Source organism: Medicago sativa, chromosome 8 (assembly GCF_051527215.1).
Source record: "Medicago sativa cultivar Bolivia chromosome 8, Bolivia_mono, whole genome shotgun sequence".
Classification (NCBI taxonomy): Eukaryota; Viridiplantae; Streptophyta; class Magnoliopsida; order Fabales; family Fabaceae; genus Medicago; species Medicago sativa.
Window position 1 is genome coordinate 74,470,680 of NC_140756.1, and position 144,179 is coordinate 74,614,858.

Consider the following 144,179-nt stretch of genomic DNA (forward strand, 5'->3'; position numbering starts at 1 on the left):
CAATGGTATGACCCAGAAATCTAATTTTAGTCTGGAATAATTTCATTTTGGGCGCAGAAACAACAAGCCCACTTCTTCTAACCACTTCTTTGAAGATTTTTAAATGTTTAACATGTTGATCTATAGTTTTAGAAAAAACTAAAACATCATCAATGTAAACAATAATAAACTCTGAGTAAGATTCAAAAATATCATTCATAATTTTTTGAAATTCTGATGGCGCGTTTTTTAAGCGAAAAGCCATCACCAGCCATTCAAACTGACCAAAAGGTACAGAAAAGGCAGTTTTATATCTATCAGATTCTTTAATTTGAATTTGCCAATAACCAGATTTCATATCGAATTTTGAAAAGATAGCAGCAGTTGCTAATCTATCTAACAAATCTTTTTTGTTTGGAATAGGATACCTAATCCATCTTAACACTTTATTAAGAGGTTTATAATTAATGACAAGTCTAGGAACACCACGTTCCTTCTCAGCTGCGTTATTAACATAAAAAGCTGTACAACTCCAAGGGGATTTAGATTTTCTAATTAATCCCTTGCCGAGAAGAGATTGAATCTCTTTCTTGCACAAATCTTGATAGGTATCATTCATTTGAGCCGATTTGGCTTTGGTAGGAATTTGACTTTCATTAAAGTCATCAATGTAAGGAAGAGACACCATATGTTTCTTTCTATCCCAAAATGCATTGGGAAGATCATTACAAACTTCATTTTTAAATTGAAGCTCTACAGACTTAATTTGTCTTTGTATATCAGCTTTTTTTAACTGTTCCTCTATATTAAGAAGAGAGCAATGCTACGTACAAACGCTTGTACAGACGCTTTCTGTCACACGCTCTATTAGTGGGCCACGTTGCCTAATTCTTTTAATGACTCACCTGTTAACCGGATATATTTGTAACTCTATTTTTTATTTTTTTATTTAGTTTTGCTTTCGTTTTCATCCTTTGTCTTCTTTCCTACCTTGATGGCAGCTAATCTCCTCCTTTGTCTTCTTTCCTTCTTCTAACAATTACCAATTTCCTATTTACATCAACCTTGGTTACCAAGGTCTAAGAATCCATTTCCTCTATTAAAAATTGTCAGCTCTCTCTCTAACTTTCAGACCGCCACAAACACTAGTTACACAACCAAATACCAGATCTGACTTATGAGTCCTCCAGTGTGAACTTTCCCATTTCCATTCTTCTATTGTGTCACGTTCATCTAATGACAGACCTTGTCACCTTTGTCTTTGCTTGCAAGCCTTCTTCAACAATCATTCTCACCGTCGAGACTCGAGACCCATGATTTCTACACTTTCATTGAAACCTGATTATGAAATTAAGTCATTGAAGGACAATATTTTACATGTCAAAATTCAGTGGTCTGGTGTTTTCTGGCGGCGACGGAGCACAAACGACCTCTGATGCTTGTTGGGATGGTGGTGACCAGTGGTTTGAGAGAGAGAGGATACACAATTTTGTAACCGGTTGTGTCGGTTGCCTATAATACGATTTAGTGAAAATAATGATGTGGTCCATTAGTAGAGCGTGTGATAGAAAGCGATTGTCCGAGCGTTTGCCCGTAGCATTGCTCATTAAGAAGATTTATTTCTTCTTTAAGAAAACATACTTGTTTTTCTTTTTTGCTAAGAATATCCTTAACTTCATTAAGCATCCTAGTATGAGGATTAGTGATAAACTCAAAAGTAATTTCTTGATTATTAATCAAAGTAGTAATTCCTTTTTGATCAATATTTTTGATGGGCATAATATAATGCAAAAAAGGAGTTCCTAATATAACTCTATGCGTTAAATTTTTTACCAAAATAAAATTAGTTGGTAAACAAATATTTTGGTTGCAAATATAAGCATTAGAAAGTTTATAATTAACTTGAAGTTTATCTCCTCCGGCTTGGGTTAGAGATTGAGTAGTTTTAGAAAAATATTTTGTAGGAATAATTCCTTCCTGAATGCAGTTCAAATCTGCTCCACTATCAACCAAAGCGATTTCATTTTTAAGAATATACTCTTTATTAATTACTAAAGTAATTTTCACAAACCATTTTTGTGAAGTAACTCTTTGAAGAGTAGTTAAAAAAGTATTTTCAGACTTCTCTTCGGAAGTAGAAGGTTTAGAATCTTCAATTTTAGGAATATCCTGAATAATTTCCTCAATCTTTAAAGTTTCTAATTTAGAAACTCGCTGCGATAATATATTATTATCTCTTTTTATCTGATATATTTCACCCTTTAAAAGATTAATTTCTCTTCTTAAATAATCAGTAGAAACAGGTGTTTCTTTAATATTAGTTTCACGAAATCTAGATAAGACTTCACTAATTCTATAAGGTGTCTCAATAATTTGAGGACCTTTATTCTTATTAGAACCATCTTTAATAAGAAATTCTAACATTTTTCTTTTCAGATTATTGTCTGAAATACTATCAATAACTTTTAAAGCTTCATCATGTTCTGCAGTTAGAACATTTAAACCATTCATTTCGACTATTTGTTTCCAATAGTCTATTTCTTCATTACAAAGGCAATCAGAGTCTGAACTTTTATTAAACTCGCTATCACTTGAAGAATCATCAATTTGATCTATAACTTCATTATTATCTTCTGATTCATTATCAGAATATTTAAATAAAACTTTCTCAAGTTGAGATCGAAGATTATCATCTTCTATGTCATTAAGCTGTTTTTTAGTCCAGCATTGAGTGGCATAATGACCAGCTTTACCACATTTATGGCAAGTAATATTTTTGGAAAACTTATCAGCTTTCCTTTTGTTTTTAGGACTAGGAAAATTTTCCCTAGACTTTATTTTAGAGAAATTTTCTCTATGTTTCTTCCTATTAGAAGACTTATGATGTTTCTTTCTCTTAGTTTGAGAAGTATCATTAGAAGAACTAATTTTCTTCTTATTCTTTCTTTCAACAGCAGGTTTACCTAAGTCGAAGGCAAACTGTTCACAGAATTCACCTAATTGGTGTTTCTCAGTTAACTTCTGCTTTTTAAGCTGATTTTTTAACTTTATATCATTACATAAAGAAAGGCCTTCTTGAATACAAGTATTCGTAATTTGACCATAAGTTAATTCTGGGTAATTAATATTTATCCCATCATTTTTATTTCTTAAAGATTGCCTAATTTTTTCGGCAAAAAGATGAGGTAAGCCATCAACAAATTTAGCTTTCCAGTGACTGCTATTAGGATTTTCAATCATAAAAAGTCTTGATAGAAAGGTATCCTTGTACCATCTAAAATGTGTCAAAGAAGGACAACGTAAATTTTGTAAAAGAGTGCAAATACGCTCTCCAACAGGTATTCTAGTACCAACAAAATTGTTTATGATGGAAAGACTTAAAGTATAAACTGCGTCTTCTTCATTAGTATTAGTCACAGATCCTGTGGCTTCATTTTTAATGATCTTTTTATGAGAAAGAATTTCTTCTCTTTGAACATCTGTGAGATACCAATCCCACCAACCTCTAAGTTGACCAACAAAACCAACGGTTATAAAACTAGCAATATTTCTATCAAAATTTCCTTGCTGTTTACAAATGGTAGAATACATAAGCATTTTTTGAATAACCGTGACAATTTGTCTATCATTTAGACCGTCAATGTTCCATTCATAAATGGATCTACCCGAGTACGAGTTTTGAACAATATCCTCATTTTCTTCAAAAAGTAAATCTTGAGGAGAAGGTCTATCGTAATACATTTTATCAACTCCGCGTTTAGTATAAACGGTATTAATATCAGCCTTTTCATTAAGACTAAAATCATTAAACATGGTAGCAAGTTCATCCACATTTTCAAAATCTTTATTAGAGTCTTTTGATTCATTATCTGAATCATCAACTTTAGAAATAACATTAAGATTTAATCTTTTAAGTTTCTCATGTAAAGTATACATGAATTCATTAGAATTACCATCAATTTTGAAATTCTCAATTTTAATGGGAGGCTGAATTATAGGAGTTTCACTAGTTTGGTCATATAAACCTTTTGAAATTTTTGGTTGATCTTTTTTCTCCAAATTTTCCATAATAATTTTTTGATTGTCAATATTCTTTTCAACCAAGAATTTTAAAAAAGCAATATCTTTATCAAGAGATATAAGTTGATCTCCTATACGAGTTAAATAAGCATTAGAAAAATTCTGAGCTTTTATTATAGAGTTTAACTCATTAAGGCTATTCAAGGTATTACCTACTTTAGGTCCTATGTTAGTGTGCGAATAAGCAACAGCTTCAACGTCAGTTCCCAAAGTCAAACTTTTTTCAGGAGGAAAAGGAGATTGAATAGGCTCATTTTGCCCAGTAATATACCAGGATCTAGATTTTAGAGTCAAAATTTCTTTTTCAGTTTGATTAAGGAAATAGGTTATAAACCATTCAACAAATCTGATGAAATCTTGCGTTATGCTAAGATGTTTATAATAATCATTTTTAATTTTTTCTCTTTCCCAATCTGGGAATTCTTTGAAAAACCATCTTCTAAAATCAGAATATTTTTCCATCATAAATTCATCATTTATGAATTTTCTCCACAAACTATTGGGCGTAAGGTCCATAAAACAAAATTTAAAAATCTGATTCAGTTGGGAAAGTTTTACGTTCCTTTTGACTATTATTAGTCTCATAAATTCCATAAGGAATCTTGTTATCACTCATAATTATGTGATCAACAGTTTCAGAATCATCTTTTATTTTAGATGATGAGGCGTCTGAAAAAGAAGCCCTAGACATATTACTAGGAACAGAATAAAATCTATTTGAAGAATATCTTGAAGATACACTTCTAGGAATAGTACAAATTCTTTGAGGAGTAAATCTTATTTCAACATCTCCATCAGTGGTTTGAACAATTTGTTCAACTTGATTATTAACAATAGGTTCAGGTTCAACAACCTGAGGCAAATTCCAATTTTCAGGAAAATCTAATTCTTCCCATTTTATCAACCTATTAGTTGCAATTTTGGAAGTTAATAAATTAGTTTGAACCAAAGCAGTGGTTCCAGGAAAACTTATGTGTTTAGCCTTAGGATTAAGGGTATTTAGAACCTTAAAATATATTCTATAACAAACAGCCATAATTTGACTACCAGCTTGAAAATCATAACCATTAGTATGAATATTCATTTGTAAAGATTTAAACAAATTTTTATCTGAAAGAGATAAGCTTAAATTTGGTGATATGTCAAAATAAACAGGACCATGGCAAAGGCTTGTTTCAATAACAGCCGCTAGAGATTGTTTAAAGTTATTACATCTACCATCTCTGACATACGCCATAAGACTGATATTTAATCCAAGCAAGGTTAAAGGTTTAATTGCAATTTGAATTAACCCAACATGCATATATTTATAATCTTTAAAAGATTCTAAATCTTTTTTGCATAACATAAATATATCTTGAGAATCTTTTGAGATTCTGACATTTTGTTCAATGGTCTTAACAGCCATTCTAGATTTGAATTCGAATATCCCAAAATTATAAATTTTGTTGGTGGGAACAGAAGGAATTACCCACTTATTTAATTTTTCCAAATTATTTGGGAATTCGGCCAATTCTTGATTGGTTATAAAATCATTTTGATCTGGCTCTTCCATAAAGAAAATAAGGCGAACATAGTTATGACATAGCAAAATAACAAAGTAAATCCAGGTATAAACTACTTTCTCATGATCATATTACCAGATAGTTTAAAAACTAAAAACTTTATAAAAGTCTCTAAACCTATCAACCCGCAGGGATAGAAGAGCAAAGCTCTCAGCGAGACATCGAACGCAGTAATCTGACAAAAAATTCAAGTTAAAACAGACAAATCAAAGATCTCTAAAACTCCCTCCCCGGGAAAACGAGATTTTTTGTCTGAAACAAGAATCACCAGATCCGTCCCAAAATTCTTTTATTTTTGAAATAAAAGTTAATATGATCATGACAATGTTTGATATACCTAAAAATTACTAAGTAATTAGCTAAGTCATAACAAAAGTTTAGCCTCTAATTGTCATTTAATTAGAGTGGAGGAAGAGTAGTACCTGGATAAACAAAACGGTAAAGGCGATGATACCAAAAGTTATCTCTTTGTTTATATATATATATAACTTTCGGTATATATATATATATATATATATATAGGGGTTTGCTAGAACACACCCACTAGTTTTTATGTGGGAGTGTTTTAGCAAGCTACACCTTAAGGTGCATTTAACTACTTTTTAGTTATAACTTGCTAAAACACACCTTCTAAAAAATAAGTGGGTGTATTCTAGCAAATGCCTATAGGAGTTGCTAACATACACCCACTTATTTTTTAGAAGGTGTGTTTTAGCAACATTCACCTTAAGGTGTATTTAACAACTTTTTAGTTATATCTTTGCTAAAACACACCTTAATAAAAACTAGTGGGTGTATCCTAGCAAACCCCATATATATATATATATATATATATATATATATGAGTTATGATAGAAGACACCTTTTATGAAGGTGTCTTTTATCAAGTTACTCTATGAGCATTTGCGAAAAGACACCAACTTACTTTTAGGAAGGTGTCTTTTATCAAAGTTATAACTAAAAAGTGAAAATCACACCTTAAGGTGTGACTTGATAAAAGACACCACCAAAGGGTGGCTTGTAACATAACCCTATATATATATATATATATATATATATATAGAGGATGTATATTATGAGAATGACTAACTTATATGAGAATGGTGAGAATGACCATCAACCATTAGATTAAAAATAGATGGTTGAGATTAAAAACACGCAAATGCACCTCACCTTATTATATCAATTCTCATAAATTCATTTCCCTTTTCATCTTCATCAGAATTTCTGGTTTTCAGGTTTGTTCTTCTTCTGGTTCCTCTGCATCTCTCTCGCCCTTGAATCTCTTCTTCTTCGTTCCAATCTGTTTCTTCTTCTTTGTTTCTGATTCTTTTCATCTACTTTTTTTTTTTTTTGGATTTTTAGAACATTTTTCTTCAGCGTTCTCTACCCATCAGGTTTGGGGATTTTAATTTGAATTTCGATTTAAATCTGATTGTATTCTAATTTCAATCTTCAATTTCAATATAGGGATTTTGTGTAAAAAAAAAAAAAAAAACCTCGAACCCATGTTCCTGAAACCTTTATTTCCATGTCCTGCCTCATTCTTGTCGGCGCCATATTAGTGAAATTCATGACAACCATTAAACAAGAAGCCAATTTCAATCTTGCATCTTTAATCAATTTCTCATCGTGATCAAACAACCAAACAATTGAAGTGGTTTCATCTTTCATATCGATTTCAATTTGTACTCCTTTGGTGTTGAATTGATTATTTAATTTGGGGCCTTTTTTATAGATTTTTTGTTTACGGAGGAGGTTCCACAATTAACATTGAAATTTAAAATCAATTTGAGATGTATTTATGAAAAACTAATGGGAATCAATCTATGAAGGTTCAGTTTTTTTTTTTATGGAGGAAAGAATTTGTTTACGTTATTTATGAGAAACTGATGGTGAGAATAGGAATGATGAAGGAGACATGGTTTTAATTAGATACACGTGAGTTTCAATGCGGTGTTTTAATATCAGCCATTTATTTTTGATCTAATGGTTGATAATCATTCTCATCATTCTCATATAAGTGAGTCATTCTCATAATATACATCCTCTATATATATATATATATATATATATATATATATATATATATATATATATATATTAAGCTTTTCTCTAAAATTTCTCTTCTCTAAAATATCATAACTATTTTTTTTGCCCCGCATAAAAAAATAATATAAAATATTTCTCACTAACATGGTAGATTTGAAAGAGATAATGATTGTGTACTCAAATATGCGGATAGTAAAGTAGATAATAGATGTTATGGTCGAAATGTATTCGATTTGAATCTTTTATCTTCCAAAAATATTATTTAGAGATTTACTTTTTCCACCCTGTATGTTTCCTCACGCGTCCTATTTTTTCCAAAAATGTCCTTGAGTTTCCGGATTTTATAATACGGAATGGTGTTTTCTTTTGTTAAAGGGTGAAAAAATGAGTTACGGATTTTTCCGGATTTTGTAATCCGGAAACTTCAAAAAATAGGGTGCGTTACATGAATTTTCTGGATTATATAATCTGAACACCCCCTAAACCCCATTTTTCAAGTGAAAAACAGTTCGGATTATATAATCCGAACTGTATCAACACAAATTCTAAACATGTTTGTAACATGGATAGTCATTTTAGGACAATATTAATCTTCTTAACTCTCATCCTTCTGTTTTGGGTCATTGTTACCTGTTCTTAATCAAAAATCGGGTTTTCGGGCTACTTGATCGGATTGCTCCGAAACTTCCCCAAAAAATCAGAAAAAATTCAAGGACCAAAATTCTTACGGGACTCCGCCCCTCAAAATCCAAAATTCCATCGTTTAGTCCCATTTTTATTTTATTTTAAATTTTTCATATTCTCAGAAAAATCAGAAAAAATTTGCATTAGTTTTATTTTATTTTTAGAATTTTTTTGTGGTATTTTTATATTTTTATGATTTTATTTGACAGGTTTTTAGCATTTTTTACTTAATTTTTTTGTTGTTTTTAAAAGCAAAACTCAAAACTGTTGAAATGTGAGAGAGTCTGATGGCTGATTATTGTCCGGATTATAAAATCCGAAATAGTAAACATGTATCCGGATTTTAAAATCCGGATTGCACAAGGACATTTTTGGAAATTTTACAAGGTGCGGGAGAAGGTCATAGAGTGGAAAAAATAATTCTCTATTATTTAATGATTGTGATCATGTAAGAATTATCCAAGATCTAATATAAATCGTGACAACAAAAATATTAGCAAAGATTATGTGTACTATTAGAAACAAGTCATCCATCACCACCTAGGTAAATCGCCACCTATTAAATTTGTAAACAAATAAAAATGATACATTGCCCCATTATTTATCAAATATGCCAAGCCTCTTTTTAAAAACTTTAAAAAATCTCTAAATAAAATATTGAATTTGCTCAATTAGAAATTAACGTTTTTTTTACCAATATTTTTGTTTTTTACCGTTTTCTCTATTTAAATCTACGCATCAATAAATCTTACAAAAGAGAATAGTCTCTCTCTTTACTGTTGAATTCCATTTTTGTTGATAGCGTCTTCCCTCAAATTTTTCTGCATCCTTTGTCTGGTTTGTCTCCATGTTTTTGGTCAAGTGGTTCTTCTAATTTGGCGTTTTCCTGTGACATGGAGAATGTGGTGGTTGTATTATGTCGAGAGATCTATAATTCTTTGAGGCTATTGGCCGATGTTCCGACAAGAAATTCAAATTTTTTGTCTGCTTGTGGATGCATCACAGAGAATGTCGAAGCTAGGCTACCCCATTACATTGATATCTCTATTTTACCCCTTGGTTCTGAAGACTATATAAGGATGTGTTTGTGGTTCGATTGAATCATGTATCAATTTTCTGATCTGAATCCACATAAGATTGCTTCGTTTGTTTGTTGTGTTCTTCGATTGAGTTTGGGGTTTGAATCACTGATGGAGAAATCAATTGATTGTTTGGCTGACATTGTTCCTGGTCGTGAGAATTGGAGGATCAAAGTTTGTGTGCTTCGGATGTGGGAGGTTCCTGCGTTTCTCAAGCCTGATTGATTGATCAAAAGGTATTTAATGTGATATTTTGATGTTTCAGTTGTGTAATGGTGTGCTGAATCTTACCTATTTTCCCTGATTGTCATTTTTTGTGTGGGTGTTGTGTTAGGGTGCCTAGATCCATGCCACTGTTAGAAAACAGCTGTTATACGTTTTCCAGAAGAAGCTGGTGGAAGGGGAGGTGTACAAGATGTCATACTTCTCCATTGTGAGTGCACTATTGATAAGTGGGAGGTTTCATTGTCATTGCATAGCTGCGCTCTGGGAGTTGGAAATGTACAAGATGTCATACTTCTCTGAGGATGTGGGAGGTTCCATCCTTTTTGAACCCTGAACAACCAAACTCAATAGAGATGGTGCTTATAGATGAAAAGGTTGGTAAATTGTTCTGCTCCAGTGTTTCGTTTCTTCCATCTTTATTTTTTGGGTTCTTTCATTTGTTTCATTAATTTCTTTATTTTTTGTTCTTTGTTGTGTGTGACTTTGAACTCTGCTATTTCTCCATATATGCACACTACACTGCACTCCATATGTTTGATAAAATGTCATAGTGAATTCTGATCAAAATTAGCATCACCATATGTTTGATGTTTTCTTCTCTGCCTTTATTTTTTATTTTCATCCACATATTTGAGTAATGTCGTAATTGATCATGTTGAAAGTGTGGATGTGAGTTCCATTTCAATGCCATTTTTTTTTTGTTCGTTTGTGTTAATTGCGTTTGCGATTTTTCAGCGAAGAGGAGAAGTTCGTGTTTCAAGTGGACGATTTGGAACGGTTGCGTTTGAGTCTGATCCTGATCAGTTGAAAAGTGCTAGAGAAGATATCGAGGAGCTTCTTGGGACTAAGTTCTGTCATCCTCTTATGTTTTATTGTTTTTAGCCAATGACAATTTTGTTTAACAATCAAATATGTAAATGACATAAATGAAACTTGAAATCTTGCATTTACAAATGTTGATCTTAATAGAAGAACATGCTTAAGTTCAACTGCATTTCTTTTTTCTTCTTCTTTAGGTATAAGAAGCTTCTCACAATTTTGGAAATAAAGTCTTCAAAAGCATTTGTGAGATATGTAGTATGCAGTGGGAACTGGGAGCTGGTGTGAGATAAATGTACATGACTGCTGCAGTTATATGCATATTTTATTGTTTTTATTCATCTAGCCATTAGGTGTTGAATTCTGGATTATCTCATAAGTGTAGTCTATATAGAGAGCAGTTTTTTATTGGTTACTTACCTGCATTTTTGTTTTTAAAATTGTGTCTATAGACTTTCTGGTCTGTTTTAATTTAAGTGTTTCTGTTCTTCTTTTCCTTTTTCCCCTCTCTTCTCCAACAATGCCTTCTTTTTTCTCCCTCCTCTTCTTAAAACGCAAACCTCTCCACTTAATTACAATTTGCTTTTAATGATTTATTGTTCCTATTTTTGTTTTTTTCCTCTTCTTTTGTTATAACCTGATTAGATCTTCTTCTGCTTGCAGTTGCAGATGTTGTATTTGGTTTCCTATTTGCAAATCAACAAATTTGAAGGTAACCTACGAATTTGACAGTCTTATTATTTTATAGTTGGATGTAAGATGTCGATTTTTCAACTGATGATGTGTGTTATGTAGTTGTGGTTTGTCTTCTTAGTTTTTGATGTTGCTGCTGTGTTTTTTTTAATGCTTCTGCTTTTTGATTGCATCAAATTCATATCAGAAGGCATACTATCTTATATTGGGGATTATATTTGATTTGCATGCTCTTTTAATAATATAAATGTAGGGACTAGCAAAATTTGTTAATATTTGGTGTTGTTGAGTGGTAAAGATTCACTTAAGTATGTGAGGGAGGGATTTGGATATATAATGGTATTAGTGATGTCATGTTGAAGTGTCGTGTCTGATGAAGTGGAGTAGAATTAAGCTTTATTTTGATTATAAGATGGTTGTAAAATGTCAAGATGGTCCATAAAGACAAGATTGGTATTTGAAATTGGTCCAAGTTCTCTTTAGATAAACAGATGTAGCGAAATTGGCAATTCAGAATTTGATGAATCATATTTGAATCTATTTTGTTGTTGTTTTACCCTTGATTTTTCTAAGAAACCATGTCATGCATGTATAGATTTAACATAGGGTTTTGAAAGAAAAAAGAAAGTTCTTCCCAAGGTTTGCTTTGAAGATTTTTTGCAATGTGTCAATGTGTACAAATTTTTATGTTTTTTATTTGAACCTGTCAAAAATCTGTGTTACTTTATATACTTTTTCAGGATTTTGTACATAAAATTTCTTTCTTTGGTAGTCAGACTCCCCTTACGATGTAATACTTCAGAACTAAAAATTTGTCCTTTTGCAAATTATCTGAGACCATGAGTTTTGTTCAATGTGGTTTGTACCATTTTTCCCTGTCATGGAGTGTTATAAATTGATGCCAGATGGTGGTAGAGGTGTGTTGTTCCCAATCAATCTGGAGCATTCAAATTTTATTTAACTTCATCTTCAAGCTCTCTGCAGCTAAAGATCATAATATCTTCAAGCTTTCTGTTTTGATCTTCTAATTGCCTCCCTATTGTCTTTTTTCTAACTAGCTTTATTTTTTGGTCTATTTACTAAATATATTGAGTTCAACATGGAGAGTTAAAAGCTTTTAACTACGGTAGAGATTCTTAATTACACTGCTTAATTATGAATGTGTATTACTGATAGTTTGCGTATGTTTACTTTGTTGTTAATTGGATTTGGCCATGGTTTCAAAGTTTAATTTAGTTTTTATTATCCTTTTTGATACATTGGGTTGTTAGGAACCCCTTTCATTTTAAGTTTATCTATATTTAAAGAAATCACTTTGCTGAATATAGATTGAAACTATACTATGTAACAATTTACATACAAGAATTTTTTTTAATTCTATAAACATTTATTGATGCTTTCCTACTTCAGCATAGGATCAACATTAATTCTATGATAGAATTTCTCATTGTTATATTTGAAAGCTACAATATTCTTTTTGGGCATTAGTGCCAATAGTTAAAATAAATTGTATTTTTCTTTAATATAGGTTACCACAAATGGAATAGCTCTAAGGGTTGATGGATATGGTGTTGATACCAGCAATACATCCAGAATATACTTTTTGTTGCTGCAACTCTGCTTTCCTGCTCACACAGTTTCTTATGTATTTTCTTCTTCCATTGAGCATTTGTGTTTCAAAAGGTTGGGTTAATTTTGTTTCCGTCACAAAAGAGTCTCTAAAATTGGTTTTTTTATCTCAACTTGACAACTTCCAACACAAGTTTGTTCTTTTATCTTACTCCAACCACCCACTTTTGTGACTTTGGAGCTCTTAGAACTTGGCCTCAACCTTTTTCATCTCACTGGAGCATTTTAATCTCATGGTATGTTTCCTTCATTATTTTTTTGAGTCACTTCCATTGTACCTTGCTTCTATGTTTTTAACTAAATTCAAGCAACGTCTCCATATTATTTTCGAGTCCCTTCCATTATACCTTGCATTTATGTTTTTAACTAATTGAGACTATATATGGTTATATATTGTCTGTGTGTTATTTTTTCGCTGCTGGATTTGAATTAAATTAAATCAGAGTGGTGAAATTTGCAGAAATAAGTTTCAAGACATAATAACATTGTTGTTTTTTTCGGTTGCCGTTGAATCAGTTATTAGAGTCCATAATGTTTTATTCAGTTATTAGAGTCCACACGCACCCTTATCTGAAATAATATGAGAGAGATTATCACAGTATAATAATTGTTTTCCAACTCCCATAAAAGTATATACTTTGGTGTAGACAGAAAAGTATATACTTTGGTGTCTTATTTTAAATGGCTCGAGTGCTTGTGATCATATTATGTTTCTACTCTTCAGTTGAAATGGTTGATTATTGTATTTGTTTTTTAATGGAAATATGATCAATTGATACAGCTATAGATATTGGTTTGTGCTCCCCTTTTGCTGTTGTTGAAGCTCCGAATTTGAAGAAGGCTTTGGTGTTGTTAAGAAAAACTTCCGAGGTTGCTTATGAAGTTGTTGCTTTGGAAGCTAGCATGCCACTCAAGGTTGTTAAAACTTAAAGGGAATGAAATCTTTTGGGTGGTTCAACCTCTTTTAGTTCATGTCAGCTGCTGCATTTGACTTGATAAATTTATGATTGTGGCTGTGTTTGTCATCTTTTATGTTTCACTGTCTATGTACTTTGAATTTGATGTAACATTTTTCCCTTGAATCGCTGATGTGCACATGTACTTGGTTATGTTTACGGGGTTGGCTTTGTGTAAGTTGTGCATATGTAATGGGTTTGGTTGTGTTTGTGTTGTTTCGTAAGTCATTCGTTTTTGCCATATTTTAATGTAGAGTTACAATCAATATGGGTGTCAGTTGCTCAAGTGATTTGAACTCTTCATAGTGTAACTTACACTTAAGTGACAAAGTTACTTTACACCCAAAATATAATTGTGCATTTTATCATATGTTGCTCTAGATTTACAATAAACATGTGTCCTTTTTTTTTGTTGATACAAAACATGTGTGTCCTTTGCTCAAGGAGTTGTTTGGGACAGAGTCGGATATATCGACGAGTTGAACACACTCTTGAGATTTTTTTTTGCTAATGGTGAACTAATGACTTCGACATTGAATGTGGTCTACCATGAGGTGTTCCAAAAAATATAATTGCTATGTAACTTGGTCCTTCCTTATGACTTTTTCCACTGTGTACTTAAATAATGTTAAAATAGTACGAATTTCATCCCATAATAATTGATGCAAGAGATACTATTGACAATATGAGAATTGATGCAAGAATTTATAGTAGAAATTTTGTAAATTTCATTGGTTTAGGTTGTGTCTGTGTCGTGTGGATGTCGTGCGGTATGTGGTACAGTGGTATGTCGTCGGCTGTAATTTCATGTAATATGAATTTGTGATCTTGTGTCATATAGTATGTGGTCGTGTAGGCCATTGCCGACTGCTTTCCACCCGTGCGACGCACGGGCAGCACACTAGTTTTCTTACAAAGCATTTTAAATTTGGTCAATATTATCATGTATTTTTAAACTTTGATTGTATCCAGAGGATTCACTAGAAAATCGCACTACAAGCTCACCATTCCTTACCACTCCTGACTGGAAGCTGCAGAGGTTTGGTTTGGAATGGTAGGGAAGAATAAAAGGGATCAAGCATTATTCCCGGGCAAGTAAGTGAGTTTGTAAATAAAATGGAGTATTGAGTTCAGAGCCCTCGCCTTTCTCAACTCTCCCCTATTAGACACCCTATTCACCTGTTGCAGTAAACTCTGCCCCAATCCCTTGCATAATAGTCTAGCCTTCATTATATAACAAGCTTTCAATGACAAACGTGTGTTTGATTGTTTTTAATGTAGTTTGTGTTAAACTACATTAAAAACGGAATAGGGTTGGGGGGCGGTAGCGATTTTGTCCAATTTACAATTCAACATAACTTAAAGTCACTTGTTCAAGTAAACATAACTTTAATTCAATATAATACACTGAATCTGCCTTGGGTTATGACACTATTCGCAAACAAATAGACACTGAATGTCACATTGTTGTAAAATATATTCTCATTCATGACAAAAGCATGGTCAGGATTCAAAGGAATAATGATAAAAGACCATATCCAAGTAAGCCAAAAACCCAGGTGAAACTTCCAAATCTGATAATTTTAACTTCTAGTTTTTTGGACGTAACAAGCTTTCAACTATATTCACCAACCTGAACAAGATCTATCTATACCTTTGACTACAGATGAGAAGAAGCCCAACCTCTATCTCAACAATATCTATGCTTTCAACAATGCCTCATTTAAAAATTCCACCAGTCACAAGCCTCAATCAATGAGGAACTGAGCAAGACATTCACCCCAATATCCATTGATTACGTTGAAGAGCAATTCAAAAATGTAGATCAAGACTCAGGACCAAAGTGGTCCAACCATCAAAAGATGAAATCACTAAGTTGCGCATGTTTGCCTTTGTGGCCATTCCTTTTTACGATATATGCACTTTCTTCTGCCCCTGCATTCAAACAATTCATCCTGTGCCTGACCCAAGGCAAAAAAAGAAAAAGTTATTTGACCGAAACACAGAAGACTGAAACAATGAGGCATTCAACATGAATGGCAGATAAGACGACACAAAACCTTTTTTTTTTAAAAGGAAGACAATACGAAACCTAACCCCCTAAAGTCGTCAGCGTGGATTTTTTTTTTAAGAAGCGTCAGCATGGAATTTAATGAGCACAAAACATGAAATTATGCTGTTTCACCATTTTCCATAGTAATATTTGAAAACTAAAAACAAAAATGAATAGGATAATTTTCTAATTATTAATGTAAAAAAATAAGAACAAAAATTTTGCAAACCAAAATGATTATAAATAAATATTAAAAAAAACAAGCTTAATTCTATAATCAACAGAAAATATTACATTTTAAAAACCAATTATGATTTTATTTATTAAGGATCATGCTAACATATGTCCTGTTAAGGATTCCACAAATAGCAAGTATTTATTGTGAAAATTTAATTTTCAACTTTTTCACAAATAAACTGGCACAATTTCCAATAGATAATTTCTATTTTTGGTATAGGGCACATGTTGGCATTTCCCATGAAAAATAGGAAATGGTAGTATAATTACCCGCTTATATAACCCTAGGCATGTAACCAAACACGGACACTGTAAATATTTTAGCAGTTTGTGCCCAAACATTCAAATTCCAGGACATTTAAGATACCTATAAACCAAACACCTAATGTTAAGGAGTAGAGAAACTACTTACCATGTGAAGTGATCTTCACAGCATATAGAACCCGATATAATTGAAAACCCGGCTCCTTTCCTTCACAAGACAAGTAAATAACATATTTGTATCAAGCTAATAAAAAAAGAAGAAAATGGGACAAAAGCTGACATCACATAAAACATAAACACTAAAGACTAGCATAACTGTACCTGTATGCATGCATGACAGCAGATAACACAGTTAAATATTGAACAACTGATATTCTTCTAACCCTATTAAACCAAAAGTCTGCCTTTATAGTACAAAAATAAATTTGAATAAAAAGGGGGAACCTTGTGTGCTATAAAGCTCGCGTTTAGTGGAGCTCAATGCAGAAATACAATTTATAAAACCACATTGTTTGAAAGTAAATCGACGAGGACTATGATATAAGAAACCGAAGATACATACCATGTTGCAGTATACATGTCATAGAACTTTTCAAAGGCTTTATCGAAGCAATAGTGACAAATCAAGAGATCTTTGATGTCAGTGACCTTGCAAGTTGTCTTGCAGCATTTAACCTATAGCAACATAAATTGACATAAGCTGTTGGTTGAAACAAGATTGGCAATCAAAGATGTCACGCAAAACATGTATAGGCATACAACTTATAGCAACACAGCTTGACATGAGTTCATAGGATGCTAAATCAAGTCATTCAAAGATGTGTTACACGTAACACGTTTATGCATGCATGATACCTGCTTGATCGTATCTCTTGAGTTGCAAGACCCACATACCTTGGGTAAAATGGTTTATGGGGAATCTAGTTCATAAGCTGTAGGATGCGTTGCATCTCTCTCTCTCTCTCTCTCACACACACACACACAGACAACTACAGCTGGTCAAATAATGGATCTAAGAAAGAATCTAATACCATCTTAAAATTTGAGCTGTAAGTCTAACTCAATTCCAAAGTTAGCTCAAGAAATGAGGAATGCCCATGTCTTTGTAAGAATTAATTAATTTGGACATATCTCTAACCAACATGGATCTCAACAAGCAGAAATCAGTAGCGCAAATGGAGGGAGAGATTAATTAAATATGTGTGACCAGACTATGTTTGCAAAGACTTGCAAAAATCACAAGGAAAAAGCAAACAACAATAACTACCGTCGTTGATCCATGCCATATAGACTTGACAAGGTTATAGAGGGAGAGCAAGAAAAAATTATAGGCCAAACAATTGAGAGGTTTAGAAATAATGGTCTATCTTTGGCGCACATTTGATACATGCAATGTTTAACTTACATAATTTATAACCAATGTTTTCTTTGTGGACAGTTTAGTGTGTGTGTGTATATATATATATATATATATATATATATATATATATATATATATATATATATATATATATATATATATATGCGTTAGCGCAATAGAAAAAGCGGACAGTGACTGTCCGCACGCTAGTATCAATAACATGAACAAAGGCAGCAAATTAAGGAATGAACAAAGAATGCATTAAGTTTATAGACTACATTGTTTATAACTTAAATAAATGTTTAACTTACATCTAGTGGGGAAAATCTTGATTATTGTTATTTTTATTGTATTTTGGTAGATGAAATATTTCATGGTCAAGATTAATACAATGTTTAACTTCAAATATGATAGATACTTTGTTAAAATGCATTCATATATATAAATAAAGTGAAAATTTAGCCTTTATTCAAGTAATGCATTTAAAGGAGAAAACTCACCAAACGTTTTAGCTTGTGTGAGTAATATTTTTGATGCGAAGGGTGTGTTCTTATATGATCATCCAAGTGACCTGCCCTGGAAAATAGGAAGGAATATTAGAATTCATTAGAATTCAAAAACACAACGAAAATATCACCCGTGGGAGGTCAGAAAGATCACGGAGGAATGCATAGTAATATCTACATCTATGATTGCATCCGTGCATTGTTTTCGTGCTTTAGTTTATGTTCCACAGTTACAAATCAGCACCAACGACGGCACCAGCTATAAGCACATAATAATTTGACAGAAAAAGCTGCTTATTATATCAATCAAAAGTGCATAACTGTTTAAGAATGGGCATTAAAAACATCTATTATTTATTGGTGCATAGCATCAATAACCAGCATTCTTACAAATACAATCTTTGCCTGATTATCATTATACATTGATAGTTTCCACGCCAATAATCATCTGAATTAATACTCTTGAAAAGAGAGGGTAGATACAGAAACTCTTAGATGCTGCCTCACATAGTCACTTGTAATGCTGAGACATGGTGCATAGTCAGAGTATAAAATTTAAGCTTACCCATCACAAAGAACAATACTACAGTCGATGCATGTGGCCAGATTTGATGAGCTGCGGCATGTATTACAGTTTGCAGCCAACAACTCTTTACCAAGCTGGTGGCATCTGCACAAAAAAGTCAATCAAATCTGCTGAGTTTGCTTCACTTCTATGGCAATCTTGATCTTCACATAAGAGCAGATAAATGGTGACCCACTTAAGAAGTACAATCATTCAACAACATATTTTCTTCAGAGAATTCAAGAAGGAGCATTTAAGCATACACGTATACATTAAACAGTAGTACAACTAAGAACAATGAGCAAGTTTCCACAGTTGAAAATAAAATTCAAAAAGAAAATATTTAAGCCATTCTACCCAAAAGACTAAAACACATCTCCCTTTATGCTCAAGGAGCACTGAGGAAAAAAATATTTTCTCTAGGACCATACACAAATTCACCATGAAGCACTGAGCATGTGGACTTCTCCACAATAACATATATTTATCATTCACATTCCTTATAACCCAACAATGCAGCATGCACACTTCATAATATCAATTGACCGAGAAGAAAGACTGGACGAAAAGGTAAAAAATACTGTAGAAAACTTGATAGTAAACAGAGTGATTTAGTACTTGTCTTGGTATCAAGCTAGAGAATGGTAAAATAAAAATAGAGCGCGAGGAACATAGAATTGCCAAGGCAAGTAAAAAGAAATATACAAACCTTCTATACAGCCCAAGAAGATCCTTTGGAATCGAACTGGATTTATTACTTCTTCCCGCTGTGATCTATTTTATAAAAACAAATCATTACCAAAAAAGAAAGGTGAACTCCTATGCAAATATAGCATTGATGACAAACCTCACTGCAACTCTTTACTAGACAATCATCAGCTAAGTGCCCAGGTCTTTGACATTTCCAACTACAGTAAAACAAAACCCATAACCAAAGACCAAATCAGAAAGGGGGAAGTATACATATTTTTCACAAATGCATGGCACTGGAACATGTGCAGGAATTTGCCATCCTTAGAAACATCAATGTTACAGTGTATATCACCATATACTTGGACCAAGTATTAGATATCCACTGATTACCATGTAAAAATTTGCTGAAATTATCTCATGCTCACACTCTTATTCTCTTTCATGCCTTTCTCAGTATCTTATCATCTCATCCTTCCCCATAGTGATTTTTGTCCGACAAAGATGCACAATCAGTTGAAATATACCACGCAATTCTAATAAAATTGCTTCTGATTTATATTATATCTTTTCCACCTCAGTTTTGTTTATATATAGTGTACGTAATGTCAGTTTTGTTTAAGTATAATGTATGTATTTGCTTCACATCCACTCAAAAATCAATCATAGACACTGTTTTTAAACAATTTCTAACTCTGGTTGATGTTCAATTTTCTGCTCAATATAAATCTGTTCAGTCATATTGGGGTTGGAAACATAGGCCATTAACCAAGTTTCTCACTGGGTTGGGAATTATTCAGACTTGTATGTTCCCATACCCATCATCAAAATGGAAAAATTAAGTGTAAACATAGCCAGATTGTTGAAATGGGATAAATATCTTATCCAATGTATCCTTACCAATGAAATATTGGGACCACGAATTTTGTTCAGAAGTCTGTCTATTTAAAACCATGTCATTCCTTTTGTAGCTTTATCATAAAACACATGATTATACACTCTAATGTATCTTCAGTTGTGCATGCTAACCTCTCTTGAGACCCTATAATCAACACAAACTGCAGTTTAGGTCTCAATGTGTTTGTTGATTACTCATCAAATCGTAAAGGCTATACAAGCCTATCACCTAATGGAAAAACATGAGTTTGGGTATCCTTATTGTATACTTCAAAATCTAATAATTCAACATCTCATGTTCCATCATTTCCCCCCTTTTATCCCTTGGGTTTTTTCTTTCTTCCTCCTCAATCTCCCAATTACTCGCCTATAAATTTATCCCCTTCATCATCACCCTTTTATTTATCACTGTCTGTCAACATACTTGAGGAGAATTAGTTATACACTATGTCTGTTTGACTTGGCCTCATTAGGTTAAGGTTCTTCAGGTTGTCATGTAAGTCAAGTAGTTAAAGATGATCATAGCTGTCTCAATTGCTTTAGTTTATACATAGACTCATCACAGTTGTAATCACTCACTTTTTCATATCAACAAAATTCACAGTTTCAGATTCTCGCGACTCTCTCTCACTTTCACTTTTTCCCCAAGTATCAAAGTCTTTCAAGAAATAACGATATGTTCCAGAAACATATAACCAAAATTTCAGTTAGTGTGCAGAAAGTAAAATATTAAACCATTTTCTTTATTTCTCTATCATGACAGTTGAAAAACTAGAGACGTGTCAAAATTCTATAAGCAAAGATTGGTGTTCGAGGGAGAAATATACCATTCATAAGTAGAAAGACTAGATCTCTTTTTTGACCAGCGGTGCCGATTATAATCCCAGGTATCATCACTAAAGACAGGAGCTGGCAAGGCATCTCTAATTCCAGATGAGGAGAAATCTTCAGCTTGGTCGTGGGAGGTTACCTAAAATTATTATGAATGAAGAAGTGAATATTTAGGACTTAGAATGGCTAGTACTACTAGACAATTTTTTTTACGGAGAAGTACCTCATTGAGTTTAAGAACTTCCAAAAGTTCATTTTTGCACTCCATGCTACAGACATCATCATCTGTCTACAAAAGCCAACAAATATAACGCAAACAAAACTTGTAAAGTAAAAGTTGAAGTGAATATTTACATCATATAACTTACCTCATTGCATATATATTCACCATATCTTCCACATATAAGACAAACAGGTTCTCCAGATACAGGAAAACGCTGCTCATTTCTACTTTTGACTCCATTGGATTCTTCTTTGTGACCTTAAGAAAGCATTCAAATTCAATGAGACAAATATATATATTGCTTCATAAATGGTAAAATGGAAACAAGAAACAAAAAAATTTAAAAGGTGCACGGGCAGAGGTTTAAACTTGCAGGTTAGGAAACAAACCAGAATTTGGAAGAGTACGAGTTTCCTCACATTCCGAAGAAGCACTTTCATCACCTAAGTATCCATAAATATGATTGAAAATTATTAGAAGCATAAACAGATTGTCAACTAATCTCATAAAAAAAAAATTGTCAACTAATAACATAACATGTTTTCATTGAAACTTTCTTAGACAGGAAGCAACTATGTACCAGTATATGAAATTACTCGTTATCCCAGGAAAAACTAATAGGCATATTTCATTCCGAACAACTAAAAATAACTGAAAAATTATAAAAGGAGAAAAAACAAGATGAAATAACAATGAGTCAGTAACAACAAAATTACTAAAAGAATTGAGAATATCGGCTTCAAGCTTCAAATGCATATAATATTATAGAAGACTTTAACCATTTTCTCCACTTCTCTTCGGGTTGAATATATTTTTTATCAAACAAACTTTTGGTTTGACTAACATCATTAGAGTTTAAAGGGCATACATTGTCGGTGCAAACTTGTTTTACACTAACATCATTAGATTACATAACTATGAATTTCAGGTTTTTATCTGCGACGAGAATATAAAAAATAATTTAAAAACTGAAAAGAGTGACAGTAAACTAAAATTATAGAGAAATTATCAGAAAACTCACTTGCATAATCCACCAAGGATAGAGCAGAATTGGGTTTTCCCTGTCACAGAAAAAGCAAAACGTGAAAACGAATAACAGAAGAGCAACGGTCAAAAATAAGATAAAATGAATCAGGTTTCAAATTACCAAAACATCTTCAGTCAATTCAATGCGGTCACAATTCTTAGCCGAATCAACTTCTTTCCTGATCAATAACAACTTATCATCATTTTTGAATCCACAAAAGCTAAAAAAAAGTCAAAAATTGCATAATGCATGGACATTGATTTTACCTTCTCTTTAGAATGTAATCGCTGTGCGACATAGAGGAAGGATCATCATCAACGTCATTCTTATGGTGATTGTGACGGGAATGCGGTGGGCGGGGATGGCGGCGACGTTTGAGGGAGGCGGTGGGAGTGGGAGGCGGTTGGTGGTCGGAAGTGACATTACCGGTGGCGATGTTGTAAGCTGAAGAAAAGAAAATAGGTGAGTGAAAGATAGAGAGAGTTGGAATTGGAACGAAGAAAGAGATATGGGAAACAAACCATGGAGATTCTGAAGAACGGAGGAGAGACTTAAGTTTCTGTTATATGAGATTGAAGGATTCTTGTAGAAATTTGTTCGATTAGACATTTCCCCAAATATTTCGAGAAGAAATAAAATTCACCAAACCAGTCCTGGAAAAAACTCGCGAAGGAAGGAGAGGGGTTCGTTACTTTAATAGAACATCCACAAGAAAACTACTCTTGTCGCTTTTCAAATTGCTCGTTTTGCTCTTTTTGCTCTTTTTTTTCTTCTTCTTCCGTTTGTTGTTGGCTTAGCGGCGGCAGCTAAATGCCATTCAACTTTTCAGTGATGTTTTTTTTTGGAGTGCTGATACACATGCCACCATAGGTGGATACCACTCCTACACCCCTCCATTCACACACTGCCATGTAGTCTAAATCAGTGATTCATCCTGACCCCACCAAAACTCATTCCTTCACTCTTTCCCGGAAAATATTTGGGTGACATAATGTCACGTGACATTAAATCTGGGCTATACAAAGGTGTTGTGTTGTGTGACCCAGATGTGTTGTATGTGTTGTGTGACCCAGATGTTGTGTGGCAATGTGTGTTGTGTGGCTCAGATTTAATTTCACCCAAGTGCTACCCCTCTTTCCCTTTTCACTCTCTCTCCTTCTATAGAAAATTTCCATCGATCTCCCTCACTTCTCTCTATCTCACCACCACACTCCTCTTAACCACCACCACTCCCTCTTTCTTTCTCGTCTGCCACCACCATAACGGCCACCACCACCGAATCCTCTCCTGTTGATGCAGGATGAAATCATTCCATTCGTAAGTGAGGTCGAAGCCCCTTCTACTCCAAAAAACTTCTATTCTTCTCAAGATCGATGCTTTGGTTTGGTTCCAGGAAAACCTCCGCCGCCATCAGAACTGCTCTCAGCCACGTTGAGAATCTCATCACTGGTGTTACCAAGGGTTTCCGCTACAAGATGAGGTTTGTGTATGCTCATTTCCCCATCAACGCTAGCATCACCAATGACAACAAGTCGATTGAGATCCGAAACTTTATTGGAGAGAAGAAGGTATTCAATTTTTTTTCGTAATCATTATTTTTATTTTAATTTCTTCAATTTTAGGTTAAATAACCTTGTTGTTTTATGCAATTTTAGACTTGATAACCCTAGTTTTAATCTAATTTATAATCTGTAATTAGATCATTTTGTACTAATTTTCGTATATTACAGACGTTAAACATTAATGTTTATTAGTGCTAATGTTTTTTTGTGATTAAAAAATAAGTTAATCTTTTATCTGGTGATTAAAAATGAGTTAATTTTTTTATTTTGGTAATTAAAAATGAGATAATGTCTGATTTATTTGGTTATCTGGTTTAGTTATTTGTGATTTACTAGTTTGAGAATCTGTGGTATTGAATCGAATAATGTTGTATTAGGTGAGGAAAGTAGATTTGCTTGATGGAGTTTCAATTGTTCGATCTGAGAAGGTGAAGGATGAGGTTGTTTTGGATGGAAATGACATTGGCTATTTGCTACAAATCCATGCCAAGATGTCATTTGAAGAATGCGTGTTTGCTTTCAAGGTTGATGACATTGACATGTTTATTTCAACAATGTGTAATTGCACAGAGAAGTACCATGAAGCAATAGCATTAACAATACCTTTCTGGACTCACAAAGGAGAAACTCATTTGACATGCTCACAGTGGAGAGATGGTGAACATTGGTTCCAGATTGAGTCACGCATTACTGATGTTCTCTTGTTCATGGGAAGACCCACTTGATATAGGAAATAGACATGTGGACTCATAATAAATAAGAGAAGGCCAAGGGAAAAAGGAGATTGTGATAATCTCATTCATTCTCTCTGTTATTCTCTGCTCCTCTATGTAACTCCTTTTCTTTCCGTACCTTTCTGTTATCTTCATTCCGTGTAATTGATCCATTAGAGATCTTCTTTCACATCAATATTATTGAAACTTTCCACTGCAATTTTAAGTTCATTACACTTGATGTCTTTATATTTTGCAGCATCTGAACAAATATGGATTAATTTAAGTCATTAGCATTTAAGTTATTTTCAATCAACTGATTATAGCTTATTTTGAAGGAGTTAATTGCTTTTAAAAAAAAATTAAGACATCAATAATTGTCCCATGAGTTATCTCTTTTGAACGAAATTATTTACATCTGGGAAATATAAACTAGCCAAATATATGGTCTGTATGACCACATTTTTACAAATACGTGACCACTATTTTTTCATAAATTAGAACTTGTCCGTCCTTAGGCGTGATAAACTTGCCGATAGTAAAACAGGTTATTTATGGTTGGAAATGCTTTTAGTGCAGTGATCAAATTAAATCATGTGTTCGATTCGCCTAAAACGATATTATTTACATTTGGGAAAGAAAAACTAGCCAAATATATGGTCTGTATGACCACATTTTTACAAATATGTGACCACTATTTTTTCATAAATTAGAACTTGTCCGTCCTTAGGCGTGATAAACTCGCCGATTGTAAATCAGGTTATTTATGGTTGGAAAGGCTGTTAGTGCAGTGATCAAATGAGATCGTGCGTTCGATTCGCCTAAAACGATATTATTTACACATGGGAAAGAAAAACTAGCCAAATATAGGGTCTGTATGACCACATTTTTACATATGCGTGACCACTATTTGGCTAGTTTATCACGCATATTAAAAAATGTGGTAACGCATACCATATATTTGGCTAGTTTATCTTTACCAGGTATAAATAATCTTGTTTTAGGCAAATCAAACACATAATCTAATTTGATCAGTGCACTAAAAGTCTTTCCAACCATAAATAACTTATTTTACAATCTGCGAGTTTATCACGCCTAAAGACGAACAAGTTCTAATTTCTGAAAAAATAGTGGTCACGCATACTAAAAAATGTGGTCACACATACCATATATTTGGCTAGTTTATCTTTACCAAGTATAAATAATCTTGTTTTAGGCAAATCAAACACGTAATCTAATTTGATCACTACACTAAAAGCAATTCCAACAATAAATAACTTATTTTACAATTTATGAGTTTATCACGCCTAAAGACGGACAAGTTCTAATTTCTGAAAAAATAGTGGTCACGCATATTAAAAATCGTGGTCATACATACCATATATTTGGCTAGTTTATCTTTACCAGGTATAAATAATCTTGTTTTAGGCAAATCAAACACATAATCTAATTTGATTACTGCACTAAAACCATACATAGTGCAATTAGAAGGAATAGTACATTACAAGCTTAGTCAGTACCGTACTATAGTATTGTTCAAGAAAGTTAGTAACTAACAACATATTATGTTTCATTAATAATATAGGTTTAACATGGTCCTGGTAAATTTAAAAGAGCATAAAAAAATTTACATTAAATTTTGATTATGCCACTACACTATTTTTATTCTTCTTCCTCGTATCACTCTTCACCCACGATGTTCCAAGAACCCCGCTCTTGACACGATTTCTTGACTTGTCTTTTATTCGAGTGAACACGGTTGATGCTTGGTGATCTTCATCATCTGATACATTTGATGATCTTCATCATGTGGATACCCGAACCTTTGCTTGGTATTATATTGTAAGCTTCACATTTGGTATTCTTGCACCCATCTTGTTCAAGTTATCAGCAATTTTCTTTGGCATGTTAGCCTGTTAAAAATCCAGCCATAAAAGGCCATCGTACTCTGGCCAAATAGATGAATCACAACACCAACCATATACTCTAGCCAATTAACTCTCTCCCGAGCTCAATATGACAACATTAGAGGCCATCATTTCAACACTAACACCTGCATAACAGTCCCACAATACAACACCAGAAACTGAACCAGAACACAAGCTTACGGTAAAAAAAAAATTGGCTGCACTATAGTGAAGATTGAGCAGCTTGAATTGACAAATAGAGAGATGTGAAAGCAATAATAACAAAACAACAACCTCCATAATAAAAGAGATCATAAATATCGCGACGAGCTATTGCACTTAAGTCTTGTTTGGATACAAAAACTAAATTAAGTACTTATAGCACAATTGTCTATTTTTCACATAACCAATTTAATTGATAATACAAAATGTATAGGTTCCTGCGTATATAAATATTGATCACATGCTTTGAAGCAACAACACGAGCACTGTATATTATATCCCAATATTGGAAAGTCAATAGTAGAACGTATAATCGTGAAGCAAAATTTGATAATTAGCACAATATTTGATAATTGCACTTTTGATATTTTGTTGATAAATTGGAAAGTTGATATTGTTTTCATAGGAAAAATACATATAACCAAATAATTGAAGCATATAACCACAAATTTTCAAAGGCGTAACCAAATTGTTGTTCTACATTCAAAATTGGTCACCTATAAGTTTATCAACATCACAACAGAAATCTAATGCAATTAAGAGACCAAGAAACATTTGATTGAGTCATCTTATTATGAAATCTAATCTACATTACGCCTCCATTGTTAACTAAGAAACTAACACAATTTCCATAAAAAAAAAAGTAAAGATTTATTAAGAGACTAACCCAGTCTCTAAAGACTTAATCGATCAAACTCAATCAAACACTAATAACATCAAGGGAAATGCTAACTTGTGCCCTCAAGACACAAGTTAATGATTTAAATATAAAAATAATTTATTGGAATGTGTGTATTGCATTTAATTTTTACCTTTTTAATCAATTAAATGCACAAAATTTTAGAAAATCTTTCTTCTTTTGTGTTTCTTAACATGTGCCCCAAGGACACAAGTTAACACTACCCTAACATCAAATTCCACCCACCATTAACTACACATCTTCAATATCTTAGCTAAAGTGCTTATATGGTTCAAAAAAATCACTTTATATATTCCATATTAGTACTCTGGATTAACCAAATTGAGATTTACAATTTTCACAAAAATATTTAAATTTAAATCAAATTAAATTGATAAATTAACCAAATTGAGATTTACATTTTTCATAAAAAATGTTTAAATTTAATTCAGATTAAACTGATATGAGGAACAAGAGAATTGAATCACACAAAAAAAAAAAGGAACAAACAAAAATCGCAAGATGGAACAAGTGAATCGAACAAAAAGACCAGAGATGAATATACCTGAGTTGAAGATGGGAGAGGGGGAAAACAGGAGGAACAAGGTAGGAATTCCTGAGCGCAGAGAAATCAACAGCTACGACAAGGATGTGGTTGGAGATCAACCTTCCAAAAAATCTTTCAAGATGTAACGGCTACGGCATCGACGAGAATGGTGGTGGAAATCATCTTCCATGGAGAAGAAAATGGAAATGGAACAAGAGTGGGAGAGAGAGAGGACCGACTGAATGAGATGAGAGAGAGAGAGAATGTGCAACTTTTTTTTTTCCTTTTCTTTTTATCTTCTGGCATGACATGGATTATTAAGGCATTTCTATTTTTAATCATTTTTTTATTGCCATGTCACGGGTGTACCAAAAGGGTGTACCAAAAGAGTGGTTCACCAATCTTTTTCCTTTTTTTTTTTGAGAGAAACTTTTCTTAGACACTTTCCGGATACAATAACTTTTGTTGACCAAAATTTCTCTTATAAATAGAACCGGAGGTAGTATTTTTATTATTATTTTTTTTGTTTAGTAGCATAGTGGTCAGAGCTCACACATTTAAACATGGAGAAGTGGGGTGTCCGTGGTTCGAACTCAGGTCTCTGCATAAATTATGCAATGTCTCTACCAATTGAGCTAAGCTCACGGGGACGAGAAGAGTAATATTCTACCCACAAAGAATCATGTTAAGTGAGAGGAATACATACGTCCCCGCACGAGCTTATCTAAGTTGATAAGGACAATGCATAAAATATGCAAGGTTCGGAGTTCAAACCTCGGACACCACCACAAAAAAGTGAGAGGAATACATACTTAATGATAATATTTTTATAATTACTACGCGACAATTGTTGTGACAACATTTCTATTCTTTATCTTTATTGGTCAAAAACAATAGAGAAAGAAACCAGTGTATAAGAGAGATATTTATAAGTTGTTTTAAAATGATCATACAAATATCATTTTTAATAAAAAGTAAGAAAAATATTTATTGTGAGAAGTGAGAGGATTACATGGTGACCGTTGAAATGAGAAGTGCACATGAGAGAATAAACGACTCATTAAAAAGTGCACATGAAATCATAATTCTTTGTGTTTGGGTGTTAACCTTCCTTGGTGGTTCTCCTTCTCACGCACCGACAACCCTGTTTTTCTTTTCTCTCAAATTCATCTATCAATTTTTGGGATCCAGATTAGCCGACTTTAGGGTGCCTAAGTTACCATAACTTTGGCTCAGTCTCAACTGTTGAATTAATCATGCGTTTCAGATCAATGACATATGTTTTAGATAAATGTGACGAGTTCTTTAAGGGCATTGGTCAAATAATCCATAAAATAAATTGTCTCGAAAATACAAGTTGTTACTTTTGTTAAGGTAATGAGTACACCATTTTTTTTTTTAAATTTTTTTGAAAGACCATTTTTTTTATATATATATATAAAGTTGCTTCTTTTGGTTTCTTAATCACCACTCTAAGGTCTCAGGTTCGGTTCTTCCGATATTAATTTCAGTGGAATGGTTTGACTTCTTAAAAACAAATCACTACTCTCAAGACACTCAATAACATTCTCTATAAAATCTATATATAAATTAAACATAAAATATTGTGATTTTATAGAAGTTTTGCTGTCAAAAAGTTTGAGTTTAATTCCCTAAAAAAAGTTTGAGTTTGATAAAGTGTAAATACTAAATATATATCTGATTTATACTATTTTGTCATCATGTTTGTTTTTAACAAATTTCTATAATTATTTTCATTGAAACATGTCATTAGATTGGCGAATGATTCAAAATTTGGAAGAGCATATGCTTTACTCGCTGAGTTATGGCATATGGGGTATTTTCTCTGATTGTCAAATGGTTAGAGATTTGCATCTAAATCGTGTTATTTATGAAACTAATTTAAGTCGTGCTGCCAAAATGACTCAAAATCGATTTACTTCCACCTTTCATCTTCAAACTCTTCTTCATGAGATCATTTCTCTTGTCAACCTTTTAGGTTGGACTATTCAAGGAAACTACATTCATTGTGAAGCAAACTCTTGTGTTGGTGATGCTCTAGCTCTTAATTGGAAATGTTAAACTTTCCATTAAAGAAAATATTGTCTTGGAAAGGGTTTAGGGTCCCTAAACCTTAACAAGTACCTCAACGCACTTGTTAACTCATAGATACTTGTTAAGGAATTATAAAATGAAATATTTTCTTAAAAATTGTGTATTGTACTTTTTGAAAGATAAAAAAGTGTTCTTTTTAATACAAAACTTGATTTTTCTTTCTACTTTTAGATCTTTAATTTGTGTTGAAGGCATCAATTAACAAGACGGTCAAGACCCATGATCAATTTACTTCTTGACAAGGACTTGATGAACCATGTTCCTCTTTTTTTTTTTTTTTTGTGGTGAAGCATGTTCCTCTTTAATCGTTCCATAACTTTTTTTTTTCTTCTTTTATCAAAATAAAAATATATGTCAAACATCATAGTGGTGATGCTATTGGACAATTCAAAGAATTTGAAATGCACTACCACACAACCAATAGGAAGCTCTTGCTGTCAAATATGACATTCAAAAGTTTGACTTTTATGTGAGAGGATACTATTTTGAAGTTCAAATGGACAATTTCGCTTTCCCTTACCTTCTTTGATCCTTTCCTAATCAGTCCAAATGCAAATTTCTCACAAGACCATTTTGTGGTACATTACTACATTTGGTGTACAACCTTGCTTTATTGTATCCTAGCTCTCATACCCTCACACATAATCATTTTCATGTTACTGATAAATATGAAGGTAACAATTTCATCCATTCAATCTATCCATCCAACAAAAAAATAGTTAATGAACTGAATTGAATCCATCCATTATCATCTAAATCCAAATCCATCTAATCCATTCATTTTCCCAATAACTATTGATTTACTATGCAATGCTGGTGTACCCGATAATTGACGTGTATTCAAATCACAGCAGATAGTAATCGGCATTATGCTTATGTTGGTGACAATGTCGTTGCAGTAATTAAAAAAAAAACTAAATACTAGGATATCTTTAGAAAGATCAGAAGTGATCAAAGCCGTAATTGTATGTACTTGTAAAGAACTCGAACATAGTAGCATTATAAGAATACTGTATGATGATAATGTGGCAGTACTCTTTGGTAAAGAATGAAATCCAAAAGGAACATTTTTTCTAATCTTTCTGTTTGTTACTCACAAGTTCTTATTGCAGGTTGACATATTTGTGTAGAATTGTAGAGCTTACCTCATTATATTATTTACTATCAATATTACTTACACATAAATAGGAGGCAAACAGACAACAAGCTGCGCCGCTAGACCTTCTTGGATGACAAAACCAATCCTCGTAAACACAGCATTCATGGACCTAGGTTGACATAACATTGCTATAAAGTTACCTCATTAACTTTATAAATCTATAAACTTCATATATACATACATCAAGCAAAAACTAAAAGGTTTTTCAACAATCTGTGTACAAAATTGTAAGATTACAAGTACCTCTAGCTTTTAGTCAATATTTAGGCAAAGATCCCTTAATTTAGTAGAATTTGTGCAGGTATCAGTCTCCTCCAGTGAAGATAGTACAGAGGGACAACAGAACCTCTTCTGCTTAAGCATTAAACGCCAATCTTCAATATTAGTCCCACGGCAGAAATCCACTCTAGGAAATGCTCTCTTTTCAAGCATTTCTACAATCTTCTTTGTCTTACCAAGAACATAAACTGCTTGTCTAACACTGTTCTCTCTGTCTTCAATGCCAGTATTCAAACACGTAACAGATATAACATAAGGTAAGTTAGTTAAACATGCACCCAATATATCAGCAATTATCACCGTTACTGCTTCAAAAAGTCTCTCACTAGTGATATGGCCTGTTATGACATCTTGATTCAACAGAAGAATGGCTTTGCTTATTCTATACATTGCATTTGAAGCCAATACTTTTATAGGCCATGCTGAAGGACTTACTTTAATACATATGTGATGATATTTTGCTTTATATTTCTCATACCTTGTTTTTGCAAACTCAGCTAGGGTTTCAAGTGTCTCTTTGATGCTCTTGTTTTGAAGAGAGAGTTTATAAAGATCAACATCTAGCCACTTTCTATAGAGATCAGTTCCAAGCCACACAATTTCCGCTGTTTTCCGAGCTTTAATGAATTCCCCATCTTTGTCAATGTTATTTTCTATGAACTTCACATAAGGTAGTGCTTCATTTAGAGTACTAATCAATTTTTTCACCAAACACTTCTCAATATTTGGAAGCGCAACTATAATGCTTGCTAGTGTCACAATGGGGAGTGACCAATTATATGGAGGTTCTACACCATGCAAAGGAAGAATTCGGTCACAATCAAATTCTCCAACTCCTTTGAATCCTTGCAAGATTGAACATTTTTTCTCCAATAACTCAATAACAAGTTTTGGTTGCTTTTTTTCACCTTGTTGAACCCAATGAATAGTTGCATCCCAATTGTCTTTCATCATCACCTCAACCAACTCTTCCTCTCCTTCGAGATGCAGAATAAACCGTCGTAGATCCTGCTTTGTGCCTGATCCTAAACTCGAAACGCTAGAACCGAGTTTCCAAGTCCTACAAAACTCACAAAATCCCAAGATCCAACACATAGGGTAAATTGAAACATATTGTACAGCTTTACACAATATAACCATCCCTATCTGTAGTTTAATACACAAACACAACAGCATCTGTTTGACATCATGAGCCAACTTCCTAAACCACCGATTATGGATCCGAAAACTAATCGGACTTTCTCGAATCACCACTAGCCTATCAGTCCAATACCCTTCCACTTGAAAAATTTTCTTGCAGCTCCTTTTCCTCACATTTGGACACCTATATCTAACAGCAACAAACCATCTCAAAGCAGGAGCAATAGTCCCAACACCAACAGCAGCTACTTGAACTATAAGAATCAAGATTGTAGACCATTTGTAATCACATTCACCAGTGCAGAATTTAACCGACCAAGACATCAAATAAGATCGAAGCATCGCTTCTATTAACGTCAAAGTACTCAAAATACAAAAAGCACCAGAAGCAGTACATGAAACTGACCTTCCAAGTATAAATTGAGGACTGCTTGTATGAGCCATCATCCAAAATTTCATCAATTCATCTCTTAGCCTATCAGTAACCTTATCAAACTCTTGTTGTTTTTCCTTTGAGTTTGATTCTTCTCGCAAAGCTTCTTCATTGATCTTATACTTCAACTCCATGTAATGTTTAATCTTTCGTAAACACAAAGTAGAAGAAGTTATGATCATCAACAAAACAACCATAACAAACATAATAACACCATGTTCAATCCAAAACTCATAGATAACACCAGTTACAAACTGTATACAAATATTAACAATCATAGTAATCACTAAAATAGCCATAGCCAAAACATTCATCATGGTTTCATTGTTCTGCGTTACACCAAGAGAAGGCATAGAATTAGCCATGATAGTGCAAATCATGGCACTGCTAGCTAGCTTTGCTAGCTGATCATGCCGGTGAGGCATAGGAGTGTTGAGATCAACGGAGAGTTTGACGGAAACAGCGATTATGGTCAAGGAAGTCGCGTTGAGACAAAAGTATTTGCAAGGGAACCATAGTTTGCGGGTTTTGATGCCTTTGATGAGATCTGCAGACATTGAAATGAGACATAAAAGTGATGCTGTTGCTATGTAGATTCCTATCCATGGCATTGGTTTGCTGAAATTTGTGTCATCTAAGTGTCCTTCACTGTTGCACATATTCTTTGCCATCTTTATTCTTCAATGCTTCTGCTGCAAAACGATTAATGTTGTTTCTGGTTTAGGAAAAATGTTTGTGTTTCTCGCCACATGTTCTTTTTTCCAAGTTATATAGTCCATAATATGGTAATAATATGATTTCTATGAGGAATTATTAAGGGTTGTAAATATGATTATGTTGTGATGTATTGTTTGTGTCTGTTGATTGATGATGTTTTAGACGGTGTTGAAAATTGTTAATATGAAATTGAATGTGAATGCGATGGTAAGAAATAATAAGAGGAAGAGCCTAGAACTTCTACACTATACAGATAGTAATAGTATATTGGAATTTTCAACTCGAGCTGGTCTTGTTTCAACCTTCAATCAAATCATGATTGAGATGGAGAGAATTATGACAAAAAACAGAAGTGACAAGAAGTTAATAATGTTTTGGGTCCTCTACTGTTATTTTTTATTTTTTTGTAAAAATAAAAGTGAAGGTAACATGATGCTTATTTGGCCAGTGTTATCGGCTAATAATTTTCAACAATAATTTCATTTCTTCAAGGGATTACGTTGAGGAACCATCAACCAAGTCTAAGTCTGCTCGTCGATCATGACCGCTTAACTCTCCAAAAAGTGTTAGGTATAGTGTTTATTTTTGCGTGTTTGAGCTACTAAGTCTAGTATTAAATTTATAGACTTCCCTCAAAAAAGTCTAGTATTTATAGACAAACAATAGTTTTGTTGGCCAAAACGATGTGACCTACAAAGATTAACCTTGCTCGGCGATTTACATGGGTAATGTGTGAATCCTTCCGTTGTTGGGGATATGTGGCATCCAACGTCTGGCTAGATTCCCCACTTTCGCAGTATTTTCCGTTGGTTTTATCCATGCCTGCCCAACTCCCTCTAAACGTGGTAACTTACTCTTAGCTTTCTTCGGATAGTGGCGCTATAAACATAGAACATGAGTAAATTACTCAGCAAATTTTGGTGAGTTTTGACTGATTCTAGCACTTTCTGACCTTCGTAGATCTCAATAGAGTTGAGAAAGATTCGACTAACTTCCATTTGACTGTATTTGCGGTCACCTAACCTCCAATCGGCCTAAGAGGATTTGCCTGACCCTAAATCGCCTATTTGCCAATTTCGACAAACCAATAATTTTTTATTAGGTGTAAACAAATGTCACCTTGTGTTGCATTAGCTGTCAGCAAAATCACACAAATAATCTATGATATGTGGAGCAAAGGAAAGTAGTAACCAATATCAAAGTAAACACAAGCAACAACAACAATAACAACACCTAGATCTAATCTAGGAATCAAAGTGAAAAGCTTAAAACCACAAGCCAAAGATAAGGAGAGAAGAGAAACAAACACACCAAGAAATGTTTACCCAGTTCGGTCCAACTTGACCTACTATGGGGCAGAGATTTATCTCTCCAATCCACAATCAATGAGTTCTTACAAAGTGATACAAATGAGTTACAAAAAATTAGCTTCAACAAGCTCACAAAGAACAAACCTAATTTCTACCCATTTTCCCAATCTCACCAAAGAACAAGACACTCAATGATTTTCACTCACCCAAGGTGTTTACAATGTTTCCCAACCCAAGAGAAATTAATCAAAGGTCCTCAACCCTAAAGTTTTTCTCTCTTCAAGCTCTCACTCAAAAAATGAACTGAAATGCTTATATAGTACACAGTGACAGACAAAATCGCGCTGCGCCTGACAAAACCGCGCCACAATTATTGCATACGACCCAAGGTACGACAACCTTATCCAGAAATCGCGTCACGCCTACAAAAAACCGCGCCACGATTTTGCCTTCAGCATAAACCATCCATTCTGCCAGGAAAATCGCGTCGCGCCAGAGAAAATCGCGTCACGATTTTGCCTTCAGCAGAAACCATCCATTCTGCCAGAAAAATCGCGGTATGATTTTGAGCTTTCACAACATCACAATTTGAAGTCAAATTCAACAAGTTGTGAGATGATGCGACAGTAAACGAAAGTTACTATGCGTGAATAGGACACCATTACGTTGTTAAACACAAAATTATTGTTTGTCTGTTGATTTTGGCTAACAAATTATTTTGTTAACCACGTTGTTATAGCATTTTCTTTCCTAGTCCACTTTCTTACCAACCATTGGTCCAATTAACAAGTAGTTAAACTAGAGAGAGAGAGAGAGAAAAATGGGTTGTGATAAGACCAAATCAATATTACCTCAAATAAGGGAAAATACAATATATTTTTAATAAAACTATTTTTTCATATTTCTCACATAAACCGAGGCAAAATATTTAAATCTTTTTCCCTAAAATAATTATATTTAAAACTTGAAAAATATATATAATTTTTTTTTAAAATTAAACCACAGGAAAACACATTAGAATTGATGGCTCCATATGCTACTACATATTATTTTGACTAATTAATGTCTACAGGTTTTTGACTCTTATAAATTACAGTATTAATAAAAAATATCACAATTAGTATTTATTTTGACAAAAGTTTAATTTTTACACATTGTCGTTGTAAAATTATTTTACACACGTATCTAATTACATGTTGTTACATAATTTAATGAATATGACAAGTTTATGTGTTTTCAAATGCAATATATGATTCTTTCAAAATGCAATATGTGATCTTTACCAAAATGCAGTATATGATGCAACGACAATTAAATACATGTATAGAATAATTTTATGGTAACCGTGCATACAAATTAAAGCATTTTGATAAAACAACACATAACTTTGGATAAGTATATCAAAATTAATTTTTTTAGAGGATCATAATCAACTTTTCATAAATTCATAACTTACTTTATACGAATTCTCATCATGATTTTAATATTTTAATAAGTCCGTCTTTAGTTTAGCTTATAATAACATGACTTGTATGGCACGTTACAAGATTATTATATGAAGTTTTGATTAGGAGATAGATTGTAATGTATCCCTCGTTAAAGAAAAAAAAGTATTGAAGTGAGCAGAATTGTTGAGAGAGATAGAGAGTGAAGAGGGTGTGCATAGACCGTTTGTAATTTGTATAGGGACCGAAATAACGTATCAAAGTTAAATGTTTTCTTTTAGGGGCTATTGTAGCACCGTGTGTCACGTTCAAAGACAAGCGAAATTTTACTCTAGACTTACCAATTTCAGAATACTAGCAGGTTCCCCTCAAGCTATGTTGTCGCCTTGTCATCTTGTTCATTTCAATGAAATGATTAATAAGAATTGAAGAACTTTTTTTTTTTTGGAACAATCGAAGAATATCTGTAATTGATGTTCTACACATACTCTAAAACCTCTACTAATAATATTTGCTCATTTGATTAGCAATAATACAAGTCACGGATCTCTTCTTTCTTTCTTTTTGCGCAATTTTTTTATCCTAGCAATCATGTTCCGACCTCAAATCTATAACACTATTTTTTAGGTAATGATCGTTTTGGAGTTTGTGTGAACCCTCACGATTTTGTCATTTTTAAAAAGTATTTTGTTGAGCTGATGAGTGTAGACTTTGTTTATAGACTTAATTTAACATCAATTTCCAAGTAATATGGGATTTTTTATCGGAATAATAGCCCCCAGTCGAGTCAAAGAGCCTAAAAGGTTTATCAGTCCTCATGTGTGGCTTAGACCCTCGTTTCTAATGAACCACGTCAATGTTCCAACCTCAAGTCAACAATATTGCATTTTCGAGGTTTTTTCCCCCACTTTTGAGTCTTGTGTGAGCCTTCACAAAACTTGTATAGTCACAACCAAATATATTTAGATTTAGGCACATACAAACAATAAGAAGTTACAAGCATGTTTGTTCAAAAAAGAAGTTAAAAAGAAAAGTTTTTTTATTTCAATAATAATAATAAATAAATAAATAAATTATTATTATTTTTCTATTTTAATCACTTGCACGTGTTCCTAATTTAAAGCATTTATGGTTGTTAGTATATAAAGTCTACCTCCATCATTATCTTAGAGATGTCATTCTTAAATGAATCTTCATAGGCAGGATGTGGAGTTCAGTTAGGATAGTTTGGGAATTGGGTGAGGAGGTGATGGAGATTGGGTGAATACTAGGTTTTGATGATTATTTAGCTATCGAGGTGGGGATGGTGTTTGCTGGGTAACAATTAACGAAGAGGTAGAAAGAAAGAGGGGGAGGCAATGGAGGTGGTTGGGTTAGGAAAGTCTTCATTCTAGATATAATTTTTTTAGTAGTTAATATGTTTTGTTTGATGGAAAACTTAGTCAAGTCAACAATGACGCGTTACCAATTAAAAATGAGTTGTGAAATTATTTAGTTTTACAAAAATTAAAAATTCAAGGGATCATTTCCATAATTAAACCAAAAAAATAATAATTATATATCACATAGTATTAGTTTTTGCTATTTTACAGTTTTGTTGGTCTCATTTGCAGTTCTAACATCAAATTTCTAAATTATTCATTTCAAGGGGTCGATTGCTTAAATTGACCAAGACCATCGTCACACACTCCTTCATCAACTTGCTAGACTACAACTTCTGCATCAATAAAAAAATCAGACAGAGCATTCGCATCAAAATCATTGACGTTTAATAATACACCTAACCTTGTCTTCTTCACTGTCTGCAGATGTTCTAGCCTCCTCCTCCTCTTATTTTCTTACACCGTCCAAAACATCATCAACACATTATCATATACTACATAATAATTCATATTTACACCCCTTAATAATTCTCCATAGAAAACTAATCATACATTAGTGGATTAGTGGTTTACTACTTGACTTAGACATATAAGTAAAAAACACCATATATAGCAACAGAAAGAAGCAGTGAAGAATGAGGATGACAAAAAACATGTGCAACAGTGAAGGACACTTAGATGACGCAAATTTCAGCAAACCAATGCCATGGATAGGAATCTACATAGCAACAGCATCACTTTTATGTCTCATTTCAATGTCTGCAGATCTCATCAAAGGCATCAGAACTCGCAAACTATGGTTCCCTTGCAAATACTTTTGTCTCAACGCAACTTCCTTAACCATTATCGCTGTTTCCGTCAAACTCTCTGTTGATCTCAACACTCCTATGCCTCACCGTCATGATCAGCTAGCAAAGCTAGCTAGCAGTGCTTTAATTTGCACTATCATGGCTAATTCCATGCCTTCTCTTGGTGTCACACAGAACAATGAAACCATGTTGAATGTTTTGGCTATGGCTATTTTAGTAGTTACTATGATTGTTAATATTTGTATACAGTTTGTAACTGGTGTTATTTATGAGTTTTGGATTGAACATGGTGTTATTATGTTTCTTATGGTTATTTTGTTGATGATTATGATTTCTTCTGCTTTGTGTTTACCAAAGATGAAACATTACATGGAGTTGAAGTATAAGGTCAATGAAGATGCTTTGAGAGAAGAATCAAAGCAAAAACAGCATGAATATAACAAAGTTACTGATAAGCTAAGAGATGAATTGTTGAAATTCTGGATGATGGCTCATACTAGCGGTCCTCAATTTCTACTTGGAAGGTCAGTTTCATGTACTGCTTCTGGTGCTTTTTGTGTTTTAAGTACTTTGACGTTAATAGAAGCGATACTTCGATCTTATTTGATGTCTTGGTCGGTTAAATTTTGTGCTGGTGATTGTGATTACAAATGGTCTACAATCTTGATTCTTATAGTTCAAGTTGCTGCTGTTGGCGTTGGTACTATTGCTCCTGCTTTTAGGTGGTTTGCTGCTGTTAAATATAGGTGTCCAAATGTGAGGAAAAGGAGTAGCAAGGGAATTTTTCAAGTAGAAGGTTACTGGACTGATAGTTTAGTGGTGTTTCGAGAGAGTCCGATTAGTTTTCGGATTGGTAACCGGTGGTTTAGGAAGTTGGCTCATGATGTGAAACTGATTCTGTTGTGTTTCTGTATTAAACTACAGATGGGGATGGTTAGAGTGTGTAAAGCTGCACAATTTGTTTCGATTTACCCTATGCGGTGGATCTTGGGATTTTGTGAGTATTTCAAGAATTGGAAATCAAAATTCAATGGTACAGATTCGGGTTTAGGAACAGGCAGAAGGCAGGACCTAAAACGGTTTATTCTGCATCTCGAAGGTGAGGAAGAGTTGGTTGAGGTGATGATGAAAGATAATTGTGATGCAACTACTCATTGGGTTGAACAAGGTGAAAAAAAGCAGCCAAAACTTGTTATTGAATTGTTAGAGAAAAAATGTTCAATGTTGCATGGATTTAAAGGAGTTGGAGAATTTGATTGCGACCGAATTCTTCCTTTGCATGGTGTAGAACCTCCATATAGTTGGTCACTTCCTATTGTTACACTAGCAAGCATTATAGTTGCACTTCCAAATGTGGAAAAGTGTTTGGTGAAAAATTTGATTAGGACTGTAAATGAAGCACTACCTTATGTGAATTTCATCGAAAATAACATTGACAAAGAAGGGAAATTGATCAAACTTAGAAAAACATCTGAAATTGTTTGGCATGGAGCTGATCTCTATGGAAAGTGGTTAGATGTTGATCTTTATAAACTCTCCCTTCAAAACAAGACTCCCAAAGAGACACTTGAGACATTAGCTGAGTTTGCAAAAACAAGGTATGAGAAATATAAATCAAAATATTATCTTGTGTGTATTAAGGTAAGTCCTTCAGCATGGCCTATTAAAGTATTGGCATCCAATGCAATGTACAGAATAAGCAAAACCATTCTTCTGTTGAATCAAGATGTTGTAAAAGACCATAATACTCGTGAGAGGCTGTTTGAAGTTGTGATAGTTATGATTGCTGATATATTAGGTGCATGTTTAACTAACTTGCCACACGCTATATCTGTTAAAGGTTTGAATAGTGCTATTGAAGAGAGGGAGGAAAGTGTCAGAGAAGCAGTTTATGTGCTTGGTAAAACTATGAAGATTATAGAAATGCTTGAAAAGAGAGCCTTTCCTAAAGTGGATTGTTGCCGCGAGACTAACATCGAAGATTGGCGTTTAATGCTTAAGCAAAACAGGTTCAGTTGTCCCTCTATACTATCATCACTGGAGGAGAATGACATTTGCATGGCTCCTCCTAAATTGAGGGACATTTGCCTAGATATTGACTAAAAGCTGGAGGTACTTGTAATTTTACAATTTTGTTCACAGATTGTTGAAAAAGCTTTTAACTTTTGCTTGATGTTAATATGAGGCAAAGATCCACAATTCCACACCAATATGTCAACCTGTATAAGAACTTGTGAATAACCAAAAGATTATAAAAATTGCATTGTAAATCATTAGTTGTTGCCGAAACACCATTTTTCAGTGTGTTGAACACATTCACGCTATGCCTTAAACACCTTATTGTGTTTCTTTAGTTCAATAAGGCAAAAAGCACAAGTTGCTTTAATTCAACAAGGTGTTTGTTCACTGGAATTAAAGTTATCCATACTAAACTCCCTCTTTGCCCTATCCCTTCACCATGGAAGTTATCATAATTCATCAACCATCATATGAGCTCTTCATCTTGCAAACTTTGGGTACAATTTGTTTTCTACATTCGAAGTTGAGCCCTTGAATGATTGATTAACTCAAATACGTCAAGTATATTTATCTAGTTCATACATATTAAAATGGGGAGGATCTTCACCCCTATTTTACAATGTGAAACGAGTTGTTTATGCTATTGTACAACTTATACGGATAAACTTGTATGATAAAATAGAGTTGTTTAGTAATAATATTAAATCTCAAACTTAAAACATCTTTATTTTTTGGTCGGGTTTGAACCCTGAACCTTACATATATTATGTATTGTCCATAACAACTGAACTAAACTCAAGAAGACACTTAAAACATCTTTAATTGGTGATTCAACGCACTCTAAAACCTCCGCTAACAATAATATTTTCTCCTTTGATTAGCAAATAATACAAGTCATGAATCTTTTTTCTTTTTTTTGTGAGCAAATGTTTTATACTATTAACTCCATTCACAACTGTGGTAATATCTAGGGGTGGGAATGAGTCGGGCCGAGCCGGACTTTGCTTAAACGGGCTAGGCCTATTTGAAAAAACTAAGGCCTAAGCCTTGGCCTTTTACCTGTCAAAGGCTTTATTTTAAGTCTGGCCTGGCCTTTTTAAAAGTCTGGTCTGACTTATTAGCCTGTTTAAAAGCCTAGTTTGGGTTGTGTGCACCGTGTGTTATCTTTTAATTTTTGGTGGTTGGTAATTGATGTGAGTAATTCTTGCCTCGTTAGATGAAGTTCATCTGATACATGAGGGAAATACCAAGAGTTGTGTTGTATCCCAAATACAAAAAAAAAAAATTGAAATAATAATAGTTGTGGTATGAGAGTTTGAATGATCAGTAATTCTTTTTGATATATATATATATATATATATATATATAAAATAAATGTGAAAAAATGTAATATACTTATATACGGGCCGGCCTGATAGGCTTGGTAGACTTTTTTATAAGCCTAAGCTCGGCCTATTTAAATAAATAGGCTTTTTAAAAAGCTCAAGCTTGGCCCATTTATTAAACAAGCTAGGTCGAGCCGGACTTTTAGTAGGCCGAGCCATAGGCCCCTGACGGGCGGCCTGACCTATTCCCACCCCTAGTAATATCTGTATATAGAAGAGCACGTGATGATGTCATCAAATTAATCTCCATAGGGGAATATTAATTTTTTTTTAACGATAAAAATGGAATATATATTAACAGAAACAGAGTCACCCCCTTGGCGCAAGGCAGGGGAATATTAATTTCTGATTTTGACTCACAAGATTTTTTACTCCGTTCACAAAAACTACTTTAAATTAAACGGTTTTTTCATATTATAACTCTATCGTCCCCGTAAACTTAATTCAGTGGATAAGGATAATGCATAATATATGCAAAGGTCCGAGATTCAAACTCCAAACACCATCAAAAAAATATTACAACTATATCGTTTTTATATGTAGGAACCGAACCTACTCCAAAATTTATAACACTCATATATCATGTATACTAATCACATGTGCTAGATTCCTATGATAGTCAACTTCTCTAATATTGAAGTTTTTTTTTTTATGAACTAATATTGAAGTTTATCTTGCTCATTTCAATCCTTCAAAAAAAAATCTTGCTCATTTCAATGTAATCTGAAATTTTATTTTCACAAAACTCTTCTATAAAAAAAGAAAATATTGTTTTACTCCATTTACATGATACACACAAATAGAGAAAATAAATCTCCATGACTATAAAATAATAATCTCCAAAGTAAAAGGTTTTCCATTCTATGTTTTTATATGTTTTTTAATTATAAGTGGTTTTCTTTCTATATCAAAAGCAAAAATCTCCAAAAGGAATATACCCATTATTCTATTCCAAAACTCCTTTTTTTTCCTTTTTGGACAAATATTTCAAAGAGAAATGATATTTTGACAACCATTTTTTGACAACTTTTGAACAACTTTCTCTCTCATACTCACATGATATTGTTATCCTCTCTCTTCCCTTTTCTCTCTCCATTGTTTTTGACCAATAAAAAGTGAGAAAAACAAGGTTGTCAACAAAGTTGTCATCAAATGAATGTCAAAATATCATTACTCTATTTCAAAACTCCTATGTGTCTCCAAAAGAATATACCCTTATTCTGAAACTCCTATTTCAAAACTCCTATGTGTCTCCAAAAGAATATACCCTTATTCTGAAACTCCTATCCGTCTCCATCACTCCATACGAAAACCGCATAAATATTCACGGATATAAATATAAATAGATATAGTATGATCCTGATGAAGTAGCATCTCCAATGGGAGGTCCTTACTTAACAAGGACCATTCCCTGTTAAGGACCCCCATTGGAGGAAGAAAAAAAATGAGTTCCCGTTAAAGAACGGGTACCTATATAAGGACCATCTCTCTCCTAGGCAACTAACGGGTCTCACATATAAAAGAAGTAATAAAATATGTATTATGTGGTCCCGCTTACAAAAGAAGTAATTTTTTAATAATTAATAGTTGTTTTGATTATTAAAAAAATAATTAATAGTTGTTTTAAATATTATTATATCTATTTGTCATCATTTTAAATAAAATGCAATTCATGCAAATTATTATTATTGTTTTTTAACGAAGGAATGTAAAATTTGTAATGTTAATTTTTTCATTTTCAAATTATTAGCAAATGTGCAGAAATTTAAGCTCATACGAATAAATAAATATTTTATAATTTAATTTTTTTTTATGAATTATAATTAAATATTACAAGGTAATTTATAATTTAATAAATAAATTATTTTTGTTTAATGATGTAAAGTTAGTGGGGCTTATTTAAGTACTTTTTATTAGAGTCCTTATTAGTGTACTCTCATTGGAGTCATTGAATCATGAATAGGTACTTTTATTAAAATATTATAAATAAGTGATGTGTAACGTGGGACCCATTCAAGGAGTCCCTATTAAGGAACTACCATTGTGGATGCTCAACCACCTCCAACCAACTTCATTTCAATTTTCCATATCTACACATGGATATGCCAAAAAATTGCAAGAGATCATTCATTTGTTTACATATATATACTTACTTATTAATATTAGGGTTAATTATGTTTCTAGTCCCTATAAAATAGCGACCTTGTAAGTTTAGTCCTTACTTAATTTTAATAGCATTTTTAGTCCCTAATTTTGTTTTTTTGCCCTGAGTATTAGTCCCTACTCAATTCAAATTTGTTTAATTTATGCTTAAACTCTTAAATTTTTGAACAATTTTTTGCAGACATGTTTAGAACATTACTAAAAGTTCCTCCGCAAAAAATTATCGCAAAATTTGATTTCTACATCCAGATTTTATTACTTTTTATCTTTAACTTTTGTCGTTTTAAAAAATTCATATTTAATTCATTTCATGTCTGAAAATTCTAAATTTTAGTAAACGAACCTTTCGTAGTGTTCTAATCTTGTCTCAAAAAAATCGTTCAAAAATTTAAGAGTTTAAGGATAATTAATCAAACTTTGTTTTAGCAGGGACTAAAATTATAAGTAAATTTTTTTTATAGGGACTAAAAATGCTATTAAAATTAAGTAAGGACTAAACTTACAAGGTCGCTATTTTATAGGGACTAGAAACATAATTAACCCTTAATATTATATAACATGGAAATTATGAGAGAGAAAAAAGAGTAAATTTATCACAGACATTAGACAATGATATAATATTTTATCAAAAATTATAAATGTGAGTTTGATTTTGTAAATGTAGAGTTGTTTACAATCTTAATTAACCACAAACTATTTTGTTGCATATTATTATTGTCTTGCTCAATTTAAAAAGGCTCGAATATGCTTTTGATTTCCATAAATAGGAGTTGTTTTAGTTTTAATCACTAATTTTTTTTTTTTTTTGTTTTTAGTCCTTACAAATATAACAAAATTTGTCTTTTGTCCTTGCTATTTTTTTAGTCTTTGTAAAGTTTGTTCATGTTAGAATTATTCTGAGTAAAATGTGTCTGATATCAATTTTAGTCCTTATTTATTCAGTATTGAAGGGACGAAAATCAAATGTTCTACATATTACAAAAAACCAATTTCAAAGTAAATAGATTTTAAAATGACTAATTTTTTTTACAAAGACTACAAACAAAAAATATTTTTTACAAAGGCTAAAAGAAGGTTTCGTATATTTACACAATCAAAGTCATATCTAAACCATTTGAAAAATTGGTCTCTTGGTTAAAGCATACTTGATTTATATAAAAGAAATAAAATCTAAATTTTTATTTACAACAACTTATCCAATTAAATCAAGAGTTTTTTTTTTCTTTCACTTTTCAAATAAGTTCAATTGGTTCAAAATAAATCCAAAGTTAACCATGTGTATGTTTGGCTCTACAACGATAACAATTGATTTTGAGTGAATTTGTTCTGTTTAAAAGTGAGTTAAAAGTCAAATGATTAGTGTTTGAATACACATATGCAAAACCGAGTTAAACAATAAAATTATGTTTAAAAAAATCAATTCTAAAATTAAAATATACAAATTGTAACTTCAAGTAAAATCAATTATATAAACAAAATGAAATTCTATTTAAAAACAACTAAACATGTTAAAATATATGTCTCACATCCGAAATTAAATTTGGTTTTTGCATGAGTGAAACCAAACATACATTTCATAGATTTAAACTAGTAATAAAAAAACAAATCTTAAATCTCAAAGTTTTTTGGTTTGAGCTCTTTTAGTGCTCTTGGGGATGTAAACATTCAAGAAGTGCTATCTGTGTCGTAAGATCTTTTCAACTCAACTCGACATCACCCCTAAAATTTTCCATAAAAGAATGTACAAAGTTGGTTAATAAATAGTTAATTAATTTCCTTAAAAAATAATTAATTTTGTCAAAATTAATTAGTTATTTAATTAATTAGTACTCCATTATATTACAAAAATGGGTCTTGTTAACGAGTACCCTGACACTCTTTAAGCATGCTAAATAAAGTAATTATTTTTTCAAAATTTAAAAGTTTTCAATTTTCAATGCACTGATTACACAAACTTTTATAAAAAAGTTATAATTTTATGTCCTTAACCAGTGCCCGGGGCACTAGTTAATATTTCCCTGCAAAAATTATAGTTGTAAAAAAAAGGTTTTTTTAATTTTTTTTTTTGAAGATTGTAAAAAAAAAAAAAAGAGGTATTAATGCAAGCAAAGCAGCGAAGTTTATCTTTTCGTGAAGCAAAGCACTCTCCCTTCTTGGAGTTCCGTTGAACAATAAACAGATAAGACACCGCGTTGATTTTCTTCTATTTCACGATCTCCTTCACGATTCACGAGGTTCAATTTATATCCTTCAATATTTCAACTTTTACGTTTTTCGATTTTCAATCAAACTTGTACATCAAATTTTCAATTATTAAAGGTTTTTCTCTTCTCCTTTTAAGATGATCGGAAACTGCATACAAAATTATCTGAAATTTAGGGTTCTTTTTAATTTCATATTAAAATTTTGGGCTCTTTTTAGTCAATTTTGTATGTATGTCAATTTTCAATTTTGTTCTTGCTTTTCATGATTATTTCTCAGTTCTTGTTTGATAATTTGAGAGATTGATGAAATACTATTTGTAATCTGCCTTTTTGTTGATGCTATTTGCAGGAAGAATGGCAAAGAGTTACTTCAAACAAGAGCATGATCTTGGTAAAAAAATAAATAAAAAATTGCTTTTTTTGTTTGTTTGTTGGTGATTTGGTTAATTTGATTGTGTTTGTGGAAGGTTGATTAATATGAAAATAAATGGTTTGTTTTGTGTACAGAGAAGAGAAGAGCTGAGGCTGCTAGGATTAGGGAGAAATACCCTGACCGAATCCCCGTGAGAGACTATGCTTTTCAATTTTTATGATTTTTATCTGCACCTATAAATGTATTTTTCTGTTTAAATTATGTTTTTTTCTATTTGTTGTATCATTCATTTGATCATGCTATGATTTCGCGGTATATACGACTGTTTAGCATGTGCGGTCTTTGATGATCAAAAAACAACTATCCATGAAGTGAAATTAGCTTAATCTTGATAAATGTATGTTGGATGATTACATATTTGATGTTTGGGATTTCTTGTTGTTGATGTTGACTTATGAAATTTAATTGGATCGGAATATTGACATTTAGAGATGAGATAACTTTTAGTTTTTGGGAAGAGACATGTACTATTAAATTAAATTCCAATTAGAGGCAATTCATGTTGACTTATGGTTCTACTAGATGCCCACTGCACTCATGATACTTGAAAATGTACATTCCTGATAGATGATAGACTCTTTTTATTATGCTAAACTGTATCTTGATCTTCCTGAAGGTGATTGTGGAGAAGGCAGAAAGAAGTGATATCCCAAGTATTGACAAGAAGAAGTAAGATTTTGTTAATATTTTTCATGTAATCTGGAAATGTCACATTAATTGTTTCTAATCATATGTATGTCTCTTCAAAAGGAAAGAAAAATGTTATAGCAGATTTGATATTGTTTGTATTATATTATGTAATAACATAATGAACATATATACTTTATATGTGAGGTTGCTGGCCAGAACAAGAGGAAGGCGGAAAATCATGGTTTTCTTGAGCAATATTTCTGAATTTAGGATTTTTATCTCCTTTTGTAATGGTTTAATCATTAAAAACTTACCAGTTAGAGTTTGTTGATTTAAAAGCTTAGTAGATGAACTTTTCACATAATCGACAATGGATTAGAGTTGTGTATCATGAAAGCCATCCTCATAAAGCTTCACATAAATTAAAACTGTTTTCATCCGTTGCTTTATAATTAGCATACTGCATGCTTTTTATTTTTTAAAGAAAAGATATTTCAAACTGTGCACGGCATTCCTCTTTAGATTTTTAAGAATTTGGCATGATATTTCTATTGTATATACTTTTCCAGTTTACGAGGTCCTGAACTTTGAATTCGATAAAAGAATTTAAATTGGTTGTCTATATTTATAAGAATTTGATTTATGTGAGTGTGGTTTTTGTATAGCTTGACCAGTCATGGGTTTGTATTTGCTTCTGTCAGATAACTGTAGATTTTATGGAGGACTAGGGATCATTTCTTGTAAAATTTTCATTGTGAAATTATTTCTGCCAGCTGGTGTATAAATTTTCAAGGTGTATAATTGGCATTTATCATTCGTTTGTCATCTTTCATAGCTATCAAACTGATTGAATTATTGTATTTGTAGGTACCTTGTCCCTGCTGATCTCACAGTTGGACAGTTTGTCTATGTTATCCGCAAAAGAATTAAACTAAGTGCAGAAAAGGCCATCTTTATATTTGTGGACAACGTCCTTCCACCTACAGGTAAACTTTAGCAAGTTAAACATTACTTTGCTATGATCCTTCAGTCTTTTAATTTAGAGCAGTATTAGCCGATCAGTTGATGGGATTCCACAATTTTTGCAGGAGCAATAATGTCAGCCATATATGATGAGAAGAAGGATGAAGATGGATTTCTTTATGTTACTTACAGTGGGGAGAATACCTTTGGAGATCTGATTTCCCATTAGCATATCATAGATTTACAGTATATGATATGTCGCTCCCTCATTGGCTTGTTCATAAATTCACGATGGTACTTAATAACAACGAACATTGTTCTCAATTGCCATGTACAGCTGCATGTAAATTATATTCTAAGAACATGTTTAATGTTGAAAAGTTTCCTGGTTAAGTCTTTCAACTCTTTTATTGATTGTTCATCATGCATATCCATGATGTACTTTGTTAATTGCAAATAGATACTTTCAAGTAGTTTTTTTATTGTTTCAATCAGAACAGAAAAAGTTGGTAGAAGATTTTCCTTTCCAAATTTGTGAAATTAATGATCTGGTTTGTAACAATCACATGCATAGCAAGTTTGCAGTGGTGGAGACATAGGAGATGGTTTAAGGATTTATGGTTCCCTTGGAGGATAAAAGAACTTTTATTCCTTTCGTCTTTAGATCTTCAACCCACTATCCCACTATCGAAATCCTTGAATGAAAACAATTCAAGTGATATCCTAATTGTATCCCTCTACCAAAGAATCAAATCTCAGAGTTCTTTAGAAAGATTTTTCAGAGTGTTTGAGAGTAAGAGAGAGTAAAGAAGATGTTTTCAATGGATTGAATATCTATAGGAAGATATATTTATAGCTGGAGATTTTTAGATGAATCCATTCATCAAAGATGTGAATCGATTCAAATCTGTCTTTCAAAATCCCAATTGTCGTGTTGTGATTGAAGTTTAACAAATTGATTTAGTCAACAAGTTTGATTTAATCCTCTTTGTTCAATCACTCGATAGAACTGTAATCTTGATTGCATAATTGTCATAGATTCAGTTTGTGTTAATTGTGTTAGTAGTGATTTCTTAAAGATGAAACGTGGTGACTACCCGGTATGCTGGTACCAAGTACAACAGTTTTTAAGAGACCTTTGCATCTTATTTTGACCTCGGATGCTCATACCATTTCCAATAATACAATGTACAATCACGGTAGAATTGCTTAAGGACTCCAATACATCCATTTAAGGACTGGAGAAATCCTACACGTTATTGTGACATCATAGGTACCAACTCTAACACTAAGTGAGGACCAATCTTTATGGATAAAATAATGCACTTCTATTTGAGATGCTCTTAGACCTGTGTTTTTCACTTCATGTGTTAAACTTGTAAGAAAGTCAATCAAAATCGAAAGGCAAAACTTATCCTTTTCTTTCTGATGATGTTATTAACTTTCACCAAATATAAAATGAAATATGAAGCCATGATGTTGGCTGGATTTAAATCTCTCATAAAGGATAATATCTTCATCAGCGTACAAAATTCGCTATAAAAATGAATATGGCTTCCTCCGTGGACAACAATTCAAAAATCGGATAAAAAACAATAATGGAAAGCTGAAAATGGCAGCTATCCTGTAACCTTTGATTTATCCGGACCCCTGTTCCTAACCAACAAAATCAATTACTGCTACAGCTGACAATGAATGGGTTGATAAATCTGATGAGTTCGGATGTCCGGATCCCTAACTTCAGATCCACCTCACCACCACCCAGCCAAAAGAAATCAGGAGTTAGTTTTACAATAGCTTCATCCAAAATCACCTGAAATCAACCCATAATATTCAATCAATAAAGGAAGAAGTCCAAGGCTATTATTCTATAGATCAGGCATCACAATATCTAACAGGAAAAGAGACTGAATTATCATTTGAATGTAATGCAACAACAAAACAAATGTTTCAATTAATTAGCAGACTACATGCCTTCGAACATTATTCATAGGAAAAGAGATGTGCTAAGGTAGGTCTAAAATTTGAACCCCGTACTCTATGAGTCGTCTGGCTTTGGATTCATTTGATTCACAGATCTTACAAGAATTCAACTTAAGACGGGCATCATGGTTCCACAATAAGTAGGAAACGAGAAAAGAAGGTGCTTTACAGCAAGCTACATTCTTTCAGTTTTTACATGTACAAGGTAGAGAGTCTAGAGACTAACAAAAATCAATCATGTAGAATTCAATGCAAAGGGTCAATTGTTAGTTGGTTACCACGGGAAAAAAGAATCATAACTTGTAATCTGTAAACACTAAGTAAGCCAGTAAGAGACCAACTCAGTTTTCATTTTCTGTTGATCATTGATTACATCAATTATAATACAAGTGCATGAAAAAAAAAATAGTAATGGATTATTAACTTAAGAACAGGGTGGATTAGGGATTATTTCATTGTAATTGTCAAGATGAAATATATTTATACACATATAATAAGGATTAGGATTCCAATCTTTACCGGAATGTCTGTTTTCATGCCGATACAAGTCACTGCATTGTGCCCATATCCAGTTAACTCTGCCGATGTTTCCTCAGGAGCCAGCCTCACTATATTAATAACAAAAAGCATAAAAGATAAAGGATTGACAAGGAGAACCACAATTATCATATGAGCATGGACTACAGCATACAATAAACATTTTCACATGATGGATACACTTCAAACATAAGTGGTACTGCAAAGTGATGGATTTCAGCAAGCATTGGATCTCCCAAACTTTCATGTAATCAGCCACTTAGAATTGAGACGAGGTAATGCATTAAAAATCGAAAACAAAATGTAAAAAACATTTTCCGATGGTGAATATACTTTGAGTTGTAAGTAGTGATACAAAGTGATGGGTGTCAGCAAATATGGACCTCCTAACTTTCACTTTATCTAGCAAATTTCCTACATTATATGCCATTCAGAATGCTCAGTTCACGCCAAACCATTACATGGTCAAGCGTTTATGGGCTCATCACCTACACTTGTATTGCAGAAGTTCAAGGCAGAGAGGTCAGAAATGAGGCGATGCAGTGCGTTAAAAACTAATTCAACGAAAGAGAATATCCACTTTTTCATATGTTGCTAGAGAATATTTACAGTTGATTATCCAAAATTTAAATTTTTATGCATTTAACTTGATAGCCATTGTGCACCATTAGAGACCCATGGACAAACATAACCTTATGCTCTCAAATATCTTCAACCCCAGATGAGAGACTTAAACTGCTTCTCCTAACCTTAGCTAGCTTCTATGTTAACCAAATGTCCATAACTCGTCTAAGACTTCCTGCAACACAGTCCTTAAGTTACGACTCTTCACCTCAAAGAAAAACTACAAAATTTCATTTTCTAGGAATCTTTGGTCTTTGTTCCTTTCACATCCCAACTTTTCAAGGCTTTCCTTGATTTTGACCCAGTTTGAACTTTGAACAGCACAATAAGGGACACATCCTACATAAAGTCTAATTTAAGAATTAAATTGACAATTGGGTTGCCGCGCCTATGGTCAATGAAATGAGTGATGGTAAGAGTTGTCCTCTTGCCACAGGGAGTCGGTAAGAAACAAGAATAGCTGTTAGGTTTCAATTTAATAAGCAAGCAAAATCCACATTGTACCATGTTACAAGCAAGACATCAGGGAAACATAGCATAGCCAGTGTTTTCCTATCCCGCCATACTAATGCATAATATTTCCCCATTATGTTCAATACACAGACGTTCATGTCTTCATGGTACTAGAGAGTAGAGAAGGTTCATTTTTAGCAGGGAAACCTCCATGACCAACTGTACTCAAACCCTCCTTCAAAGTGTTTGGATTCGTGTTGTTGAGATATTGAAAAGTTGTGACTGTTTAGTTTTAACTTCACTATTTACTGTATTGATTGTATTGATTAATCTTCTTTATTAATTAGGGGTTAACTAGGAGACTCCTACCCATATAAATGTACATTCTCCCCACATAATATGATATGAAAAACATATTTTCAGTCTTAAGATGGTATCCAGAGCATGGTTCTGAAATCCTAGTTTTGTCTTTGGGTTCAGTCGCTGTCAAGGCTAGCCCTATATTTTTATTATATTTTCTTTTCTCAATTCAGTCGTTCGGTGTTCAAAGGGAACCGTCCTGGTTTTTGTTTCGTGTTGTTTAATGGGGATCCAACCAGTTTCCTCTTCAGCCACATTGGCTCATTTCAACAATTCTACGGTGTGCCTATCTCACTCTACTAGATCATGGGTTTTAGATTCTGGTGCTTCTGATCATGTTGTTGGTGATCCCTCTCTTATCTCTAATTTGTCACCTCCTAAGATACCTCACAACATTACTGTTGCTAATGGTTCTAAGGCACAAGTTACTGGTATTGGTCAAGCTTCTCCTCTGCCATTCTCACTGCCTGTTATTTGATAAACCGCATGCCATCATCGGTATTGGGTAATGAAATTCCATACTCACTTTTGTTTCCTAAGGATCCTCTGTACGTCGTCCCTCTTCGTGTGTTTGGATCTACGTGTTTTGTACATGATCTCTCTCCTGGCCGTGATAAATTGTCTGCTCGAGCTGTCAAATGTGTGTTTTTGGGATATTCTAAAATCCAAAAGGGGTATCGTTGTTATTTTCCATCTGCACATCGTTTTTATGTTTCAGCAGATGTTACTTTCTTTGAGGATAAACCATTCTTTGCTTCACCCACTACATCTGGTTCTACAACTTCTACATCTGATGTTACTACTTCCCAGTTGATGCCCATTCCTCTATTTGAGCCATTTGTCTCTACTCAAAATCCTACACAGTCACGAGGTAAAGATGAGTTCCATCGATATGGTATTACTTATGAGCGTCGACATGTTGAAGCTCCAGAAACAGCTCCTATTGATTCCAATAATTCAAGTCCTAAGACCCCTGCTACTAATTCTAGTGCTTCAGATACTGTTCCAGTCTCTTCTCCTGCTGCGGTTCCACCTGAGCGTCCTATTGACTTACCTATTGCTCTTCGTAAAGATAAAAGGTCTACCGCTAATCCTCATCCTATTTATAATTTTTTTAGCTACCACCGATTGTCTCCTTCCTACTTGGCTTTTGTTTCTGCTCTTTCAACTGTCTCAATTCCTAAGACACTTCATGAAGCATTATCTCATCCAGGGTGGAAACAGGCCATGATTGATGAGATGATTGCGTTAGAATCAAACCAAACTTGGGAGCTTGTTCCACCTCCTCTTGGAAAATCTATTGTTGGTTGCAGGTGGGTGTTTAATGTCAAAGTGGGACCTGATGGACAGGTTGATCGATTAAAGGCTCGGTTAGTGGCAAAAGGTTACACTCAAGTTTATGGTCAGGATTATAGTGATACCTTCTCACCAGTTGCGAAGATGACATCTGTTCGCCTCTTTATAGCTATGGCTGCCATGAGACGTTGGCCCCTGTTTCAGTTGGATATCAAAAATGCTTTCTTGCATGGTGACTTGGAAGAAGAGATTTATATGAAGCAACCTCCTGGGTTTGTTGCTCAAGGGGGGCATGGTTTGGTATGCAAATTGAAAAAGTCCTTGTATGGATTGAAACAATCGCCTCGAGCATGGTTTGGACGATTCAGCAAAGTTCTACAACAGTTTGGGATGACCCGTTGCGAATCAGATCATTCTATTTTTCTTAAATGCTCAACATAAAATAAATATATCTACCTTATGTTGATGATATTGTAATTACCAGTGATGATTACGAAGGTATCAAGGCATTAAAACAACATCTATTTCAAAACTTTCAGACTAAGGACTTAGGTCCTCTTCGTTACTTTCTCGGGATTGAAGTGGCTCAATCAAACTCTGGTATTGCTATCTCTCAGAGGAAGTATGCCCTTGATATTTTGGAGGAAACAGGTCTTATAGATTGTAAACCAGTTGATACTCCTATGGATCCTAATGTAAAGCTTCTTCCTAACCGGGGGAGCCCTATTATGATCCAGGCAGATACCGAAGACTAGTGGGAAAATTGAATTATCTCACCTTGACCAGACCGGACATATCTTTTCCAGTTAGCGTCGTAAGTCAGTTTCTTAACTCTCCTTGTGTCAATCATTGGAATGCAGTTGTTCGAATTCTTAAGTATATCAAAAGAGCACCCGGAAAAGGACTTGTTTTCACTGATAGAGGCCACACAAATATTGTTGGGTATTCAGATGCCGATTGGGAAGGAGATGCAAGTGATAGACGGTCTACTTCCGGTTATTGCATTTTTGTGGGCGGAAATCTGATTTCATGGAAGAGCAAAAAGCAGACTGTTGTCGCCCGGTCGAGTACAGAAGCCGAGTATCGAGCTATGGCGCATACTACATGTGAGCTTGTGTGGTTGAAACATTTACTGCAAGAATTACATTTTTGTGAGGTTGGTCAAATGGAACTTGTATGTGATAATCAATCGGCTTTACACCTCTCCTCCAATCTAGTTTTTCACGAGAGGACAAAGCATATTGAAGTTGACTGTCACTTTCTTAGAGAGAAGATTATCACCGGAATCATCAGAATCTCATTTGTCAATTCCAAGGATCAACTTGCTGATATCTTTACTAATTCTCTACGGAGTCCTCGGATAACTTACATATGTGACAAGATGGATGCATATGATGTATACGCACCACCTTGAGGGGGAGTGTTGAGAAATTGAAAAGTTGTGACTGTTTAGTTTTAACTTCACTATTTATTGTATTGATTGTATTGATTAATCTTCTTTATTAATTAGGGGTTAACTAGGAGACTCCTACCCATATAAATGTACATTCTCCCCACATAATATGATATGAAAAACATATTTTCAGTCTTAAGACATGTTAATTATCGTCTCAACACACGGTAGATACGAAGCTAGCATTAGTAGCATCCAGTAGAAAAGGGTGACACGAACAGACTACACTGCTTTGCCAGCTCATCAAAAGCAGTGACACTAACCAAATAGAAAGGGGTGATGAAAATCAAATTGCCTAATCTGCTGACCCAATTGACAAAAATTTAGCAAAGGACACCATATAAAAAGCATAATAAATTCCCCATATACTATATGCTACTATTATTGGTTACAATCTGGACTGTCATAAAATACTCACTACACCTCGGGTTAGACCCAAAAAACTTACATCTAACCTTGACCGAGTTATAACACCTCAAAGATACTCAGCCCGTGATCAATACACTCCGTTCGTTTTCCCATCACTCGGAATGAATGATATAAACGGAGAGGAGGTCTAGAAGAAAACCTAAGCCCTTCATTCGACCTGAACCTTAAATACCCCGACCTTTGAGCACGGTATACTGCCAGCAGATTTCATAAAAGTTCTACGCCGGAACACAATACCATAATGTTCAACAAGATTTCACTCACCACAATTTACCCTATTCTTAAAAAAACTCATGATACAACAAGGTACAACTAAGGATCTGTTTGGCACAACACAATTTTGAGCTTATAACTTATAAGCTTATTTTTACTAACTTATAGTGTTATAAGCTAATTCAAGTAGCTTAAAGCTTATCATTTTCTCTCTCAATTTTACCTATGTTATCTTAATTGGAAAAAACTAAATATCAATCAAACATTTTATTTTTGTCATTTCATATTTATAAACTAGTTCAACTGTTAATTTTACCGAAGACTACAAATTCAATAAGTTAGTTTATATGCTACAAGCTATCAGCTATCCCAACCTAAAATTTATTTATGTTGTGAGTAAAACAAAGTACGCTTACAGTTGAATTTCTTCTTGGCTATAGCTCCATTGTTGAGCGAGTATAGAAAATTTCTCACAGCTTCAGCATTGAACCGAGCAGTATACTGCAGACAAAAACAATTGTAATCAAAACTAACCCACAAAAGAATTAACAAACAAAATTAAAAAAAAAAAACACAGAACCTGAACAACGACAACATAGTACTTAGAATTATTTCGATCAGAACAATCAACAACATTTGCAGGTGCTTGCGTGTTGACTAAAACAATGCTTTTACAAAGATGATGAATCGATGCGGCGTTAAGAGCATCACGACGAGCTTCGAGAGGCCAATCGTAGTAATCGGAAGCGACTCTCTTGAAGGAGAAATCGTTAACGTTGTTGGTGTGTAGAATGGAAGAGAGGCGAGAAACTGTTTCTGTTTCTGCTTCAGTGTCAGTGTGAGGGTCGTTGGTGAGAGGGGGATTAGGTGGAAGATGAGAATTTTGTTCTAGTTTTGATATGCGTTGGAGGAGCTGGGTTTGGACTCGTTCCAATTCTCCAAGGGCTTCTTCCATTTTCTTAAGGATGTTCTAAAATCGATCAGTTTTGAGCCATGAAGTTTTCACAATCCAAAACCACTTTATGAAGTTTTCAAAGTCCAAAACCATTTTCCTAAAAAAAATATATTTATTTTTGGTAGAAGGAGAAAAAGTAAAGAAAAAAAAAAGAGAAAAAAAAAAAAAAAACTAAGCTACAGCCTTAAGAACCGTACTCTAGAAGCATCAGCAAGAAGTAAATCTTCCAAGCACGGGATGGGGTTCTCCAAGCTGCACCAAGAAGAATCGTGAATGACACCATGTTTAGCTAGAAAATCCGCACATGCATTAGCCTCTCGAAGGGTGTGCGTCAACTGCACATTCCAAGGGAGATTAAGGAGATCCTTAACATTTCTGATGATAGTGGCATAAACATGCCAAGCATTGAGGGGAGCTTGAATTAAGTTTATAGCATGGAGGGAATCAGAATAACAAATCACATTTTGGTGCCCTTTCTCCCAAGTCAACTTCAAACCGTGCATGATCGCAAGCAGTTCCACGTGCAAGTTATTCGAAATACCAAAAAAATCTGAGAATCCACAAAGCCAAGTCCCGTCCGAAGTACGAAGAACACCACCAAAGCCAGAACGGTCGGGGTTGCTGAAACTGCTTCCATCAACATTAAGAATTATAGTTTGCATACGGGAGGGGTGCCAAGAAGTCCAGCGTTGTTGTGAGCGAGAAACAAGACCTTCACCCAAAGACGTTGAAAGAGAACTAAGATAGCTCCCAACATTGTGTCGCAATTGATGATAGCTAACATGTTCATTACCAAGACACATTGCATTCCGGGCTTTCCAAATACACCAGATGCCTGCCACAAAAATCAAAGGATCCGAGAGTCGGAGACCTTTTTTGAGCCACGCTTGAGTGTTTAACTCCTGGAAGAACGCAATACCATTGTACCCCAAGGATCTCCAAATACAAGTAGAAAAATATTAATCATAAATATGTCTTACTTCAAATAAAACAAATGTCTTAATTAATCCATACCATTCGTACAATTGGATTGGTGATCGAGGGTCGAAATGATGTTCATGCTGGTCAAAATTATTGTTGGTGGTGGTCAAAGCAATGATTGGACCGATCCTCGACGGTTGTCGAAGTGGTGGTTTGAACTTGAAGTGGTCGTAGTGGTTACCGGTGGTTGTTGTAGTAGTCGTCGACGACCATTGGTGGTGGCATGTTAGCGTTGTAACAAAAATAAAAAAAATTCAAACCTATTCTTTGGTTGAGTTCTAATTGAAAATTGTTTTGAAAATAAGTAGAAAACCAAATAAACCAAATTTTAACTAAACATGCTTTGGTTTTAAAAATGAATTTCTAAACCAAAAACTCACAACCATCCTCAACGAGTCATTAACTTAAAGGATTTTGTCTACTTATAAAAAGACACGTCTTAGATTTTAAGGCTTGAGTTCAAGTCTCATTAGATCAATTGAAAAGAGATAAATATAAATTCTTTTGAATATTGTTTTCTCAACCCCTCTTTTTTATTTGTCTTTATCATTGTGTTTTTTTCTCATGTTTTGTTATTTGGCCTGTGGGATCTATGAATTAGATTAATTAAGTTAATTAAGCATCTAATTAGCATTAAAAAAAGTATATATATATTTTAAACTAGCATGGACACCCGTGCCAAGCACGGGCTAGAATGTCGTTATATTTGATGGAGGGAATATTGTAATGTATAAGGTGTTACTTAAAATTTTAGATGGAGTTTTGGTTGTATCATTATCACTTGTGTGGTTTCTCTTTATCCAAATTGTCGATCTACATCAACGTAGGCTCCCACAGAAAGCCCAACGGTGGTATCACATCCGGGTTCGACATTGTGGGGGATCGAGAGTTGTTCTTGGTGGTGGACTACAGACACAAAGATCCTAACACTTAATGGAGAGATGTTAATGTCTCAAGTGTGAGTTAAAATTCCGTATTGTATGCAAGAGTAGATGTGAGAAACATATAAGTGAAATGACTCATATACATAATGCCTTAAGACTTTGAAAGAAGATAGGATGTGAATCTCACTTCTGTGATTGATCTTAGCTTAATGTGATAATACAATCCATTGTAGGATCCTAGCCTAATGTGATGATTTGTTTCGTTATTTTTTGAGTGTCATTTGTTTAATTTTTCATCTTAAATTTTAGTTTTTGAATGTGATTAGCTTTCATGCACAAAAAAAAAATAACCTTTGTCATTTCAAATTCCTTCACTTATGGTATTTCATGGGATCTTGCAATGGAAAAATGTATATGTATGATGAGTTGACAAAATACATATTCGTTAGACATTTTAAATAGATGTACATATTTTCAATAAATCTAATATTTTGGTAGCATAACTGCCCAGTAATATTCAACTTCTTCAACAAATCCATAAAATCACCAGCAATTCATTATGTTTCCTATGCTCTCACGAATAAAACGTACACTCCTTATTTTTTTTTCTCTTTTCATTTCTATCAAGTTCAAATTCATTTTTAATCTTCTTTTCTTTTATAATTTACTTTATCTCTTCTCATGAAAAAAAGAAACAAACACCCCTCTATGAAACTGCCGCCAACCCACTTTTTTTTACCATGTCGTGTCTCTGACCTTATGTGATATCTCACCAGATCACATACATAATAGCCTCACACTTAAGGGAGAGATGTTTATGTTTCATATGTGAGTTAAACTTGTGTGCAATAATATACATTGAGTAACATATAAGCAAGAAGAACAATATACCTAATGTCTTAAGATTTTACGCAAAGATGTGATGTCAATCTCACTTGTGGAGTTTCTCATAGTCAAATTTGATGGTCCAACCCATTGTAGACTCCCTCAGAACTCTAAACATTATAATGAGTTAAACTTGTGTGCAATAATATACATTGAGTAACATATAAGCAAGAAGAACAATATACCTAATGTCTTAAGATTTTACGCGAAGATGTGTTGTCAATATCACTTGTGGAGTTTCTCATAGTCAAATGTGATGGTCCAACCCATTGTAGACTCCCTCAGAACTCTAAACATTAATTTTTTTTTTTTAGTTTTTGAATTTCATTTGTTTAACTTTTTATATCAAGTATAAGTTTTTGGATGTCATTTGCTTTCATACAATTTTTTTATCCAATCAATATTATATCAAATACCTCCATATTTGGTCTTTGGGTGAACGAACATGCGAATGGAAAAATACAAATGTGTTATGCTGAATTGAAAAAGTACATGATTATTAAACATTTTATAAAGACGTGGCGTTTTTTTAACCGAGTATATTTTTTGGTGAAATATTTACTCTTAAATTTCCAACACTTTTTAACTGACCCATTAAATTGTCAGTAACTTGCTATATTTCCGATACTTCCATGGACAAAACACACACTATTTTTTTCCCTTATCATTTCTTTCATGTTCAAATTTCTTTTCATATTCTAATTTAATTTTATTGTTGCTAAATTTATTTCTCTCATTTCATGAAAGATGGGAACACAAACTTCCCTCCGCAAAAACACCATTAATCCATTTTTTTAACCATGTTGTGCCTTCGCCTAACCTTATTTGACTATCAACAAATTACAGACGCATTGAGTCTCACACTTTAGAGATATATGTTCATGTGTAAATTGTGACTTAAAGTTCCACATTATTGGATGCCAAAGTAGACGTTGAGAAACATATAAGTAAGATGACCAATACACCTAATGTGCTTAGTAAATCCTTTATATGTTGTTGCGTTTTTTTACCCGAATCTAACTTTTTGGTAAATTAGTTTTTTTAACACAATCTAACTTTTTGGTAAATTAATTACACAAAAATCTTCAACTCCTTCAACAATTTCATAAAATCACTTGCAACTTACTTCGTTCTTTATAACCTCATGGACAAAATACACAATTCTTATTTTTTTAACCGGTATCAGTTCTCTCAATCTCAAATTTATTTTTCATCTTCTAATTTCTTTGATCTCTTCTCATGAAATAAAGGAACAAAAACACACTTTTAGTAAATTACCATTAATCTACCTTTTTGATCATGTTGTACATCGGTTTGACCTTATTTGGCTATGTCACGTAATTACGGACACAGAGAATGTCACACTTGAGGGAGATATGTTATCGTGTAAAATAAGAGTTAAAGTTCTACAATGAAAGGAATAGTATATATTGAATAAGATATAAGTGAGATGACTCACAAACGTGTGCCTAAATAATTTGGGAGAAATTGTGGTGTCAATATTATTTGTCTAGTTTCTTTTAGCCTAATGCAAAGATACAACCCAATGTAGGTTACACTTGCAGTCCCGAAATTATGATGATTTGTTTTGTTAGCTTTTGAATGTCATTTGTTTAATTTTTTTATGTTAAATATTATATTTTGGAAGTCGTTCGCTTTCATGCAATTTTTATTTGTCAAGGCGATAACTTTTTTTTATTTAACCTCTATTATTTTAAGTTCCTTCACTTTTAGTCTTTAGTGGGATATGACAAAGGAAAAACGTTTATGTGTTATGCTGAGTTGAAAAATACATGTTTATTATACATTTTAAATTGATGTGACATTTTTAATGAGTCTAATATTTTTGGTAGAATAATTACTCAGTAATATCCAACTCCTTCAACAAACTCATAAAACTACCCACAACTCACTCGTTTTCCTTGTCATTTCTTTCTAGTTCAAATAATTTTTCTAATTTAATTTCTCTCTTCTCATAAAATAAATGAGAAAAAAAAACACATCTCTATGAAACCACCACCAAGCCACCTTTTTTTACCATGTTGTGCCTCTAGCCTTATTTGACTATTTCATCATATCATAGACATAGAGAGTCTCACGTTTAAGGGAGAAATGCTAATTTGTCATGTGTGAGTAAAAATTCTATATTGCCAGCAAGATTTGATATTTATGAACATATAAATGAGATGAGTAATATACATATTGTCTTAAGGTTTTGGATGAAGATGTGGGGTTTCTCATTTTGAAACACAATACCTTGGTATATGTTCCTCATCAATATTATTGGACATCCAACTTTAAATCTTAATTTGTGGTTTGAAATATGCAACTGTTAATATCATTCAAGAACTCAATTGAATACCATTTGCTTTGTAGCTTTTTATTTTGGTCAGATTGACAAATCAAATCAAAGCTAATATTTTCCTTCTCGTTTTCTGGAAACAACGATAGAATAATATTGTTAAAGTGCTCAAATGGGTCCAAAGTTTGAGCAAGTATCCCTCGCTCTTGATTTTTTTGGAGAGCTATATATTTTCCAAATTATTGGGATAAACAAAGTCAATAAGGGAACACAATGAATAAGTTTGATCTAACCCACTTGTTTTGGCCTGGGACTACTTTTAAGGTCTCGTGTTTGATTCTCTCTGCTGCCTTCATATCAATTTTAAGGTCTCGTATTTTCTTTTCAAATCCATGTATCAATGCTTCATTGATTTTCAATGGAATATTGAAGGATGAACCGGTTGTACGAACACCTGGAATTAACATGTAAGCTATGACCCTAGGAAAAAATGGTCAAATTGATAATAGATTAGAGCCTCGTAAGTATGTGGATAGCAGTTCAATTTCTGCCTCATGTGTATGGAAAATATTCAGCTGAGATGAGAGAACTCGTCTTATGTATCCCACAGGTTTTCCAACTAAGATTAGTCACTGCTAAGCGGTGATGTAAGCTTTATACCAATTTCATGATAACTCGAAAAAATATCAAATATAAAATTAGTTACCAAACTTAATTGATACATTTAATTAGTATATCTAATAAACATTAAAAATCAATATTTATTATTATTAATAATAATATAATAATAATAACAATAATATTTAAAAATTGATAATTTCAGCAAGCATTTATTTTGTATTATTTTCGACCAAAAATTTTCATCAATAAGTTAATCGATCGTTAGAGCATCCACAATGGACCTCTCCTTTTGGTTGCTTAAATGAGTCTCTATGTACATGCCACTTGCTCTTATAATTAATACTTAATAAGATTTAATCTTTCAAACTCTAGGAGTATATATGTTACCGGAATAACTCAAGGACTTTCTCTTAGTTCGTTCCTTTTATTTTTCTTTTGGTTTTCTTTACTTTTTATTTTTTTGTTATTTACTTTTTTCTTGGTTTGGTGTTTGCCCCTCAGCTTTTTGCTTAGCTTTATTGAGAAGGTTTTGGTCCATCCCCCAACTCCTTTTGTTCTTGTTTCCTTTTATTTATGCATTTATAAAGTGATGCAGCTGGTTCATAATTGAACCCCATTTAACTAAAAAAATAAAAAATCTCTCAAACTCAACACTTCAAAAAATATTAAATGGGTCTTAGTAATAAATAATTGTTGTGCATTTCATATTAAATGTGTAGTTTTTTAATAAATAATAGTTGTTTTCAATAAGAAGTTATTACTTTCAGTTGCTTTAACATGTGCAATATTGCATCTAAAAACCCATAGGTCTAGTAGCCATTGTATATGTTCTACACCTAATTTTCTAGTTCTATCTAGTGGAGGTTCGGTTTAAAATTAACATAAAAAAAAATACACATTTGTTGGCTAGTGCCCCTTTTAAATTATATATATTTTGATTAATGTGTATATACACTCTTTACAACTTTGTTTGTATTAGAGGTAGTACAATACTTATATTATTGAGTAAACATGTTTTATTCAAAATATTGATTGTTATAATGATTTTTTTAAATTACCATTTACATGCTCTTCAAAGTCAAATGAGGTTTGGGTTTTATCATTTTTTAAAAGTGAAAACGAACCAAACTGAATCGATGGTGTACGGTTTGGTTCGACCAAAACTGCATTTAAATAAAAGAGGAATTCCCTCAAAAAAAAATAAAAGAGGAATTTTTTTTCTTCAAATGTTTGTATTTAGTTAATACTGAAAATAAAATATATGAAATTCCGTGAGAACACATAATTCAGAAATAAAGTTGCAATAAAAATTTAGATTTTTTTTTTAGTAAAATTCAGAAATAATCATAGTAATAAAATTCAGAAAAACTTTTGCAACGTAAGAATCTAGAATATGTCAAAAAAGAAACTTTAGAATCCAGAAGAGAAGCTGCAACAAAGAAAAATGAAACCCTAATTCAAAATTCTTATAATGTAACACTAATCCAAACAACACAAAGAAGAAAAATAAACAAAAGCCTTAAAAAGACTAAAATACACACTTATTACATATGATTCGTGGTATAAAATGAGTAAATGACAAATTACCAAAAAAACTAAAGTTTGGCCCTGACAGTTAATATAGGATGCGCGACCTTGAACTGAATATATAGATAGGAAACTACTTTGTTCTCAATATTATAAAGGTCTCTGCAAAATAATGAACACATTGTAACCAAAACCGATAAAAGAAATTTCAATAATGTTGAGTTTCCTCCCAATTAGAAGAAACACAACCAAACTGGAAGGAATTAAAGTCGATTAAACTGAGATATACTTTAGTTATAAATCCGATAAGTTCTTTGTAAATTTGAGGAACATTGAGTAGAAATATGGTCATCCGCAAACAAATATATGGGAAAATAAATATGTTACATTAATAGCAAAAGAAATTTAATGAATAAGATCATATCGTTATATGATGAAAATAATGTCTCAAATGAAGCATTTTCAAAAATGATATATAGTAGACAATTATTTGGAACAAAATATAAGTCATGAGAGAATTGGAACAAAATATAAATCATGAGAGAAGATTCAAGATCCCTTTCGTTTATGCCTTTCTTCAGCTTCAAAATCAATTTCTCAACAAATTATTTGATAACTAACATTCTCCCTCTTATTTTCTCCTGTGCAGCTAAAAATCCAACTATTAGCAATAAAATCCTAAACCATGGTCACAAACCATGATGAAGGGGAACGGTCTCATGCAATCAACAATAAAATTTGATGAAATTGTAGAAACTAAAGGTGTTCTTGATCTTCTTACCGTTCTCAAAACCATTTTGAAAAATAGTAATAGTGATGAGAATAGGATGGAAGATAAAGATCTGAGCTATTTTATTTCCTTTTTGTGACAAAAAGATTCATTACCTTTCACTATTTTATTTTGGTTTTAATTTGATTTTAATAGGTGAGAAACAATTCAACGATAGTCTTGAATTAGACCAATTGTCAACATTTTTTTTAGGACTGTTATAAGTGTTGAATAATTTGAATTTAATTTCATTAATTGGCAGTTGATAGTTTCTTGTTTGATTTTTTTATGGGCAGTCTCTTGTTTGATTTGATATCAGGCAATTAAATTTCTAGATATCATTTTGATCATAATAATAAATCGAATGATTTCTTAAAATAGAGGCAGTATATGGAAGTATGTGTTGAGACTGAAATACCAGGTGCTAAGCATATACCATGTAATGGAAATTTGAATTTTTCTAGCATTAATTAGCATGACATTAATTAGAATGAGACTATAACATGCCACATGTACTTTTGAATGAAAATGGTTTCACTTGTTTATATTGTAGATGTAGATGTAGATTGTAGATGTAGATAAGGATACGGATATAGATATTGATAGTTTAGCCGAGATTGTTGTCTTTTTTTTTAATATAATTTTAAAATAAATAAAAAAATATGGGTATGAAATAAAGGCAAATAAATATTATCGATGTTGATGAGTGACTCAAACAACCATAAGTATGTGTTTTATCATGCAATTTGTAAAAAAATTAACAAAGAAGTTTGAGTATGTGTTGATGGCAGAAATAAATAAATATGGGGAGATAAAAATGGAATGCTTGATTAGGTGATAAAGAGTATTTGATGCATGTGAACTAATTTATCAAATGAAATGAATGGATGAGATTTGATGTTAAAATAATTTATGTGAAATAATATATATCAACGCCATGTTTAGTGAAAATGAGTGATTGACAATAGAAACGAAAAAACTTAATAAATTAAATCAGTTCTTTTGAATAGGAGCAAATGAAAATAATAAAGAAAATAGTGAGGTTTAGATAAAATTCATTGAAAAAAAAATAACTAAAATAAATTTTCTACATTTTCGCAGGGGTCGGTCTTGTTCTACAACATACATGAATAGTTTGCACCACAAAAATGTAAGATAAAAATATAATATCTTGAGAACTATCAACTAATATGTTACCCAAAAATACTTGAGAATTCTCTGTTTTTTTTTCCAGGAAGAATTCTCTTTTATATGCACAACTTCAACGTTGGAAGAACAAAACATTGACATGCCTTTCACATATCTCTCATTATTAATAGTGGCAAAAAAAATAGTTTTGGAATGAAGAAATCTGATTCAAAACGTCTTTCAATTACGTCGCTTCAAATTAATAGAAAAATAATGAAATTCATTAAAACGTGAAGCAAACTTTTTCAAAAGGTGTAAATATACATGGGGATGAAAACCCTAAAATTAACAGAGCCGACAACTAAACCTATAAAAGGGAATCAAGGGAAAGAAAAAAAGGTGCCTAAATCAATTTGATAATAATGAAATCAATAAAATTGAATTGGTCAGGAGGTAGAAATATTTGCATTTCAAATATATGATATTATAAACAATTTGTACGAAAGGAAGATGCATATACAAATGATGAAAGACAAATTGACTATATATAGGAAAAAAAAACTCAAGACTGACTAACTTAATATGATGATGTGTTGATTACAATTTGATTGGATGATAATTAAGAATTATGTACCAACATGTAATTGGTACATATCTTGTCATAAGCCGTTAGAACTCGAGGGTATCATAGGATGAATATGTGAATTTGAACAAAATACATGGATATATACAACATGTAGTGGAGTAATATCATAAATTGAATCAATTTTTGAAATTAGAGTGATGATAAAAATATGTTAAGAAGAAAAGTGTTTCAATAAAATAAAAGAGAGATTTTGAGAATAATTTTAAAATTTTAGTATGAATTCTAAATGATGTGAAGATGTTTGAGACGGACAAACAATATTTATAGAAAAAAAGAAGCAAGTAAGTCACATCAATTATGCCATTAATTTAGTAATGAAATTAGTAACACATTAAATAGCAAAAATAATTTGAATAAAATATTCCATTTATTTTTTTGTCATTATAAGCCTTTTAGTCAACTTGCATAATCATGTTAATTACATAAGTCTTGCACAAATCACATAATATGTACCAATTACACAAAACATTAAATGCATCTTTCAATATAAGGATGCCATGTGTACTATCAAAATAAAATAGTGCAAATATATATAATAGAGATAAGTAAGATTTCCCTTAAATTAAACCACAAAAATCCAAATTCCAAATTGCAAGATCAAATTACAAAAGCACACAGCCCACTGTTTCAGTGTTATTCGGTCCTACTGTTTTCCAAACCAGTATCTTTTTCTTTTCTTCCCTTCACAGTCCAGTGTGTTACTTTCACACACACATTTCTTCTTCTCACTGACCACACACATTTGCTATTCATATACCTGCAACTAACAAATCATCATCATCAATCATCATGCACAAGAGCGGTTCTGCTTCGACGTTAGGCCCAGACGGCCTTGACTTAACCCAAGCCTTCTTCAAACCCATCTCAAACGCAGCACCACCATCACCCACAAAGCGTCACAACAAGATCTCCGTCATCGGCGCCGGTAACGTCGGCATGGCCATTGCTCAGACCATCCTAACTCAAGACCTCACCGACGAGCTCGTCATCGTCGACAACAAACCCGACAAACTCCGCGGCGAGATGCTTGATCTTCAACACGCTGCTGCTTTCCTTCCCCGTGTTAAGATCAACTCCTCCGTTGAATACTCCGTTACTGCTGGCTCCGATCTCTGTATTGTCACCGCCGGTGCAAGGCAGATCGGTGGTGAGTCTAGGCTTAATCTTCTTCAGAGGAATCTTTCTCTGTTCCAGGCAATTATACCCCCTTTGGCTCGTTACTCGCCGGAAACGGTTCTGATCATCGTGTCCAACCCCGTTGATGTTCTTACCTACATCGCATGGAAGCTTTCTGGGTTTCCTTCTAATCGGGTCATCGGGTCGGGTACCAATTTGGATTCATCTCGGTTTCGGTTCCTCATTGCTGATCACCTCCAGGTCAACGCTCAGGATGTTCAGGTCATTCTCATTTTCTTTTTATCTTTTACATTTTAGTGAAGTACTAGATTTTGTTGTGATCTTGCGTTATTTTCATGATGATATGTTGGATGAATATTTTTGACTGGGATATGTTAAATGATTTTAAGTTGTTTAATTACTATTTTTGAGCTCTAGGGATCAAACAATTTAGTGTCAAATTACAAATTAGTTCCGGAGACACTATGTATTGATATATGAAAGTTGTTTGAAACTAACTGAAACACCAACGTATGTTGCCTTTTGGAGTAGAAATTTTTAGAATTCTTCATCCTCGTTGAGACGATGACTTAATTGCTGTCGGTTTGACATAAAAACAAGGGAAAAGAAGCATGCTTAGAAACCAATTAGATTAGCGTCTCAGCCATGAGAACGAGAAGGGCTACAGAACTTGACTTCCAAAACATGTCTTCAATCGTTGTTAGAGTAATTTCAAATGATTTTGAAGTAATGGTCCATTGGGGACATAGAACTTGCCAGTTCATGAAACTAAACAACATTATAGATTGCCGAATAGAGATCAACATAAGTTATAAACAAATTATTAGATACATGCTGAAGCTAAATGTCATATCGTGTTAACTTAATATTTCTGTTCTATTAAACTGACAGAATGGCTGAATTGATTGACGATCTTTAAGTTCAAGGACTAATTTTCATTTCGTGTAATTTGGGACCAATTGTCTCATATTTACAATTTTGAGGATGATCTAAATGTTTATTCACTCTTAATTCAGGGGTTGTTTGAAATGAAAAATAAAAGTAATGACTTTTTGATGATTTCCGTGTTCACTATAGAAAGTGAGAAAGGTTGAAGTGTGAAATAAAGTGTTATTGGTGCAGGCATGCATAGTAGGGGAGCACGGGGATAGTTCAGTGGCATTGTGGTCTAGCATCAGCATTGGTGGTATTCCTGTCCTTAGTTTTTTGGAGAAACAACAGATTGCATATGAGAAAGAAACGCTGGAGAATATACACAAGACTGTGATAAACAGCGCATATGAAGTCATCAGTCTAAAAGGTTACACTTCTTGGGCCATTGGGTACTCGGTGGCTGGCTTGGCGCGTTCCATTATTAGGGACCAAAGGAAAATTCACCCTGTGTCTGTTTTGGCTAAGGGGTTTTATGGCATAGGTGATGTTGAAGTGTTTTTGAGCTTGCCAGCACAGCTTGGAAGAGGAGGGGTGCTTGGTATAACCAATGTGCACATGAATAATGAGGAGGAACAAAGGCTTAGGGATTCTGCTAAAACTATCTTGGAGGTCCAGACTCAGTTGGGTATTTAAATGAGTCCATATCTAACAGACTCACTAACTACGGTTTTTTGTTTGTCTTTTACATTTCCCATGGTTGTCTTCCACCGCAAGTGTTTTTTGCTTAGTACTTGCTATCCAAAATGGTGGCTGAATTCGGATCTTTGTAGTATGGTGTGCTTTGTAGTATATGATTTTACCAGTCAAATTTCAAGTTCTATGCAATAATATTACTCTTTGTTCCTCTTGTTGGTTCACCACGTAGGTAGCTTTTTTAGACAAACCACGCAAGGTAGTTTCATGCAAGAGTGAAACTTTAATTTTGTTCATTGGACTTAACTTCTACAATTAATGATCATAAATAAACTAGGGTAAGTTTAATAATTTATTATAGATGAAAATATGGATGACAATATTACGCTTTATCCAAAAAGAAAAAGGATGATAATAATGTTATAATTCTGATTACTCATTTGAAGTATATTTTACCATATTGTCTCATGTTATGAAATAGACTGAAAAACGTAAACTATGTTTTCTCTATCGGTAAAGAGAGAGTGGTCTTTTTATTTTTGACGGCGATAAAGTTTATTTTGGAAATGCTAAATATATCACCGTTCCAAGCTAATTAAGTCATGCCAAGAGTAAAACAAGAGTTACGCATGTCAGTGTCTTCTACACCAATCAAGCTGCCCAAGATACAAGCTTTTGTAAGCTTCAATGGGCATACTATTGTTATATCACAAGAGAACACAAACAAAACGATGCTACAAATTAGTTACACGGGTAACACTTTTAAAACCAGACAGCAAGTAACACTATTAAAACCAGACAGAAAATCTTAATTTACCACCTATCATTCTACATTGTCCTCCCAGACACCTCGTTGGGCATGCACTGAGTCACGAATAATAAAGCCTTTAACCTTTGTTTTCATCTAGAACCACGTAGTAATTTTAAGCTAATGACATAATGGTGTTACAAGAGGGTGAATTAAGATGTGATATAGCACAAATTTGTATTTTTTTTTTCTTTGAATAATTTGGCATTTTATTTTATTGAAAATTTTCAATTTTTTTTAGTGCAATATTTGTCATTTTACTACAAAGGAGAAGGGGTGTAGAAAGAAATCAGAAAGTTTAGTAGCAAGCCTAAATTACGAATAAAGAATCCAACCCACTTTAATAAAATAAAAAAAGATAATATAATAAAAAATTAAGAAAGAGGAAAATTTCCAAAACGAAGTCGTTTGGCCTGTGATTGCAGTAACAAAAACACTACGCAATAATCAAACAGAAATTGAAAAAAGAAGGAAGAAGAAGAAGAATCGAAGCAATAACCATGGCAGGTAGATTAACAAACGTAGCATCACAAATCTTAGGCGGAAACAGCGTCGTTCACCGATCTGTAGCGTCATCCCTCCGCCTCCGCTCCGGCATGGGTCTCCCTGTCGGAAAACACTACGTCCCTAACAAACCCGTTCGTTTCTCTTACCCTATCCTATTCAATTTTCATTTCAATTTTCACAGAATCACGAAAATTAACCTCAATTTTCGAATTCTGGTGATGTTTTTTCAGCTTCCGGTGAATGAAGAACTAACATGGGACAATGGTACTCCATTTCCTGAACCTTGTATAGATCGCATTGCTGATACTGTTGGAAAGGTAACTACTTTTCACCATATCCATATGGATTTAAATTTAGGATATAAATCTTGTACTTTGAAATATGCATCAAGTTGATGATTTTTTTGTTTTGTTTGAAATTAGTATGAAGCATTGGCGTGGCTTTGTGGAGGATTGAGCTGTTTTGCGGGTTTGGGATTATTGGCTGTGTGGAATGATAAAGCTTCCAAGACACCATTTGTAAGTTAACTTGCTCTCTCTCTCGATTTTTTTGATTTGGTTCCATTTTGTTGTGTGTTGTCATATTCTATTTAGATCCTATGGGTGCATTGTCTATGGTTAATTTGTTATCATTCTCTGATAGTGGCATTGGTATGAAGTGATTGACCTCAACAAGTTTTATTAATGAATATGATATAAGAGATAGAATTTGTGCTAGACATATAGACATGCTCCTAAGTAAAATAGAATTTTAAATTAATGAGTTTTATAAAAGTTATCAAAGTCATGGCCTAAAGGCACAATTGCCATATACCAAAAGTAAAAGGAAAATGATGGAGTTAAAAAAGAGGGTGCAAGTTTGAAGAACTTAACACAACTTAGAAACAAAAATTTAACCAATATTGTCAACGCCAGAATGTCAAAAACCTGCCATATAAGCATGCTATTGCGGCCGTTGGCACCATCATGACGGGAGGTTTATGAGACATGTGTGATTGGAGGTTTATGGGTGAATACTGAGTGAGTAGTGTTCCACAAGTAATAGGTGTGCTGAAACAGGGGGAATGAATGAACAGAGACCTTTGGTGGAAAACACTGCTTGGCTAGAAGCGATGCTGATGAGTAGTTGGTTATTGGTTGGTTTGAAACAAAGGTCAGCTCAGCTTAGCACAAAGGATGAGTGAATGATTGGGTCGATAAAGTGTAAAATATATGATTGAGTGAATGTTTCTGGTGCCTAAAATCGAGGGATATCAATAAAGTGTAAAATAAGGATTGGAAAACTCAGATAGTAGGGGAAATATATGTATTTTTACTTGTGTTCAATTTTGCGCTACAACGCGATGGACACCTTACATTGGCCTTGGGTAGGCTGGGGTTTCCACTCCAGCACTATAGTGGATTCCATGGGTGCCATTAACTAGTCTGTTATCTCGTAGGTGGGGATGCACACTCATAGAAGTTCAATATATTGAGTTACAACACAACTTTTTAATTTGTTCACTATTTGGTGGTTGATGCACAATGCACATGATTGTTGTTTCGAGTGAGGGAAAAGGTAGAATGGATTGAGGAATAAGGGTTTGGGGGAGTGAAGGAGACTTAAGAAAGCGAGCTATTAAGATAAGGATTTTTCTAAGATAATATTGTGTGTGAGACAAAAACTTGTCCCCTGAATAATCAAGTAACAAATTTTATTTTATTTTGTCATGTGTTTCATCTTTTGTTTTCTTTTGTCTCCTGACTAATCCTAAAATAAAACATGGAACAAGTATTATTGTTTTGTCTTCATTATTTAGAAAATCAAATGCATCTCAAGGTTTTCAAATTCCTAGGTTTTACCTAGGACTGACTGGAAAAACAGCAGACATATAAAATAGGATATCTTAATTCTTAACGTAGAAGGTGCAATCTCGCCTATCATACACAAGAAATGAAAATGAGAGATACATATTATTTACATAACCATTTGCATATTTATTTATTCTAAGTAGTAGGTGAGCGCTCTCTTATGTCGTAATCATGCCTCACAATGGCACCTGATTTTATGCTGTAGAACTTAAATTGACTTGCTGTGATAGTGAATGATAATTTTTTCTCAACTACCATTTCAACCATTGGTTGTTAAGACTGTGATCTAGATTGTGAGATTGTAAGATTTCACGTGTTTTTCTCCCTCCATTGGGAACGGCATAAAAATTGTGAGAGGCCGGAGCAGTGAGCGCGCAGAAGAAGATGGTGGAATCGAAGGGAGCAATGCTTTCTCTCGTGCTGGTTTCACACATTCTCTCCCCGATTTCTCATGTGGTGACCCGAGTGAACAGTTTTGACCCGCAACAACATGCACATTTACAACCCGGTTCCACACGTTTTTGATTCGGAAGTTGACCCGGTTCTCATTGCAAAGAGGGATACACTGAACATACACTTTTTTTGGGACAATGTGGGTTTTAATTGAGTAATTACTTCCCAATTTGGGAACTTCTCATCTATGCAATGCAACTGTCATCTTTGCAGATATCATTCCGTGGTGGGAATTAATAAAAAAAAAATTCTATTATTGATGTTTAGGTCAAACTCTCATCTTTATGATTAAGTCAATAAAAAAATTGTCTTTTTTTTTTTTAGGATAATTATGTTAAGGTTATTTTTCTTAGTTATTTCTATAATTTTGTCTCTTTGATGGGATCTTACAATCCTACAACCTACACTCTTTTTATACCCAAATGAAGTTTGACAACCATGATTCCGAATAACAATGTGTCCCTTAAAGCATCCACCAGCCCAGGTAAGAAATGTATTAATGCAGCACTGAGAAGCGCAAGGCCCTGTAAGCCAGAGAATTGCAACATCCAGTCCTCCCAGCACCTAAGTAGCAGCTCTACAATCTGGACATTGACCTGGGAACTGTAAAAATATATTTCAATCTTTCAGTCGAGCTCATTGCAATACGTAGCAACCAAAGGCAGATATTTTGTTTTGTCGGTTCAGTCTCTCTATAGTATAGTTGAAACTTGAAGGGTTTATTCTGATAGGTTTTCTGGGTTTCAGCTGGGTTATTGCCAGATTTTGTGCATCAGCTAGGATTGTTGGGATTTTGAGATCCCTGCAAAACAAGTTTTGAATTGGGATAAGGATCATTCAAGATGGCAAAACACTAGCAGAGTCACATATTTATACTGCAACTACATCATAATTGCCATCGGATCCGTACTTCACATTGAAGATGTGATTGGATGCTTTGAATTAAGAAAATTTTTATAAATGTTTTCTAGGGAATAAGCCATATGGCTATCGAATTATGAACTTTTATTCTATGTTTATGTATTTGGGTTTGGTTAGGTCTGCTCTAGGCACCTTCTCGCTTTGGTCGAAAAGAAAATAAACCTGTCACAGGCAGCATTGACTTTAAGAGTCAGGGAAACCGAAATCCACAAAACCTGACAAAATTTCTTAGTTACTTAATTTTTATGCATCTTTTGATTTTGAACAACAATCTGTTTAAAAATATAAGTATGTCATCAGACCATCAACCTGATTCAAACCAACTCCTCCAGGCTGCCAAAAATAATTTACCAAACCTGAACTGGCCTGACCCAGCTACGTTAAATCCCTGGCTCGATTGAATGATAGCATATTTCTCTTCATTCTTCATCCTTGCATTTAAATATTATCGACAACTACCATATGGTAGTGTTCATTGCAACTGTGTTCAATTCAGTAACAAGCTGGAATCCTGAAACATAGCTGCTGATTGTATCCAACTTTCCCTGGTAGAATTACAACTGACCTGCAACATAAATTTAGATGTCTCATTAAGTCGCATATTTTTCCCATGTATGATTATTATATCTAAAAGGTTTGATGCTTGGATTCTTATTAGTTCTGCCATAAGTAATTAATCAAAAAATTTAACATGGACATGTGTTGGATCTATTGCATAATGTTTGCTTTTATATATGGTGTGTTGGCAATTTGGCATAGCAGCCTCAGTAATTGTTGTTCATTCTTGGCTTTCTTCCATCCAGTCGATCATGCCGCAAATCTTTACCTTCAGATAATCCTAGTCTAGTTCTGGTTTCTCAACCATTGTATGGCAATATCGGTTTTAAGTGTATATTGTTTATGGATTACATAATCTTTTTCTGCTCCTTGTATCCTTGTCATGGTCCATATAACCTCCATGATTCCCAATTGAACTCATGCTTATACTCAGCTTTATACTGTGACTGTCTATGATTATTTTTTTTTTCCCTTCATGTTTTGAAGCTTTACATGCATTGCTACTTTCTCCAAATATTTTGCAATTAATGCTGATAGTTTTTTATATTATTTTGTGTCAGGCACCCAAAGTTTATCCATATGACAATCTGCGAGTGGAGCTTGGTGGTGAACCATAGGTAGATCCAAGGCAATAATGGGATTTGAACTTGTTTTATATCTTGTTCTATTCCGTTCATTTGTACTTTTGTGTTGTTTGAAATAATAGATCATGAAAGACTTGCTGAAACCAAGTACAGGAATCGAAGAGCCGAATCTGGTTTATTTCTTTTTTTCATCATTCTCATGCTTCTGGTGGCTATAGTCAGTTGGCCATTATTCTGCTCAATTTATCTAATCTTTATGGAACTGAGGATATTCTTACAAGTTCAAAAAATAAAACTACTTTGTTTATAGTATGCATCCAGAAAAACCACCAAATATGATTGCTAGAAAAATCAAATGACTATTACTAGAAAAATAGTTATTGTTGTGTTACAATGTAATACTTGAAAAGTTCTTTTAATGCTTGGGCATATTTTTTTTCATGTTATGCAATATATATTTCTCTACGCAGAATGCTTGGACATTTTCTTAACTAATGAAAAATCTTATTCAAACAATAATATAATTGAAGTGTTTTAAAATTTTTATGAAAAATATTTCCAATTTTCTTCTTTAGAAAACAAAGCCAAATTAAGTTTACACTATTTAGATTTCTTTTATTTATTTTTATCAAATTTCTTTACCAACAACCCACTAACATCTCAGATTCCATAGCTCTCTAACGCATGCTGGTTGAAACTTGTTTGATGAAGAGGTTCCGTGGAGTTGGAACGGGAAAAGAACAGTTCATGAATACTCTACATCAATGCGATTATTTTATAAGCTTTGTATTTAAATCATTTTACAACGTGGTTGAGTTTGGAGCTAAAATTAATTTTATTGGCAAAATCAAATCTAATCAACCTTACTTAAGTATGTCATAATCAATTTTACAACTCTATAATCAATTTTGACTCTTCTAAAAATGAAAACGAACATACAAAGCACTACTTTTCTCAATAAAGGTTTTCCGTTGCTGGGTTGCCTTTGTGGCCATAGCTTAGCTATCATTTGACTGACGCTAAAGTTTCATCACGAGTGCAAATTACAGCAGCTTGGCACCACGAATGGAAGATAGAGAATACATCACGATCATCGAATCAGCCTACAAAGTCGTACCAAAAAAGTAAAATAAAATCATCCTACGGTCAATATTATAATTTAATAATATTCAATACCAGGAGTGTAATAATGCTTACTCAAATCTAATACTACTATTTTTTGTGGCACAGGAGTTAGCCATTTTCTTTGACAGCATCGACCCCCATTTTCAGTTGGAAACAAATCATTAGGCAGATTCCTTCAAAAAAAAATCATTAGGCAGATTAATAGTAAGTTGAATATTGAGATTTCTCAACAAAAAAAAAAGTTCAATATTGAGATTATTAATTATTTTGTTCAATTTATTGGAGGAGATGGAGGGAAAGATTGAAGATATGTGAACAAAGTGCCTTTATACACTAATTTTAGCCCCCTTTAATAATCAGACAATGTTTTTTTTTTTTTGAAGGAAAATAATCAGACAATGTTTGTTTCCCCTAAAAAAAAATCAAGATAATGTTTGTTTAAAAAAAAAAATACTTAAATATCATTTTATTTAGATTTAAAATATTAGGGTTAAATATTTTTTTGTCCCTACAAATATACCAACTTTTCGTTTTAGTCCCTCTAAAATTTTCCTTCAACTTTTAGTCCTTATAAAATTTTCAATCACTACTTTTGGTCCCTATTTTTAAGTTAATTTTAGTATTTTTTAATGAAATTGTGAAGAAATGTGTAAAATATTGTAAAAATCTTTCCCAAAAAAAATTAAAATTTTTTAACAAAACATAAATTTAATATGAATTTTTAACCATAAAAAATATATAAATTCATGTTTTGTTAAAATATTCTAAATTTTTTTGGGAGAGATTCTTATAATATTATCAATTTTTCTGCAAAATTTTATTCAAAAATATGAATTCTACATATGAGTTTGCTTTAAAAGAGGGACCAAAAGTGAAGATAGAAAACTTTTTAGGGACTAAAAGTTGAAGAAAAATTTTAGAGGGACTAAAACGAAAAGTTGGTATATTTATAGGGACCAAAAACATATTTAACATATTATAATGATAAAAAATTCAAATTACTCTTCATTAAATCCATAAAAAAACTTAGGGTTAATTAAGTTTTTAGTCCCTATAAATATTCACAGTTTTGTTTTAGTCTATATAAAATAAAATCACACTTTTTAGTCCATGTGTCATTTTCCTTAAGCATTTTAGGGACCAAAAATGTTGATGGAAATTTTTGACAGGGACTAAAATGCTGATGGAAAATTTTATAGGGACTAAAAAGTGCAATTTTATTTTGTAGGGGCTAAAAACAAATTTTTTAATATTTATAGGAACCATTTATTTAATTAACCCAAAAACTTAATCTCTCGTAAAATCTTTCTCCTTCTCTTCCCTTGCATTAAAATTAGGGATATCTCTTGAAAAGATGACGCGGATAATACCCTACCACTTTCCATCACCGTTCTTCAGATTATTCATCACTAGATCTTTTGCCCGTGCTACCGCCCGGGACATTAAAAATGAAGAAGCTAAAAAAGTTCCGATATTATTTATTACATAAAAAATAAAATAAATAAACATAAAAAGTATTTAAGGGCATGCAAATATTGGGTCACACATTTTCGAATATCTCCTTATAAACAGCATTTGAAGTGATGCTGATACAATCCCCACTGCCATCCGTTAATAATATCTTCAGACCATCCCTTGATGTAACACGTGACATTGCAACATATAACTGTCCATGTGAGAAGACCGGTTGTGGAAGATAGATACCAACTTGCTTAAGTGATTGCCCTTGACTTTTGTTTATAGTCATTGCAAAACACAAAGCTATAGGAAATTGTCTGCGTTGAAATTTGAAAGGAATTCTGGTATCATTTGGTGTCAATGACAATCTCGGTATGTAGACCTTCTCTCCAACATTGCTTCCAGATATAACCCTCCCTTCAATAACATATCTTCCCATCTTAGTGACTATTAGTCGAGTACCATTACACAACCCTACTGTTATGTCCAAATTTCTTTTCAATGCTTCCATTTTAGTTTCAAAGGGACATTTAAATCTTTTCAATGCTTCAATTTTAGTTATAACGGACCTAAAAATCGAATTTATTGAACTTATTTGCTTGCTTTGACACCAAAAAGTAAAATAAGTATAAATAATTTTGAGAAAAATTCAATTTTGTAACAATATAAATAATAAAATACTTAATAAATAATTCTACCAAAAAAAATATAGTAAATAATCTAAAGATAATTCATCTGGCAACAATGTTTGTTCAACTATAAAATTGTTACATTAGCACCGGTGTTGCATAAATATGTCGCCGCAAGGACTGTTGAAAGTTTCAAATACCCCCAAGAAGTAAAACTCTTTGAACTAACATCATGCCTTGTAAAATTCTTTTGCAAAGTCAGATGTTACTCTAATATCAAAAGTAATGTTTTCAGTTTGCAGACAAACATTCATGTTGGTAGAACTAAAGGGTCTATAGCAACAAAGACAAAGTTATTACTTATTCAAAGCTTAACTTTTGTAAAAGGACTGCATTATGTGATAAAGTTGTCAAAAACATAAAACTATGACCTAATCAAAAGCTGGTTCAAATAGAGAGAATTTGATTCAAGTAGCTACTCAAAAACTCAATTATAATGGGTTGCTTGTTTATAAAAATAAAACTTAGTGACAGTACACATTGGAATAGTTCCACAAAGTTTTCCAAATCAACTCTAGATATCCTTTTCTGCCTAGCTGCAATACCTCTCCTTGCTTCAGATTTTGCACATTGGAGTCTCAAGGGTCCTTTTTTTTTTTCTTTCTATTCTTTCTGTATATGGGTTAAAAACACATGAATGAAATCATTCTTTTCTCCAAGCTGCAAACAAAGTGAACACAAACTTTAACATAGAATTAAGCAGGTTTGATTTTCAAAGTATTAATAAGAGATGAAATGAACACAACCAAAGGGTAAGCACTATAAAAGCATGCATATTATCAAAGCAATAAGATAAAACACTATAATTAAGTTAGGACAACAAACTCATGTCAATCTTTGTTAAAGACTTCAAATCTAACAAACAGTACCAAGTCCACAAAATTAATCCTTAAAGGCAATCTCAATGATAAGCTGACTCATATTCTAAGTATTCCTTATTGCAATTATATTCATAATAATACTATCAGCACATCATAACATAACAGAACCTATTAGCCATGCTTCAATACACGTCAAATGCATCAGAAAACCAACTATCTATATATAACCTCAACCTTTTATCAATCCACAACCTTACCAAATATCTCATAGCTTTATCAAATGCATCAGAAAACCAAGCAGAGAACCCTGAGAGGAAATAGCAAATGCAAAAGAAAGAAAAAGAAATCAAAACTCATTGTAACTATGAATAAATTGATTGGTTGAAGACTCCCTCAACGAATACAATGAAGAACTCCAACCATCATCAAAATCCTCCCTATGAAAAATGAAGTTTTTTTTTTCTTCTAAATACAGCAGGAGAGTATATATGTATGTATGTATGTATCAGTATAGGAGGGAAAGAAGGCTGCACTTGGGGCTGAGAGAGAAAGGTTTGAAATACATCAATCGAACAAAAACATTACATTATTTATCAACTAAGAGTTAAAAAAAAAATCTCATAAAACCATAAACATAAGAACTTTTACAATCTAAGGGAAACCATTATCAAGTCAGTCACTTTGACAATGTAATAATTGTGTCAAAAAAGATATGGCTAGTAATTCGTAAGTGTAGAATCAGAACTTGCCATGTTCACAGGAGAAGAACATGTTGGAGACTACGAAAATTAAAAAATCAGGGACTATAATAACAACCCCTAACACATTTAGGGAGAAAAATGATGGTTTACTCTGAATCGGTCAAAGCCAAGGAACTAAAATACACACTATACACATAATAGACATGAAAATCGTTACCAGGAAAACCGTAAAACATTAAGAACAGAAAGTTAAAAATGAAACATCTGTGAACCTACACAATCAACTTCGTAGTTGATCGTCCTATCAATTTATGTGGTAGGGTTACAGCTCAAAGGTCCTACAAAAAATGAAAGCAAGGAGCAGATTAGAAAGCTGAAACAAATGTCATATTGGAAAGCGAAATCTAATTTCTATACCAGTGAGGCAATGGTATTAAAATAATGCGGTGAGAGGACGATCAGCCACGATTGGAAAAGTGTTACTTGTTTCTGATTTGTTAGAACTTTGTTTGGAAAAATGCAAATGTAACTGACGTCTATATAGTGGAAGCAATGCAATGGCCAAGCGATGGAATATGAATATGCATAGGGAGACGATTTGTCATGGTTGGAAAACACAACGGCTTAATTATTGAATTGTAACTGATGATTGAATTGATTGTTTTCAATGCAAAGGCTAGGTACATTGGTCGGCAGAGCTGAATATATGGGGGTGGGAAAACTTGAATTTCAAGTGGAATGCTGATTAGGAAAAGCATTAAGCCATAATTAATGCTTATCTATATGATCAAACCAAAGGATGAGATGAGATGGTTTGATCCAACGGCTAAGCATGATTGGCGCCCAAAAATGGTAGGTTTAGGGTTTGCAATGTCATTAGCATTGTTAACAAAGATTAGATATAAGTATGATTCTTGATATTGTTTCCCATCTCAAGAGTTATTTTTTTTTTAATCCCCACATATATCCATGGTTTTCTGTTGGAACTACATAAAGTAGTTTACAGATTCTTACCCAAACATTTTGCTATTTCCAAATTTACCTCTCCTTCTCTGTATCCCTCGACATAACAAATTATTATTTTTTATATATTAATTAAAGATGCTGATCAAGTACTAGGTTTTTTACCATATATATTTTTACTACAAAGATTTTTTTCTTTCCATATTTAATTTCCGTCAACCTTTATATCACTGAAATGAAACGCGTATGTGCTGGCCACCCTAGTGTCCTATTACCTTCTGTCAAGGTATATGGATGAAAATGATGTTTCATTAGACAACAAAGCTAGGATATCTAATCATGTGGTTTTGGCAACAATTACTTTTATCAGAGATACATAGTTTAGTTACAAGGAGTACTAGTCCTATTAGTATATATAGGTATCAATAGAACAATTCCATAAGCTTTTCTCTCCTTCATCAATGGATGCCATGTTTCCTAACATGGTATCAGAGCAAGATTGGTATCCACCTTGAAGGATTTTCCGCTGCGTTTTCTCGAGAAAATTCAATTTTCTCACTTCCATTTTTTTTCTCATTCCAATTTTCCTTTTATCATTTCATACTCCTTCATTTTCTCTTCATTGATTCTGATTCCTTTTTCATTGTTCTTCCTTTCCTTCTCGATCAATTTCACTTTCAATTGTTCTTGATCTTACATAACCGTTTTCCCCAATTCCTAGGGTTTCCGAGTCCAATTTGATTACGATTCGTTTTGTTATGTTTAGTCTTTGATTCAGTTTAGTCTTTGATTCTGTTTTCCTTTGAATCTCAATTTCATAAACTTTCTCTAATTCAATTTTGTTTTCGTGTCTTCTCGTTCGTGATACTTGTTTCCTCTATCGCTGAATTTCCTTTCCATTTCATTCTGTTTTTCTCAATTTCAATTTCAGTTACTTCGATCCAATCGTCTTTCGTTTGATTTCAGTCTTATTCACTTTCCTCTTTGATTCGAGTTTATTGCTCGAATTCTTGATCGATTGAGTTTTTCAATCTATGAATAATTTGATTTCTTGTTACGATTGCGATTGCGCTTTCGATTTTCATTCTCAATTCTTGAAGAAGCGTGTTTGGAGAAGTGCTTTTACAGAAGCGTGGTTTGGTTAATTCATTTTCGATCTTCATCGAATCACACTGCAGAATCACGATTGGAATAGCTTTTTCGCTAGTCGTGATTCAGCATGTTGTATTGTTTCGTTGTTCCATTCTCAACAGGCTTTGAGGTTGTGATTTGTTGCAATTTGTATATCTCACTGCTGAAGCTCTGGTTGCCTCTAACTCTATTTGCTTGTGGCGCTGGTATGGATTGAAGAGTTTGTTTGCATCACTATACTCACAGTGTTCTGCTTCAACATTGTGTTGGATTTGTTTTGGGCTGTTGTTGGTTGCTGCGTGCACTTTCTTGAGCAATGCTTATTCTGCAATTTCTCATGACTGGTTTGAACATGTGGTACTCTTATTTTCAGCTGCATTTCTTGTTCCTATTATGGTACTCTTACATGATGATTGAATAGATTCTTTTGAGATAGTTTGGATGTTGTTATTACTGCCTGAGATTTGGATCTGGTTCCTTCATCACTGCCACTAGCTCTGTTTGAGCAGCCATACATTGTTGGTTGTTGTTCTTGGATAACATGATTTGGATGTTTACCAAAAGTTGTTTGGGTTGTCACTGCCAACACATTCGACACTTTTACTTCCCATCTGTGTATAGTGTGTTGATCAGTCTTGGTTATATTGGACTTTCTAATTTGAAGATTATAACCTCTACAATCATGTACTTTGAAGACCTTTTGTTTCAGGCTATGTGAGTTACCTTTGCTTATGATTGGTATTTGGGACGGCTTATGGTAACAACTCAGTTTTGGGTGATTGGCGTTCTTTGATTGATACCTTTCATTTTGTTTCTGGATCATTGTTGAATTTTGGGCAGACTTTTTATGCATTTTCTTGGGATTCATTTTGACGTCTCTGGGCTGCATGTCTGCATTCTTTTTGGACAGCATTACTGCTGCATTTTCTTGTCTCGGCTTGGCATAGGAGGGCATCACTTTTATCTTTGGAAGCTTGGTCTTGTTGCTTCATGGTACTTTTGGTGTGAAGTTTGTTCAACATATGACCTCCTTCCATTGTTGACTATGGCCCTTCCTTGCATTTGGTTTTTTCTTGTCTCGGCTCGGCATTGGAGGACATCACTTTTTATCTTTGGAACCTTGGTCTTGTATATGACCTCCTTCCATTGTAGACTATGGCCCTTCCTTGCACTTCTTTCTTGTATTGTGCTTCTATCTTGAGTGATTGAACACTCTTGATGGTTAAGCGTTGTGCCTTAATTGGCTTTGTTGATATTGGCTTCTACCGGATGGTGGTTAAGCGTTGCTTTGATGCTCCTTCCTTCAATTGGTTCAACCTTGAGTTGTGGTTGCTTCTTGTTGGATGAGCACTTGTTTGATATTTTTCTTAGCAGATGTATTTCCGGCATCTTTCCTTGTATTTTCTCATTTCAAGTTGGATGTGTTTTTTGAACACCTTCCAACTTGAGGGGGACTATTAGAGATACATAGTTTAGTTACAAGGAGTACTAGTCCTATTAGTATATATAGGTGTAACCAGGGGCGACAGCACCCCCCAGCTAGCCTGGGCTAGTGCCCGGGCTCTGCCTCTACATTGCTTCCTAAAAGCCCAATCCAATAGCCCAATTCCTATTTATTTTTTTTTTAAAAAGGGCAAAGTTGTGTTATTTTTAAGGAAAATGCTAGATGTTTCAGCTGAAGTACATGTTTGGTTCACGTTGTTTGGCTCTCCTTCACCCTTCCGCCGTCGCCGCAAGTTTGCATCATCAGAATTGATTTTCAATGAAGCTGCAATTCCTAGCTTCTACAAATCAATTTTCACAACCGTAGGATTGTTTTCCCCCAATTTCTCCTTTTTACCCTTGATTCTTGCTTATCTGAATCCTAATCTCCTATAAAAAATTAAAGACAAAGCTGTTTATTTCACCCATATCATAACTTCATTAAACTCTAATTCCTTTCATCATATTTAATTTTACAGATCAAAATCAATCGGTTCACCTACCTCAAAACTTCTTTATATATGTTGCCTCATATCTCACCCTTTTCATTCTCTCAAGCACGCAAGAAAAGGAAATTAAGCAAAGTTCCAAATAGCAGCAGTGTTGGATAGCTCAAGGTAAGCTCAAATTCTCCTCTTTTATCCATTAATTCAGTTATGATAACAATGCATTTGATGTGTTTGATAAAATGAATGAATGAATAAATATTGTTTTTCTTTGTTTTCCTTTGTTTTTCTTAAACTTAATTATGATTGCTTCTTTGTTTTGCTTTTAAAATGATAATGATATTGATAATGATAATGATAATGATATTGCTTTTAAAATGCATTTATGATTGTTCCGATTATTGTTATGTTTCTTATGATTTCATATGTTTCAAAGCATGTTTTAGATTGTGTGACATTCAAGATAGCTCCTGATATAGTAAATTAGCGTATATTCCCTACATGTATTTTTATTTGGATACTGTGTGATTAACAAGTTATGTTAATATTTCCCTAAAAAAAAAAGTTATGTTAATCTTATAATTTTATTGTCAATTAATAAATAAAAAGGATGAAAAAACTAAATAAAAGTAGCATAAGGTAGTTAGTCCATGTATAGAAGTAGCATAAGGTGGTTAGACCGAATGGAAGATAGTCCAATAATCCGAGATAAAATTTGCGATAAAATTTTCGCCCAGGCTCTATATAAATCCTGGCTTCGCCACTGGGTGTAACCTCCCCATAAGTGGGTTAATTTTTTCATTTGTAATATCTCATTTTACTATCAATAGAACAATTCCATAAGCTTTTCTCTCCTTCATCAATGAATGCCATGTTTCCTAACAACTTTATCTAGGGAAGGATATATGTTGGAGAATTTCTGTTAGTTCAATGACCTACTAGGCTAATAATGGTTTACTTTGTAGCACCCTTATTTGATTCTTTTCTTTGAGCTAAGCTGATCCCACCCAAGGTTTCATTCTTATTGCTGATAATGCGCCAAAGAGTGCGACTTTGCCAATTACAATATGTAATATACTTTGTCTTTTAACGTTCACGTGAAAAAGGCAAAATATACTATACTATGCATGCAGTCTTTATTGAAATTTAGAGACCATTATTCAAAACCAAGATTTGAATTTTGAAGTAAGTGCTTTAACATTACTCACGCCAAAAATTTTACGTTACCGACTAATGATGATTTAAGTAATTAATCAGTTAATGGACTAATTGTGGTTATTATAATATTACTCGATGTTCACATGTTGTGTGTCGGCGTATGTAAATCAAAATTCGTATCCCAATTCTATCAACCAGAGACACACACAGCTAGATAATTTGTCAAAAAATACAGCTAGATAATTTGTCAAAAATAATATAAAAAACTCACATGGTTTTATTTTTTTCTTTCACACAAGAGAAAAAACTCTAACGGATATGAACCTCATATGTGGGCGAAGCCAAGATTATATGATTGGAGTAACGAAGTATTAAGTGTAGGTGTATAATAACCTTCAGCTTAACCTTCAGCTTAACCATGAGACTATATGATTGCAAAAAAAAAAAAAAGTGTAGGTGTATAATAACCTTCAGCTTAACCATGAGACTATAGAGGGACTTAATGTGGCTTTTGATTGCAATCACAAAGTGGGTGGCAAGAGGGAGTAACGTCATATATGTGGTAATTTGAGTTGGAGTTGGAGGTGAGAATAACCTTGACCGACCTATTTAAACTTCGTAATCTAAATTGAAACATAAGGAGGTAACGCATGAATAATAAGTATCAAGAAAAATGATAATACGAATAATTCGATAAATAGCTCTTTATTTTATAAAAATGATCAAGAAAATTGATTTATAAATTTAAAAAATAAAAGTATAGATACACTTTCAATTTAAGAGTGTATCGTAAAAGTTTTCCCAAATAACATGTGAAAAATGATTATTGCCTAATTCCATTACGTCTAACCTAAGCCCGTCCTTTCTTACTCCTCTCTCGGTTTCTCTATCTGAATGTGGAGTCTTCTTGCACTAGTCCTTTTTTGCATCTTCCTCTGCTAATTAAAAAAATAATAATAATACTCATAAGTTGATCATTATCATTTTTAATAAAATATTATATATTTCTCTTTTTTAACTGTAATGAAATTCATACGTATTAGAATGACTGACCCAAAAATGGGAACTTCTTCACTAATTTTATTGGAATACATGAAATAATGCAATACGGAAACATGGGACATGCTTTCCAATCTTATTGCATCATCACTAGTTTGTTTTTGACAAATTGAATGATTTATATTGCACTAAAAACTTAATAAGCTATTCTTGCATGATCACCTTAAAATTTAGTGAGCTACCAGGTATGGATTCAGATGCTCAACAAGTTTAAGAAGAAAGTTGATGCCTGATGGTTTGATCCCTAAAAAACCTTCAAGATTTTAATCTATATACAGTTAAAACTCTATAAATTAATAATGTCAGGACCGGAGAAATTTATTAATTTAGAGAGTTATTAATTTATCGATAAATTAATAATTATTAATTTAAAGAGTTTTTAAGTAATTATACTGTACATACCAAACAAAAAGGCAAATTAGTCTATGCCTCTTAGAATTACGTTGCAGTGAACCTTGGGACTTAACGTAAATTAGTAACTACCGTGTTCATATGCATTGGAAATCAATAATGACTTTTGAAGTACAAAAAATGTAAACAAGAGGAACAAACGTGTTCAATGTATTCTTAATATATATTTTTTTTCAGTTTCTATGAATTATTAATTTATAATTTTCTTGGGACCAAAAATTATAAAGGGATCTCCCGAAAAATTATTATCTTATTATTTTATCGAGTTTTTCAATTTTTTACATTGGCCCAAGTCGGGACCAGACAAATTTATTATTTTAGAGAGTTTATTAATTTACCGAGTATTAAATTAAAGAGTTTCTACTGTATGTGATATTTTGGGTAAAAAATAAGGGTCATGTTTGAATACAAGTTATGAAACTAAAAAGAAAATTAAATGATAACTTTTATATTAAAAAGATAAAATTTTAAACTTTTAATAAATTTAATAAACTTTTAATAAATTTTAAACTTTTAAACTTGTAATCTTGTGGCACAAGTTAGCATTTCTAAAAAATAAAAATCATCTGACGCCTCTCAATGGTGTGTGAGAAATATTGAAAATGTATAGAGAGAAAATAGAAGATGTGATGCATGATGTATTGTGTATATGAGATGGGAAACAAAAATAGACATAAAAATAGAGAGTCTAGAAAAGTATGGGTGGTCAATCCCAATTACCAGTTTACTATCAGTTACCATCCATATCAACTTTCAAATATGTATGTATTTTTCAGGCTAAGTGACAAATGTTTTGCAGTTTTCACATGATCAGCACATGAATTTTAGACATCAGCCACATTGTTAATTAATCACATTTTAGTTCAAAAAGTTTAATTTCAAACCAACATAAACAAATTAAATTTAAAATCACCTACATTAACTGGGATCAGTGATGTTTTATAGGCTGACAGGTGTATACTTATGTGATACATTGTGAAAATTACTTGAGGAGATAATTAATATGGTATAGATAAGGTAGGACACAAAAGAAAACATTGATAATGTTACGTATATGATTTAATTTCTTAGACAACGGGATTTGAGTTGTAATAGACAAATACAGAGTAATAAGAACAATCTTGAGGCTTCGTCAGTTCATTTTCAATAATAAATGAAAAATGACAAACACAAACAATGATATCATATAGGATTTAACTTGTATATTCTATTATTGTGATTTTTTGCTTCTTCTTCTTCTTTCAACATGCATCTAATCTCTTCTCTCATTCATTATATATACGTATTTGTAGATATTTTCAAAACTAACATAACAAAGAGATACTATGGTATAATTGACTTGAATGTTTAAAAAATAATCTCACACCTTCAATGCATTCATAATAACTATACATCTGTTTCTAAATATAAAACCCTCATTGTCATTCTTCTGTTAAATTCTTTACTAACATATTCATTACTAGTATTATGTTATAAGTCCGAGTTGAGATCCTCTTCATTTCCTTATGCTGCATGTTCTTCTCCAACTTGCAATAAATACTACTTAAAAACATAAACTAATTATCTAAAGAGCATGCAATTGTAAAACAAAAACAATTGCCAATAAATTTATTACCACTATAAATTTTGGGTAATGCCAACTTATGCTATAAGGATATATGTTAAGGATCACACAAATAAGAAGTGTTTATCGAGAATCCCTAAAAAAAGTATATTTATTGTGAAAAATAAATAATTTTCAACATTTTGATAAATAAATTGACACAATTTATCTAACACACAATTTCTATTTACACATCCTTTGCATTAATGGTACATGTTAGCCTTTCCCAAACTTATTATTTCAACATATTTCTTCCCTATCATTTTTTTCATAATAAAAATTTATTTGATGAATGATTCCCCAATCTAAGGTCTAAGGTTTGTCTTTTTACTGTTAAATCAAAATTTTGAAATTAGTAATCGTTATCATTGATTTAGTTTCAATTAATCAAACTAATGGAAATTACTTCACAACAACTTATACGTATGAAATGATTTCATTGAGTTGATATGATCACAAAATGACAAATCACAAATTGCAACTTATATAGCAGATAGTTCCAAACTTAACCATAAAATATATATATCATACTCCCTCAAATGAAGAGCATATTTTCTTCATCCATGTTGATCTGCCAGCTTGTGCTGATGACTAATCAAGTTTCCACCCAATGGGCTCCCTCAGTAACTCACATGGGCCTCCAAATAAACCAGTTATTTTAATCAACAAATTCACCAATCCTTCCCTATAAAAACCCCTCTTATTCCTCTCAAACATCATCACTCACTCACACACCAAATCAAACTAAGAGTATTAGCACCTTAATCTTAATCATTCCAAATGGCTTCCAAGGTTGCTATGCTCCTTTGCCTCAACATCATATTTTTCACTGTGGTAAGCTCCACATATGTTCCATGTCCCCCACCACCTCACAAAGATCACGGCCACTCACACCCTCATCATCCACCTTCCTCCAAAAACCCAACATGCCCTAGAGACACAATCAAGTTTGGTGTGTGTGCTGATGTATTGGGTTTGATTAATGTTGAGCTTGGTAAGCCACCAAAGACACCATGCTGCTCTCTCATTGATGGTCTTGCTAATCTTGAAGCTGCTGTGTGCCTTTGCACTGCTCTTAAGGCTAATGTCCTAGGCATTAACCTTAATCTTCCCATTAACTTGAGCTTGGTACTTAACTATTGTGGAAAGGGAGTCCCAAAGGGTTTCGTGTGTGCTTAAATAGACACTACTACTTAATATGGTTGTGTCACACTATATTTTTTATTCTTCATGTGGTGTGTGGATTTTGTACTTTTTAGTATATTCTCTCTAGCACTTGTTATATGTTTTTGCCAATGAACATTTCGTTCATACTTGATTGTTATTATCATTATTATTGTGATGGTTTGAAATTGAAGCATCTTTGTCTTCTTTTTCATAGTCTCACTATAGTGACAAGTAATTTTGTATTCCATCTAAGTGTAATTTCTTGTATTACTAAAAATTCTATGTTTAAGCGAAAATTCTATGGTGTGTTGATTCTCTAGATTGTTGTGTCTATACAATCTAAATTGGGGTGTCTTTTGGCCTATTTATATGCCTTGTACTCCTTTTTAGAATTAAGTTATTTGTTTGTTAGGAAAAGAACTTTAGGTTTACCTGCAAAAGAAAAACAATATTCGCCACTAGTTTTTGTGAAGTTTAAAGAGCTATACAATGACAAAGATTTAGCATTTGTTTGGTAAATAATATGTAAAAGAAATAATAAACACCACCTGAAAACTCATACATACAAAAAGTGAATTTCATGGTTCAATATGGGTAACCATATAACATGTCAAGTTTAACAATTTCGGTATTGACAGTTGAATTAACTCTTAATGACATATTTAACATATACAAAGAAAATCTTTAAGATTTACTCCAAGACTCTCTCAAAATATATATATATATATATATATATATTAAGGGTGACTGACTTATCCTATTGTTTGAGACAAAGTAAGTTGAAATTTTGAATTCAATCATTCAAGTTGGCTGACTTGTATAACCCATTGAGAAAATGGGGTCATTTTGGGGCATGGCTTCGATGCATTTCACGATCTGGATTGAACAATACTTGATTTGTCTCATGTTGCTCGAAAGAGCTAGGTGTGTAGATGCTTCGTGTTGACGAAGTAGTCATTTATCGTACCTTAAAAGACTTTATCCGCCGTGGTTGCTTCACGCACCGTTGGTCGATTGTGATGAATTTCTGTCATCTGTTCATCCCACGATCTGGACTATGACTGGAGTTTCAAGACCTATGTGACTTCGGGATTTGTTTCGGTTCGTAACTAGTTGGTTTGGCTCAAAAGGGGGTTTATGGTCTGCATATATTTTGAAGGGAGTTATTGGAAGTTGGATCGTTTCTGTGTTGGCAAACAATCCATACGCCTATTTAGATGCTCTGAATGCGACTTGTGTTTTTTTTTTTTGTAATTCGGTTTCGCGCTCACATGTGAGTTCGCTGGATTACCCATGGTAGTGGTAGTTTAGGGTTGTTTCTCTTTTTGTACCACTTTTATAATGAATTGTTGTATCATCCAATAGAGTTTTGTATTTGTGATTTACTGGGTCAAGTCGATGTCCCATTCTTGTACTTCCTTTTCTTTTTAATTTAATTTCTATTTCGATTAAAAAATAATGGACATCCATTTACCGTTTGGAAAGTATAATTTTTAATATTTGTTGAAATTGAATCCATAGAAAGATTGAAAATAAAATCTTAAGGATTAATTTATTACGGTCCTGTAGCTTAAACAACAGGATGTATTTGAATTATTTTTTTATGTCCATTTGATTCTTGTGGGGTGAGCATTTTTTTGTTTACCTATGTATATCTTATTATTTTGTGGTGAGTTTTCTTGGTGTATTTCATTCTAAATATTTTAATGTAAATTTAATCCTTTCCTGGAAATGATACGAGCTGGCGGCCACTCTAAATATTTTATATATAAATGGAAGGGATCTCCTTTGATTTTTAGGACTCATTTTTGCATATTATTTTTGCATAAGTTTAGGGGAAGGAGTGAAAAAATAAATCCAACTCTATTTAGGGTCAAACAAAAAATCCTTTTTTTTGATGCATTTTGTTTGTTATAAAAAAAAAACTATGTTGTTGTCATAAAAAAATTGCAACAATTAATTTGTGGTAAAAAAAATTTGTGACAAATCCAACACCATCAACAAATTAAATGGTAAAAAATGTTAGCGTAGCAAATGTAGCTTAATCAACAAGTTAAGATTTAGGGTTTTGAGTTTTTGTTGGTTTTGAGAGAATTGAAGAATAAAAGTATACTGAGAATAGAAGTAGTTTTTTTTTTTTTGACAAATGAGAATAGAAGTAGTTGTATTGTGTTATTGAAATATGAAAAATATACAAGTGAAGTAGCTTATATACAATATTACATGCTAGGTTGCTTGAAGTACAAGCTAAGTAATAAACCCTAACATATATAAACTATATTCTAGGAAATTTGTAACTAAATCCATAAAAAACTAAATCTCTAATGTGATTAACTAACTAAGTATGATTATATCACTTGATTAACTTGAATTAACAAACTAAATAAAAAATTCAACGACATAATTAATAACAACAATGCCACTACTATAAATCCAACAACATTAAGTCTTAAAATAAAATAAAAAATCCGCCAACATAAAACAAATCTCAAAATAAATCCACCAACCAAAATAAACCCAAAAGCATAAAATAAGTCTCTAAATAAATCAACTATATATTTTTTCTAGTAAGTCATCAATCAATGAAGTAAATCAACTTAAAAATAGTAGGCTAAACATACCGGTCCATCCCGCGTCCATTATGTTTTTTAAAGAGTTAAACGGGACCAATCAACCAAAGAGGACGAATTCAAAACTTCAGCTCAACTATCCAAAAATAGTGGGGGTAAATGAGCCTTACACAAACATATATTGTTTAAATGATAGACACAAATACAGATTTTATACATGCATAAATATACAAATAAATATAGAAAAACAAGATATAAAGAACTAAAAACAATAATACAAAAAAGTGCACTAAAACTAGCACGTGTAATTTTGACACGCACGCGTGCCCATATATACACACACATATGAACCAAACGAATCGAACTATATATATAGTTTAAGTTCAGCTCATTTAGTTAACAAACTTAATTTTCAACTCATTTGGTTCATGCATTAAGTTCAACAAGTTAATTCTCGAGTCGAATTTCAAACTTTCTCAAGTCGAATTCCAAACTTTGTCTGAGAGAATAGGGTTGAATCTATCGTAGAACTTCATAAAACTAAATTTTGATTCATGTAGATCTTTGATTTTGCGCATGCGAAGTCACTTAACAAAGGGCTTAGAGAAACACTAAATTTGTGCATGTGGAATTCGTAATAAGAAACTTTGTGCGGATGCCACAAAATACGAAAGAGCGATGCTATATCTCTAGAAAAATAACATCAAGAATTTTTCAAGAATAACGAGCAGCCAATGCACTATTTGCCACACAATTCAAGGAGGTGTGGCTGAAAAATAGGAAGTGAACAAATAAATCATGCAAATAAAACTTGTCAGTTGTGTCTTGAAAATTTTTTGATGCTATTTTACTAGAGAAATAACATTTTCCAATACGAAAACTCTGCATATGCGACTTCACGATTCGTGCACATGAGTGGATTAGAAAAAAATATTTTCTCTTACCCCAAGACTTCTTAATCCTCTAATTACTAATTTTAAGGATCACAAGGGTAATTTCACTCCTTAGGGTCTACACATCGTTCACCACAATTTCAATAAATCTTTGAAATGAAATTTTGGAGTGTTTCAAAGGAAGTTTAGAAACTAAGAATGAATGTCTCATCCAAATATCTTCCCGATAGATTTGAAAAGGAGAAATAATATATTGTTCAAAAAAAAAAAAAAAGAGAGAAATAATATATTTGTACAACTTGTGTCAACTTTTTAAATATACTTGTACAACTTGTGTCAACTTTTTAACAACTTTGCCACTAATACTCATATTATGTTATTATTCTCTCTCTTCTTTTTTCTCTCTCGATTATTTTTACCAATAAAAAAAGACAAAAAAAAGTTATCACAGAAATTATCTTTAATAATTGTTCAAATATGAATGCTCTTTGAAAAGTGAGGCCATTGTGTTTCAAGAAAAGAGGTCGAGCATAGTAGAAAGCAATTCATGGGATTATGTATTTAGTTGAAAATAAATAAGGGTTTTTGACCTAACCTTAAACTATACAAAAGAAATTTGAATGGGTTTCTTTTGTCATATAAAATCATACTCTCTTTTTTTTAAACAATAAAATCGTACTATCTAAATATCCTGTTAAATCTTAAAATATTGTTTAATCTCATTTATTTATTAATTAGCTCGTTAGTATTTTAAAATATATTTCCGATTACTTTATTTGACTATGTTAATATAATAATATGAACTTGGCTTTAAGTAGGTTTACTGTCCATAGCAGATTTTCAGAATGGCCAAGTTCAAACTTGAAAACAAGCTTACGAGAGGTAATAAATTATACTTGAGCATTGAATTTTTTGATGACTCGAATCTTGCAAAGCTTAACTCGATGCTAACTATTTTCACCCTTTAAACAAAAAACTATGGTTTCTTGTGTAAGCAACATCTAATACAATGTAACATTGTTTATAGAGCAAAGTTATTTCAACATTTACAATGACATTTCTCTTGTTTATATTGTCCAAACACTCATGTCTCCTCTTGGCTTATACGTTTCTTTCATTCTCATTAACGTGTCAAAAAGGAACCGTGATGTGTCAAAAGCAGAATATTGCAATTATGTGAAAACCAAATGGATACAGTGCAAACGAAATCTTTGATATTAGGGTTAAATAAGTTTTTCGTCCTTATAAATATACCAAATTTTGATTTTACTCCTTAAAAAATAAAATGAGATGTTTTTATCCTCACAAATTTTTTTGTTTTAGTTTTGATCCCTAATGGATATAGCATTGTCATCTTTTTAACATTTTTTAAACATAATATGAATATATAAAAATTGAACATAATAAAAAAACAAATATAACATGGATACATCTTGATCATAAAAGTGTTATAATCTTGAGATTCATATGAACATAAATTGGTCATTAAAGACGAAAAACAAAATAAAAAAATTTATGAGGATGAAAACATTCTATTTTATTTTTTAGGGACTAAAATCAAAATTTACTATTTATAAGGATGAAAAACTTACTTAACCTTATATTATTACACCTTGTTCAGCTAGTTTCAAAACACCATGCAAGTATTTTCACGGATTGTTCTGAAGAAGAGTCACGGGTTCACTCTCGAAATCAGAAATCCACTAACAAAACTCCAAAATCTCTAATCATATCCCTGCCATTTAGAAGCCTAGGGATATGTTACCAAGTTGAAAATTTGATTTTAGCTTTTCCATTATGAATAAATTAGATCTTTTTTTTTTTTTTTTTTTTTTCTGTTCGATAATTTGGAATTTTGTCAGGTGATGATATATCATAATAATTGAATATTGGACGTAAACATAACAACTCCAAGTTAAGGAGTTTCCACCATAAAATTAAGGTGATAAATCAAAAGAAAAATGTTTAATTAGGACTCTATACGAGTGTATACACCTTTATAAGAGGTTAGAGCTTAGCATTGTAATTTCAATATACTTAGATCGAATCCTATAGAGACAATTTTAAAACAAAGGTCTTACTAACAAGTGTTTTTAAAACACTAGTTAAAAATTCAGAAAATGAAACAAATGATAAATTTTAGGATTAATTATGTTTTTGGTCCCTACAAAATTGCGACCTTGTAAGTTTAGTCCTTACTTAATTTTAATAGCATTTTTAATCCCTACAAAAAAAATCTGCACTCAATATTAGTCCTTACTCAATCCAAATTTGTTTAATTTATGCTTAAACTCTTAAGTTTTTCAACAATTTTTTACAGGCGTGTTAAGAACGTTATTAAAAGGTCCTCCAAAAAAATATCGCAAAAATTTGATTTCTACATCCATATTTTTGTTACTTATATCTTAAACTTTTGTCGTTTTAAAAAATTCATATTTAATTTATTTCATGTTAAAAAATTATAGATTTTAGTAAATGAACCTTTCATAGTGTTCTAAACTTGTATAAAAAGAATCGTTAAAAAATTTAAGAGTTTAAGGATAATTAAACAAAATTTATTTTAGCAGGGACTAAAATTATAAGTAAATTTTTTTTTGTAGGGATTAAAAATGCTATTAAAATTAAGTAAGGACTAAAGTTACAAGGTCGCAATTTTGTAGGGACCAAAAACATAATTAACCCTAAATTTTATGTTAAAAAAGTTACTTTTTAATGTTACAATGTGTTGACTATACAACTTTCAGGATAAAACTTCGACTTTAAATTTTTTTTATCTAGTGCCCTTAGGCACAACATTTCTCTTAAAACAATAATGTCATAGGTAGAGTGGTAAGAAGAGAAAGATGGAAAAAAAAAATGAAATTTTGAATGGAGGTATAAAAGGAAAATGTGTATAAATATAAAGCTTAATAGCAGTTTTAGTCCCCTAACTTTTCCAAAGTTGCGATTTTGGCCCCCCTAAGAAAAAAAACTATAAAACCGCTCCCTAATTTTTTTTGCCTTGGGGGCCAAAACTGCTACAGTTGCAAAACTTAGGGGGCAGTTTTGTAGTTTTTTCTTAGGGGTCAAAATCGCAACTTTGTAAAAGTTAGGGGGCGAAAACTGCTATTAAGCCTAAATATAAATACTCATATTCAAAATAAAAATATAAATGCTCATATTCAAAACCATCACCGCTTCATTGTTTTCACAAGCCTGAACTATATAAGCAGCATACTAGTATATCATTGTAGTACCAAAATCAAAGAAAAACAACGAAAGTGTGTGTCAGGTTCACTCCATTCACCATGTCATTATCAAAATCAAAAGCTCTATTCTTCATCTTTAAAATATTGATGTTGAATTTCATAACACCAATGATACATGCATGTGGTCCATGCACTCAGCCAAATCCACCACCTTACCACAAACCACCGAGCCATCCGAAACCAAGACATCCACCGCATCACGGCGGAGGAGGAGGAAGGCCAATAGTGTTACCTCCTCCGGTGGTTGTTGTGCCGCCCATTATCGTCACTCCACCACTGCAACCACCTCCGACGATCATATATCCTCCACCAACAACTCCTGTGTTTCCTCCTCCAACTCAAAGGACTTGTCCAATTGATGCACTCAAGCTTGGACTTTGTTTGGATGTTCTTGGAGGAGTTGTTCATGTTGTAATAGGAAACCCTCTTAAGAATGTGTGTTGTCCTGTTATTCAAGGATTGGTTGATCTTGAAGCTGCAATTTGTCTTTGTACTGCAATTAGGGCTAAGGTTCTTAATCTTAATATTTTCCTTCCTCTTGCTCTTCAAGTTTTAATAACTTGTGGGAAGACTCCTCCTCCTGGTTTTGTTTGTCCACCTCTCTAAAGCTCAAGGGCTAATTAAGTTAAGTTAATTTCTAGTTAACTGCTCTACTAAATTATGTTAAATTTTCTCTTCTGGTTAGAGTTTTGGTGTTGATGTAATGTAACATGAGCTGAGATTCTCTCACGTGGGCTTTTTACTGAAGGGTGTCTAGCTAGTGAAAATTCTCACCATCAATTCTCCTTTACTGATGTTGATCACATATGGTAGAGATAAATGAGTGGGTGTGACAATTTATCTGTGGAAAAATTTCACGTGAAAGAATCCGTTCCCGATGTAACTCATCTAGTTATATGGAATATGTATTCCATATATGCGTACTTTTAAGAACTATGTTTTTTTTCTTTCAAAAAAAAAAAAGAACTATGTTTTTTTTTTCCTTCAAGTAATCTAATAAGAAATTCATCTTTTAAGATAAATATGTTGAGAGTTTGATGTTCGAACTCCCGCCTTTATATATATTATACAATATTTCTGTAAACTGAGTTATGTTCACTATTTAGTGCGGTGTATATCTCCTTTTATCTATATGTCTTTGTCTATTAAAATTAAAATAGTCAATCACTTGCAAGTTTTGTAAACTACCATTTCAATATTACTTTGATATTTTCGCCACATAACTACAAGCAATTTTGTTAGGATATATAAATATAATCAAATTTGATCACATATAAGATAATGTAAGGAAGTAACAATTAAAATATTGTCGTAATTATAAGTATAGAATTTGACTTCTACAAATATGCATAAGCCGATATTTCAAATTTTGAATGACAACAAACTAGAGGATTAAACAATAATTTGGGCTTATTACCAAACATTTAACTATCTAGTTTTGACTTAGGAACTAAAACATGTGCAATTTTAGATCATGTCAATAATTGAGAGATGAAAAAGTCTATAAGCATAAAAACTAAAGAAACACAAAGGAAGAGAGCAAAAGACTAGAAAATACTTTAGATTCCGATGCACCTATTTCAAATCAAATCTTGCATCCGCGTCAAATTAAATCTTAAAAAGAAAAAAAAAAGATTTAATTAAAACATGGATTATCACAACATGATATGAAAATATTCATGTTTTTTTTAAATAATTCACTTGATAATGAGGATGATAACATTGAGGATATATAATGTTAATGACAAATGTGATGATACATTTGATCCAATAAATCCGAAAGCTCCTAGTATAAAATGATTGATTTAGAAGGATGACTCTTTTTGATATATTATTATGTTATTTACAAGTTTTCGATGTTATTTATAATTGGCCTAAATATATTTGTGTCCCTATGAATATTTCAGCCTTTTATTTTAGTCCCTTTAAATTTTTTATTCGATTTTTAATTTCTCAAAAGTTTTTTATCATCATTTTTGGTCTCTTTTTTAAGTCAACTCATATGTATCATTCAAAAATTTAATTTTTTTTTCGCAGTCATGTTTAGTACATTATACAATTTTCTCTTGCCAAAGTTTAATTTTTTTTTTTTTAACAAATTAACAATGAATTAAACATGAATTTTTATGTTTTTGACTTTTTAAAATTCATATTTTGTTATAAAATTCATTTTTTGTTTTTGGAGAGATTCTACTAATATTTTAAACATTCCTGTAAAAATTTATTAAATTTTTTGAAGGGTACAAATTATCTGTCTTAAAAGCAAACCCAAGCGTGTTGACCGAAGCTTTTTGAGAAATTTTTTAGAAAAACTAAACAAAAAAGGCAGAACCAAAAATGTGGACGGAAGATTTTTGGAGATTAAAAATTGAAGAAAATTCTTAGAAAAACTAAAAAGAAAAATAAGAATACTTATAATGATCAAAAACATATTTAACTGGTTATAATTTAAAGAAAAATGTTATAAAACTTATTCCAAAGCCAATGAAAATAGTTTTTACATTTTCCTATAAAACTTCTTCCAAAGAAAACACAAAAAATTATACTCCAAATTTTTATGTTTTAGTTTTCTTAATAAGTGTGATTTGTTTTTTTCTTCTTACAATTTAGGACGGAGAGAGTACAAAGTTTTATGAAAGGAAAAAGCTAAATCTAGCAAATATATGTCTCGCGAACACTTCACGAATGACGTGTTGGCATTTTGTGTTATCCATATTTTTTTACAAAAATTTTATGTTGCATTACTTCCGTGTATTGTGCAAAAGGTGCACTTTCATTGGTCAAATTGATATCGTGATGCCCTTAGGATGTAGAAATTCACTGCATATAGAAGCTCTCTTTATGAAAATATGTGTATTTAATGCTTTGAAAATTGAAATCTTTAACTTTATAAATAAATTCTTTAAAATAACTTCTTAATTTGAAATCATTAAAGAGTGTCTTAAAGCACTCGTTGTCAATACTTTAATTTAAATAAAAGATTTAAATAAAAGATGACTCATTTTTAGTTATTTATGCTTCTTTTTATTAGGAGCTCAATTTGAATGATTAGAGCATGGACTTATTTATGACGGCCCTGAGTAAAGGGAGAATAAATCCATAAACAAGACCTTAATCCAAAACGAAGATCTATTCAATATGTCGGATAAAAATAATAATACTCCCTTCGTTCCATAATAACGGAGCCATTTGTAAAAAAAGTGTTTCAAAATAACTGAGTTATTTAACTTTTTAATACTACAATCAATATTAATTACTTTTTTCCTTTTATACCTCCAATTAATACTACTTTCATCACTCACAATTCAATATATTCCACTTTGCACACTTTGCATTTATGATAGTGGTGAATGCATCAATACAACACTTAAAACCATTTTTCTATCTCATTTATACATTTTTCTTAATATGTGTAAAATGAACAAATAGCTCAGTTAATCCTGGACGCAGGGGTACCAGAATATCATCTCTACACCTCCTTGTCTTTTGCATTATAGAATGGAAAGATTCTTTTGTTTTCATAAAAATTGTCTATACTTATTCTCGAATGGATGATGTGAAACGCTGTAATACACATGTAACATGTTCTTGACGTCTCATAGTCTCGTTTCAAAGGCTGGTTGCCTCATCAGTTACATAATTATGCAGACAAGGACAAAAGAGACCAACCAAACTAGGAAACTAAGACATCAACCATGAATTGACAGCACACTAGCTGGATTGCTGTTAACCTTCACTTCATTCAATTTCTATCATGTGACCCCCGAGTTTTCACCGTGTTCTATCTTGTAGAATAGTATAACAAAAAAGACAACCTAGCTTGAACTTCCCAAACCAGCTTCTGTGAATATCCGCATCATGTTTCATTGTTTGAGATCGATCAATTATTCCAAGGACGAGATTGAAATTAGGTTTTATGGAACAGTAGTGCACAATTTGGACCAAAGCCGGTGTTTACTATGGCAGGCCTTAAATTAGACAGCATTAAGAAATTATCTTAGGTGTTGTTAATTAGTTGGGAAGGTAGAGGCAAAAATTATGTATTTTTCCGATTGGTGGAGTTTTATCATATTGTTGTCGACCGCTCAAAAGCCTATGCTCGCAATCATAGGCGCAACAAACATGCTCAATTCTACATTGGACCGGTACTCCTCGCAACAATACGGGGCAACGATGCAAACCACACAATCGTTACCGCACCGACTTTGAACGTCGAAATATTGGCAACTGACACCTCCATACACAAGAAGACTTTATACAATCTCCCAATGTACGATTCATTCTAACCCTTAACCCCCTTCTTTGCTCAAAATGACTTGAGCATCAGAGTGTTTGCATGTACCATCCCCACCCACCCCCCATTCCAACCTCTTAAGAACAACAAACTCATCGAACCAAACTATGTTATGCTGATCAGGTCAGATCAGTGACACTGTTAGTGGGAAGCAATGTAGAAAAGTTCAACATGTATGTGAGAAGGAGTATTGAAAGAGAGAAGTTCTTCAAATTTAGAAATCATTGCGACTCCAAGAGCTTCACGAAACAGAAGAGACAATAAAATTTGGAGATTAGAGTAAAAAGTGTTTTTAGGAATTACCAAAACCTTTTATACTTCCCTCTAAAACGTTTGAAAGCCCATGGGCCAATTATTCGATACAACCGTTCAATTAGAGATCCCACAACATTGAAACGAAAAAATAGACCACATCGAAGCATCTAAACGATTCGATAGTTTAGTGAAGAGTCCATCATACACCCAAACGTTAGGAACAATTTCGACGACTAGTATGTTTCCTTGAAAATTAACACTGATAAACCACTCAAGACCTAAGTAATCTAGTACACATGACAACCAATAACCCCTCAATCTCATCTTCGAGATACTTACATTGAATGTTGAGATTGAAAGATGACCAAGTTTTTGTGAGTAAATAACACACTCATTTTACTACATGAACATTATCCGCTAACGAGCAGAAAGGAGACCTTTTCGTGAGCGCCATTTTCAAGTTAACCTCATTAGCTCCCTACGAGTAAAATTCTATTTGAGCTACTCAGTTCTTTGAGAACATCGTCCTTAAGACAAATTGCTTCCCATGATCACCAACAATATAATTCTATCAAGTTATATTCGAGCATCATATTTTTCAAGTTCCTAGCAATGTACAACTTATCCATCCCAAACTTAAAATTATCACACAAACTGCAAGTATAATACGAGCATAATGCTCTCCTACATCCTTAAACGTTTAAGATTCCTTATGAACCACGAGCTCATCACGAGCATACAACTCAATTCCCCACGAACTAAAAACTCTATGAAGTCAAATACAACATAAAACTCTCCACAAGCATGATCTTTGTCATCGCATAGAACATCAAACTACTTGAAGTCATCATTCTTTACTCCAAGAATGATGACTTAGGTGGCTATTGTTTTGTACTGCTCATAAGCCTATGTTTGCAATTCTAGGCCCAACAAACATACTTAATTTTGCATTGGATCGATACTTCTTCACACACCCTCTCTACATGAGGAGGTTCTCGCAGTAATACATGGCAATGGTTCAAACCACATAATTCTAACCGCTTCCATCACTGTCATTTCTTAACGCTCAACGGTTACAGATTGGCTCCCGTAATCGTTGACCAAACGGCTATGAACGCCAAAATATCATCAACCAGCACTTCCCTATATAAGAAGACTTTATATAGTCTCCCAAGATTCATTCTAACCCTTTACACTTCGAATATTTAAGTCTTGTTGACCAAGATTGAAGATATGATGATGAAAAACCTTTTTTGATGCAAGAATGGTGGAAAATAATGACAAGAATCGTCACAATCACTCAAGGAAACCAAAAGATCAAGGACATAATAGCAGTGGCTATTACCGTTGTCTGTAACCCTAGGTTACAGTCGTAATAGCCTATGGAATTCAATTGTTGTTTTTCTTTGAGCACTTGGATGATCATGCGTAAATGACATTCATAAGCCTTGTAATCATTGAGTAATGCACGAGTTTAATAGTGTCTAAGCTATAAATAAGATTAGTTTGCCTTGATTTTGTACTACTCTTCACCATAGAATATTGTAACTTTGCATTTGTTATTCAATAAAGTTTCTTGTTTTCTTTCACTTGTTTTTTTAATTTTATTTTATTTAGGTAAGCTCATCACTATGATGAGTGAGTAGTCTTCTTTGTCTTGAGATCATGGACAGTAGTCATATGACAAACTTTTCATAATCTCATTCTTTTCTTTTGTTAATGGAATTCAAAACCTAATCTAATCTTAGTGTGCTTAAGAAAAATATTAAGTAACTAGCGATAAACAAAAAAGCGAAGATTGTTGGTTGAAATATAAGGCTAGACAAGGGTTTTGAAGCATGCAAATATGATGAAAACTTTTGGGACGAAATAAGTAACTAGGCTTAATGGGTCATGTTGACATGGAAACCTTGAAAATAGGGAGTAAGGTCTTTGAGGTACTTCTTTTATAACTGGAGATAGATTAACTAATACTTTAGAGGTTATCTCATCCTTAGGTTTGTCTTCTCAAGACAAAAGATATGAATAATATTTGAAATGTTTATTGTAGTGATGAACTCCAATGATTTTAAGGCATTTTCAATTATTTGCATATTTTCAATCAATCTTCAATCATTCATCTTGCAAAAATCCAAGAACATTTTTTAGTTGCATATTTAGAAAGAAAGAAAAAGGTAGCTTTGAAATTTTCAAGTTTATGTGGAATCAATACTCTTTTTATTACGATGACATTTCCGCACACTTGTGGATGTGTTAGAAATCACAAAATTATATTATCAACGTCAAAAAGAAAACAATGTGACTCATATTCTTGGCCCTGGCCCTATAAACTTTTCGCATAGGAAATGATTGAATCCAAGGTGTAAGATTTGAATTATGACTTTCATCAATGGTCTATGCAACCTTTTCTTTGATTTGGTGTCAATAGTGGTTGAGTCTTAGTTTATGATTCTTACTAACAAGTATCCATATGATATTTATTAAGGATTCAAAAATGAAAATAATTTATAAGTTTTATGTAAAAAAAATTACTTTTTAAATTTTCAATGTGTAAAATGTATCATTCTCAAATGATTAAAAACATCTTGAAATCATTGGAGTTCATACTACAATGAACATTCCAAATCACATTCATTTCTTTTGTTTTGAGAAGAGAGCCCTAAATAGGGGTGTAACGGATCGGTATAGATTGGTTTTCAGTCAAAAAAATGTCTGAACCGATGAAACCTTCGTCGGTTTGAATTAATGGTTCAGTTTTCACTGTTTTTCAAAAAAGAAACCGAACCTAACTAATAGGTTTGGTTCGGTTGATCGGTTTATTTAAAAATACAATTAAAAAATATTCATGTTCTCATAAAATATTTCATAGAACTGTATAATTGTATTTCGTATTTTGTTTTTTCATGTTTTCTATTTTTTAAACAACTTTTTATAACTAACGTTACTCAATATTTCATACATATGATCCAAGATTCATTCATCTATCATTCTTCATAAACAACTTCATCAAACTCAAATATTTCAATTATTCATGATCCATACATGCATCATTCATCAACAAACACAAAAATTTGAAAAAGAACATCCTAAAATTAAAACATAGTCAAAATAACAAATCCATGCATATAAAATGACATATAACGTAACATGTATAAATCAATGGCATAGAAAATCAACACGGAAAACAATGAAATATAATGAGTATAAATCAATGGCATAAACATGATAAAACTAACTAAGAGATGAACGATCTCAGCGGTGACATGTGGCGATGAACAATGTGTTTGGTGTGGTTGACGGCTTGGGTTTCTTTTTTAGTAGAAATGAAAGAGTCTGACTAATGAGATGAGATGAAGATTAGAGAAAGTGAATGGATTAAAAAGTATTTTATGTATAATTTTGGGCCTAACCATAAGTTTGTGTGAGGTAGGATAATATTAGTGAAATAAGGAGTGTTGTTATCATCGGAGGTTCATCGGTTTCACAGATCTCGAAATGAAAAATCATGAACCAAACCAAACTATATCGGTTTCGATTGGTTCAGATCGGCTTCAAACCGAACCAAACAAGGTCGGATATTATTTCGGTTTGGACTTTCGGCTTCATTGGTTTTGTATGAACCACTTACACCCCTAGCTCTAAAGATGAGATAATCTCTGAAGTATTAATTAATTTATCTCTAATTATAAAAGAGTTCCTCACAAACATGGCTCTCAATTCTCAAGGTTTCCATGTCAATACGACCAATCGGCATTTCCCTTGGTCTATTATTATGTTTCTGATTGGGACATTAATTTTATTGTGCGGACACCTTTATTTGTTGTTCTATGCATGATTTTTATTTTTAATTTATTTTACACATCTTATGCTGCGAATAATTTTATTGAATATATTTAATTAAATATTTGGCTTATCCAAAAACAACATTAATTGGTAACTTTTATTTTGAAGTTTCGTCTTAGTATACCTTGAGAGGACTAATATTAGGAATTTGATTCCAATGTTAATTTTGTTAAAGAGGTATGACAAATAGATATTACTCGATAGATTACGCAAAATGATATTTACAGTCTCTTTTTATTGTGTAAAATAATTGATACAATTGTACCAAAGAGAATAATTAACAGTTGAATGACATATTATCTAACTTGAACGACTTAAAAAACTAGAACGACTGATGAGTAAAAAAAAAAATTTGCATGATGTAATTAAGTCAAAGATTTTATTTACTGTTTCATGCACCCGCCTGGTTTTCTTTTCCTCTTTTTTTAAGGTACAAATTTTCCTCTTTTCTTTAATTTCTTATTTTCATTTTCCTCTTTCCTCTTAATTTCTTGATAAAAACCAAGTAAACCAACTGCTAATCTCACATAACGATAGAAAAAAAGAATAAAAAACACTAATTAACATTTTTCAATAAGATATATAACACACAAATGTGTAATAATTAATTTGTCAATCAAATAAATTACCCCACTTCACAATATTAGATTTCTTGCTATTTACATATATAAGCAAAAGCATAAAGATTTTATTTTTTGCAATATTCTGACAAAACAAAACAAATTATGGATGGAAAGATTATATAACGAGCCGTTAATAATCATCCATGCACGTACAAGAATCAAACACTCATCAAAGGAATTCGAAAAACCACCAAAAAACAACAAATAGCACAACCATACATTGATATGATATTATTTTGTGTGTGTACGTCATATGTAAATTTAGGCACATTGGAAATCATGTGGGACTTTCCTTGAGCAAACATTAAGAAGCAAGCTTAGTGAAATTGGAAGGTTGAGATTAATGCCCAAAATGTTAGCTTTAAGGGCAGTGCAAAGGCATGCTGCAGCCTCAAGATCAACAAGGCCGTTTAGGAGGGAGCAACAAGGGGTCACTGGTGGTTTACCCAAAGTTAAATTCAACAACCCACTTAGGACATTGGCACATACACCAAGTTTGAGAGCATCACGTGGGCATGTGCCACTTGAAGGGGTTGGGTTAGGGTTTGGGTTTGGTCTTGGCTTTGGTTTTGGGGTAGGGTTTGGAGTAGGGTTGCATGAATAGGAACCACATGCTGAAACAAGTGAAAAAAAGAGGAGGTTGATTGTGAGGAAAATAGCAAGGGAGGAACAAGTTTTGGAAGCCATCTTAATTAAATTACTCTTGTACTAGCTAAGGTGCTATTAGAGCTTAATTAAGAGAAGAAGAGTGGTTGTGAATATGATTTAGAGGTAATGGGGGTTTATATAGTGTTGTTGGTGTTTTGGAACGCCAAGTGGGGTGAGTTGAGTAGGAACTAACCCTAAGCAATAATAGCCATATTAAAAAAAATTAATTGGGGTTGAGATAAGTTAAGCTTATGATGCAATCATGTTAGAAAAAAAACCATGAGCTTTAGCTGGCAGTGTATATAGTATATACCCTTATATTAATAGGTTTTGGATACTTGTGTGTTGATGTGCAACTTACATCAATAATCAAAGTGTCTATTATAAATGTTTTGAACTATATTCACTCTTCACACATATTCAGTCTAAATTAAGGATAAACAGATTATTTTATTGAGAGAGATATATACAGATTATGGTTTCCCACATAAAGGATACATATAGATATATTAAGATATAGAGGATAAATCTATAAATTACAATTGTGTGAGATATAACATTTAATATAACGTAACTCAAATGTCAAAAAAATTGTGAAAAGTTTAGAAACCTGTGTGCGGAAAAAGAGTCGGTTGTATATATGTATCACATGAGTTTATCGTTTTGAATTTTAATGTATCATTTGGAAGGCACTAAGCACAGTGAAAATGGAAAATTGGGGATGAAAAGTCGTTTTCTAAAAGACTTTTATCAGTTTGATGAATGTGGAAACTGAAAAAACGGAAAGAAAAATAGATATTGGAGGAGGCTTGGAGCCCACATATGATCAATTAATCTCCAAATTGGGGATATGTACATATTATAATATCAAATGAACATTTTTGTATGTAAAAATATACCTTTAATAAATAAATACTATTTCTATACCAAAAAGAAATTTAAATACTTATTTTTACGGGAGAATTATAAATACTTGAAAACACGACCATATCACAAACCCTCAGTTAGTCTATCTATGACTATGCATATTGGTGATATTATTATAGTTTTAGTACTATCTAGTTGATTCTCGTTGTCGTTGCTATATATCCTTTTGCGGTTACTTTCAAGATAGGCAATATATTATGTATGTATTATTATCCCAGATTTATAACCTATGTTGTTTGTTTGTTCTCGCCAATTCGTTGTCGTTTGCGTCACAAAATCTTAAGGGTTGAAAAAAATTAACTACCAGATAAGCCTACTTAACTAGAGTCTATCAAATCTTGGTTGTAAATTTGTAATGATATTTGACAAGGTTTTACACTTTTACTTACCTTATGGTCTAGCTCCGAATTACTATAGGACCATTTTATTGTAAAAATTGTAAGATTAAGAAGAAGAAAGAAGAAAAACTAATATTTAAATGTGTATAGTGTGTATATGTTCTACTTTTTTGAGCTAATCGTATTTTTTGTCCCATGAAATGTTTCCTATTGTGCACCTGTTTTTATTTTTCAATTGTGGCCCATCTTCTCTCCTTTTGCGATAATCCCTCAAATATTGTGTTTATTCGGTTTTACATTAGTTTCACATGCACTTTTGTCCCGAATCTTGTGATTCCTCAAAAAAAAAAAACCGCTAGAAAATAAAATTGCTAAATCGCAATATTTAGAAGATTAAAACCAAGTGTGCAAAAATGGAAATAAAATTAAGGGGAGAACATTAGAGACTATAAGATGTTTTAAAAAGTGGAAACAGAATTGCACAAATGTAATATTTGAGAGATGGGAGATTAAAATTTAAATAAATTTTTTTTAGAGTTTGGTTTGAGAGTTGGAGTTTAATTATCCATATAACTAGTTTTATTTTGTTGTGAAATTAGTTTGTTCTATGGTATGATTGGTTTTAGTTTGGTTAATTTTATTAATTCATTTAATGGTAACTAATTCCACACTAAAATAAACTTGTTATATGGATAAACTTCAACTCTCAAAGACTCAAACCAAACATGTAATAAGATTTTTTTAGGGAACGTAATAAGATTTTGTCCATCATTAATGTAACGTAATAACCTTGAAGTTTTTAATTTTTTTTTTTGTTGAAGAATTGAAGTTTTTAAATTTGTTTTAACCCACTGTCATAACAATAATTTAATGGATTTAATAACGATATCATTTTTTTTTAAGCAACAACAATATCATGACAACTCATTTTATTGAAAATCTATGCATTTTAAGCTTTTCAATTGCACAAGCACAAACACGAGTGATCTAAACAACATGTAACATTATGTGATACAATTTACAATTTAAACATAGACCGCCAAATAGTAGAACATGTTCCGTAATACTACTTGCTACTCATTTAAAATGTTTTGAAAAAATTTAATATTTTAGTTTATATCTTAATAATCAATACTAAAAATGTTTCATATTTTTTCCCCAAAAAATAATCAATACAAAGAATCATCTTTATATAATACAAAAGCATACATCTATAAGCGATAGTACACGTGGCATCTTCTTGCTCTTCATCTCATTTAATGCTTTTCTATCAACCAATCAAAATGGATATTAAATCATTTATTTTTCTATTAGCCAATCAAGATGGACGATGACTCATTTATTTTTCATAAGCCAATCAAAATTGATTATGACATGATTTTTTTCCCTATATATAGAGACAATTTGTTTTTCATTATTTTCATCTACATCTTCCTCCCATAAAAAATCATTGTTTTCAACCCCATTCCCTTTTCTTTTATTTGTTTATTTCTTATTTTTTATTGTTTGTTTAACATTTATTATTCTTATGTTACTTTTTATTGTGATTTCTTATGTTGCTATTTTCTATTCATATTCTCTTTTAAACTTTTCTTTTGGTGTTTGTTTCTATATTCTTTGTTTTTGACCGAATCTCTATTCATGTTTCTATTTTAATTTGTATATAAAAAAAATTGTTTTTATGGCTCCTTTGATTTAGTTAAAACAGACAACAACAAAACTAATATTTTATAATTAAAAAAAGTAGATATTTGAGTAGAAAAAGTTAATTAATTGATGTGCATATAAATAAAAAACAAAAACAAGACCTTGCGTAGTGTATAGTGTTTTTGATTTTTTTAGTTTTATTTCCTTCATCCTTATGAAATATTTAAATAAATTCATACTATTATTAAAAATAGTATTCTAATTAAAGATTATTATATTATTATATTTTTTTAGAGAAAAAATATTAGTGTTTTATTCAACGCCATATCTTTGTATTCATTTTTTTTAAGGAGCATTCATTCTATTATTAAAACTTATAATCACAAATGCTTTAAAACTGACTCCGTATTTAATTCTTTCCACAATATTTGTTCCATCCTTGACTTCTACCGAAAAAAGTTCTTTCAAAACACTTCTACGAACTTGAAAAATTAAAATTGATTGATTTTAAAATAAATATGAAAACCATGTATTTTGGCTCAAGTTGTTTATGAACTCCATCAAATAATTTATTTTGGGAGAACCCGAATTTTAGTTACTCCACGGTTGAACTCTTCTCATAGGAACCACAGGGTTAAGAAAAAAAAATATAAAGACACATAAATACCCATTATTATTATTTTAGGGAATAAATGTTCATTATCATTTTTCCTAAAAATAGTCATACAATATACAACAATATAATTTCCACTAAACGGACTTTATTACTTTTCTAAGAATAATGAGATTGAATATGTCATCATATTTTTACACCTATTCCTTTTTTTAAAAATGATATTGCATAGGTTTGTACTACATACAAATTTGATTCTATTTAATGGTGTTCAATTTTAAAGTTATGGGACTATAATGAAGTTTAAATTTAGTTAGAGGGCCAAAGTGACATTTAAGCCAAAAAAAAAAAATTAACAATATGGAAAAATCATATAATTATAGAAATAGTAATAACAACAACATTTAAAAGGAGAATTGAATGATATTATTAGTATTAATATTTGCTATCACGTTTATTTTTTAAATATGGTAACATGACTTTGATTTTTTTTTTATAATTTAATAAAATTACTAATAGTAGCATTACCAATGAAGGTAGACTCAATTGGTAAATAATTGACTTAACTGTAAGGTAATTGATTCAACTTATGGTGCCTGAGCGAGGACTTCTTTAGTGAATGATTTACAACTTTAAGCCATGAGATTTGTTCTGACCTGATGAGCTTCCGAAGCCTAACTCATCTAAACATTTTATTATTTTTTTGAAATTGTAAATTTAAAAATAAAATTAAAATTGAAAAATCTCAACTTTTTGATTCAAAATGAAAGCCTAAATTTTAGCATATTCTAAAAGAAAAAAGATTATTCAAAAACTTTTTTAGGAAAGATTATTCAATAAAATGGAAAAATCATATAATTATAGAAATAATAATAACAAAGTTTTGAAGAAGAATCGGATGTTACCAAAAATTAAATTTAAGCAATAACCGATGATATTTTATATTCCAATTTTACTAATTTTCTACAAAGTATGTATTGCAAATTATTTTAAAGTAAGTTGTTTCCTTTTAATAGCATAATGCATGTAAATGTCTTTTAATAACAATTTTTTAATGGATTTATTTCTAATTTTACAAATAAAAATGTACATAGGATAACACTTTAACGATCATTGCACTATAAGGACTTTTGAGGTATAATATTTAGCGATGTTAATAAAATAAAAAACAAAAATCATAATGAATTTATTTGTAATAAAAAATATGTCAACGAATGTTGAGTTTGTGAAAGGTATGGAATTTGATTTCATCTATCTCCAATGATTTTGTAAAAAAAAAAATCTATCTCCAATGATACTAGCAGTGCTCAAAATTCAGAATCTCTAAATCTAATGTTTGTCTTTTTACTACTAGACTAAACCCTAAGAGTTGAAAAATCACAATTAACTAGACTAAATCCTGAGAGTTTATCATAACGTCAGGAATTCCAATGGAGCCTACATTGGATTGGATAATCATGTTAGGCTAATAGCAATCACACAACCTTAAAGCCCTATACATATGGGTCATCTCATTTATATGTTGATCAAAGTCTAATTTTTCTTCCAATATGTAGAACGTTAACTCACACTTCATACATTAACGTATTTTAATCAAGTGTGTGATTTTATACTTTCATAATTATGTGACGTAGTCATAAAAAGTAGAATAGAGACACAAACATATTGAAAAATGTGGGTTGGTGGTGATTTCATGGATGTAGTTTTGTGTTCTTTTCTTTCATGACAAGGGATAAATGAAATTAGAAGCAAAATGAATACGAAAAAGGACATTGAATATGAGAGAAATGATCAAAGAAAAAGATATGTAATGTGTTTTCTGTCGTGAGAAGAGACTTTGGAACCTCTAAAATCTAAATCCAAAGTTTGAGTTTTTACTACTAGATTAAACCCTTAGAGTCGGAAAATCACAATGAACTAGAAAGTGCATTTTTATTTCTAATTAATCATGATAAATAGCATATTCACTATACATGAACCATCTCTCATCTTGGTTTTTTGCTGAAAATTTTTTATTGGTTTAATTGTTCTTGATTATTGGAACTACACGATCAAACACATTTTCCAAAAGTTGTTGGTAATTGTATGAGTTTGTTGAAAGGGTTGAGAATTTCTCGATAATTAATTTACCAAAAGATTAGACTCAATTGAAAACACACCACATCATTTTAAAACGTATAATAAACATGTATGTTGTCAACTTAGCATAACATAAAAGTGTATGACTCTCCGCTTTCGTAATTATGTGACATAGTAAAAAAAGATCAAACGTAAGCGCGTGTTAAAAGAGTTGGTTGGTGGTGGTTTCATGGAGGGAGACTTATGTTCCTTTCTTTTTTGAGCAGGGAGACAAAAAGTTTAGAAGAAAAATAAAACGAATATGGAAAAGGAATTTGAACATAGGAGGAGATAAGGAAAAAAGTAAATATTGTGCGTTTTGTTCATGAGTGTATAAGGAACGATGTAAATTGTCGGTAATTTTATGAGTTTGTTGAAGAAATTTAATATTTTCGATTAATTATTTTACCAAAAATTTAGATTCAATTAAAAAAACATCACATAATTTTAAATATGTAATAACTATGTATTTCGTCAACTCAACATAATTCTTCTGCAACTGTTAATTGTCACATGACACTAAAGATAAAAATGAAGGAATTTGATATAATAGAGGATGAAGGAATTTTTTTAAATGAAAGAGCCAAAAATAAATTTTAAGAAAAAATTTAAACAAATAACATCCAAAAACTAATTAAAAAAAACAGTTTATCATAATGTTGTGGCTTTCGGGCGATCCTACGTTGAGTTTAATTATCATTTAAATGTTTTTTAAAATTTACTCTTGCGTTCATGCAAAATTTTAACTCACACTTGACACATTAACATCTCTTCCTCAAGTATGAGACTCTTTGCATCTGCGACCTAGCAGCTTGAATCACTCCCACTTTCCCCACGAAGTTGAATCGGATAGAGAGGAACCACACAAATGAGAACGATACCATATTTTCACCCAATATTTTAAGGCACTAAGTGTATGAATTTTTTCACTTATATGTTGTTCAACCTTCAATCTTCTACTCAATGTTAGACTATAACCTACACTTGATACATCACAAAATTATCTCCCTCAAATATAAAGAAATTCTAGCCCGTGCTTGGCACGGGTATCCATACTAGTTAGATATTATTTTAATAATGTTAATAGATACGATATAGATACTTGCACAAATATTAAAGTCATCGTAAATGTTGATATAAATTTAGTTAAATGTATTTTTTTTCAAACTGTAAATGTGGAGACGAGTAGTCTCTATATGTTTGGTATCACCATGAGTGTAAGTGTAATGGATTACGGATCATTCCGACATATTCATCGTGATACCAAATATGCATTATAACACTTACGAGACCCTACCCCACCCATTTTCGTTCATGTAACCGTTCACATTATATTCCTTTAAACACCCTTTCTAGACATGTCAATTATATTGACTTGACATTTATCTTAAAATAGATCCATTTTTCAGATTAGCATGTGACATTGAGTGCTAATTACTTTTAAAAGCAAATAAAAGTTTTCAACGCGTTTTGGTATCCACTTTTCTTATAATATGATGATGATAATGGTAATCATTTTATGAAGTATGGACAAATTAGAGTCACGGGCATCGTTTAACAAAAATGGGCTCCATCTGTACTTTTAATCAGCTCTTAAACATCTGGCTGAAGATCTCGATCTTAAAATAATTTGTGTGAACACAAATGTACATAATTAATTAATTAATTAATAACGAAATTAAGACTTGAGTTTGTCTTTGTTTTCTGCCCAAAAAACAAAAGATTGCCTATATTTAGTCATTTAACCTTCATTCAATTAAATTATAAGTTTCTTGGATAAAAAAAACTAATAAACAAATTTATCTTATCAAATTATAGTGATTACTTTCTTCTTCTTCTTTTTTATAAAATTATAGTGATTACTTGAAAACGCGTTTGAAATTATATTTTGATATTAATTTTTATATATTGTCACTATAAAAATTTATACCATTAATTAATCTCAAATCATTACCCACATGATAATAGAGTTTGATGCAATAATAGTTTACATAAAAACATATATCTCTCTTCTCTTTTCCAAACTCTAGCCGTCACCACTTTTATTCTATTTGAAATCCAAAAAAGAGGTAATTTAGTGTCAATCTTGACTCAAAATCACCTCTCTGAATTGTGTTTTTTTTTTTAGTTAAATAAGTGATTTTCACGTATTTTCAATTTTATTTCGTTTGTTTTTGTGATTTCTTCATCTTTAATTGCACAACCCTATTTGTTTTTATTTCTCATTTTATCCTGTGTTTTTTATTTTCCGTCTTTGTGTGATATGTTTGTGATTTCCCGTCTTAATGCGGTGTTTATTTGATTCAGGTTAAAATATTAGTTTTGAGCAAGTGCAAATTCAACCAATGACCTTGACAACGTTGCAGATCTGGAGACACGAGTATTCCGGAGAATTGAATATAATCATATTTGTAGACATAGGTACTCTACCGTTTTATGCTATTAACATGAATATTGTGAGTCTGTTCGCAGAGTCATCCTTTTTTATTCTAACGACTTTGAATTTATACTCTATCGATGTACTCTATCAATTCGAATGAATAAATATCGGTTATTTTTGTCAAAAAAAAATAATCATTACCCACATGAATTTTAATATGAGATATGATTAAATTCAAATATTTTTCATGAATCAGCGATTATAATTGAAAGACATTGTAATTGTCAATGCATTTTCACTCAAGTCCCTGTAAATTATTGCTTTTTATATTTCAATCTCGTTTTCAACTCCCTTAGACTCATTAACCCATAGAAAAATATTATGATAAATTGTAATTACTCTATTCTGTTATTATGACAATCTGCTAGAAAAATAAAGAGCTATTGGTTGCTTGAAGAATTAGAAGATGAGTCATGCTGTTGAGTCATGCAATAGTTTGTTAGCATTCATATTCTTTTTTTTTTTTTTTTGGTACAAGTTAGCATTCATATTCTATTATGATATATTGATAATTACTGTATTCTGTTATTGACAATCTGCTATATTTTGTAGTTTGTTTCCTTCAACCAAGGGCAGCCAATCATTTTTTTGTTTGTAATAATACTTTAAAGAGTAATTACACTCTCATTCTTTAAAGATGTTTGAATTACACTTCCCTCTCATTTATGTTAAAATATACACTTCCCTCCACTCTTTTTCAAAACATATATTAGAAAAGATTTCACTCCCCTCCCCTGCGAGAAGCTTGATTTACATTTCTCTCCCCTCTTATTTTAAAATCTACACTTTACTCCCTTAATTTTTTTTATTTCTAATACTCTAGCAAAAAAATAATCTAACATACTTCGAAGAAAAATAGTATTGTGAATCCATTTTAATATAATCAAAGTTCAAATGCACATTTTTCACTATTTTTTTATTCACTATTTCATTAACATATAGTTTTAAATTATAAAATATGAAATAACACAAAAAAAAATTTAAAATATGTGAAAAATTACTAAATTCGATAAAGTATGGTTATTGAAAAGTGAATTTTATACTCTAAATATAAAGTTAATAAAAAAATATTTAAATTTATTTATCATTGACATTTAAATCATAAAAAAATGAATTTATTTTTCTTAAATGGTGATTCAAAATCATAAAAATATTTATTTATGTGAAAATAGGTTAAAGTGTAATGCATATTTAATTATTAAGGGAGGGAGTTGTAATTGAAGCATCACATAGGGGAGGGGAGTATAAATTTTATTTTTCAAGAGATAGGAGTGTATATTTTAACATAAAAGGAGAGGAAAATGTAATTCAAGCTTCTTTTAGAGGAGGGGAGTGCAACTTACTCTACTTTAAATTATTCCATGAGGTATGATGAATGAAGAAAGGCAAGAAAAATTATCCCAACTCTTTTTTTTTTAATTAATAACAAGGGTTTTCATATAACCATATCACTAATCAATTTCAATTAATAAAATGTGCACACTTGCTCATGCTTAATAATAACTTAAATTCACATTACGGAATATGATTTCATAAATTCTATATGAAAGAGTATAACAGATTATTATAAGAGCATTTTATGATATTGGTTAAAATAATTTAAAACACTTTTTTTCTTGTACGAATAAAAAAAAAAGTAAACGCTTTTTTAACCAATATAAATTTACAATCTAACGTTCAAATTTATATTATGATAAAGTTACACGACTTACTATCGTTTTACGATTTGTCTATATAATTAAGAAAATGCTAAAATGCGCCCTGATAATATTGGTTAAAAGTACAAAATAGAAATATTGTTTTGATAAAAAAAAATGATAAATTTAACTTTTTAAAAAATTTAAAAGTTGTTGCTTCCAATGAAAACTATTATTTTAATTTCCTTGACAAACACTTATGACCCATATAATTAAGAGTATTGCACATATTGTTCAATTCTCAAAACCTTCAACTTTTTGTAACCATATTACTTCCATGTATATGAGACTAATCCTGCGTTGGATTTGCAAATAAAGCTCACGCTTTGCACTAAGAACTTATTATGCATGAGAATTTAGGATGACCCAAAAAAAAAAAAGATGACAATTGAATTTATTGTGGGTTTGATCCCTTAAGAGGTAAGTATCAGACATAACAACAAGACAGAGCAACACAACATAAAACAAAATTTATGGTATTGAACAATTTTTGTTTTGCACGATATTTTGGTGAACAAAAGGTACATTGGATAAAAATTGTGTTATGTTGTGTGTGTGAGAGAGAGAGAGAGAGAGAGAGAGAGAGAGAGAGAGAGAGAGAGAGAGAGAGAGAGAGAGAGAGAGAGAGAGAGAGAGAGAGAGAGAGAGAGAGAGAGAGAGAGAGAGAGAGAGAGAGAGAGAGAGAGAGAGAGAGAGAGAGAGAGAGAGAGAGAGAGAGGTAGGTTTGGGGTTGACCTAGTGGTTGACTTAGGATCTTGAAGTGTGTTCCTCTCAAGATCTCGAGTTTGATTCCCCTAATGTCAATTTTGAAGGACAAGTTCATATCGAGCTTTGCTCTGACCTTAAAAATACGACTTCACAAGTTAGAGGCGGAATTAATCCTCTCAAATTAGTCGATTCTAGTACCAGATACCAAGTTAAAAAATTATAGTATTCGCCCAACTTTAGAAATGCGTAGTGATATACACTGTCTGGTCATTGTTATAAACAAAAATCAACATTTTAAATTCATCCATTTAATGATATATATGGTAGTTATTATATACCATATAGTGCACTTAATAAATAAATTTAAAATATTAATTTTTGCTTATAATAATAACTAGATAGTGTCCAACTTGCCTTGAGCTGTGGTTGTTAAATACATCATTTAAGAAGCATCTGAACATAGTTTCATGATTGAGAAATTCTAACATAGTCACAAACACAAATAAAAAATTTGTAGGCATATACACATGAATCCAAAAAATTAAAATAAGAAATAATTGAATGATTTGACTAAATTCTTTCTTATTTATTTTGTTCAATTTATGTGAGTGTGTCCAAACACATTTCATTTATATTTGTGTTCAAGTAAGAATAGGTCTGATTGATTTGCTAAAAGAAAAAACCATATTGATCTAAGGATCTTTTACAACTTTGATGTGTGTCATCATAGGGTACCGCACAAAAGTTGTCCTTAATAAGGACTCCTTATTACTTTTTTTTCTTGTTGACAAGAGTCTTAAATATGCTCTTTAAGGATACTCAATTAAGAAACTATTTAGTGAAAAAACTTTATATTTCAATTTCAGATTAATTGAATACATACGTTACTATAAAAATTTATTATCTAAAATTCTTAAAGAGTTCCTTTAAGGCATTCATTATCACTTCTCTTTTTTATTTATACTTAATAAATCCTAAGGTAATTTATGTTCACGTTTGTAGTTGTACTAGTTTTTAAATTTTTTAGTTTTAAATTAATTATTTATTTGGATAATGCTAACTTGTGTCTTAAGGGTACATGTTAAAGATTCAAAAGAGCAATTTTGTATTAGAAAATGTAATATTTTAACTTTTAAGAAATTGAATACATGACTTTTGATACGTATATTTCTATAATGAGTTTCTTAACATGTTTCATTGAGGCACAAGTTAGCATTTCCTTATTTATTTATATAAATTTTACTTTTAATATTTTTCGATTCAAACTTAATTTTATAGATGAGTACTTCATCAACAAATAACCGGTCGATTTTGTTTCAAATTAAGATGAGATAATTCATCATGAATTCTAACGTTGAAAACAATGAATTTTGACCTTTAAACTTAGTTATAAACATCCACATAAAATCTGTTTAATCGAGTTTGATGGAAAATAAATAATGACACATATATTTTATAATTTAAACGACTAAATACACACTTTTACTAACATAAAAATAAATTTTAAAACCAAAAAATTTAAAAGAGATTAATCTAATACAAACTTTAAACTTAAAAATACTTTTTTTTACAATAAATTGTCCTTAGCAGGAGTGTAGTACTATACTATTATTTTTTTAGGGATAGTACTATACTACTATATATATTTGAATATAAAATATGAGAGATCAAAGCAAACATACCAATGGGAATCAATTAACAGGTCGTCCTCGCACATCATATCATGTATGAAGTTCACGGGAGTACTATACTCACATGCCAATTGGTTCATATCATAATCAATTAAACAAATAATATTTACTATTGGAAAGTGGGAATATTTTATTCTTTTATGTTGATTCGTTTTCACTACCAGTTAAAACCCAAGACAGCTTGGTTAGTTCACATGTTTTTTGTTACCATCATAAAATACAATTACCTTTTTACACTATAAATAACAGCATCTACTCATCCTTCACACAATTACAGTTTTAATTAAACATTGCAAGCTTCATATATTTTATTTCTAATTAATTATGAATTCTTCTAAATCTTCAACTCTTGTTCTCTTTTCCATCATCAATATGCTTTTCTTTGCAATGGCAAATGGTTGTTTTTTTTGTCCAAAACCTAACCCTAATCCAAATCCATTCCCTTACCCAAGCACAAGTCCTTCCACTAAGAGTTGTCCAAGAGATGCACTTAAATTGGGAGTGTGTGCTAATTTGCTTAATGGACCAATTGGTGCAGTGATTGGGTCACCACCAGAACATCCATGTTGCTCTATTTTAGAAGGACTTGTTGATCTTGAAGTTGCAGTTTGTCTTTGCACTGCCATCAAAGCTAACATTCTTGGCATTAATATTAATATTCCTATTTCACTAAGTTTGATCCTTAATGCTTGTGAGAAGACTCCACCCACTGATTTCCAGTGCTCTTAATTAAGTGTTACTCTTGATTAATTGTGTGTTTGTTAATTGTGTGTTGTTTTTTACTTGCTAATTAAGTAGTAACTCATCATTTAATTTACTGCAAATGCAGTTGTATTTTGTAACTGTAATTTCTAGTTGAAGTCTTGAATGAATTTCTAATTTTAATTATTTTATGGAATGTTTCTTTTGTTTTAGGAACAACAATTTAAGGAATAATGGACCTTAATCTTGAGATCCCCGGCATAATAAAGTGAAATTATTTGGATAGTTGAGACAAATAATAATATATATTAGGATAGTATTTCTAGTCAAGTAATATGAATTATGAGTGGAGTCTAAAATTAGTCCTTAAATTTTAAATTCCTCTATTATATTGGGTAAATTATTTTGATACCTTGGAGTTTGGTAGAATTCTGATACCCATAGGCAAAATTTGTTTAATATTTAAATTTATTTTATATCAAATTAATATAAAAATGTGAAAAGGCATTGGGTGATAGAATGAAGGGTACATACTCAACTAAGCTCTAGAAGCACGATTGTGTTCACCATTTTTTCTTTTGTCTTTGACATCATTCCTTAGTCCAAAAATGTGATGTGGCCAAATAAAAATTGCATAGCTTGATAACATAATTTGCCACATGAGATGTTGGTGCCACGTGGTGCTGAATTTTCACACAAACATCCATTAAGTGATCAAGGAAAATGGTCGTATGGGGTGAGGATGAAGGAGTTCAATTTATATAATTTTGGTAGCAAGATATAGAGAGGAAGGTGGGCGCTTAAAGAAGGGGGGAGGAATGGGGTCTGCTAGGCGGAAAGATTTGGTGATCACTTTAATTTTTAGTACATTTTCCGTCCTAAATGGTTTTGAGTGACTTTTCCGTTTTTTTTTAGGCAAAATAGTAAATATAATAAATAAAAAGGAAGAGATACAAAGACTGGGGGCATGAGACCTGATCCAGGAAAAACCCCAACGGAAATACAACGTCATAAAACCCATTAGAAATAGGTTTCGACTAGCTCTTTTCCGATGTATTTGTTATATATAAGTTTGTCTAATGTGTAATATTGCATATGTTAAAGCAACTAAAATTAATAAGTTTTTATTGAAAAACAACAATTATTTATTAAAATGTTATATATTTAACACAAAACATATAAGTTTCAATACAAATTATTATTTTAAACTTCTTAACACGTGCAAATTTGCACATGATAGAAAAACCCTTGTTATATTTTCAATGGTTTGTTGGTTCTAAAACTTTTTTTTATTTTTATAGATAGATGAGATGACAAAGCCATCATAAACTCACACACACAAAGTAGAAGTACCGGGGTTCGAACACCGGTCATGACATCCGGCCTAACAGTTCTAAAACTTTTAACAGTGTTAATAACAATGACCTTAATAATAATTTTCCACCCTTTACTCCCTTCAATGCATTTTTAATTATAAAAAGAAGGAGAATGTTAAACAATGCTCTTAAAGCATTAGTTAAGAACCAAAACAAATACTCCCTTCGTTCCTTTTTAAGTGTCACTTTTGGAGAATTTTTTTGTTCCTATTTAAGTGTCGCTTTACATAGTTTAATGCAACATTAAATGTTATTTTACTAATATTACCCTTATTTATTATTGTGGAGAGAGAAATATATGTAATGAGATATTAAATAAATAAGGTTATTATAGTAAAAATAGAAATTATTGTATCAAAAGTAGCAACATTTATTGATTGTCTTGGTTTGTGTACAATGTCAAAATGTGACAATTAAAAAGGAACGGAGGTAGTAACTTTTTAGAAAAAATGATGTAATTATTACTTAATCAAAAGTTAAAACTTATACTTTTAAGACAAATTTTCTCTTTATAGATTCTTTAACCATTGTTCTGAGAGCACTGGTTAGGAAGACCCTAAAAAGAATAAGTTATTTAGAGTGTTTTTCATGCCTTTTAGAATATAAAAATAATGCTTAATTAGTTGCATAATATTATGTAGCACTTTTTTTATAATGTCTGCTTATTTGCATATTAGTCACGGACTCATTGCAGCGTTTACATGTCTGTTTGCTTTTCCCATCAGTATTATATTGTTTTTCCAGATATTCGTTTTTCTCATGTCGAGCATTGAACGTAAATTAGACAGACCAAAATCCCAAAAAGCAATGCAAAAATATAATAAATAATATCTCAATGAATAAAAAATAACACTAGTTATTCATCTTTCTTTAATTTCCCTAGCAAATTGCATCGGGAATAATACATATTTATCATGACAATCTGACCAGATAAAACAAATAGTACTGAATCCAAGGAATAATAACGAGAGGTTAATCATCCATGCAAGTATACAATGAAGAAATCTTGATCAAATGGATAATTTAGAAAAGCAGCGAAAATTAAAACAATAAGAAGCAAATTATAGTAGATATGTTGATATGATCACCGTGCATGATGATGAATTAGTTAGTAGCATTGGAAATCACGTGGTGCTTGCTTTGAGCAAACATTGAGAAGTAAGCTAAGTGAGATAGGAAGGTTGAGATTGATCCCCAAAATGTTAGCTTTAAGGGCAGTGCAAAGACACACAGCAGCCTCAAGATCAACAAGGCCATTTAGGAGGGAGCAGCATGGTGTTACTGGTGGCTGACCCAAAGTCACATTCAACAATCCATTTAGTACATTGGCACATACACCTAGTTTGAGTGCATCACGTGGGCACGAGGCGGTGCCACTTCCCCCTGAAGGGCTAGATCCACCTGAGGGGCTTGAGCCTCCAGAAGGGGTCGAGCCACCATAGGGGCTAGATCCACCTGAATGGCTCGAGCCTCCAGAATGGTTTGGGCTTGGCCTATGCTTTGGCTTCGGGTTTGGGCTAGGACTGGAGCCACAAGTCCCACAAGAAGAGACAAGTGAAAAGAAGAGAACGTTGATTGTGAGGAAAATAGCAAGGGAAGAACAAGTTTTGGAAGCCATCTTAGTTACACTCTTGTAGTAATAGCTAGTATTGTATGTTGCAAATACTAGTTAGCTACTAGAGGTTAAGAGAGGAGAGTGTGAGTTATACTTGTGACGAATAGGGGTTTATATAGTGCTGGTGGGGTTTTGCAGTATACCATGTGGGGTGAGTTGTGTAAGAAGTAATGGACAAAATACATGTCAATTATAAATTTCAAATGGTATTGTGGGAGAAATTGAGCAAATGAAGCAACATGTGAAAGAGTGAGTTTTAGCTGGCATAGATAACCCTTGAATTATGTTTAGGTTTTGGATGTTTGTGAGCGCAAGTGACATAGCCCATAGGAACTGACATCAATTGGTTTCCTATTTCACAATTATCATATCAGTGTTAGTGAAAAATATTTCTGAAACCACGTAAGATGGGAGTATATAAGAATCAAAATATTTTTTATTTAGAATATTTTGTCAAAAAAAAAATATTTTCTATTTAGAATATAAAAATTTGTTAGTGATGTAGTACCTTTTTTATATAGAGAAGATTTTTTTTAACAGAAAAATTATAGTTGTATGCGATTAATCATTTTGTTGTTAATGAAGTAGTCGAAGTGTTTTTTTTTTTTTTTTAAGAAATCAAACTAATCTTTTGAAATTAACACTTGAGAGAATCAAAAGTAGTCAAAGTGGTTGGCGTATATGTTAAAAAAATGATAATTAACAATCTATATTTTTTTTTATAGAACAATCTATATTTTTGTAGTTAACAAAGTTGTAAAATTAATTAATAACACAACTCAAAATTTGTGTTACAAAATTCCTCTCTATATTAAAAAAATGACAAATTTTTTTTTTTTTTTATTGTTCACCATAAACACACTTGACACTGTTCACCATGTATTTTCAAGATAGACAAGGTTTAGGTAATCAATATCAAATTATCCTATTATCTGTTTGTTTAAAAATACAAAATGCAAATAAGCTCATCTATGAGCTATTGTTATAATAGCAACTAGACCTTTCACCCGTGCTGACGCACGGGTTATATACATTATAGATGCAATATATTGATGTTATAGATGGAAATGATATATGGAAAGTGATACACCAAATTGAGTGTGTATAATTACAGTTGAATGAATATATTTGACCTGTTCTAAGCTTAAATCAATAAATGCTTAGGCATACGGCAGGTGCTAACAAACTCCCTGTATTTATGTTTAATCATCCATTATGACAGACCAACTCTAAAATCAACCATTGAAACTGATATCAACAGAAAAGCAAGGAAACCACGAAAATACTTGGTGTGCACATAACTAAACATAATTGAAAACACATGAAAAATTATGATTACTTCACTGCTAAACTATGCTAAACTAAGTGAATCTGAAATGAAACAAAACAGATAAATCAACAGAATGAAATTAACTAAACGTTACGAAAAATCTCCTTGAAAACAACATTAGAGGTACTATCAATGCAGCAACCGTCTTCATCCAACAACAAAATTTTCAGCCCTTTCCATGATGTAACCCTTGATATGGCTACGTAGAGTTGACCATGAGAGAATACTGGTTGTAGAAGGTAAATGCCAACCTGTTTGAGTGACTGCCCTTGACTTTTGTTGATGGTCATTGCAAAACAAACAGATATAGGGAACTGCCGACGTTGAAATTTAAAAGGGATTCTCGTATCATATGGTTCCAAAGACAGTCTAGGAATAAAGACCTTTTACCCAATATTGCTTCCTGTTATAACTTTTCCTTCAAGCACATATCTTCCCATCTTTGTAATAATCAATCTAGTTCCATTACAAAGGCCGGCAGTTGGGTCCAAATTCCTCATTAGCATCACGGGTACTCCAACTTTTAATCGTATTTTGTGACGTGGAAGTCCAGAAGCATTAATTGTGTTCAAGAACTCTGGTGTATGAATGTCGTATTCATCGTGGATGGCTTTGTGAGCGGAGAGTCACAACTTAAATAAATTTTTTCTTCGCCAGGTATGAGATCCAATATATAATTATTAATTTCATCTACACAGACATTTTTAGGTGTAAGTATTGCTCTATCTTGGAAAAATTCATTTTCATGCATGTTATCCAACAACGACGGATATATGCAATCAACAATTGATGCAATATGATCGCCGGAACTTTGAATAAGCAAGTCGTGTGGAATTTGGATGTTTATATATTCATCATTTTCTTCCCCAATGCTCCCATCACCAATCCCCAACACCCATTCACTAAATTCTTTTTTTTCGCATATCTCATGAGGTGAGCTTCCATGCAAAAGCCTCATATTAGTAGTTAGTGTCAAAACCTCACAAAAATGCCAAAGATGGGAAGAATTAATGGTTGCATTACATACTTCTTGTCTGGTTGCTTTCGGTATAACCGGAAGAACTTGTCGAAAATCCCCGCCAAGAACAACGACCTTTCAACCAAAAGGAACATCCAACCTACCGCCATTTTGGTGTCTAAGAATATCCCTCATAGAACCATCAAGAGCCTCGAAGCAATGTTTGTGCATCATAGGTGCTTCGTCCCAAATAATAAGTTTTGTTTGAATGAGTGACTCATTATAATTATAATTTCAAGAGAAATACTAATAACATTATCCGTCTAAGACTCGTTATTTTATTGGTTGCAGTTAATATGGATCGCACATTTTAGAAATAGATTTCACATAAAGTGGTAGCATTCATATATGTTTCACTCAATGAAAGAGAGTGTTCATAACACCCTTTCAATTTCAGCATTGTGGAGTACTTTGTGAATTCTTTTCCTACCCCACACTTCTTAGACGACCTTTATTTGTTTGGATTTTAGAACACAAATGTGAAAGAAAAAAAGTTCCAAAAAACTCCCTTTTTACATGTTTGGATTCTGATGTATGAGAAGTGGGGGGGTAGAAAAAGATACGGTCATATTGTTTTACCTTGCCAATTTGTTGTCATCTAGGACTAGGAGTGCTAGGAACTGAGTGTAGAAGCCTAAACAACTTAAGCCCGAACAAAATCCAACGTAATTTTTTATTTTTGTCAAGTAATCTAAAGAGAGTGTTCTTAACACTCTTATAATTTCAACATTGTGAAGTATTTTGTGAATTTCTTTTACTACCCCCGCACTTCTCATACAACCTTTATTTGTTTGGATTTTAGAACGCAAATGTGTAAAAAAAAGTTTTCAAAAAACTCTCTTTTAACATGTTTGGATTCTAACGTCTTAGATGTTAGGGGTGGGAAAAAGAAACAGTTGTATTGTTTTACCTCACCAATTTGTTGTCGTCTGGGACTTGGAGTGTTAGGAGCCGAATGTAGAAGCCTAAACAACTTAAGCCTAAACAGAACCCACCGTAATTTTTTGTTGTAAAGTACTCTTCTCCCTTCAAAAATTTCTCCAAAACACACTAAAATTACCCATTTACCTCCGACGACAATTAGCTGCCTTTCGGAACATTTTTTATATCGGTTGATTAAAAAATGGTGGAACCAATCTAAAAAGTGTCCAACGACTGTGAACAGAGCCGTTGGACCAACGACAGTTGAAAAAAAGAGAAAATTCAAAAGTGAGAAGAGTGATCCTAACACTCTTCTAATTTCAGCATTGTGGAGCATTTTGTGAACTTCTTTTCCTACTCCCACACTTCTCAGCCGCCCTTTATTTGTTCGGAGTTCAGAACTCAGATGTGTAAAAAATGTCCAAAAAACTTCCTTTTTACATGTTTTGATTCTAAGGTCTGAGAAGTCCGGGTGAAAAAAGAAACAATCATATTGTTTTACCTCGCCAATTTGTTGTCATATGGGCCTAGGAATGCTAGGAGCCGAGTGTAGAAGGCAAAACAACTTAAGCCCAAACTAAATCCTTTGTTTTTTTTCCAAGTAATTTAGTGGTTGCTTCACACACTTTTATGCGTGCAAAAGTGAGGAATACAAGTTTCGAACCTGAACCTTTACGTATTATTGATCTTGCAGCTATCAATTTAGTTATTTAGTTATACTTACATAACAACTCACTGTAATTTGTTGCGTTGAATTGTTATATTCTACGTCCTTAAATTATACACACATTTCACGCTAATGATATAAAATGCTTCATTAATCCCTGCATGGTCAAGTCTATAATTAAAGGTTATTAAGATAGCCAATTCCAGATTAGCATGCGGGTCTACTAATTTACGATTAAAAGCAAATTAAAGTTTTCGACGTGTTTTGGTTGGGCCACGGCTTGGTCATGATTCACATGGAAACTCTTAGCAAATCATCGAAAGTCATAGCAAATCATTTTATGATGATATAGTAAAAGAAGCTAATCTATCACGATATTTTTTTTTCCTAGCAAATTAGCGAGTCATGGGCTTAATTAGCCTCACCAAAACGTACTCTACCGCCACTTTTCCACATCCATCTATAAAATGGTCTTTTTTTGAAGCATCTATAAAATGGTCTTAAAACCATACTTTTTGTTTTTCATATTCAAATTTTTTATTTATTTTAACTTACAAGTATTTTTTAGACAAAAGAAAAACCATAATAAATAAAAACAAAAATATACAGAGACTGGGGGAGACATTAAACATGACCAAATTACAATCTAAACGAAAATACATAGTGAAAAATCAAACCTAGTGGACCAGTCCTAATCTATCATAAAAACAATCACTCATCACGAGCGAAACCTAACAAACCTGCGTACGGGCGCGAAACGAGGTTACAAAAAAAGATGAAGAGTGAACACATGCAAAGAACAGTTATGGTGCATGATTGGTGAATGCATTGGCCGCCAACACGGAATCAAAAGCCACATACAAACAACTCCCTAAGCATAAAATCTCTTTCGAGCATAACAATCTAAGAACAACCACATTGACTGGACGAATAAAAACCAACACCGGAGTGGAAGCAGGTCTGATGCCTTGTGGCCTGCAGATCTCAACAAATCAGTGCATTAGAGAATCAGAAGGGTACAAACCACCAGATACAACCAATTTCAATCAACACATAAGAACCCAGATCGAGGGATGATTTCAATATCTTAGTAACCAAACAAACCTTTTCGGGTTAACAAAACCAAAATGAAGAAGACCCTTTCAGGTTTATGAGATCAAACCACTACAAAATGGGGGGGTTACAAGTCTGAGGCCACTGGTGTCTGGTAGCTCTGAAAACACTATGTATTTTCAGGAGTCTTACTAGTGCAAGTATACATTGTCTCAAGTAATACTATAAAGATTGAACCCACAAGGATGGAGACGTTATAACTTTATATAGCTTTTCAACGATAAATTTGTTAGCGAGAAAATAAAATAAATAATTTGGTGTCACAACAGTAAAAGTAAATATTAAAGACAATAACAGTTTAGGAAAGCCATGAAAAAGACGTAGAAGTTCTCAAAGATAAAAGCATGGTATAAACAATGAATCAGTTGCGACTGAGCTTTGCTACAATATACATAGATATAGTTTTCTAAGGCTCCCTGACAACCTAGTGGCATTTGGGATCTTTCAACTCAGCCATCATATTAAACATGAGAAGGCAACCAAACCATGAAAGACCACCTATCATGGCGGGGGTGAGGAGATCACAGCGGCAAGAGAAGAATATGAAACAATGACGAAAACAATATGAAACAAATGTTGATCCAAACTAAAACAAAGAAAAACGAAAAACGACTGTGTCGGCTTATTAGAGAACAACCCAGTTAGGGTTGAATGGTGATAAGGAGATTAGATAACTCGTCGCACCACCACTAACAATGTTCAGATCGTAAATGTAAGGGTTTGGATTTAGAGGAGGAGAAAAGGAAGGGCACCGGTTTGTGTTGCTAATTTGTGGAGGCTATAGTTTTCACTTAGGCTTTGTTTGCGAGTTTGGAGGGGAAGGAAAGGAAAGGCTTTGAGGGGTGCAAAATATGAAGAAAAATAGAGAAATCTTACAAATTTTTTAAAAGAGTAGTTTTTTAGAGAATGATAAATTAATGCATATGATTACTTTATTTTTAATTTTAAAAATATTATAACAACCTAAATTAAATTTGAAGAATTCTTATTAACCCTCCAAAACCCCCCAAAACCCTCCTCCAATACAATTTTTTAGTTCCTCCAAATGAGGAGGGTTTTGTATAATGAAGAAAAGTTAACCCCCTAAAGCCCTCCTCTCCCATTTTCCTCTATTTCTTCCACATGCTCATTCCTTTTTTCCCAAGCCTTCCCCTCCCTTCCCCTCCAAACTCGCAAACAAAGCCTTAAAGGATACAAATCAAGGTTTTTTTTCTTTCGCTTTTCTGCTCTTTTAAATCATTTATCATGAATTTAACTTACAAGCAATATGCTCACATAGGATAGAGATTTCTAAAGTTAAGTATTGTTATACATAAAGACAAAATACTAATTAAGGATGATATGCATTTGTGGAAATAATAAAGGTTTTTAACATTTTTAGTATTTGTAGAAATTCAGATAGTTGTTCACTTCAAGATATCTTAACTTATTATTAACAAATGTATATGCTACTAAATAACCAAATTATAGGAGGACTTGAGGCTATGCACTATGCAAGTATTATTATATCGACTGATATCACTATATTGACTGAAAATTCAATTATGTTGGCACACAAAAAATATCTTATTGAATGACAAATTATTTTTCAAAAAGAAAAAGTAATAAGTACTTACTATTAATCATTATCGTTTTCCGTTAGATAAACTTTTGGGTCCGCCACCAACTATGTGTCTATTTGTGCTCGAAACTATGTATAAACATAGGAGGTCAGGTACACTTTTCTGCTTCTCATTTAAGAAATTGTCCATTCACACCTGAAAATACATCAAATGAACCAACGACGGTTAACTGCCGTTATGTTGCAAAAGTTGAAGAAAAAAAACCTCCAACGACGATTAACACTAATATTATTGCGCACAAATGCATGAATTCAATAATGCTTACAAGAGCTATGCGGTACTATTGAAAAATTGTTGATTCATGCCATCTTTCATATTGTTGCGTGTGTCATTGTGTGCTTGAGTAACCACGATTGCATTTTTTGCATTTCCATGTGGCAACCTACATCTGTTGCATCATGACATATTGTCAACACTCCATTGTTTAGAGTAAGATTATTGCATGATTGGATTGGATTGATAAAAATGCATTGCTTTCCCAATAACCTTAGCCAAATAGTTCGCTTTTGTACACAAATTTAGCTTTGTCTCCACCATAATTGTATTTCGCCTTAGTGGATAATGACACTAATAGCTGCACTAAAATTGATCGAGATATGCATGTAGTTAAGTCAACAGAAGTAGGTATGTTCATCCCAAAGTTTTCTTTGTTGTCCCAACAGTTTGGGGTTGCCAAGATCTTGTTCTAAGTATGTTAATTCTCGGTGCCATCAAATAGTTCAACTTTAGTATTTATTGAATCCAACGACACTTAACTGTCGTTGGAGGTTTTTTCTTTCTTTCTTTCTTTCAATTTTTGCGACGTAGCAACAATTAACTGCCACTGGAAGTATTAGTGTATTTTACAAGTGTGAATGAGCAATTTCTTGAGTGAGAAGGGCAATATCCTGATGCCTTTAGGAGGTACCTGTATCCCCATTTAGAGCCCAAAAAGAATGGGCTAGCATCATCCTATCATAATGGGCCTATCGTTATATTGGATCTCATATAATACAATGATTATTTGAAAACTCTCCCTCCTACTCCACAAAATATAATCCAACCCCCCAAATTCATTTCATTTAAAAAAAATATATTTTACCTTTTTTGTTTTCATTTGTCACAAACAAATTTTTATATATTTTCTAAAAATTCAAAATTAGTATATTTTTGGAATAATCTTCATTTTAGAAAAACACAAATTTGAGTTTTTGAAAACGTCGGAAAATTCAATTATTCAAAGTGAGGAGAGTTAATAACTCTCACTTTAAAACTTTATTTTCAACACTTGCTTATCAGAAAACATACATACGTATCGCGGCAAAGGCTACGGTGCATGACCTTCATGGGTCTCCTACCGGTGCAAGACTTGAATTATTATTATTTTTTTGTTGCAAAAGTAATGTTATCCATTGGATGCAAGTTGAATTTTTTTCAATGGTTGAGATTAATAGGCTAAGTGACCCACTATGCTTGTATTGTATTCTTTTTAACATATATTGATTTAATAAATGCATTTGATTTTGGATTCAATTTTCAGAAAGGGTGTTTTTGTCATTGTTGAAAAATTGAAAAATTTCCCAGCAACATAATACATTCCATCTCTATTCTCTTCTAGTCAAAATTCCAGCAAGCAATGTTCTTGACAATTTGATGAAATAATTAAGAATATAGTTTTTTTAAGGAAGAAAAATATATTAATTGAAAATATTTTATAAATACAATTTATAAAGAAAAATTACACATACAGCTGAAATAAAATTTATAAAGAAAAATTACACATATCTTATGGGTACCTAAGTGCCCATACCCGTACTCATTACTCGCACTTTAATTATAAAAAGACAATAAAAAACATCACAATTTAAATAAAACTATGATCCAATTTTTTTTAAAGCAGCTCATAAAATAGTAGAAATCGTATTTATCCAAATAAAAAAAACATCCAAAATATTCCTCGAAAATTAAAATAAAAAATTCAAAATACATATAAAAAAGTGCATGCTAAAATAAACATCATATTGATTTAAATCATAAATTTGTAGCTCGTGAGCTTATGAAGGTAAGGATGAAATTACTTTATAGATTTAGGTTTATGCTTAAATAGCTAAATAAGGAAAAACCTATTATAAGGAAAAATCTACATTTTAAATTCATTCAATTAACGATGTATATGATGTTTATTAAATACCACTTATGTTATTTATGAACAAAACAGCAAAATAGAACTCATTTCATCCAAAAAAAAATCCAAATTTTTGAATTTTTGAATTTCCAGAACATTTTTCCCGAAAACTTAAAATTTGAAATATTCCGCAACATTTTTTCTAGAAAACTCATTTTGAATTTGCTAAAACTTTGTTTTTCTTTCAAAACTGATACTTTGTTAAAAAAAAAAAAAACCAAATTTGAGTTATAAATATATATATATATATATATATATATATATATATATATATATATATATATATATATATATAACTTTGAAAATATTGAATCTTAAGTTTCTTATATACAAATGAATAACCTTCTGCCCTCAAACGTTTAAAAGTTGTTAGAGTATATATAGAATAAATTAGTCATAATAATTATCTCTGTATATATAGAATAAATTAGTCATAATAATTATCTCTAAATGATAATCAACATATACATATAATATAAGCATCAATAAAATATAAGTAAAGGTCGCTTACTATATTTTCATGATTTTTTTGGAACAATTGGAGAAGAAAAAATCAAAAACAGAGAAAGAAAAACCTATCTAGAAAAAGAAGGTCGCACTAGCATCAGCTAGTAGGAGCAGGTTGATTCCAGCAGGCGGGTGCTCGATGGACCAAAAGGACTCATGGCTGCCTGCACAAAGTTTAGCTAAATAATCAGCACATGCATTTCCCTGCCTTAGAGTATGCAAAACACGAACCTGCCAATCCCTTGCCAGGAGCTCCTGAATATTCCGAATAATCTGGGCATAATGGTGTTAATCATTAACCGTCGCAAAGATTAAATTAATGACTGTTTTCGAATCTGAATAACACACCAAGTTTGTAACCTCCAACTCCCAAGCAAGCTGCAAGCCATGATACATTGCCAGCAATTCAGCATGAAGTATATTAGAAAATCCAATATTCCCAGCAAAACCACGGATCCACACCCCACCCCATTAATATTTTCATGATTTTTGTTCCTACATAAGAGACAAGATTTTATATTTTATTAAGATCTAAATTGACACTGCCACATGAACAATTGAGCTCAGGTACATACAGTTATATTCGAAAGGGTTAAATATGTTTTTGGTCCCTATAAAATTGGGACTTTTAAGTTTAGTCCTTACTTAATTTCAATAGTTCTTTTTAGTCCCTAAAAAAATTTCTGCATTCAATATTAATCACTCCTCAATTCAAATTTGTTTAATTTATGCTTAAAATCTTGAGTTTTTGAACAATTTTTTGCAGACATGTTAAGAATATTACTAAAAGTTCCTCTGTAAAAAATTGTCGTAAAATTTGATTTCGACTTCCAGATTTTGTTAATTTTATCTTTAACTTTTGTCGTTTTAAAAAATTCATATTTAATTCATGTTAAAAAATTATAAATTTTTGTAAATGAACCTTTCTTAGTGTTCTAAACTTGTATAAAAAAAAATCGTTCAAAAATTTAAGAGTTTAAGGATAATTAAACAAACTTTGTTGTAAAAGAGACTAAAATTAGAAGTGATTTTTTTTGTAGGGACTAAAAAATCTATTAAAATTAAGTAAAGACTAAACTTAAAAGTTTACAATTTTATAGGAACCAAAAACATAAACATATTTAACTTGTCATTTTATTCTTCCACAACTCCACTACACCTCTGACATGTGAGCATTTTACTTAAGAAGTGTAAGCAATTAGTCATGTATCGATCATGATGTGTGCCATATAGTTCCAACTATGATCATCTAAATAAAAGTTCCAATTATGTTTCAAAAAAAAAAAAATCCAATTAGACTAATATCAAATTAACACATTTGCATCCACAACAACATCACAATGTTGTTGCTTCCTCTTCATTTTTCCCATCTATGTTCTTTCTTACCAAACTTGCATGAACACCTCCAGGACTTTGTATCGAACATTCTTATTATTGACAGGACCTTTTCTTGTTCTAGATTTCTCTGTTTCATTTCACCTATGATTTCCATTTCCTCTTCCTATCATTTACAAAATACATGAGACATTCCAATATCAAATAATAAAGATGAACCGATTCAGGGGTGATTGAATTAACATAGAAATTTACAAAATACATGAAATGGTAAAAGTGTGGAGAGAAGGTTAAAAAAAAACGAATGAAATTGTGATTGTAAAAGAAGAAAAAAAGTTTATCAAAGGGTCCTTCCCAATTTATTCACGAGAATAATTAATACTTACTTGATTCGTGAATATTGTCACTCCCGTGCATCATATTTTTAGTTGAATGTCAATAAATAAGTTTTTATGTTCATTCATAAGTTTTCACTAACTAAATTTGTATTGTTGTAAACTGATTTTTGATAAATTACCTTGACAAATTTATAAATAATACATCAAACATTATTTATTTTTATAAACTCAAAAATAAGTCAATCCAAACGGATCCTAGTGACGGTTGAAAAATAATTAAGTGATCGCGAGTAACCCAAAATCAGACTACAACCAACCATGGATCGAAATTATTCAATCAAAAACCATGACAAACACCAAGAAAAAAAAAACTTGTAAAAGAAAACCAAGAAAGAAAAAAAACAGATTATCCCACCACTGATTCAAGTAATAATCAAAGTCTTTACTATTCACTCTAATCCACGACCAAGATTGAAGATCGAAACATAGAGCTTTAAAATATAAGTAACAAAAATTGTGACAGAGACATAGTTATGACAAATTTTGAGGAATTGATTTGATTAATCAAAGTAATAATAATATTACCAAGTTCACGTCTATTACAACATCTGCATGAGAATCAACTTTAATACACGTAATAGTACCTAAGTGCCCATTTTGTCCAAAAAAAAAAAGTACCTAAGTGCCCGTATATACATTTCTATATATACATGTACAGTTAACCACATTAATTAAAATAAATGGAAAAATAAATGTCGTCTTTTATTCAAAAAAAATAATAAATGGATAAATGGAAAAATAGCATATCACTTTTAAACAATAAAAAATATTTAAAAAAATTCAATATTGTACTATGAACTAAATTATTATCCAAAATTGTAAAATCTAAAATATTTTGAATGAATAAATATTAGGATAACATTCAAATAATAAATTCATAAACTTGCAAGTATGATATCCTCTAAAAAAATACATAAAACGTTTTTTTTTTTTGAAGGAACATAAAACGTTCACACTACATTATTTATTTTATCGTATCATCATAATAAAAGACTTTTTTTAAAGGATCGTAATTAAAGACTTGAAAATTTATTTATTTTATCGTATCATCATAATAAAAGACTTTTTTTAAAGGATCGTAATTAAAGACTTGAAAATATTACAGGTGTGTATTTTATGTGTAAGTATTTTTTTAGTCGAGAGATACTAATAGAAAACAACACATAACCAATATATAAACGCAGTTTATCAAATTAATTTTGATATTAGATATATCTTAGCTATGTCCCCATTCAAATTAATTTTGATATTAGATATATCTTAGCTATGTCCCCATAGTGGCTAGCTGTTAGGACATTTTATGCGGGTGTCTAGGTTCGATCTCAGGTAAGATCGACCCAACCAAATTGGAGACTCCGTTTAAATATTAAAAATAAACCCTAATAAGTAAAAAAAACATTTTTTCAGTCAAAAAAAAAAGTAAAAAACATTTTTTTAAAAAGAACCATCATCTATTTAAATTATAAATACACTGATAACATATCAAATAGTGATACTTGAAACTAATGTAAAAAAAAAAAAAAAAAAAAAAGAGTTAGTTTCTAGGTCGATAGTAAAAAAAAGAGTTAGTTTCTAGGTCGATAACATCAAAATACAACTTAAACCTAATATCATTATAAATCGTCTAACAACCTAAAAAGAGCTAGGGATCAATATCTTATGTATGTTTCAAACATATCAAATAGTGATACTTGAAACTAATGTAAAAAAAAGAATTAGTTTCTAGGTCGATAACATCAAAATACAACTTAAACCTAATATCATTATAAATCGTCTAACAACCAAAAAAGAGCTAGGGATCAATATCTTATGGAGAAATGATATTTGTACAACCGTTTTGATACAACTTTTATGACAACTTTCTCTCTCATACTCACATTACGTTTTTACTTTCTCTCTCTATTCCTTTGGTTTCCGCGTCAATACCAAATTTTCTTTGTAAATTTATGGTTGTCTCAAAAGTTGTCTCAAAAATGATTGTTCAAATAACACACCTCTATCTTATGTATGTTTCAATTTTGTTATATCAATTATTATTATTTTTGCAAATAAGATTAAAATAAGATTTTTTTTTAAATAGTGTCAAATATTGTTCTTACGAGAAATGTTAGGAACAAACTATTTCTAACATCCTCTCTGACATTCACTCTCTTATTGAGTGAAACTCATGTGAGTCTTATCATGTTCAAGGGTGAGATCCACATGAGTTTCATCAAATAAAAGAGTGGGTGCTAAGAGAGTGTGTGTATGCGCGTGTGTGTGTTTCGATTCTCATGGGTGTGAAAAGAAGATTTTTACCCATCTCCACACAATAGTAAGTATGTCGGTTTGTATCAAAAACAATTATCGAATCCACGGAGACTGCTTTATAGTTCTGACCATTCAAAAGTATGTAATATTCTAAATGAAGGTTTAAGAAAACTATGTATAAGGGATCAGTAACCAAAAATATTAATTGTTGAATGATTTAGGGAGTGCCATACAAAATATAATTAATTGCATAACTTTTATAGGTAGATATAATATTGTACGTCCTAGAGAATTTTTGAAATTTTGTCCTAGAAGAAAAATCACAATTTGTAAGGTGTATCTATTACTTTTTTTGAGAGGAGGTGTATCTATTACTTAAAAGATATTTTTACCCTCATTTTAAATGTTGTCTTTTTTATATCAGTGAGTACATTTAATATCTCACAATTTTTTTTAACAAAACAATCAAAAAGTTACACAAATTAATAGGGTAGTTTTTTTTTCTTCCTTATAATAAAAACCAGAAGTAGATTTCGGCTTGAAAATACTAGTCTTGTCTTGAATCTTAAAATATCTATGTGTAGATAAGGTTGAATTTAATATGAGTATTTTACACACTCCTAACGAGAGTGAATAGAATCTTGTTGATTCGAAGAGTAGATAACAAATCAAATTGAAATTATTGTCATAATTAATATGTGTATTATTCTACCTCCTATAATTGCCATGTTGTTCCAAAATTTCATATAATTTTTATAACGGATTGATTGGTTAGGCATAGGTAGGCTGTATCTGTTATGTAACATTTTTTAAAATCCTAGTCATCAATGGTCTCTTTCCTAAGTTGTATATAAAGAGAGACAAGTCATGTAGCCCCTTTGTGCCATACCTCCTCACTTCTTCCTATTGGTGCCATTTTACTTCACCACTTATATCCAAATGAGTACTCTCCCTCAAATTCAGGGGCAAACAATTCAAGATGCATGGGACTGCAAGGGTCACCCTGCTGAAAGATCCAAAACTGGTGGTTGGACATCATCTGCAATGATCTTAGGTACTTTAATTTATTTATTTTCTTCATATAATCTTGTACAATTTTTATTTTATTTTTATAATTGTCTTGTTCAAATTTTGGTGTTTACTAGTTTTATGCTGTGTGATGTATAATATATTTCAGGTGTAGAAGCATGTGAGAGGTTAACAACAATGGGCATAGCTGTAAATTTGGTGACATATTTGACTGGTACTATGCATTTAGGAAATGCTTCCTCTGCTAACATAGTCACCAACTTCATGGGAACATGTTTTATGATTTGTTTGCTTGGTGGTTTTGTAGCCGACACTTTTATTGGAAGGTTTGTGTTCAACCAATACTAGAAAGAAAATGAATTACTATATTCATTGAAGATGTATAATTTATACTATGTTTTATAGTATTCACTAATATTTTTCAATACCTTCTTTGACAGATACCTCACCATAGCCATATTTGCAACTGTTGAAGCAATTGTAAGACATTCCTACCTATACAATTAGAATAAAAAATAATTATATTAGAAATATTTATTTTCTATCTTTAAATTAAAAATTATTTATCAGACTTTACTTATCTCTAAGACAAATTATCGATTGTCAGCAACCATTTTTTCTACAATCAAATTAAAAATATCTTTGATTTGCTTTTTCAAAGTGACCCCTTTTCATTTTCTTTATATTATATTTCACTTTTGGATCTTAATATAAAATTTGTTTGATATGCACATACTAGGGTGTTACAATCTTGACAATATCAACAATAATTCCAAGCCTACATCCACCAAAATGCACAAAAAGCAATCTCAAATCTTGTGAACCAGCAAACAACATTCAACTAATGGTTCTATACATAGCTCTATACGTGACTGCACTAGGAATAGGTGGTTTGAAATCAAGTGTCTCTGGCTTTGGTTCAGACCAATTCGACGAAACAAACGAAGTTGAAAAAAATCACATGGTTAAATTCTTCAACTGGTTCTTCTTTTTCATAAGCATAGGTTCATTAACAGCAGTGACAATTCTTGTTTACATTCAAGATCATGTTGGAAGAGATTGGGGTTATGGAATATGCGTTTGTGCTATTGTTGTTGCTCTTTGTGTGTTCTTATATGGAACAAAGAGGTATCGGTTTAAGAAACTTGTTGGTAGTCCTTTGACTCAGATTGCAGTGGTTTATGTGGCTGCTTGGAGGAAGAGGAACATGGAACTGCCATATGATTCCTCGTTGTTGTTTAATGTTGATGATATTGAAGATGAAATGTTGAGGAAGAAGAAGCAAGTGTTGCCACATAGCAAGCAGTTTCGGTAAGAATTTAAATTCACTATAGCCTAGTTGTTTAATGACATTTTTGCTTATAACCTAGTGACATTTTTTTTTAATATATAGTTTTGATTGTTTTGTTTGGATGATTTTATATGGTTCTACATACGTTTTTGGAATATATATGGCTATAAACTAGTTGGAGTCAAATTCACTTATTTGATATTCTTTGGTCCCATCATATAAATGATTTAGTAAGTGAATTGTTTTATTTTATGCTAGCATGTCGTTTTGTAGTATCAATAAAGTAAAATATTAATGTTATTTTTTCTATTATACTATTAATAAACTTTTATGATTTAGTAATCATTTGATTGAAAATAAATAATTTTGGTTAATTTTTATGTCGATCAACGAGTCTCTGCGGGACCGTGGAGATCGTCGGGTTGGTGACATGGGAAAAAGTTACTCATTGTGAAGGGGAGTGGGGATGGGGCAGTTTGGATGGCACGAACTTTAGCAGATCGAAAAGTATCCTTTGTTTATGTTCCCTTTGTTGACATCCCTATATGTGATCTATGAACTAAGTATCAGCGGGACTGATCTAACAAAAACCAGAGGTCCAAAGCGAAATTCAAAATGAAACTTTTTAAAAATGAACAACAAAATTAGAGGTATCTTAAGCCTGATTAATCTTTACATTATTAAACAACATACAAATAAATATTAAATACGTTCACGAGATTGATTTATCTTTTAGTAAATCAATTAGAAGCGGTCCTCAAAAACTAAATTTGAGGTTTAGAAAAATGTGAGGTCCAAGACGGCCGCCTCACTTGCAACCCCGTTAGGTCGACCATGAGTATGAGATTACTAACTTATTATCCATGTAATCACACAAATTTTAATTAGGAGGGTGACAACTTTATGTAGAGAAATGTTTATATGTGAATTCATTTATTCAAGTATGGGAATGCAACAACAATAAAACTTTTAAGAGAAAATTTTGTCGTTCGTTGAAGTCATACTCAACTTAAAAAAATAGTCTCACTAATTGTTCACCCAATTAAAACAATTATTCAAGTAGGATCATGGAGATTTTTTTTTTAAAGAAGCTAAATTAGTCCACCTAAATTGGTACCGACGAAAATCGAACTTGAGACCTCGAGGAGGAGCACACTCTCCCAGGTCCCAAGCAAATACCATCAGGCCAACCCAAGTGGAATTACAAAATTCACATGAAAAGATTAAATACTTAATTGGGCAATCAAAATATTCTTTTCTACGAAGCTGGTCTAAATTCTTCTCCTTGAGTCAGCAAATTTAAATTATTTACCTTTCATGTCTCTTTCATGTCTTTTTCTACGAAGTTGGTCTTTTTCACATTGGAGTATATCTTAGACAAGTTAGCATTGGAAAGTAACTTGTAATGGGAAAATAAATTATTGCGTCTGATTCAGAGAATTGAACCTATATCAGCTTCTACATTAAATGCATCTTTGGTATCACACTGGACTTGTCATAATCACATTGAGTTATCTTGATTTTATATAGTAATATTATTTTGTAACTTTTGCAAAATCACAAGACTATGCTTATGACAAAGTTATTGTGATACCAAGCAATCAGCAAGTGGAAACCGTCGGCCTAATTAAAATTTAAGAGGGAAAGAAAGTGAAGCGCCTTGAAAGTAAAGAAGATAAAATATAGGAAAGCCTCATTTTCTTTTTTTGCAGGCTATTTTTATAATGAGTTAAATGAAAATATTTATGAGAAATTTTTTATTTTAAAAGTATTATAGTATGAGAAGTAATGAGTTTAAAAATTTATTCAAAATTCTCATAAATCCTTTCCAAATACTTTTTTTTTACTTCATATGGGAGAGTTTTATTTCATTGAAGAAAAAAATATCATTCAAGTTGGAGAGACTCTCACTCTTCTCCTTCTATTCACTCATTCATTTTTCCTCAAAAGTCTTTTAAACTTTCAAACAAAGCTTTGGAGACATGGATAATAGCCACATCTCTCTAGGATCTTTGCCCTCAATGAAATTATAATAAACCCATATATATATATATATATATATATATATATATATATATATATTAAAATACAAAGTTTGTAACATTAATCTTAAAAAGTTATACAACCTTTATCAACATAACTTTAAATTTACGATTTTTAGTTTTATATTTTATTTTCCAATTGTATTGATTTTATTATTTTATCTATTTATTTTCCATAAGTCCTTATCCCATTAATATCCATACAAGATTTCTAAACTTTTTACATAATAATTAATTAATTTGCACCTTCTAAAATATAAGTATATACGTGAGTGTAAGTTAACAAAGTTATAGCATTATTATGTTCAATCATTGTTTTTTTATACTTTATACATATTTAATTAGAAGGTGGGACAAAAACTAAACATACACATGTGAGTTTGATTCATGTTATGATACCTAAAAATATAATCTTTGAATTGGAAACTTTTAGAAATGTCATTTGATTTGGTAGGAACAGAAATAATTGAAGGAAATGTGACACATCCTCCGGAGAGAGAAGAGTAGATGAGGCAAAAAGTTCAACGATGTGATGAGCTAGCTACCCAAAACGGGGAACCTATAGTTAAGGGTGGGCGTAATTAATCATAGCATTAGATATAAGTCATTTTCTGCATACCAATATATCCCCCCTTTCTCAAATTCATCAGATTCTCTACCGTCACGCATTCAACGAGCACATGTTCTTAGTTAGCCATTCAATCTTAATCAAATGACTTGTATTTGACTGTGCTAACAGATCCAACACATGAAGTCTGAATCATATCAACTTGATCAGATAGTCCATATTCGCAACAGTGTTGGCAATCCATTTTCTCTCTCTTTATTACCAATAAAATCTAACTGAACTGTCACAGTCGATATTGCTTAGTTGAACACTTTCACTCAGGTTTAAATTCAGAATCTCGCAACTGCGCGTATGAGTTTCAACGGTATTTATCACGTCTCAAGAAAGAAAAAAAGCATACATTCACAAAACCACGGAGATATCCGCGATAAGATAGAAGCTATGTTTTGTAGCTTCTTGGAATCACGACAACTTTGTCTCGGTAAATCCACCGTTGCGCGTCTTTTACCACCTGATCACAGCTCTCATGTTCCTGTCTGTGTCGATTTTAATACCAATATTAATTACTATAATGTCGGTTGTAAAACTGAGAGGAATCAGAATCCATAGAATCACGAGGGGCAGGCCAATGGCAAGGCTGTATCCAATGGATGTTCACATTTCAATATTTGTCCTCCATTATATAGATTCTCTGATCCCCTTAATTTGTCTCTCTTAGACAGTTTCCTCTGTCACGGACATGGTTTGTGGTTTGTGCAACGCACATAGAAAAGTTTCACAATCCACACTTTAATAAGTATAATCTTTCTGTAGAAACAAACAAAATATACTCTTTCTGTAGCAAGAAAGTAATTTTCTTACCATATAGTAGTTGATTCTAGTTTATATTATACAGCTATTACTTCTACAAAATTTAATATTTTTTCAATAGTTAATTAATTAATTGGGACATTTTGTTGAATGTGTGACACAGGTTCTTGGACAAGGCAGCAATCAAGGACCCAAAAACAGATTGTAATGGAATTAATTGTTGTAATTTTTAGTTATTAAATATTTCAAAAGTTTTTTATTAGTAGCAAACAATCATTATTATTAAGGGAATTTTATACTCCTTAATGTTTATTTGACCAAATCCTGGCTTTTACATCCACGTTTAATATTTGTTCACATGCCTTGCTTATTTTTAGGAACCACTCAACCTTCCTCTTAAACGTGCTCATTAAGTTAGCCTACTAGTATCCCTATTTTTATGCTATGACTAGGTTTCAAAGAAGATGATATATACTCCACGTTTATTATAGTGGAACGGTCATATTTTTGCCTTGTATATATGTTGCTTTGGTTAGTACGTGAAAAATGAAAAAAAGTTTGAAATGTGAAACCGTAGATAGCATACGCACATATACTCTCTCACTTCATATTTCTCTATATACATAATTATTTTCTTTCATCCAAATATTGAGTTTATGGGTTATATCTCCTGATATCTGAGATATATTTGAGCTGTTCTGTCACCTCCGCTTATGATTCATAACGGGGAAGAACTGTTGTATCCTGGGAGGATATGCGCTTATGAGGCGGATAAAATCCTCAAGGACAGTGACTATGTCACGCCTCAGGTTACTTAACAGTGTGTTGTTTTGCAGGTTTCTTCTAAGTTGATTTGTGAACATTTTGATGGAGTTGTGTCTACAACCAAATTCGATAAGTTCCTTTCACTTGTTCTCTAATTTATTTTAGTTGTAATTGTTTGCTATTATTACTTGAGATGATTATATGTCATTATTTTACAACAATCTTGAGGATTTTATCTTTTCTAATGAAATTTGTTTGTGCCCTAATTCGCAGATCCACCACCACGATAGGTTTTGATCAAAGCACATCAAATTATTAAATGTATGGTGTGAGACCTTCGGGTGTGCCTAGGAAGTTTGTTGTCAGTTAAATATTGCGGTTCACTTGAAGCAAAACATTACCACTGCTAGTTGGAACCAAGGAAAAGTTCAGGTGACATATTTCGATTACTTAGCCATATAGGTTTATATTATTATGGAATTCTTGGTCTCTTGTTATACTGGCTTATTCGAGACAATCTGAACACTTCAGTTTTTGAGACGCATTAGACTTTAGGTGCTCACTAAAACACAATTTCAGTTTCATATTCTTTTGACCATTTTGGTGTTGATTCCTAATTATAAACTTTGGGAGCATTTTAGAGTCATTTCATAACTCTGCTTTTATAGTTTTGTATTATGATTGAATATAGTCATTGAAATTGTTTGTGCCATTTTTCTGCAACGTATAATATTGAGATGAGCCTTTTTGTTTATTGTGCCAGCGTCTGCATCTTGTATGTATTAATCTAAAATGAGTGTGATTAGAAACTCTTTGTTAAATGGATAAATCCTAAAGAAATACTCCTTTAAATTATAAAAGTAGTGGTGATACATATGTTGAAATGCAGTGTTGTTAGATATGAAACTTTTATGACAGCTCTTTTTAAAAGGTCATGAGTTATCATATGTGAATGTTTATTTTTGTACCTTTTGGCTTTTAAAAATGAGGGTTGCATTTGTGACAAGTTTTTTATTTAAAATGTCATTTTTTGAATGTGCATGTTTTGGTAGATAGATGTGAACATGTTATACATAATTGAAAATGCATTGTTGATAATGAGAAGATGTATGAGATTATGTGCATATTGATTGAAATTACTTGTTTGTAACTATCTTCTCTTGGCTTGATGCTCTTTTGATCATATGTTATGCCATGCTAATTTTTCTTGAGCTTCAAAATTTGACTCCCTCTCATGAAGTTGTTATAATGACTTACTTTATACATGTATATTCATATATTTTGATACCACCTCAATGACATGTGTATGTGTAAATTTTGTGAAATTTCTGGAATCAATGAACTTGATTTATCTTGATTTTATTATCCTTGTCTGAGATGGATGTGAAAGAAAAAAAAAATGTATATGCTAAATATGATCCTTTCTGTGTAGTTTTCCTTATACAAAGTAGGTTAAGAAATAAATTTTCTTTGTTAGTGTTTAATGTCATCAAAGAAATGAATTGATTCGAGTATATGTGATTTTGGACTTATTGTATTTAGACTATTTGGCCAATATGTTGAACTAGAGTATGCAAAATATTTCCTCTACGTATTGTGCATCAGGATGAATAATGAATTTGTGGCCATGCATGTTACAACTATATAGTATGTACATGATTAATTAAAGTTTGCTTGATATGTTTTCATGAGAAATTAAACTTTGAAATAATTTGGTTAAGCACTTGGTGGTGACATAAATATTAAAGTAATTTAGATGTACATTATTTATATTCTGCACTAACCGGTATTTGAGTGATGCAGTAAGTTCTTTTGCCGTTAAACATGTGTGTATTTTGCGGCACTTGATAAACTCATGATGTATATATTGAGATTCATCTTAAATTATTGGTGATATATTGTGGATTATCCATTGTATTAAAATAATACAATGATGTTTTGAAGTGAAAATATATATTTGTGTGGATTTATTTTCCCCAATGTGGGGGTGTCGTCACTTGAAAAATAATTCAAGTAGACTTGATTAAAAATTTACACATTGATTTATATTTCCTCAATGTGGGGGTTTGTCGCTTAGACTTTATCTAAGTAGACCTGATGAAGTATATTTTGATAATTAGTTTGATAATATAAGAGATACTGTTTACAAAATGAATAAACCTTTGTATTAAAATAATACAAAGATGTCAAATTGATATGAATCCAATGAGAATAAATCTATAAGTAGATTTATCTTGTTGATGAATAAGATGTCGTTTAGTAGCCACTAAGCCGACTTGTTTAAATTCAGTAAATTTAGTGTGTAATCCAAGTTTATTATTATAGACTTGATGAAATAAGAGGTAATTGACTTAGAGACGTCTTAGTCAATATTTGTGAATTTAGCGGATCCGTATATAAAACCCTTGGGAAGAAATTTAGGGAAATGAGACTTTGCCACTCGAATACGACAAGTAATGGGAACCCAACCTTTGTGATTGGAGATCCCATGAAGAAGGTTCAATGGGTAAGAACAAGTTACTTGTTAGTTCTGTTAGCACTAAAATAATGTTGTCTCTTTCCTATAGAGTATGATAATGGATGAGATGTGCTAAATAATATAAAATTGATGGGTAAGCTTTAAAAGCTTTTAATGATTACCATAAGCCCTTATGGGTGGTGTATGGTTGTAGCATACACTAGATGGAATCACCTATATGAGTGTCAAGTGGGGCCGCTTGCATGAGACCGTGGCGGGTCTCTAGAGCACTCATGAATACCAGGCACGCGCACGGCCTATTCGCGCACAACCGCGTAACAGCAAGAATTGTGGGGGTGTAATGTGATTGT

General features: G+C 32.1%; 13 protein-coding genes, 1 long non-coding RNA gene and 4 pseudogenes across 17 annotated transcripts in view; 10 read left to right on the forward strand and 8 right to left on the reverse strand.

Moving 5' to 3' along the window:
* Positions 1 to 9,097: 9,097 nt before the first annotated feature.
* LOC146901451 (uncharacterized) lies at positions 9,098 to 14,129 on the forward strand. Of its 3 annotated transcripts, XM_085731764.1 has the most exons (7): positions 9,283 to 9,675; positions 9,774 to 10,038; positions 10,400 to 10,512; positions 10,681 to 10,778; positions 11,147 to 11,195; positions 12,705 to 13,041; positions 13,587 to 14,129. In XM_085731764.1, exons 2-4 carry the CDS (start codon positions 9,967 to 9,969, stop codon positions 10,769 to 10,771), a joined length of 276 nt encoding a protein of 91 aa, XP_085587890.1. In that variant the 5' UTR covers positions 9,283 to 9,675; positions 9,774 to 9,966; the 3' UTR covers positions 10,772 to 10,778; positions 11,147 to 11,195; positions 12,705 to 13,041; positions 13,587 to 14,129. The 3 variants fall into 3 exon arrangements, with proteins under 3 accessions (XP_085587887.1, XP_085587889.1, XP_085587890.1); XM_085731761.1 differs by lacking the exon at positions 10,681 to 10,778 and having other exon boundaries at positions 9,098 to 9,675; XM_085731763.1 differs by lacking the exon at positions 13,587 to 14,129 and having other exon boundaries at positions 9,098 to 9,675; positions 12,705 to 12,841.
* Positions 14,130 to 15,092: 963 nt separating this feature from the next.
* LOC146901452 (uncharacterized) lies at positions 15,093 to 23,244 on the reverse strand. Of its 2 annotated transcripts, none has more exons than XR_015021253.1 (15): positions 22,936 to 23,244; positions 22,681 to 22,858; positions 22,535 to 22,592; positions 22,409 to 22,448; positions 21,777 to 21,830; positions 21,533 to 21,645; positions 21,388 to 21,453; positions 21,161 to 21,303; positions 19,594 to 19,654; positions 19,456 to 19,520; positions 18,747 to 18,851; positions 18,176 to 18,251; positions 16,637 to 16,990; positions 16,464 to 16,523; positions 15,093 to 15,722 (listed from the first exon to the last, which is right to left on the reverse strand). XR_015021253.1 is itself a non-coding variant. In XM_085731765.1 (15 exons), exons 1-15 carry the CDS (start codon positions 23,021 to 23,023, stop codon positions 15,617 to 15,619), a joined length of 1,326 nt encoding a protein of 441 aa, XP_085587891.1. In that variant the 5' UTR covers positions 23,024 to 23,244; the 3' UTR covers positions 15,093 to 15,616. The 2 variants fall into 2 exon arrangements, 1 of the variants encoding a protein (XP_085587891.1); XM_085731765.1 differs by having other exon boundaries at positions 16,878 to 16,990.
* A 528-nt stretch (positions 23,245 to 23,772) lies between these two features.
* LOC146901453 (large ribosomal subunit protein uL6-like) lies at positions 23,773 to 24,909 on the forward strand. Its single transcript, XM_085733692.1, has 2 exons — positions 23,773 to 23,982; positions 24,354 to 24,909. The coding sequence occupies exons 1-2, from the start codon at positions 23,788 to 23,790 to the stop codon at positions 24,699 to 24,701; spliced, it is 543 nt and encodes a 180-aa protein (XP_085589818.1). The 5' UTR covers positions 23,773 to 23,787; the 3' UTR covers positions 24,702 to 24,909.
* A 1,325-nt stretch (positions 24,910 to 26,234) lies between these two features.
* LOC146901454 (uncharacterized) lies at positions 26,235 to 28,757 on the reverse strand. Its single transcript, XR_015023273.1, has 2 exons — positions 28,063 to 28,757; positions 26,235 to 26,742 (listed from the first exon to the last, which is right to left on the reverse strand). It is a non-coding gene; the product is annotated as an uncharacterized LOC146901454 (long non-coding RNA).
* Positions 28,758 to 31,107: 2,350 nt separating this feature from the next.
* On the reverse strand, positions 31,108 to 34,225 carry LOC146901455 (uncharacterized). Its single transcript, XM_085734045.1, has 2 exons — positions 31,562 to 34,225; positions 31,108 to 31,427 (listed from the first exon to the last, which is right to left on the reverse strand). Exon 1 carries the CDS (start codon positions 33,839 to 33,841, stop codon positions 31,571 to 31,573), a length of 2,271 nt encoding a protein of 756 aa, XP_085590171.1. The 5' UTR covers positions 33,842 to 34,225; the 3' UTR covers positions 31,108 to 31,427; positions 31,562 to 31,570.
* Positions 34,226 to 38,260: 4,035 nt separating this feature from the next.
* LOC146901456 (uncharacterized) lies at positions 38,261 to 41,106 on the forward strand. Its single transcript, XM_085734537.1, has one exon. It carries the CDS (start codon positions 38,660 to 38,662, stop codon positions 40,934 to 40,936), a length of 2,277 nt encoding a protein of 758 aa, XP_085590663.1. The 5' UTR covers positions 38,261 to 38,659; the 3' UTR covers positions 40,937 to 41,106.
* Positions 41,107 to 46,530: 5,424 nt separating this feature from the next.
* Positions 46,531 to 49,032, forward strand: ATG8F (Ubiquitin-like superfamily protein). Its single transcript, XM_085739074.1, has 6 exons — positions 46,531 to 46,634; positions 46,954 to 46,995; positions 47,112 to 47,167; positions 47,654 to 47,706; positions 48,535 to 48,653; positions 48,756 to 49,032. Exons 2-6 carry the CDS (start codon positions 46,959 to 46,961, stop codon positions 48,857 to 48,859), a joined length of 369 nt encoding a protein of 122 aa, XP_085595200.1. The 5' UTR covers positions 46,531 to 46,634; positions 46,954 to 46,958; the 3' UTR covers positions 48,860 to 49,032.
* Positions 49,033 to 50,089: 1,057 nt separating this feature from the next.
* LOC146901458 (YbaK/aminoacyl-tRNA synthetase-associated domain-containing protein) lies at positions 50,090 to 57,013 on the reverse strand. Its single transcript, XM_085739073.1, has 4 exons — positions 56,559 to 57,013; positions 56,395 to 56,479; positions 51,133 to 51,221; positions 50,090 to 50,443 (listed from the first exon to the last, which is right to left on the reverse strand). The coding sequence occupies exons 1-4, from the start codon at positions 56,931 to 56,933 to the stop codon at positions 50,300 to 50,302; spliced, it is 693 nt and encodes a 230-aa protein (XP_085595199.1). The 5' UTR covers positions 56,934 to 57,013; the 3' UTR covers positions 50,090 to 50,299.
* Positions 57,014 to 67,382: 10,369 nt separating this feature from the next.
* Positions 67,383 to 69,594, forward strand: LOC146901459 (L-lactate dehydrogenase A-like). Its single transcript, XM_085739075.1, has 2 exons — positions 67,383 to 68,074; positions 68,936 to 69,594. The coding sequence occupies exons 1-2, from the start codon at positions 67,466 to 67,468 to the stop codon at positions 69,377 to 69,379; spliced, it is 1,053 nt and encodes a 350-aa protein (XP_085595201.1). The 5' UTR covers positions 67,383 to 67,465; the 3' UTR covers positions 69,380 to 69,594.
* A 1,053-nt stretch (positions 69,595 to 70,647) lies between these two features.
* LOC146901460 (NADH dehydrogenase ubiquinone 1 beta subcomplex subunit) lies at positions 70,648 to 75,372 on the forward strand. The gene is made up of 4 exons (XM_085739076.1): positions 70,648 to 70,825; positions 70,925 to 71,011; positions 71,117 to 71,212; positions 75,037 to 75,372. Exons 1-4 carry the CDS (start codon positions 70,688 to 70,690, stop codon positions 75,091 to 75,093), a joined length of 378 nt encoding a protein of 125 aa, XP_085595202.1. The 5' UTR covers positions 70,648 to 70,687; the 3' UTR covers positions 75,094 to 75,372.
* A 2,353-nt stretch (positions 75,373 to 77,725) lies between these two features.
* Positions 77,726 to 78,154, reverse strand: LOC146901461 (uncharacterized). Its single transcript, XM_085737053.1, has one exon. It carries the CDS (start codon positions 78,152 to 78,154, stop codon positions 77,726 to 77,728), a length of 429 nt encoding a protein of 142 aa, XP_085593179.1.
* Positions 78,155 to 88,825: 10,671 nt separating this feature from the next.
* On the forward strand, positions 88,826 to 89,570 carry LOC146901462 (putative lipid-binding protein AIR1 pseudogene; annotated as a pseudogene).
* Positions 89,571 to 95,930: 6,360 nt separating this feature from the next.
* LOC146901463 (pEARLI1-like lipid transfer protein 3) lies at positions 95,931 to 97,001 on the forward strand. Its single transcript, XM_085739077.1, has one exon. The coding sequence runs from the start codon at positions 96,025 to 96,027 to the stop codon at positions 96,589 to 96,591; it is 567 nt and encodes a 188-aa protein (XP_085595203.1). The 5' UTR covers positions 95,931 to 96,024; the 3' UTR covers positions 96,592 to 97,001.
* Positions 97,002 to 105,043: 8,042 nt separating this feature from the next.
* LOC146901464 (lipid transfer protein EARLI 1-like) lies at positions 105,044 to 105,765 on the reverse strand. Its single transcript, XM_085739078.1, has one exon. The coding sequence runs from the start codon at positions 105,685 to 105,687 to the stop codon at positions 105,262 to 105,264; it is 426 nt and encodes a 141-aa protein (XP_085595204.1). The 5' UTR covers positions 105,688 to 105,765; the 3' UTR covers positions 105,044 to 105,261.
* Positions 105,766 to 118,078: 12,313 nt separating this feature from the next.
* Positions 118,079 to 118,725, forward strand: LOC146901465 (14 kDa proline-rich protein DC2.15 pseudogene; annotated as a pseudogene).
* Positions 118,726 to 120,741: 2,016 nt separating this feature from the next.
* Positions 120,742 to 121,614, reverse strand: LOC146901466 (putative lipid-binding protein AIR1 pseudogene; annotated as a pseudogene).
* A 1,276-nt stretch (positions 121,615 to 122,890) lies between these two features.
* Positions 122,891 to 123,808, reverse strand: LOC146901467 (uncharacterized; annotated as a pseudogene).
* Positions 123,809 to 135,725: 11,917 nt separating this feature from the next.
* LOC146901468 (protein NRT1/ PTR FAMILY 6.3-like) overlaps positions 135,726 to 144,179 on the forward strand; it is a 10,303-nt gene continuing 1,849 nt past the window's right edge. Inside the window, exons 1-5 of the mRNA XM_085739079.1 lie at positions 135,726 to 135,899; positions 136,023 to 136,200; positions 136,315 to 136,354; positions 136,614 to 137,185; positions 140,749 to 140,797. Coding sequence (XP_085595205.1) covers positions 135,785 to 135,899; positions 136,023 to 136,200; positions 136,315 to 136,354; positions 136,614 to 137,185; positions 140,749 to 140,797 — 954 coding nt within the window. The 5' untranslated portion in view covers positions 135,726 to 135,784. The remainder of the gene's footprint in view (positions 135,900 to 136,022; positions 136,201 to 136,314; positions 136,355 to 136,613; positions 137,186 to 140,748; positions 140,798 to 144,179) is intronic.

Coding starts and splice junctions, on each gene's coding strand:
- ATG8F (XM_085739074.1), top strand. CDS start 46,959: ATGGCAAAGAGTTACTTCAAACAAGAGCATGATCTTG. Junction 47,707..48,534: donor CCAAGTATTGACAAGAAGAA/GTAAGATTTTGT, acceptor TTGTATTTGTAG/GTACCTTGTCCCTGCTGATC. Junction 48,654..48,755: donor CAACGTCCTTCCACCTACAG/GTAAACTTTAGC, acceptor CAATTTTTGCAG/GAGCAATAATGTCAGCCATA.
- LOC146901459 (XM_085739075.1), top strand. CDS start 67,466: ATGCACAAGAGCGGTTCTGCTTCGACGTTAGGCCCAGACGGCCTTGAC. Junction 68,075..68,935: donor TCAACGCTCAGGATGTTCAG/GTCATTCTCATT, acceptor TTATTGGTGCAG/GCATGCATAGTAGGGGAGCA.
- LOC146901452 (XM_085731765.1), bottom strand. CDS start 23,023: ATGTCTAATCGAACAAATTTCTACAAGAATCCTTCAATCTCATATAAC. Junction 22,449..22,534: donor AATTGACTGAAGATGTTTTG/GTAATTTGAAAC, acceptor TTTCTGTGACAG/GGAAAACCCAATTCTGCTCT. Junction 16,991..18,175: donor CACACAAGCTAAAACGTTTG/GTGAGTTTTCTC, acceptor ATGTTGCTATAG/GTTAAATGCTGCAAGACAAC.
- LOC146901458 (XM_085739073.1), bottom strand. CDS start 56,933: ATGGAAGAAGCCCTTGGAGAATTGGAACGAGTCCAAACCCAGCTCCTC. Junction 56,480..56,558: donor ACTATGTTGTCGTTGTTCAG/GTTCTGTGTTTT, acceptor TTTTGTCTGCAG/TATACTGCTCGGTTCAATGC. Junction 50,444..51,132: donor GCATGAAAACAGACATTCCG/GTAAAGATTGGA, acceptor GGTTGATTTCAG/GTGATTTTGGATGAAGCTAT.
- LOC146901461 (XM_085737053.1), bottom strand. CDS start 78,154: ATGGAAGCATTGAAAAGAAATTTGGACATAACAGTAGGGTTGTGTAAT.
- LOC146901453 (XM_085733692.1), top strand. CDS start 23,788: ATGCTTTGGTTTGGTTCCAGGAAAACCTCCGCCGCCATCAGAACTGCT. Junction 23,983..24,353: donor ACTTTATTGGAGAGAAGAAG/GTATTCAATTTT, acceptor ATGTTGTATTAG/GTGAGGAAAGTAGATTTGCT.
- LOC146901460 (XM_085739076.1), top strand. CDS start 70,688: ATGGCAGGTAGATTAACAAACGTAGCATCACAAATCTTAGGCGGAAAC. Junction 71,012..71,116: donor TTGCTGATACTGTTGGAAAG/GTAACTACTTTT, acceptor GTTTGAAATTAG/TATGAAGCATTGGCGTGGCT. Junction 71,213..75,036: donor AAGCTTCCAAGACACCATTT/GTAAGTTAACTT, acceptor ATTTTGTGTCAG/GCACCCAAAGTTTATCCATA.
- LOC146901456 (XM_085734537.1), top strand. CDS start 38,660: ATGAGGATGACAAAAAACATGTGCAACAGTGAAGGACACTTAGATGAC.
- LOC146901463 (XM_085739077.1), top strand. CDS start 96,025: ATGTCATTATCAAAATCAAAAGCTCTATTCTTCATCTTTAAAATATTG.
- LOC146901451 (XM_085731761.1), top strand. CDS start 9,967: ATGTGGGAGGTTCCATCCTTTTTGAACCCTGAACAACCAAACTCAATA. Junction 10,039..10,399: donor TGGTGCTTATAGATGAAAAG/GTTGGTAAATTG, acceptor GCGATTTTTCAG/CGAAGAGGAGAAGTTCGTGT. Junction 11,196..12,704: donor GCAAATCAACAAATTTGAAG/GTAACCTACGAA, acceptor TCTTTAATATAG/GTTACCACAAATGGAATAGC.
- LOC146901455 (XM_085734045.1), bottom strand. CDS start 33,841: ATGGCAAAGAATATGTGCAACAGTGAAGGACACTTAGATGACACAAAT.
- LOC146901464 (XM_085739078.1), bottom strand. CDS start 105,687: ATGGCTTCCAAAACTTGTTCCTCCCTTGCTATTTTCCTCACAATCAAC.